This window comes from Tamandua tetradactyla, chromosome 2, assembly GCF_023851605.1.
Source record: "Tamandua tetradactyla isolate mTamTet1 chromosome 2, mTamTet1.pri, whole genome shotgun sequence".
In the NCBI taxonomy this organism is placed as follows: Eukaryota; Metazoa; Chordata; class Mammalia; order Pilosa; family Myrmecophagidae; genus Tamandua; species Tamandua tetradactyla.
Genome location: NC_135328.1, coordinates 125,440,842 through 125,575,069, shown reverse-complemented (window position 1 = coordinate 125,575,069; position 134,228 = coordinate 125,440,842). Strand labels below are relative to the sequence as shown.

The window sequence follows — 134,228 nt, the reverse complement described above, 5'->3', positions numbered from 1 at the left end:
GCGGGACCCCCGCAGGGTGGGGGCGGGAAGCTGGGGGAGGTGAGAGCTGGCTCTCAGGGAAGGTGGGTGGGGAAGGGACCCCAGCCTGGCCCAGCCCTGGCCTCCCGCCTCCGTGCCTTGGCGGTGGCCTGCGGGCACTGCTCACTTGTTCTGTGTGTCAGCAGGGAGGTGTCAGCTGGGAAGCTGTCGCCCGCAGTCTGCAAACATCCCTTGCCGCTCCTGCCAAGACCGTCGCGACAGCTTGCCTGGCAGGCGCTCGCTTAAGCTGCAGGCTCGGGGGCGACGCCTCGGCGCCGCGCCCTGCGGGTCCTGCATCCCCGCCCCCAGCCATCGCCGCCCCTAAGTCCCCAGAGAGCCGGGAAAGAGCATGGGGGACTCCACCCCTCGAGACCCCAGTGAACTTCCATCAGGAGGGCCCCAGGCCTTTGGGGAGAGGGTGAATTCGGAGAGAGCTGAGTGCCGGGGGGTTCACGAAAGGTCGTCCAGCCTCAGGGCCAGTCCCTGCCAGGCCCGGTCCCCCTACAGCGCCCCGACAGCTGGGCTTCCCAGTGGGAGTGGCCCCCAGGCCGTAGCTGAGGCCTGCAAGGCTGCTGGAATCTTAGGGCAGCCCACCCTGTGTGTCCCCTCCACAGCCGGGAAGGAGCGTGGGGGACCCCACCCCTCGAGACCCCAGTGACTGGGGGTTCACCCTAGTGGCCCCCACAAGCCTCACCCTGAGGCGTCCCTCCCCTCCCAGGCAGACACAGGGGTGACCCTGCAGAAGGGGGTGTAGCAAAGCTGGGGCCCCCGTGCACTGGACACAGCTAGGCTAGAATTGGGGCTTTCTGGTATGGGGGGCTGGCACACATGCCCCCGTGATACCCCCCCCCGCCATGGAGTAGACTTGGCGGGGAGCGGCCCCTCGGGGGGACCACATGCCTGGGCCCTGCTGCACCCCGCTAGCCCGCTGGAAGCCCAGACCCACAGGGCTCCATGGACACCATCTGCCTGGGACCTGTGCTGGGAGGATGGAAGGGAACCCCCCCAGACCCGGTGCCCCCATTCTCCCCGGACCAGCCCTGGGGCCCCTTCCACCTCAGTACCCAGAGGCGCCCCTCCCCCGTGCCCAGACCCTGAGCCCCCATTGGTGCCTCGCTTCAGAAGGCTCCCTGAACCTCTGAGATCCCTGCCAGACTCAGCCTTCAGGATGGGGCCACGGGACTGAGGAGTAATAACTGTGCCGTCTCATGGCCTCATAATTAAGTGTCTGTTCATCCCCATTATTGTCAGAGGGTGATTTGTTGTTCTCTGGGCAGTGAAAATCAACCTACTCCAGGAAGGGGCTGTGACAAGAGCCCAGGGAGCTGTGAGGGCTGCGAGAGGGGGAACTAGAGGTGGGGGGCAGGGGTGGGACGCTGCTCAGGCTCTCAGCAGGGAGCCTTGGCCTCTTTTGAACACTCTGGGGCTCAGAGGTGCCCCCAGGCTTTCTCCCTGCACTCAGGGGCTGCCCACCGAGCCGAGCAGGGAGCGGGGTCCGGGGCCAAGGATGAGAGTGCAGGGGATCTCAGGCATGCTGGGGCCCCACCCACACCCCAAAACGCAAGCACTCATGCAAATGCACAAGCATTCACACATGTACACACACTTGTGCACACGCACTCTTGCACTTGCACATACAGACACACACAGATGCACATACACTCATTCACACACATGCACGCACACACAGCCAGCAGCCACTGGCTCCTACCGTATGTGACCTAGTGGGACTCAAAGGCATGTTTCTCTCCAGGGCTGGGGCAAGGCTGCAGCCTTCAGTGTCAGCTCTCCGCTAGGTGCTGGTTGTGCCTCGGTTTCCCCACACTTAGAAGCGGGTGGGGATTCCCGCCCCTCTGTCCACCTCTTAGGGAGGAGGTCCTTCTGCAAATGGGGGCCCGAAGGACAGTGAGGCTCCCGAGTGAGACCCACACCTAGGGTCTGTCCAGTGTGGGCCATTTGCAGAGCCCACCACCCATCGCACTTTCCCACCTTGGGAGGAGGGAAAGCATGGCCAGGAGAAGCCCCTGCTGTCTCCACCCAGACTGGGGGCCCAAGGAGGGGGCATGCATCCTGGAGTCACCTAGGGCCAAGCCTCCCCGACCCCACGGGCTCCAAGAGGGACCCCAGCTGGAGGAGGAATGCCCACTGGGGCTGGAGTGGGTCCCCGGTGGCAGGAAGGGAGGGGCCCTGCACCCCTTCGTCCCCTCCTCAGGCCCGGCCCAGGGCAGCCGGGTGCCTGGTCTGGGCCAGTGCTGGAGCTTGCTTGGGGCCCGGGAAAGCCCCATGTCCCGGGTGGTAGCATTCGAGGCCCCATGGACACCGGCAGATGTGGTCCCGAGAGCCAAGGCATTGGGCAAAGGGTTAATTTCTTTTCCTCTGGGCATTTAAAAAATTAGGGCCAAAAAATACATAAAGGCTCTTTCTGGTGAAGGAGGAGGAAATGGGAAATAACAAGCCCAAGAGATGAAATTTGGCCAAACAATCTTCTAATGAGAATTGACTTTAAAATTATGATTATTGACCATATTTCCTTTCAGGAGTAGTTTAAGACGCTTTGGGGTGAGGCAATGAATTTTTGAGTTCATATTACAGATCAGAGCACAGTGGGCCATTAAGGAGATGGCAGCGTCAGCGTCAAGGCCCTTGGCACAGGCAGCCGGGGACGCCCCCAGGACTGAACCTGGAGGGGCCTTCTGGGCAGCGCCACAGTGAACAGAGGGGCTTCATTGAGGAGGGCTGCAGGGTCCCCAGGGATGTCCCCAGCCCGGGCAGGAAGGGCAAGGGATGGGGGAGGGGCACCAGGGGGGGCCATGGAAAGGGGAGGGGGCACCCGGAAGGGGAGGGGCCACGGGGAGGCGTGTGGGTGGAAGAGGGTCACCGCCCAGGAAAGGATAGACCTGGGCCTCATCGGTTCTTCTACAGTGGTTGGCTGCGCAGGAATGCGACAGAAGGAGGTGAGGGTCCAGTGGAACGTGGTCAGGGTTTAGTCTGGGTGGGGTCAGAGGTCAGGGCTCGCTCTGGGTGGGGCCAGAGGGCAGAGCTCAGTCCGGGGCAGAGTCAGAGAGGCCCTCGAGGCTGTGTCCAGCTCCACGCCCGGCCCGAGGAGCACAGGAAGAAGGCTAGCTCATGGTCTGAGCAGGCAGGCCTGCTCCTCCTGACCTTTGGGTCAAGTTCCCTGGGCCTGGGAAGGAGGCTCCCCAACCCACCCAAGGTTCTCCAAGGCGGTGGGGATCGGTTGGCTCTGGAGGGACCCTGCAGAGGCCCAGGGAGGTTCCAACTCTTAGGGGGGAGCTGGAGGAAGGAAGGAAGGGCCTGCCTGGGGCAGGGGTGGGGGTGGGCGGGGTGTGGCAAGTGTAGGGAACAAGCACAGCCCTGACTGTCTTCTCTCTGTGGCTCAGGGTTCTGCTCCCAGCTTTCATCTGAGTCCCACACAGACATCACCCAATCACTTAAAGGTGCTGGAGGAGCTGGACGTTCCGTTTTGGGCAGCTGTGGGGGTGGCCTATCAGCCAGACCAAGGGCTGATAGGATGACAGGATGTGGCCATCACTAGGAACTTCCTGGGCTCTGCCTGGCTGCAGGGAAAGAGGAGGAACAGGAGGTGCTACCTGGGGTTGGAGATGAGGGCAGGCCCCAGCCATGGGGTCCAGCCAGCCCTGTCAGCCCTGGGCTTCCACAGAGGAACAGGGCAAGGGAGGAGCCACACACCCACTGGGGATTTCTTGCCCCTTTTGAGGAAACAGCAGGGGCCACACAAGAGCAATTCTACCCCTAGAACTTAAGTCTACCATATGTTTCCCAATCTCTCCCCTCCCACGGGGGCCTGATACAGGTGTGGCCAAGCTCCAAATGTCCTGTGGACTGAGGAAAAACTACCTGGAAGAGGTAGAGCTGGAGCATGGAGAAAAGAAAACCTTCCTCCACCTATCCATTCATCCATCGTCCACCCATCTACCCATCTGTCCATCATCCACCCATCCATCCATTATCCACCTATCCACCCATCCGTCCACCACCCACTCATCCATCCATCCATCATCCACCCATCCACCCATCCATCCATCATCCACTTATCCATCCATCCATCATCTGCCCATCCATCCATCCATCGTCCACCCATCCATCCATCCATCATCCACTCATCCATCCATCCATCATCCACCCATCCACCCATCCGTCCACCACCCACTCATCCATCCATCCATCATCCACTTATCCATCCATCCATCATCTGCCCATCCATCCATCCATCGTCCACCCATCCATCCATCCATCATCCACCCATCCATCCATCATCTACCCATCCACCATCTACCCATCCACCCATCTATCCATCACCCACCTATCCATCCATCCATCATCCACCCAGCCATCCATCACCTACCCATCCACCTATAAATCCATCATCCACTTATCCATCTATCCATCTTTCCATCATCTACTCATCTATCCATCCATTCATCATCTACCCAGCCAGCCAGCCATCATCCAACCCCATTATCCATTTGTCCATCCATCACACATCTGTCTATCATCCATATATCCATTCATCAGCCACCCCCATCCATGCACCATCCATCAGCCATCCATCAGCCACCCATCCATCCATCCACTATCTACCCACCCATCCATCACACTCACCAATCCACCCATCTATCCATCCATCCTTCATATTCATCCCTCCATCATCCATTTATCCATCCATTATCTATCCATCCATCCACCCATCCATCCATCATCCACCCATCTATCCATCATTCATCCATTGTCTACCCATCTATCTATCCATCCATCACCCACCCATTCATCCATCACCCACAAATCCACCCATCCATCCATCCATCATCTATCCATCCATCCACCCTCTATCCCTCCATCCACCACTCACCCATCTGCCCATCATCCATCCATCACCCACCCATCCATCCACCCATCTATCCATCACCCACCCACCCGTCCATCCACCCACCCATCTGACCATCCGTCCATCCATCTACTCTTCAAAAGTGATACTTCTTAGGATCTTACATATGATGGGTTTGGTCATCAGCATAGGCTACTGCGCTTGTGCTCATGTGGCATCCAGTCTAGAGACAGCAGACAGTCCCCAAACAAGCCAATAAAATGGCAGCACAGGCACTGCACAGTGGGCCAAGGCTGGGGCCAAGGTGGATGGAATGCTTGCAGCCCTGGGTTCAAATGTCATCTCTGGAGCTTGACATCAGGCATGTCACTTTTCATTTCTTGGGCCTCTGTTTGCTCACCTGAAAATGGTGCAAATAAAACCCACCTGTCAGGTGCTTGCAAGGGTTTATTTTGGCAACTGTGTAAAGTGCTCAGTCTGCCTTTCCCTCATGGGGAGGCCAGGTGGCCTCAGGTGTGGTCGTATTGTCCACTGAGGGTTCTTCCTCCATGGTGCCCTTTATCTGGCTAAACCCATTAAGCCATGTTTGTTGGGAGTTCTCCTAAAAATAGCCTCCAGAGCTTGGCATTCTATGGGAGATCCCACAGAACACTGTGGAATCTGGTCTGGGCCGTCACAGCAGGGAGTGAGGCTGCCGCCCACAGGGGTCCCAGATGCTCCTGCCTTGAGCTCCAGCCCCTCCCTTCCTCCATCTGTCTCCTCCAGCCCCTGCTGCTTCTCAGCCACCGCCGGGCCCCAGTGGGCGCATGAGCCTGCAGACACCAATGACACAGGTTTGGGCACTGCCTGCCCCTCCCATCCTTCACTGGTACTTGCAGACGGGAGTGGGGGGCAGTGCGTGGTGCCTTCTGCCAAACCCGGGGCCCCTCACCTCCTCCTCCTGCCCTGGCTCCGGGAAGTGGCTTCCAGGCCCCACCCACCGGGTTTACCTCCAGCTGCCTCCTCTCCTCCCTCTGACAGAGACGAAGGCAGGGGGCCTGCAGCAGCCGAGGAGGAGCCAGGGGTGGGGAGGGGGCGCCGGGGAAGCGGCCCCCACGTCTTGCCGCCAGGCCTCCGCCAACGAGACTCAGATGGATCTGAGACGAGCCAGCAAAGTCTCATACCTATAACTTTAAATTAAAAAAGCCATGTGCTGCTGATGGGCTCTCCCAGCAGCTCTGCACGGCAGCCCCATAAACACAATGTTATAGTACAAGCCATTACGCTCTCGGTTTACTGTATATACGTTTCTAAATGGTTCAGCACACGGCAGCCTACTTATGGGCCGGGAAGGAGAACTGGTTCATTTGGGGTAACAAATGAGCCTTGATTTGATTTTAAATGCAATGACAGCCAAATTTATTTCTTATTTAATCACTCCCCTGTGCTGTTGAGGACAGGATGATATTAAAGCCCCAGTCTGCGGAGAAGGTTCCGGAATCCGCGGAAAGCAGCACACGAATAGATTATGTTTATAGGGCACAGCGCGCTTGGAGAGTGAAGCCCATAACCAGAATGGGTATTTTTGTCATTTATACAGTAGCGTCTACCGTTATTTCTTCCTGCTTCCAATTTCTCAGTAATAAAAATATAGGCAATGTGATTCTCTTTGCATTACAGATAAACCATCTTGATTCTTTATTAAATATTTTTATTAATCTGAAGTGCTACAAAGCATCTGAGCAGATAAATCACGCTCGGGGCAGTCATTTTCCCTCTGCCAGCTCTTCATAAAGCGGCTTCGGCACCAGAAAAGAAGGTTTCCATATTCATTACCAGGTTCCCTTATGTCCCGCGTTTATAGCCATGTGTACTCGGCAGAAGTGGAGCTAACGGGGTATTTGTTTTTCCAAATCCAGTCGGTTTGGGCAATCGCTCTGCCGTCCCCTGCTTCTGTTCTATTTAATTAGGAGGCACCCCCTGGCATGGCCCGCTCACACCAGCTGGGAAGCAAGGCCCCCCCCACTCAGGCCGGGGCCGGGGCGGGGCTGGGAGGAACCACGCGGGGAGCCGGCCCGGGGCGCCCTGTGGGCTTGTGCCAGGAGGCCAGGCTGAAGCAAGGGGCGCCTGGGTGGAAGGTGGGGCCTGGGGTGGTGGAGCTCTGGGTCCTCATGGGGGCTGTAGCCGGGTGGGGCCCTTTCAGAAGCTTATTTGCTCCCATGGGTAGGTGGAGGGTGTCAAAGCTGCTTCTGAGATGACAGCAGGATACTGGAGGCCCTTGGGACTCCCTCCTGCCGGCTCGCAGGGCCATTGGAAGAGTCCTGGGCGGTCTGTTCTGGGGTGGGGGTGTACATGGGGGGCGTTCGTGGAGGTGGGAGACAGCATCAGCTTAGTGGGGAGAGGCCCCTGTCCAGCGTCCAGGGAGGGTGGCTGGCCCCAGGGCTGTGGGGGTTCCTAGGGCTCCGTGGCCTCAAAGGGACCTCAAGAGGTGGTAGGAATGGCCCGGACCCGCTGTGAAAGTCGACGAAGAGATCCCCCCCATCGCCCACCTCCGTCTTTCTGGGCCCCAGGTTGGCTGAGACCCAGCCAGGGCCCTGCTCCTGCCCAGACCCGCTCACCTGCTCCAGTCTGCCCCTCAACGCCTTCCCTCTTGCTCAGTGTTCTCCCCTCTCCGAATCCTTCGCGCCGACCCTGCTCAGGCCCCTGGGAGAGGCTCCGGTCAGAGGGTGACTCTGCTAGCGGACTGTGGGTGATGCGCTCCCCCCCCACCTCCACACCCAGCGTCCCCTCCAAGAAGGGGGGTCCCCACACCCACCACCTTGGCCTGGAAGAGGCTGCGGGGACCCTGCGGTCCTGGTAAGTGGAGGCAGGTGAGTCTTGGGGAGGTTGGGGTGTCCTGGTGGTGTCCCCAGGCCCTTGGAAAGAAATCTTTGGGGTTGCATCAGCCCAGGAGGAGGAGCAGCCAGGAGGGCTGCATGGAGGAGGGCTCCCAGGAGGACCGTGTATCCAGGGCCTAAGGAAGGAACAAGGCTGAGGGTGCGGGGGCTGTGGGGTATGGGAGAGGAGGATGAGGAGAGGGGTAAGATCAGTGAAGAAGATGGAGGGGTCGAATGGCCACTCAAGGCCGTGCCCCTGCACCCCCTGCAGCCCCCATGGGACCCTGGGCTAGGAGGAGCCATCTCAGGGCCACAGCACCACTGGGGACAGCCACCCCACCCCCCTGCACCTGAAGCTGACATTCCACACACTGCAAGGTGAGGGTCAGATCCCAGCTCTTTGATGAGGAGCCTGAGGGTCAGAGAGGCTACCCAGCCAGAAAGGGGCAGGGCCAGGATGGAACCCCAGTCAGGCCTGAGACCAGGCAGTGCCCCAAGCACCACGAGACACCTGAGAAAGTCAGGGCCACCTGGAGTGGGGTGAGTGAAGCTCCTTCTTTCTCCTCCTTTGCTTCACCGATGCCCCCCATGGGACAGGGCAGCCCAAGGGCCCTGTGGCATGTCTTAGGACAGGCCTGGGAACCAAAGTGCCCTCTGCTGAGGAGGGTGGTGGGCCCTTTGGAGGCGTGAGGGAGCACTTGTCCCTACCACCTCTTCTATGGGAAAGCCTCAGCCCATGCTGCCCCGACCAGCAGTGCCAAGGGGTCGCTGAGAGGGGCGGGAGGGAGGCTGGGGCAGAGGCCACTGCAGACAAGCCCACCCAGCAACCCGCCTGAGTCTCCAGAACAGGTGGACCGAAGCAGGGCCTCCTGGAACTCTGACACCCCCTGTGCCACTTTGAAGCTATTGTGTACCCCAGAAAAGCCAGGCCCTTTAATCCTCATGCAATACTGCTGGGTGGAATCTTTTTTATTGTTTCCATGGAGATGTGACCCATCCAATTGCGGGTGGCAACTTTTGATTAGATGGAGATGTGACTCCACCCGTTCCAGGTGGGTCTTGATTAGTTTACCGAAATCCTTTAAAGGAGGAAACATTTTGGAGAAACATCTGAAACGACAAAAATGACAGAAACGACACGTCTCAGAGCCAATAGAAACCTCTCAGCAGCGCCAACACAGATGCAGACACCTGGAGAACAGATACACGGACATTCGGAGATGCTTGGAGACCAGCAGACGTTGCCATGAGATGTTAAGGAAGCCAGAACCTGGAGAGAGCCAAGGGGAGCCCAGAGATGACAGCCAGCCCTGGAGAAGCCAAGTGAGGGACCCCCACAGGGACAGAGGCTGAAAGCGACGGAGCCCAAGAGCAAGGGACCAGCAGATGCCAGCCACATGACTACCCAGCTGTCAGAGGTGTTCCAGACCCATCAGCCTTCCTTGAGTGAAGGGAACCTCCTGTTGGTGTCTTAATTTGGACATTTCGCTTACTTAAAACTGTTCACTTGTAACTTATTAAACTCCCCTTTTAAAAAGCTGTTCCATGTCTGGTACGTAGCATTACGGCAGTTTGCAAACGAGCACACAGCCCTGCCCCAAAGCTCTGATCTTGCTGGGGAAACGGGCGTTCAGGGTTGGCTAGCGGAGCCCACTAATTTCTGGGAACCATCCGGTGCAGCCTGCTTCCCCTTTCTGTGCCTTGGTTTCCTCATCTCTTCTGGGAGCCCACCCCCAGGGGAGGGATGGGGTGGCGCAAGCTGGTGGGCAGTGGCCCCCCAACCGACCCACCAGGGAGGGCCCCAGCCCTCCCCTCCTGCGCGCGTGTGTGCCCTGTGGCTGCTGTACTGCCGCGTGAACAGCGAGCCAATCTCCCTCCCCTCGGGAGGCCAAACCTCATGTCAGGGTCCCCTTGGGCCACCCCACTCGGAGCACGGGGAGGGTCCTCCCTGCCCCACTGCCCCACTCTCCAGCTTGCAGCTGTGCCCCTCTAACCCCTGCCTTCTCTTCACAGGGTCTGAGCCAACCTGGGCGTCTCGGGCCATGTCTTTCCCTCCTTTCTTTTACAGGGATCCTGTTGGGTTCGGGCCCCACCCCAAATGCAGGATGGCTTAGTCCCCGGACCCTTAGCTAATCCCACCTCCACAACTCTCTTTCTAAAAGGCCACCCCTCTGCGCCAGGCCTCCAGACCCCTCCTCCCGGCAGACCCGGGGCACCCCTCCCCCGTTCAGGCTCCGCCCACCTCAAAAGACCTTGCCACCCCCCTGTCTTGGGAGCAGAGGGAGGAGGGGCAGCTCCTCTGTGCGGCAGATCACCTGTCCCGAGAGGGGCTTCAGGGCGGGAGGGGCCCCACTGAGCCGCGTGGGGGCTGGGGTTTCTGCAGTATCCTATTGCTGACTCAGCAGAGAGGGATGCTCCTGGGGGGCCTGGGTCCCTGCAGACTCGGGGACCCACTCCACACGGCCGCCTAGGGTGGAATGTGCTCTCCCCTCTCCCTTACCGGGAGCCGGCTCCACGCATCGAACCTGCTGAGGTTCCGGAGCTAAATTAAAACCATCGTCCTCGGCAGTTAATACTTCAGGCTCTTGTTTTCAGCAATTAAATGGTGTCATGCCAACGTGGCAAGCCGGGCAGGGGCCCCTGGGGTGAGCGAGGGGGTGTCGGTGCCCACAGAGGCAGCAGGGGTCCCCGCAGGGGAGGCAAGGCCCCCTACCCTGCCCGCTGCTGCCCCTGTGTCCAGGCCGTCGCTCTTGAGATAAGCCCGGAGGTTGCCCCCAGCTCAGCCACATGCCGCCGTGCTGCCCGCCGCGTCGTGCCCCCCACCAGTTTAGCCCAGTCCCCCTGTTCTGGAGACCTTAAGCAGGCCACTTGCTGGCCCATGACTCAGTTTCCCCACTGTGCAGTGGGACAACCCCTGCTCGTCCTGCAGCCAGAGGGCTCTGTGGGGGAGGCCAGGCTGTGCCCGGAAAGTCGTGTCAGCAGCCAAAAGGACCTGGCTCCCCTGGGATTGGCATCTGGCTCATGCCCGTGGCCTCCCAAGGGGGTGTCGGGTGCCAGGGGCGCCGTGCCCGCGACATGCACTGGGCGGCTTGGACACAGAAGCCCCCCACAGCAGCCCACCCTGGCACAGAGGTGAGCGGGGCTCAATCTGGTCAAGGCCAGCTGGGGGTGGCTGTGGGGCGGGGTCTCACACCAAAACTGTTTCCCACAGAGGCGGGGACTGCTGTGGGCTGCCCAGGGCTGCTCACGGACCCCCGGCCCTGCCTGGTTTTCAGCGCTGCCCCGGCAGGCCGAGCCCCTCAGCGGGGATGGGGTGGTCGCACAGACCCAGCGCTTGGCCAGTGGGGAAGCAGCCCCCACAGCCGGCCCATTTGACACTCAATGGCCCACAGGCAGGTAAACTGAGGCCCAGCTGGCAGCTGGTGGGGCTGGGCTTGAGTGGGCTCTGTGGGCCCCCAAATCCTGGCCGGTCAGCCCTGCGGTGCCCCAGTCCTGCTCACTGCAGGGTCCATTTGGGGTACCTCGGCTTACAGGGACCCCCAGACTCACGCCGCCCTGTGCTAGGATGCCACAGTGGGGAGGACATCAGCAGAACCCCTGCCCCCAAATGGCCTCGCCGTCTCCTCTTGCACATACCCCCCGCCCCCCTGATGTGGCTGAGCGTGTCCCACCTGCCCCCCGCTTTCCTCCTCCATTCCAAGGGGCCCGCAGCCACCCCAAATCACCCCAGGGCCTGCGGTTTTGTTGGTACACTGCGAGAGGTGTCAGTAACCCCCTCCCCAGGCGTTAGAGGCGAGCTCCCCAGAGAGGGGCTGGCACCCGCACGTGGCACCAGGTCCCTCCCCTGGGGGTCCCAAGGGGCTGGGAACCTCAACATGGCCTGAGAATCGGGTATATCAACCAGGGGGTGTGATCTTGGGGGAGGGGTCAGGCAGGGCCCGCAGCCTGCTTCTCACTCTCCTGGGCAGAGGGTCCCGCTGCAGCCCTGGGGCAGTGGAACCTGGGGGGCCCTTCTCTGACTTCCCGTGGCTCGTCCTGGGCACACAGAGGTGATGGAATCCGTGGCACAGGGTGGAGAGTGCCCTGATGACCCCATCCCCAGCAGGAGCCAGCGAGGCAGCTCACCAGGGTCTCAGCAGCCCCCGCAGGGGCCGGGATCAAACACAAGGGGAATTGGGGTACAGCCTTCTGGCCTCCACCAGAGTTGAGTCCACCTCCAAGCTGGGGCGTCAGGTACACTCTGAGGGAACTGGGGATGGCCGTGAGCCCCAGGCTCTGGGGTATGAGGGTGGGCAAGCCTGGGGAGTCCCACCAACAGCCCCCTCTGCTCCAACGGGCAGCAGGTCCAGGTATCAGGGAGGATGGGGCAGGGGGCAGGGTAGGCTGGGTGGGGGTGTCCCATCCTGTATCTGGCAGGGGTGGTGGTGTACCTGTGGTCTGCCCCCACCCTCTGTGTCCTTGTCGGGTGTCTGTCTGGGGACTGGCAGGCTCTGTGGTCAGTGGAAACACTTTTTTTTTTCTTTTTTAAAACGATATCTTTATACAATCGTCTTCAAGAGCAAGGCTACTGGAACACAGCTCAACAGTTTCAGGGACTTCCCTCCAGCCACTTCAATACACCATAAACTAAAAGGGGGATATCTATATAATGCGTAAGAACAACCTCCAGGATAACCTCTCAACGGTTCGAAATCTCTCAGCAACTAAAACTTTAATTTGTCTTATTTCTCTCTTCCCCCTTTTGGTCAAGAAGACTTTCTCAGTCCCATGATGCTGGGTCCTGGCTCATCCTGGGATTTCTGTCCCATGTTGCCAGGAAGGTCCACACCCCTGGGAGTCATGTCCCACGTAGTGGGGGGGCGGGGGCAGTGTGTTCACTTGCCGTGTTGGCTTAGAGAGAGAGGCCACATCTGAGCAACAAAAGAGGTTCTCTGGGGGTGACTCCTATGCTTAATTTTAAGCAGGCTAAGCCTAATCTTTGCAGGAATAAGTTTTATAGAGGTGAACCCCAAGATCAAGGGCACAGCCTATTGCTTTGGTTGTCCCCACTGCTTGTGAGAATATGAGAAACTCTTCAAATGGGGAAGTTGAATATTTCCTCCTTTCTTTTTGCAAATACTTCTTTCTTCACTTTCCAAATTCCTCTGGGATGTATCAGGGCATCACATTAACCTGGACAAACCAGCAAAATCTCATGCCCTTTTCAAGATTCCATGTACTTAATTGTGTTCAGTTAAACTGACTATACAAGTTTGATTCGGAAATGCACTACCCAAAATGTAAATTTTACACCAAATAAACACCTCTCCCTTTGGTCTCACACAGAAGTTGAAGTTTTAAAATATGGACAATATCATCCTTTACCCTGTATTCTGCTCTCCCTTAGTCCTGTCCAGATGAGCTTCATTCGTGTCTCTAGTGAAGTCTAATCACTTTTTCAACTTTTTAAACAGTTCCTGTATGGGGTATTGCTACTTTCATAGCTTCAGAGCTCAGTAACTCTGAGTCTCAGGCAATAAACACCTGATGTTTCAGGAAACAACCGGGTTATACACAAATAGCTCAGTTTCTTAGAGTTTAGAAATAACAGTTTCACCTCCTGAGTATAGGTGAGTGCTGTAAGAGCTTACAATCTGGGACCCTTTACAAAAGGCCCACCTGGTAACCCATGCTCTCGACTTCAGTTCAGTGAGTTTTTATACTGTAGTTAGTCCATATGAGTGAGGCAGGATAATACTTGTCTTTTTGTTCCTGACATTTCATTCAACATACAGTCCTTAAGATTCATTAAGCTAGTTGCATGCCTCACAACTTCATTCCTTCCTGCGGCTGCTCAGTAGTCCGTTGTGTGTATGCACCATAGTTCCCCTATCCACTCCTCAGTTGTATCCTTAGGCCACCTCCATCCAGTGTGAACCAGGAGGGACACTGCCTCCAAAAACACCAGTGTGCAAATGTCCATTCGTGTCCTCACACTCGTTCCAACAGGGATATACTGAGCGACGGGTTTCAGGATCCTATGGCAGCCCCACCCCTAGCCTCCTGTGAAACCACCACACTGCCCTCCAAGGGGCTGCACCTCTCAGCTCCCCCACCAACAGTGAATAGGCACAATTCTCTCTCCATAATTTTTCTAGCAGTTGTTTCTCTCCGTTCATTTTTAAACAGTTTCATTTGCACATCATACAATCCAACCTAAGGGTATGGACGTGCTGGAGGGACATTTTAAAAACTCCTGGGAGGGAAGACACCCTGCAAATGGACCAGGAGCCCCCCCCTCCCCCCACAAAAGGGCTCCCGATGGCCAGAAGCCAGAACCACTTCAGCATTAAGAGAATTGGAGTAATAGCAGGTCACAACAGAAAGTATAAGGAAATCCCCACGGGGCAAGGCTGGTACGAGGGTGAAGGGAGTGGGGGGGAGACGGGCTTCCTGTGCAGATAATTTAAGTAATGAGCCCCCCACGATGGGAGGTGGAGCACAGCCCCCCAGTATGGGCCACACAGTGACTCCCTCCAACGGGGGTGGTAGGGGAGGAGCAGCCGTGGAGACACCTGGAAACACCTGAGCCAGGTGTTCACGGTCAACCAACAGCTGTGCCGGGCTACGAGCCAGAGGCCTGGCAAGAGGTGGTGAGAAGGGGCCTCCCCTCTGTGGCCACCCCTGAGCCCACGGCCCCAGCCTGACCACGAGGACAGAGCAGACAACCCCAAAGCCAGTGTGGCCTTCCAAGTCCCCTAGCAGCTCACCTCGGTGCTGCCAAGGGCACCAAACCTGGGGGAGCAGCCAGAGGAGCCCACGGAGACTCAACGCCTGAGTGCAGTGTGGGGTCCTGGGGGTGGAAGGAGAGGTCAGGGGGCGTAGGCTGCTCTGGGCGTGGAAGCCTCTGCTGGGCCAAGTCTGGGCAGGACTCGCCAGCGGGCCCCCTGTCCCTGCTGTGAGCAGCCCCCGGGCTGGGCTGTGGAATGAACAGGTGGGGTACACCCGCCCGGCCCAGGAGCCCGCATCCCAGGGCGCAGGCCCAGAGCTCTCCGGGCCCCTTGACTCCTGGGAGCGGCCAGGAGAAGGCCAGGAGGAGGGTCCAGACAGCAAAGGCTGGGCGGCAGTGCCGGGAGAGGGCAGTGGTGAGGCGGGGAGAGGGGGCCCAGGGAGACCCTGCAGTGGACTGTGGGGCCTCCGAGTGACAGGAGGGTGGCAAGGTCAGCTCTGACCTCCGGTGCTCCCTCTGGCCACTTTGGGGAGGATGCTCGGTTGGGGCGGGACACAGGGGGAGGCTGGGACAGGTGCCTCTGCTGCTTGGGCGTGATTCAGGCCAACCCACTCAGTAGTCCCATGCCTCAGTTTCCCCGCCTGAAGATGGGAGTCAGGAGTGGGGCCTCAGTCAGGACTGAGGGAGGGTCTGCCTGTGGGCCCCAGGCCTTCTCCCAGTCCCTCAGTGGCCTGAGGTCACTGGTGTTGTCCGGAGGGGCTGGTGGCCCTGGCCTGTGGGGCAGGGCAAGGGATTCCTGGGGGTTAAAGGTGGGGGTTCGTGGGGCTCCCCCAGGCTTCTAGATTTGCCTGCTGTGGGGTGATGCTGCGCTTCAACCTGATTGTCACCCCAAGGCAGGGCCTCTCCAGGGAGGAGGGGAGCTGGCTTTGGACACGGGGACTTGAGGGGAAGAGCCCGTGGACAGGGATAAAAGCTGCGCTCTGGGGGCAGAGGAGGCTTCCTGGAGAATGAGCCGGAATGACCACATCTCAGCCCGTCTTAATGCGGACAGTTTTGTTATGAAAAACACCAGAAAGCCATTAATGTAAATCATGAAATATTCATCAAGGAAGTCGCTTAAATGCCTTGTGTTCCCAGAAATGGTGCCGCAGGCTTCCTGTCCCGGGTGTCCAGGCAGCCGCTGGCCTGGCCTCTGCGGTGACCACGACCCCAGCCCGGGCTCCGGAGTGGGGGGAAGGGAGGCAGTGTTCGGGGCAGTGGGCACTGCGGGACCCCACGGCTGCTGGCACCTGACCCCTCCCTGTCCCTGACGAGGGCACCCCCGTGGAGGGGAGGGTCCCGGGGGCAGCGCCTCCTCTCATGTTACTTGCGTGGAAGCTGGTTTCCCCAGGACTGGGTGTGCCCCCTCGAGCCAGAGGCAGTGGGCCCAGGTTCAGTGTGACTGTGGGAAAGTTCACTGACCTCTCGGGGCCCCCAACCCCTCCTCTATGAAACGTGGCTGCGGTGGGACAAGCAGGGGTGCACTGATGGGAACTGTATCAGAGGCGGCTGGGCAGCCCCCCTTCCTCACGCTCCCTGAGCCTGCATGCTCCATCCACAGAGGCCCTGGTGTGTGAGGAGGACAGCTGGGACGTCCATGGTGGACGGAGACGGAGGCGGCTTGGGGACCTGACGCCCACCTGCCACCCAGCTGGGTGGCCTCGGGGACCCTCTTTTTGTCCCTCTTTTGCACCTATGAGCCAATCTCCTGTAGGTCCCTCCATTTGTCCTTACAGGGTGGACAAGACAGGGGGCACCCCCGTGCCACCCTCCTCCAGCTCCTCCGGTTTGGGGGTGCAGAGTGGGTACAGGGCCTAAAGCATGTCCGAGGAGCAGAGGGGTTGGGGGGGGCTGCCATCAAGCCGGCTGTGAGGCCACATCCTCTGGATGCACCCTGCCCATGATACCCCCCGGGGTGGGAAGAAGTCAGCTGCGGGTGTCTGGGGGGGAGGGGAGGGAAGCCAGGACAAAGCACCACAAACCGAACGCCTTAAAACCGCCAGGATTTATCCTGTCGCAGCTCCAGGGGTCCGGGATTGCAGTGTGGGCAGGGCTGGCTCCCCCTGGATTCGGGGCCAGCACCGGCTCTTGCCTCTCCGTCAGTCTCTGGTGTCTGTTGGCCACACTCAGCGTCACTCCGACCTTTGCCGTGACCTCGTGTCTGTGCCTGCCTGGGCCCAGATCACCTCTTAGGAGGATACAGCTCCACTCCCTGGTGACTTCACCTTAACTAACTCCACCTGCAGAGACCCTGTTTCCAAATCAGGCTGCATTCATAGGAGTGGGGTCAGGCTGCAGTGTGTCTTTTGGGGGGGTCCAAGTCGAACCCCAGCAGTGGGAGGTAGGGGAAGCCTTGGGGGGCGTCCCTGGAAGCAGCTGTAGTCCCCTGGGCCCTGGACCCCAGCTCCCCAGACTCCAAATGCCCTGCCGAGCTTCCTGCTCTCCAGCCCTGCCGTGCTCGTCCTGGGAGCCGTGTACGGGGGTGACGCCTGCTCCCAGGCCCCCTTAGTCACCTGTGTGTGGGACTCTGCATGACGGCGTCCCAGCAAATGCAGAGGCCATTGAGGTGACGTAATCCAGACGGCTGCCTTTTACTTCCAGGGGACCTCTTTTGTTGCTCAGATGTGGCCTTTCTCTCTCTAAACCCAATCCTGCAAGTGAAATCATCGCTGCCCCACCTGCCCGCCACATAGGACAGGGCATCCAGGTGTGAAAGTCTCCCTGGCAACGTGGAACATGACTCCCAGGGATGAGCCTGGCCCTGGTACCTTGGGTTTGACAATGCCTTCCTGAGCAAAAGGGGGGAAAGAAGTGTAACAAAGAAGGTGTCAGTGGCTGAGGGAGTTCAAATAGAGTCAAGAGGCTATTCTGGAGGCTACTTTTATGCTAGCTTTAGTTAGATATTGTTATTTACCATGGCTTGACAAACCCCAATCAAAACCATTCCTGTTAACCCTGAAGAACATCTAGGGCTCTATCTGAGATTCTACAAAGGTTCCATGGAGTAAGCTTACTTTCCAGCAACCTACAACCTCCAGATCATTCCTAGGCCAGATAAGTCCTGAAATGCAGAGAGCCCAGCCTCTCCAGAACATCAGTTAGTTCCGTCCCCTTATCCCACATTATCAACAGCCCCTTCCAAGATGAAAAAATTAGAATGGGCATAGCCCAAAGACCCTAAAGATTAGGAGAAGGATCAAAGGAGAAGGAGGAGCTATAACAGAGAAGATAAGTGTGTTAGTTAGATTCAGTTGTCAACTTGGCCAGGTGAGCATACCTAGTTCTCTTGCTGCGAACACAAGCCAATGGTACGTGAACCTCATCTGTTGCTAATTACATCTGCAGTCGGCTAGGAGGTGTGTCTGCTGCAATGAGTGACGTTTGACTTAATTGGCTGGTGCTTAAATGAGAGAGCGCAATGTAGCACAGCCTAGCAGCTCGGCATTCCTCATCTCAGCACTAGCAGCTCAGCCCAGACCTTTGGAGATGCAGAAAGAAGTCACCCCGGGGAAAGTTGTTGGAACCCAGGGGCCTGGAGAGAAGACCAGCAGAGACCATCCTGTGCCTTCCACGTAAGAAAGAACCTCAGTGGAAAGTTGGCTGCCTTTCCTCTGAAGAACCAACAAAATAAATCCCCTTTTATTAAAAGCCAATCCGTCTCTGGTGTGTTGCATTCCTGCAGCTAGCAAACTAGAACAATAAGCTTTAACAAACGAGTATGACTGCTGACTAATTATACTGATATTTCTTTTAGTCTCCTGTGTCTTGGAGCAGCTAGAAGGGAACCTGAAATTGTGGGCCTGTAATCCATACCAAACTCTGAAATCTGTTGTATTACTACTTGTTACAATGTACTTTCAAATCTATTGTTTTTTTGTATATGTGTTATATTTCACGACAACAAAAAAAGTTGTTAAAAAAATAATAACTGCCTTTGAAGTTTTTCACTTTTGCACTTCACGTAGCTCGGTACTTTCAGCCTGGGTGAGGCCGGGACTTTGAGCCGCCTTTTTGGTTCCAAATCAATGCCCTCCACCTCCACCCCGCCTGCTCTAGAGCAACAGCTCCCTGATGCAGAAACACAAGCAGGACAAAGTGGCAGCTCGGCTGGAGAGAAGATGGGGAGGGTGAAGCATGCCGGTGAGGGGACGGGAAGGGCTCGGGAGTATGGCGCCAGCTGCACAGGACACATTTGAGGAAGAAGCTTCTGGACCCGTTCTCGAGGTGCAGGAGTCCTGGTTGCTTCCCAGTGCACCTGCTCGACCCCTTGGCTGAAGCGGGGCAGCAGCTTGGCGGAACTCACCCCGGGGACAAGGTGGGCTCCCTGGCAAAGGGGAAAGGCCCTTCCCGAGGCATGCCCATGAGGGCTCCCCAGCCCAGTCGAGAGGTGTCCTGAGTGGGCCCTTAGAGGCCTGGGTCCGTGTCTTGCCCATGACCTGGAAAAGGTCCCTGCCCCCCTCTGAGCATCCTGAGACCATCCATGTTTGTGGGGGTTCCCCCAAATCCAAATATGGGGTTTCTCACCGGCTCTGAGGGCTGGAGGGGGCCTCAGGGAGACCAGCACGGGAGGAAGGAAACTCGGGGTCACTTCTTTGAGGGAAGCTTCTTGACACTGATGTTCTTGCTGGGGGGTGCTGCCCAGGAGCCCCCCAGGGGACATGTGGAGCATATCTGGAGCTTGTCACGGGCAGGCGAGTCCAAGTGCAAACACCGCCCAGACCTCTGCAGCCTCCCACCCTCGGCGCCGGCCCTCCCCGGGAGACACCACCAAGGCCAGATCGGTGTGCCATAGGCTCCAGGAACCGGGCCTCTGAGCACCCCCGCTTGGACCCGTGACCAGACGCTGGCTACAGCAAAGCTCCTGTCGTCCGGGTCACTGTCCTGCCCAGGGCCCCGGCCCCGTGTGGCTTCAGAAAGAGGCACGAGCCGGACTTGGGGGCCACGTGGATGGAAGCACCCAGGTCGTTGAATAAACGACACGTGGTTGCACTCGCGGCTGGAGGCACTTGTGGGTTCCTGGAGCCGAGTGGGAATCTACGCAGCATCCACGCCATCCAGAAGGGGGTGGGGGTCCCAGGGAGAAGCCTGCGACAGGTCTCTCCACTGATCGCGTTTCATAAATCCATGCTTTCGGGCAGACCCGTGCTACGGCCTCCTCTAACAGGTCTCATTGGTGGGTTCACTCATGCACTCATTCACCCTGCACCCCAAAACCAGACCCTCTGAGGTCCACGCATGCACTCATTCACCCTGCACCCCAGAACCAAACCCTCTGAGGTCCACAATGCACTCATTCACCCTGCACCCCAGAATCAGACCGTCTGAGGTCCATGCATGCATTCATTCACCCTGCACCCCAAAACCAGACCCTCTGAGGTCCACGCATGCACTCATTCACCATGCACCCCAGAATCAGACCATCTGAGGTCCCCGCATGCATTCATTCACCCTGCACCCCAAAACCAGACCCTCTGAGGTCCACTCATGCACTCATTCACCCTGTACCCCAGAACCAGATCCCCTGAGGTCCACGCATGCACTCATTCATCCCGCACCCCAAAACCACATGCTCTGAGGTCCACACATGCACTCATTCATCCTGCACCCCAGAATCAGACCCTCTGAGGTCCACGCATGCACTCATTCACCCTGCACCCCAGAACCAAACCCTCTGAGGTCCACAATGCACTCATTCACCCTGCACCCCAGAATCAGACCGTCTGAGATCCATGCATGCATTCATTCACCCTGCACCCCAAAACCAGACCCTCTGAGGTCCACGCATGCACTCATTCACCCTGCACCCCAGAACCAAACCCTCTGAGGTCCACAATGCACTCATTCACCCTGCACCCCAGAATCAGACCGTCTGAGGTCCATGCATGCATTCATTCACCCTGCACCCCAAAACCAGACCCTCTGAGGTCCACGCATGCACTCATTCACCCTGTACCCCAGAACCAGATCCCCTGAGGTCCACGCATGCACTCATTCATCCCGCGCCCCAAAACCACATGCTCTGAGGTCCACACATGCACTCATTCACCCTGCACCCCAGAATCAGACCGTCTGAGGTCCATGCATGCATTCATTCACCCTGCACCCCAAAACCAGACCCTCTGAGGTCCACGCATGCACTCATTCATCCTGCACCCCAGAATCAGACCGTCTGAGGTCCCCGCATGCATTCATTCACCCTGGACCCCAAAACCAGACCCTCTGAAGTCCACGCATGCACTCATTCACCCTGTACCCCAGAACCAGATCCCCTGAGGTCCACGCATGCACTCATTCATCCCGCACCCCAAAACCACATGCTCTGAGGTCCACACATGCACTCATTCACCCTGCACCCCAGAATCAGACCGTCTGAGGTCCACGCATGCATTCATTCACCCTGCACCCCAAAACCAGACCTGCGGCTAGAGGTCTGGCCCAGCAGCACTGAGTGGGGACTGGGGTAGGAAAAGGACCCTCAAGGGGTGGGCAGAAGTAACACAGAGGGCTCAGGAGGATCTGAGCTGGGGTGCTACGACAGGGGAGGGGAACATCGAGGGGAACCACAGCCAGGCCAGACGTGGGCACGGCTGGGGTGGGCTCCTCTGCAGCGTACGGCTGGCAATTGGGTCGAGTGTTCCTGGCGAGGTGAGGGGGCTGGGACAGGCCTGAGAGAGGCTTTGGGGGAGCAGAGGGCGAGAAGCTCAGGGTGGCAAGGAGCGACCTCCTTGGTGGGTAACCTCAAGCCTAGCCCTAGGAAGCATACCTCATCCCGAGGAGGGGCACCCCATCCAAGGAGGGGCTCCCCATCCCGAGGCTGTCAGGGCAGCCCTGGGGCACCCAGCAAGGAGGCTCCCTCTGGCCACACGCTGGGGGTGGAAGGCAGTGTGACGAAGAGGCCCTTTCCCTGGCATTCCCCCACCTCTGAGGAAGAGGCAGCTCAGGAGAGCCCCATGTGGGCTCTTTCCCATATGAACAATTACAGAAAGAAGCTGCGGGAGCTGATCTCCCACTTAAATATGGATTTGGTGAGTCGCCACAGTCTGCGGGACACTTGGAAGAGCCTGTAATTGCACTGAGTGGTGGCAACTGTGCTGGCAAGATGGTCCCGGAGGGAAGATGACTGGGGAAGCACCGGGAGACTGCGTGTCTTCCCCCATCTCGGGGAGGCCATGCCTCCTGCTGTCTCCTGGCCAGGCCACAAGGACTCTGCCTCCACCCAGACATGCCTAGCGTCGAAGCCCAGCTCATGACTCCCTTTTGGCCAATGAGGGAGTCAAGGTTCAGAGAGGGCAAGGAGCTGGTCTCGCATTGCACAGCAAGCAAATGGCAATGGCAGAGTTTGAGCTCGGTGTCTTCTCACTCCACCTAACCTCAGTCACAAATAGTGCCATGCTGTGACCCACTGCAAAGAACATGGGACTAAGGGTGGGGCAAGCTTATAAAATGAAGTGCCAAGGGTGTGGAAAGGCTTGTGGTGGCTTCCATACACCCTCGGGAAGCCCATCGACTGTCCGGTCCACAGATGTCCCTGGACGGGAGGCCTGGCATCCCCTGTCTCCTCCTGGGCAGGGACCAGCCCTGCTGTGCCCAATTCCTGAAGCATCATCTGCTTGGCTGACCAGAACCGTCACTACAATTTCATTATTTTCAGGGCTGGAAAATTATTATTCATGACAGTAAAGTTAAAAATGAAATAATAAGTCTGTCCTTTTAAAAAGCAAATTGCAATGCCGGAATATTCATGAGCTGTGACTTCATGGAAAATGGCAGGAGCAAGAGATTATCATTTGGTTAAATCAGGAGCCGAGGAATTTAGGGAAATACACTTGTCACTCTGAGGAAGCGGATGATTAATACTTTCCTGTTTGCGTGGCCCCCGAATGGGTGCATTTGTAATGTAATAATTAATTAACCTTGCTGTCACTCACTTCAAAGGCTCTGGAGGCCTGAGCTCTGCACGGGTGGGGACCTGGGCATGTCCCCCCAACTCCCATTCCCGGCTCTGCACAGCCCGAGGCCCTGGGACTGTCCACCCCCTAGTGAGCTGAGGGCACGTGGGCGAGCTGGGACTAGTCTGGGCGGGAGCAGGGGTGGGTGAGCTCTGGGCACCAGCACAGCAGGGCTGGCCGAGGTGGGGCAGGGGGCAATAAAACCACCATACGCTGCAGGACAAATGCCCATAAGCTCCCCCTGAGCCGGCCGTGAAGGGGCCCGGCACTGGCTTTTGCAGGAAATGAGGTAAGTTACCAGATGCTGGTCCCTCTCTCTCTAGCTACAGGGTTTCCTTCTGAAAGCAGCTGGACTAGAGCTGTTTTTCAAACTGGGTTCCCCAGGGCACCCACTGGGCCATGGGGCCCTTTCTTCCTGCTGCAGTGCACCCACCCATCCCGCCCCTGTTTCCTCAGCCTGCTGCCTGAAGAGCTCTTAGTTATCCTCCAAGGCCCTGCCTCCAGTGCCCCTCTTACGGGTGCCAACTGAGCCCCCTGTGCAGTCATAGCTGGACACCACACTGGTCATCCCCCTCCGCCGATACTTGGTGGCGGAAGCTGCCATGCTGAAGCAACCCCTCTGCTCCCTGCACCTTGCTCCTTGCCCCCACCCCACCTCCCTCCCCGCAGGACAATGGCTCTCTCCCGCCCTCTAGTGGCCATCGCATGCACTGCAGTCAGATGTTGGCCTTCTGGGAGGGGACATTTCCCCCTGGGCCTGAGGCTGGGGAGGGGGAATGGCTGCCCCCTCCCGCCTCTCTGTGCCACTGTGGCCCCGCCTCCAGCCAGACATGGAGTCGCCTTTGCCCAGAGACCCACCTCAGCCTTCCTGGGCCAGCTGACGTGCTCTGTTCGTACACGCTGACACCGTGTCCAGGACAGATGGGGCATGTCTGCCCACAGGGCTAAGTTAAGACTGGGGGTATCCGTGGGACATGACAGTCATCTTGACAGTCACTGTCTAGGGTAGCTTGGGCTCTTCCAGGGGCCTCTTGGTGCCAGGCCGGCACAGGGGCTGGGCTGGGGCCTCTGGGCCAGAAGCCGGGCCGGTCGGCCCTACCAGGTTGACCCAGCCCTGGGGCTGGGGCTGGCTCTGCCCGGCCATGGGGAGACCCGAGCTACCTTCTGCCAGGGGCCGGTCCAGGAGTCCCTGCTCTGCTCTGGGCTGCCAGGCTCACAGCAGGGGAGGCATGGGCGAGCCAGCATGTAGGAAGACCGTTTGGCTCTTTTTCCTGAGCACCCCAGCGGCTGCAGAGCTCCTAGAGGAGGTGAGCGCAGGGCTCAGGGCCAGCTGTCCACGAGCCCTGACCTGTCCCTGCCCCTTCAACCTCACCTCCCTGGCAGCCCCCGTCTCTAGCCTTCCCCGCAGCTGGCTCTCAGCCTGCATGCCCCTCACTTACCTCAAGGCTCCTCCTCCCCCTTTCTTTTCAGCTGCAAAGGGGGTCCCCCACCAGGGGTGCAGGGTCCCCGGCCCTTCCCAGGAGGGCCTGGCAGCCTGAATCATAACCAAAACTGGAGCAGGTAGGAGCGGGTGCGCCCAGAACCCCGGGAGCTGGCACCAAGGGTGGAGCTGTGGGGGCAAGGAGGGCTGGGGGTGGGGTGTAGAGGTGTTGGTGGGAGCTGCCAGGGACCCTCCCTGGGTGAGACCTCAGCAGCCCCAACCCTGGTTTTCCAGGCTGCAGGAGATGGAGTGTGTCCCCATGCCCCTCCCTAAATCCCTTTCTGTTTAAACCGACCAGGGCTGGGTTCTGGTTGCTGCCACGAGGAGTCCCCATGGGGTCTCAAGGCTCACTCTCTGCCATGTCCGACTTACGCCTCCCGTCCCCTCGCAGAGCCCAAGGCGGCACCCACTGCTCCGTGGGGCTGGATAAATGGAGTGTGGATGGTGGGCTGAGGAGGACATGCTGGCTGTCCAAAGCAGAGCAGAGCCAGAGTTTGGGGTGCCACCTCTCACCAGGATGAGGCGTCATGGGGCGATTGTCCCTGGAAAGTTACCCCCTTCTGTCAGTTGAGCTCTCCTTGGTCCAGAAACGACGTGCAGGATGGCAGGGACCGCGAGGCCAATACGAATCGGTTTTGCCCGCGATGGCAATGGCCTGCTTCTGCAGAAAGTGCCGAGGGCAGCGAAGGAGCACCTGTGCACGACAAGCCGTGTCCCATCCCATCCCACCCCATCCCTGCTCTTACTCACCTCTCTTTGGGGAGCAGGTGAGATACCAACATGCTTCTCCATTCTTTGATTGAAGAATAAAACTCCTGTTCTGCTTTACCGAACCTGACCTTGTTCAACTAGCGCGAGTGACCCCGTTTACGGGGTCTGAGCCCACGACGGTGGGTAACAATGCACGTCAGAGGTCAGTGCGGTAAAAGGAAGTGGGGGGGGCAGCAGAGGAAGAAGCTGAGCTCTGTGCAGGACCCATGAGGTCTCGGCCCACCAGCGGAGAGCTTGGGACTGAGGGGTCTCCACGGAGGTGTCATACCCTGTGGCAGTTAGATTCAGGTGTCAACTTGGCCAGGTGAAGGCACCTAGTTCTGTGGCTGTGGACATGAGCCAATGGTAGTGAACCTCATCTGTTGCTAATTACATCTGCAGTCGGCTAGGAGGCGCGCCTGCTGCAATGAATGATGTTTAACTTAACTGGCTGGTGCTTAAATGAGAGACTCAACGTAGCACAGCCCAAGCAGCTCAGCAGACCTCATCTCAGCACTCGCAGCTCAGCCCAGGCCTTTGGAGATGCAGAAAGGAATCACCCCAGGGAAAGTTGTTGGAACCCAGAGGCCTGGAGAGAAGGCCAGCAGAGATCACCCTGAGCCTTCCCATGTAAGAAAGAACCTCAGTGGAAAGTTAGCTGCTTTTCCTCTGAAGAACTAACGAAATAAATCCCCTTTTATTAAAAGCCAATTGTCTCTGGTGTGTTGCATTCCGGCAGCCAGCAAACTAGAACATACCCCACTCGGCTCAGCTAGCTGGAAAAGGCCTGGCCTTGGCCAGGTGCTCTCTGCAGCTGTGGCTGGATCGGGAGCAGGGCAGCCCGGAGGGGGTCTGAGTGGTGGTCCCTGGTCCGCACTGAAGCCTCGCGTTCCTGTAGAGAAGGAAGGTCTCCCAGCTGTGGGGTGTAGGGGGAGACAGGGCGTGGGCGCCGCTGTGGGTAGACTCACATCCCCCCAAAGACAGGCCGGTGCTCTGACCCCCTACACCTGTGAACATGACCCGATATGGAAATAAGGTCTTTGCAGATACAATCAAGTTCAGATGAGGCCACACTGGGTTAGGGTGGCCTCAAATCCAGTGACCGGTGTCCCTCGAAGGCACACGGGGAGACAGAGGCCCCAGATGGAAGAGGCAGGAAGGAGACCCCTCTCACTCCCCGCCAGAGCCTCCTCAGGAACTGCAGCCCTGCCGACCCTTTGATTTCTAAAGTCCTGTCGTTTTAAGACTTCCAGTGTATGTACTTGGTGACGGCGGTCCCAGGAGACTAGTGCAGACCCCAGACCCGCAGTTCACCTCCACCTCCCAAGAGCCGGGCCTGGGCGCCCCTTGGGGATAGCGCCTCTCCCCTGTCCAAAGAGCCCCTGCTCTCCTCCTGCTCTCTTTGTTCCCAGTGGGGGAGAAATATCGCTGACCGGCCCTGGCCCTGAACCAGCATGGCCACCGAAGGGGAGACCATGTGTGCTTGTCCAGGTCCTGGAAAAGATTGCTAGGTTGACTGATCAATTTAAATTGGGGGGAAATTCACTTCTTTAATTCACTTAATTGCAGAACATTTTCATCCCCACAAAGAGAAACTCCCTCCTCATTAATGGCCACTCACCATTCCCCCCTCCCCAAGTACCTGGCAGCCTCTGATCTACTTTCTGTCCCTATGGATGTGCATCTTCTGAATCCTACAATACTTGTCCAGCTTGTTTCATGCAACACGGTGTCTTCAAGGTTTCTCTGTGTTGTAGCATGTGTTGATGGACATGTGGGCAGAAGTCTTTTGGCTACTGAGACGAACGCTGTTATGAACCCTGCGCTCACATATCTGCCTGAGTCCCTGCTTCCAGGGACTTTGGGGGTGCATACCCAGAAGTGGGATTGCCAGGTTTCATGGTTATTGTAGGCTTGACTTTCTGAGGAGCCACCAAACTCTGGTCCATGGCAGTTGCATCATCTGACATTCTCACTAGCATTGTATGAGACCTAGAAACACTTCTTCCATGACCTCCAGCCTCGGGGCAGAGGGGGGAGCTTTGGCCACAGGGTCAACCCCGAGGGCACAAAGGAGATGCCACCGGGGAGACTTCCTGGAGGAGGCTGCCCTGCACGCTCAAGGAATGGGCTGGGTTTACAGAGGCAGAGCAGAGAGGAGCTGGTCAATCTGGTGGGCCAATATTACAAAGGTGTGAAGAGCTCAGGGCACCTCCCCAGAGACCCCGCAAGCCACCTGTGAACCCCCGTGGTGTGTTTTGACAGTGAAGGGCAGAGGGGCCCAAGACACCCGTTACCGTGTCCTCGTCTCACACACCAAGAAGGCCGCCACCGAAACCCAAGGCACTGAAAGACGTGGCACGAATTGTGGGGACCCCGTTCTGGAGAGGAAGCAGCAGCACACAGCGCTCCATCAGTCGAGGCTGGGAGGAAGCAAGGAGACTACAAGAAACAAGAAGCCATTGGGGTCCCAGCCTCAGCCCTCCCCAGCCTGGGTGGAAAGAGATTTCCCTGGGATCCTGGGGCCAGCCCTCCAGCGGTGGCCTCTGTCCTGCTCCCTCCTCCACCATCTCCAACCCCTTCCCTCTGGCCGGCCCAGAAACAAGCTCATGTCTCTCAATTCTAAACAAACCCAAGAGCCGTCCCAGGGCCATGAGCCCTCCAGCCTCCCTCCATCCTCTCCACTTCTCACCTAGCTTCTCGGAAGAGTCGTCTCTGCTCACTGCCCATACCCTGGGGCAGAGAGGGGACACTCCTGGCCCCAGTCAGTGATCTCCCCATGTCCCTACCCTCTTCCCTGGAACTCATGGTCTCTGACTTTGGTCTCAGCTTCATGACTTGCTTCGCTTAGTGGGATATCAGCAAATGTGACACACCTAGAGATCGGTGTGGATCCCAGACAGACTACGGGGACAGTTTCCCGGGGAATGAAGACAGCCTCGTCCTGGCCGAGGCCATCCTGGCACAAGCCAGACTGGCAGTGTATCAGTTATTGATAGCCACGGAACGCTGTGTTACAAAACCATGCCAACCCTCACGGCTTAAGACAACTGTTCTTTCTCATGAGTCTTGACCTCAGCGTCGCTCCCCCCAGGGTGGACGTGGCTGCTCACCAACTTTCTCCCTTGCTCTTCCCGGCCCCTCTGCAGCCTGTCATCACCATTCCTGCTGCGGCCTGGTCACCTCCTACAGAGGCCCCCACGGCCTCAGGATAAAGTCCAGGTGTCCAGATGCTCTCACACAGCCTTCTCCGGTCTGGCCCCCGGGCTCCCCGTCCCCGCCCCCCTTTATGTCCCACCACTGCTGGGCTAATCGTTGTTTCCTTTACAAGCGACACCGATTCGTTCCCACTTTCCTTGGCTATGAGTCTTCTCTCTTCCTCCTCGGCTGCTCACATGCTGCCGGCTCCAGGAGCTTCATGGTCACCCTGACCACCTCCTGCTTGCCCAGGGCCTCACGTCTGCACTGCCAGGACCCCTCTGCACTGAGATGCCCATTCCCAGGACCGTGGACCATTGTCCGGTCTGCATCACACTGAGTCTCAGGAAGGCAAGTGGAATCCAGAAGCAGGCAGGATGATCCTACAGGGGGAAACCAGGAAGTGTCTGCAAACGTGCGAGAAAGAACAAGTCTAAAGGCTAGTGGTGCTGGAGCCAGCCCCGACCCGGGGCGGCCGGAACTGCGTCTTCGTAATTCTCACAACCGGAAGAGGAAAGGGGTTCGGTCAAGGTTCTTTTTTTTTGCTTTGTGCTTTTTAAAATTTTTATTTTTATTTACTTATTTATTCAATGTTTTAATTAAAAAATATAACAAACATAAACATTCTTGACATATGATCATTCCATTCTACATATATAATCAGCAATTCACACTATCATCACAGTTGTATCATCATGATAATTTCTTAGAACATTTGCATAAATTCAGAAAAAGCAACAAAAACAGAAAAAAATTCATACATACCATACCCCTTGCCCCTCCCCCTCACCGATCACCAGCATTTCAATCTACTAAATTTATTGTAACATTTGTTCCCCCAATTATTTATTTCTTTTTATTCCGTATGTTTTACTTGTCCCTCGATAAGGGAGATAAAAGGAGCATCAGACACAAGGTTTTCACAATCACACAATCACAGTGTGACAGCTATATCATCATATAATTATCTTCAAGAAACATGGCCACTGGAGCACAGCTCCACATTTTCAAGCATTTCCCTCCAGCCTCTCCATTATACCTTAACTAAACAGGTGATATCTATTTAATGCGTAAGAATAACTTCCAGGATAACCTCTCAATTCTGTTTGGAATCTCTGAGCCATTGACACTTTATTTTGTTTCATTTCACTCTTTCCCGTTTGGGTCAAGAAGGTTTTCTCAATCCCTTGATGCTGAGTCCCAGCTCATTCTAGGATTTCTGTCCCACATTGCCAGAAAGATCCACACCCCTGGGAGTCATGTTCCATGTAGACAGGGGGAGGGCAGTGAGTTTGTTTGTCATGTTGGCTGAGAGAGAGAGGCCACATCTGAGCAACAAAAGAGGTTCTCTTGGGGGTGACTTTTTAAAAAATATTTTTATTATAAACAATGAACAAATAAACAAACATGTTTACATACAAACATTCTTGACATGGTTACAATCAACGGGTTACAACATCATCACATAGTTGTGTATTCAACGCCATGATCATTTTTTTTCCTATTTTGATCATTCTGTTCTACATATATAATCAGTAATTTACAATAGCATCATATAGTTGCATATTCATCATCATAATTTCTTAGAACATTTGCATCAATTCAGAAAAGGAAATAAAAAGACAACAGAAAAAAATAAAATGAAAACAGAAAAAAAATTATATATACCATACCCCTTACCCCTCCCTTTCATTGATCACTAGCATTTCAAACTAAATTTATTTTAACATTTGTTCCCCCTATTATTTATTTTTATTGCATATGTTCTACTCGTCTGTTGACAAGGTAGATAAAAGGAGCATCAGACACAAGGTTTTCACAATCACACAGTCACATTGTGAAAGCTATATCATTATACAATCATCATCTAGAAACATGGCTACTGGAACACAGCTCTACATTTTCAGGCAGTTCCCTCCAGCCTCTCCATTACATCTTGAATAACAAGATGATATCTACTTAATGCATAAGAATAACCTCTAGGATAACCTCTCGACTCTGTTTGGAATCTCTCAGCCATTGACACGTTGTCTCATTTCACTCTTCCCCCTTTTGGTCGAGAAGGTTTTCTCAATCCCTTGATGCTGAGTCCCAGCTCATTCTAGGATTTCTGTCCCACGTTGCCAGGAAGGTCCACACCCCTGGGAGTCATGTTCCTCGTAGACAGCGGGGAGGTCAGTGAGTTTGCTTGTTGTGTTGGCTGTGAGAGAGGGAGAGAGGCCACATCTGAGTAACAGAAGAGGTTCTCTTGGGGGTGACTCTTAGGCCTAATTTTAGGGAGGCTTAACCTATCCTTTGTGGGGTTAAGTTTCATATGAACAAACCCCAAGACTGAGGGCTCAGCCTATAGCTTTGGCTGTCCCCACTGCTTGTGCGAATATCAAGAATTCTCCACTCGGGGAAGTTGGATTTTCCCCCTTTCTCACCATTCCCCCAAGGGGACTTTGCAAATACTTTGTTACTCACAGTTCAAATCACTCTGGGATTTATCCGGGCATCCCTCTGGACAAACCGACAAAATCTTATGCCCTACTCAAGGTCCCACGTAAGCCAAGTTTCTTTGAATGAATGAAATGAGCGAGTCCAGCTTCCTCTATGGTGTCTGCTACCCACCCCGAAAGGAGTCCAGGGGCCACCACCTGCGCCCTGCGAGGCAGCGCCCTTCTCTCAGAGGTGCCCCGCAGACCAGGCCTTATCTAGACCGGAGACTCTCCAGCCAGAGTGCTCATCGGAGGACCCCGGAAGGCCTGTTCCAACACTGCAAGCCGTACAGCAGTTTCCGACTCAGAAGGGCTGAGGCGGGCGAGAGCGAGCGCTGATCTCTCCCGACCCCGAGGACGCTGCCGGGGCCGGCCTGGGGCTCTGAGAACCTCCGTCTAGAGCAGCGCAGCCCAAAAGGCATGTCCAGTTTACATTTTTCTAGTGGCCACATCTTAAAGGAGTAAAAAATAACAGGTGAAGGTGATTTTATTATGTACTCACACCTTATCCAATCCCTCCAAAATATTATTTCAACATGTAATTACTATAGAAGCATTATGGAGCTATTTTACCTCTTCTTTTTCACGCTAACTCTGAAATTCGGTGTGTCTTTTATCCCCCGAGCCCACGGGCTCTCAAGCCTCCTTCCTACCTTGGGGAGGGAAAGAGCGCCCAGAGAACTACAACTCCCGGCGCGCTCCGCATGCACTTCCGGCGCTGCGGCGGAAGCACGGCGGCCCGGGAAACTACAACTCCCGACATGCCCCGGTCGCGCCCGAAAGGCACTTCCGGCGCAGCGGCAGTAGCGAGATCTAGGCGACCGCCTAGGCCGTAGGCGAGTGACTGGCGGCCAGGCCGACGGGAGCCGGGGCGGGGCGGCGGCGGCGGCGGCGGCCCAGCGAAGGAGCGCGCGGCGGCCTGGCCCCGCCCCCGCCCCGCCCGCCCGCCCGCCTGCCCGCCCCGGTGACCTTCAGGGCCCGGGCAGCGGGTGCAGGCCCCTGAGGCGGCGGCCGCGATGTTCGTGCAGGAGGAGAAGATCTTCGCGGGCAAGGTGCTGCGGCTGCACATCTGCGCGGCCGACGGCGCCGAGTGGCTGGAGGAAGCGGCCGAGGACACCTCGGTGGAGAAGCTCAAGGAGCGCTGCCTCAAGCACGTAAGGCAGCGCCGCCGCTCCCCGGAGCCCCGCGGCGCTCCCTGCCCCCGGGTCGGCGCCGAGGGGCAGCGCCTCCCGCCTCCTCTGCCTGTCTCCCCACACACCACCTCCCAGACGGTCTTCCCTGAGTGGGACCGGCCGGTGCGGCGTGTTGGAGACTTGCCCTCTACCAGACACGAGGTCCAGCATTGCACGCTTCACCTTGTCCTTTAACTTCTACAGCCACCCCGGGAGATAGGGGCAGGGTGGGAAACTGAGGGTTGGGGAGGCGAAGGCTCCCAGGGAGCTGGTCCTCACTGTTTTCCATCATTCGCCTAGTTGGTGTTGGGGTGAGTTTCCCCCCCCCCACCCCTCACCCCCCCCATGAGCTGGGAATGAGCGCCCGAGGGGAGAAGGAAACCAGAGTGGAAAGGCCCTTTCCTATTTTCTGCAGAACCTGCCTTGGCCGGCGTGAGGGCTAGTACTTGGCTCTGATCACTTGGGCCTCTTAAAACAGTGCCGCTGCAGGCGGCCTGTGCTTTCCTCTTACCATTTAAATTAAGGAGGAAGGTAGGCCCTGGGAAAGCAGTCTGAGACCAGTGTCTTCTCTCTGAGACATCCTCTTTTAAAAGTTTGTTCACATGCAATGCTCATTGTACAGTTAGTTCCTTAAGTCACTAATTTTTGGAACTAGTTCTTGAAGGTTTCTTCATCTCTGTAAGCTTCTCACCCCAGTAAGGCCAGCTAAGACATGTCTGTTGGTCAGACTCTGGCTGCGTAAGGAAATTCTGGATTTGGCGTGGTGCCGTGCTTTCCTTGTCAGAACTGAGGTTAAAGGAAGCTGCAGCTTTTTATTCAGGACTCCACTTAACACATTATTGATCTATATGTGTGAAAAGTTGTCTTTGTTAAAATAAAGCAAAGTTTTCTCTCCGATGATCAGCTTTCACACAATACTAAAATAATTACCTGCAAACAGTACTATTTATTTATTTTTACATGGGCAGGCACCGGGAAATGAACCCGGGTCTCCAGTATGGCAGGCGAGAACTCTGCCACTGAACCACTGTTGCCCGCCCCAAAGAGTACTTTTGAGGTACTTTTATTAATGTGGTTCTTAAGTTGTATCTGCCAGAGGCAGGGCAAAGCAAGCCCCTTTCTGAAACACACTGGCTGTGACATATCTGTGGGTCTTGGCCTCAGTTATTCTCATCAAAGCAGAGGGGCCTCCAGGCTTGCAAGAAAGAACAAGTACATTCAGTCTCTCATGTTTTCCTTCTGGCCCAGTTGGTATGATTTTGACTTCTAGAAAACCACCAAGACAGTGCTAAACCAGAATCCTAGGGACCCTGTGACATTCAGATTGTCCATAGCCAAGAATAGCTGATTGTTTAGTGGTGCATGTTTTAAAAAAGCCTCACTGAAATTCTGTGTCCTCCCCCCATATAGAATGGAAGCTCCTCTAGGGTAGGGTTTGTACCCACAGGTCCAGGGCCAGGCTTATCGGAGGCACCAAAACAAACGTGTAGGCAAAGGGAATGAGTGGGAATATATGTCAGCCTGAAACTGCATTGAACAGCTCACCTGCTGAGTAAGGCAGGGGAGAAATCAATAGGTGAGTTGATGTGGCATTTAGTTTAACTTACAGGTTCATGCAACTGTCATAATGTTATTTTATGAAAGGGAACAGGAAATGAGAAGTAAGTGATCCACAGATGCTTGCTAATGAATTTCAGGAGCACTTGGGATTAATTCGGCAACCATTTTCGATATGATGCTAATTATTATGTTCCTGATATGTATCATTCCAGTTGGTATTGAGATGTCTCATTTGGGATTTTTTGAGAAATTATCCTATTTTAAGTTGAGATTTTATTCCACTTTGCAGTCTTTCCAGGTGTGTGGAATCCAACCAGCCAGAGAGTTTTACACCAAAAGGCTGACATAAATTACTGTGACAAGGCGAGCTGAGCCATCAGGAAGTATTCCCACCTCTGTGTTTTGTCCCATTTTGGAGGCAGAGCCACTGCCTCTTGAGCAGCAGCCAGAAGGCATTAGCTGGAAAAGGGAGAGTTCTCGAGTCGTGTATTTGAATGTCACCTTGGAAACCTGTCCTTCAATGTCATGTTTCTGCAGGCAGTGTGGCCCAGGCATGAAGATCATGCTGCGTCATGCCTTCCCCTTTTCTCCTGCCTGCTCGAGCTGGCATTTTCTTCCTTGTCCTCCTCTACCTTGAGGTAGACGGTGTGGGTTTTTCTCTGTTTTCCCCCCATGGTACTCCTGGGAGTAGATTGCTGCATTAAGGAGGATGGTTGCTACTGTCAGTCTCATAGATCTGGATTGCCTTTATGGCCTTTTTAATTTTGTTTTCCACCTTGGGATTACCTTGGTGGTTTCTCGGTTCCATGGCCCTGGAAGAGAGGAAGGGCAAAGTAAACCATCTGGGCTACTAGGGTTATGACTTGAAGAAATGGCCCCTGTGATGTGGTGGTGTGAGGGGAGTTTCTCTGCATGATAAACTTTCATGAAGTTGCCAGAACATGACGTGGTATTTACTAGTGTGACTGTTAGCCTCTCTTAGTTCATAGGAAGATGTGTCTTCACGAGATAGAAGCTGAAGCTGAGTTGCTGTGCTTCTGGGGAAGAAGTGAGATTCCAGTAGGATGTCACAGCCTTCCTGGACTCGGTGGTAGTCTCTGCTGGCGCTTTTCCGTCTCCACCCCAGATTGCTGGAAATGCTTCTGCTGAGAACAAAACGCTGGTGAAATCATCGTGCATAGTATCGATGACTCATGCTTATGTTTGCCCCTGGTGTGCTGCTGGCATGCTGCAGAGTACATTTTTTTCAGGAACCAGTATGAAGATTGTTTTGGAAAATTGTGTTTCATAGGCTGGTGTCTGAACCTGACAAATCAGCAAGCCTGCTACAAATCTTAGAGTTACAGAGAAACATGCTCGGAATTTCTGGAAGTGGGGCCATTGTCCAAGTCAGGGGAAGTTGGGGGTTGGTTTCTGCTCTGTCATAAACAGAAAAAGAGCATCTTAACTGTTTGTTGATTCCATTCCCCTATCCCACCTTTCTAGTTTTCTTTGACTGTGCATCTACCCTTGAAACCTTTGTGATCCTTTTTTTCTGTTTTTAATCTTGGTTTACCAAAAATTCTAATTACTCTTAAAATGCCAGTATTCAGAGGTGAGGGCCATTCTTAGATTTTCTTTCTTTTTAGTAAGATGAGTCTTATGCCGTGGGTGCTGGATATCTCCGGGAGAGCAGGGGGAGGTTGTGAATGAACTTTGACAGTTTGTGCGGAGCCACCTGAAATGTAGCGTTGCTCAACCCAGGGAGGGCTGGGCAGGTTGGCAGGGGGCGCTTGGGGTGGGCCCCTCCCAGCATGTTACTGCAGCCAGGTGACGTGTGCTTAGTACCCAGTAAACTGTTTCACCCAGCTCCTTCCTTCCCTTACCTTCAGGCAATTTCACCATCTGTTATAGAATGGGAATCATGTCTCCCATGAAGACAAACTCAAGTCTTGACCCCTGGATCTGCGGATGTGAACCCATTTGCAGATAGGTTTTTTGACAGTGTCAGGAGTTGAGGCCAGACTGATCAGAGTGGGCCTTAATCCAACATGACTAGTCCTCATGAGGGGAGGAAAGCTGGGCACAGGAGTAGGAGATGGGGAGAGAGATGGCCGTATGGTGGGGGCTGAGACTGAGTTATGGACAGCCAGTGAGCCGGCCCCCCAGAACCCCGCAGAGTTGAGGAAAAGCCTGGTACGCTCCCAGACTGTGAGACGGTAAATTCCTGTTGTTCACCCACCAGCCTCTGTTGCAGCGGTCCTGGAAAGTAGGGCTCCATCTACCTCCAGCAGTCAGTAGGAGCAGTAAAGTAGTGCCTTCCCTCTTTGGAGTCTTCAAGGGTGTTTGCTGAGGCTTAAATCATTGCAGAGAGCTCAACTTGATCGTGTTTTCAGCCCAGGTTGCTCCACAGAAGCATCTGTGGATCTTCTTGAGATACACAGGTGTGGCCCCTGCCCCGACTCAAGACACTGGCTCCTGGGAGGAGGAGGGGCTGCTAACTCAGGTCCGCTGTCCTCTGGTGCTGTTGAGGGTTTCCTGTGGGTCTCTGTCCTCCTGGTCTGTGCACGTTTCTGTGGTTGGTCTTGTGGCCATACAGAGCCCTAATTCCTGACCACTGTCACCTGACTTGTAAGTGAGGAGCACGAGTACAGGTCCCCTGTAGCCATGGGGGGTGAGAGGTGTCATCAGCACCTAGGCTCAGTGGTCGCCTACCCTTTAATGCACCCCTGAAGTAAAGGAAAGGAAGTGCCTCCTTCCACATAGGCATAGTGTGAGACACTTGTGAAAAGAGACATTTTAAGGGGTGAGATAAGACCACTTAGTTTCTTCTTACTCAGATGGCACCTCGGGCCCTGGTAGAGCTCCTGGAGACCCCTGTTTCCAGGACTGCCGTTCATAACTGTTTACTTCCAGAGAAGGGTGCTACGTACGTGTGACCAGCTGTGGTCTCTCTGGGCAGTTAGGACCTGGCCTCAGCGCATGCAGTTAGTGCTGCTAAGAAGCACCCACTTCAGGCTTAAGCTGTTAACTTGGTGGAGGGTCATGGGGTGTCATCAGGGTGCCCTTTCTGGGGCTGCAGGGCAGGTTCTGTGGTAGCAGTTGTAACTCCTGGAGCATCTCATTTCTCCTGAGAAGTGTGTGATGTGCGAAAGTCTTTCTTGCTTATTTACTCAGCGTTTCAGCTTCTAGGTGAGGTGTAGGGTTACCTGCAGCTTGTCAGTGTCACGGTCCAAGTAACTTTCTAATTCCCATGGGCCCGCTGACCTCATACTGATATGAAGGCGGCTGCCACTGTGGACCGGGGACCAGCCACTGGTGTGCAGCCAGCCAGGGGGCACTGGTGCCTTTGGTGCATGTCACTGTGCAGGGCTGAGGGAAGCGAGATGGTAAACTTGGGAGTCTGCCAGTGCAGCAACCAGCAGAATGATGGGATCATCTGAATCCTTACCACAGGGCGGCCATCAGCATTTGCCAGGTCTTTACAAAATGCTGAGTGTATGTGGCAATTGGATAGCCTGTGTCCAAACCAAGGAAAGCAAAACTTGCATAATACAGTGACCTAGGTATGTAAATTGCAGATAGTTATGCATTGTTTTGCTGATAGAGGACCTGGTAGAAGTGACAACCCATGTCCACTAGAATCCTCTGCCAAGAATTGCTACAGGGTCTTCAGGTTATAATAACAATACAGGAGGGGATCTTGTGGTCCTTTGCTCCAGGCTCCTTCTAGAGCTTGAAGCCAGTAGCTCTTGAGCTGTCTCCAGATGATCCATGAGTTCCTGTTAGGTACAGGGAGGGTGGGATGGCTGTAGTACCTGTGTGTGTGTGCTTCTCTATGCTGCATGTAGTCTCCCACACGTGAGGACTTCAGTGCTTGCTCCCCCCTACTACCCCTTCCTCCTGCCCTGCTGTGACAGGTAAGTTAGACACAATGACAGCAGCGTGCCCCACGAGCCACATCCGAGTAGACGCAGCAGTAGCTGTGTGCCTCACGAGCCGCATCCATCGCTGGCATAGCGAGCGGGGCGCTGAGCCTAGACCAGGCATGCCAAGTGCCTTTTTGGGATGTTGCCAGGTTTTTCAGTGGTCAGGTCCCTACTTCTTGCTGTCTGTAAACCAGCCTTCTTTCTTTGCCCTCTTTCCAGCTCCCTTTCATGTATTTGTAGAAGAAAGGAAAACAAGTGCACAGACCATATGTTTATCTTTAGATCAGGGAACAATGGTCCTACTGTTTTCTTTATAAAATTACCCTCCGCATTTTTCCAGACTAAGGAAGCAATTTTATGCTGCCACTCATTACCGTTGGGGTATTGAGTAGCAAATCCAGGAGGCTGTTTCAGGAGCGCCTTAGTGGGTGGTGGGCAGCCCCCTGGCCCCAAGGGTCAGGATTTGGCTTCTACCACCAACAGGAGTTCTTTGCTTTAGTCTGTGGGGTGGCTTGGATGTGGCGGGTACTAGGTTACTAATATTGCGAGGTACTTATTTCTGTCCTGACATATATATGATTTCCCCCCCCAGTGTACACACGGGAACTTAGAAGACCCCAAAAGTGTAACACACCATAAATTAATACACGCTGCTTCAGAGAGGGTACTGAGTGATACCAAAACCATCTTAGAAGAGAACATTCAAGATAAAGGTAAGGGGCTCCCTGATGAAGCCACCGTGCAGCCCAGAAACCTGAGACGCATGTGCTTGTATGGGTCAAGCTACTGTCATTGTGCCAGTTGGTATGCTGGGTGGAACTGAGCAAGAAATCCAGAAGAGCTCAAATTGTTTTATTTTTCCTTCATTAAAAACAAGTTTGCATTATGGAATGTTGGTGAAAAAAATTGCAGAAACCGAAATTGAAGAAGCAATAGACATTTGAGAAACTAAGTATGAATTTCATTTTTAATTCTGTTTCAAGATAGAACCAGAGGCTCAGAGCTTCTTCAGGTTTTATTTTTAGGTGGGTAATTATAATTGTGGGGGTTGTTTCAGGCACCTAGTAATTTGTTCTTTTCTCATGTCCGTTTAACTGCTTATAGTTTTGGGTCTGGAGTTAACTGGAGAGCAAACCTTAGTTTTCTATATTTTGTTCAAGCGATGATTTTATTTCTGGAATTCCTTGAAATCTGTTTTGAAAATACTAGAAATATTGTTTATATTGTTACCAGACATCCATTGAGTGTGACCAAGCATGCCTCCAGTTTTCTAGCTCTGTAGTTGAACTCCAAACTCTCTGACCTCATAGATTTTCAAAATGGAGCACATTAAAATGATAAATGTTAACCAGCTAACGTTTGAAAAGGTCCCCACAGTTCTTTGCAAGGTTGTCAGGGCTGTGCTCTGTATTTCTCCTGGTGACCCACAGCCTGGTGCTAGCTGGGCCTGAGGGTCCGTTCTGCTGCACGTGAGCCAGTGGTGTGTAGACATCAAAAGAGCCGGTGTTAGATGAGACTCAGAGACACCTGCTTCCACACCAGGTCATCTGGTGTCCTTTACCATTTTATGAATGTGAGATGATAACCAGTTTTAATACTAAAAATTGAAATATTATAATATAAATAATATTTATAGACATAAATATTATTTCTTCTAGATGTCTTATTGTTGATAAGAAAGCGTTCTCCATCCCCACTTCCTAAGATGGTTGATGTCTCAACAGAAGAAAAGGTAAGTCTCAAAATTTGGAATTGGAGCTCTTCATCTGTAAAAATCTACTGTAACCACATACAAGTTTTTCACAGACCCAACCCGTTGCTCAGAGTTAGAATTGGCATTGTCATAGGGAATCTTCTGTCGTGGTTGAGTCTGTATGTCTCGCTCCTGTCACCTGTCAGGTGCACGGTGGGACCTGGTTCCACGCTGCTTGCACCTCTGAGAGAAGAGGAAGGTACTTCTCAAGTTCCAGTGTAATTTTTGAGCTGCTGTAAACATACTTGTGCATTCTCCTGCCCCGTCAGTCCTCAAGCATCTCATCAGTCCCAAGAGAAAAACGTAATGAGGTTACTGATGGGGCCACCTCATGAAGCCAGGCGTCTGCATGTGGGGAGGGCCACAGGGAGCACCTCGTTCCCCTTAACTGCTATTAGAGACAAGCACATCTGGTATTTAGTGAATTTTTAGAGAAGCTGGATTCACCCATGTTATCTGTTTCTTGTGAGACAAAATTGAATACCCCTTTGAATTTGTGTTGAAGAAATTGATCTATAATCTGCATCACTCTTTTAGTAGGTACCTTAGGATAACAATGCAGTTTATTATTTGTTTAGTGGCTACCCCAAAAGCTTATTTTTTAGTAAGCTTGGTTTAGGACATGTACACAAAAACAGTAATTTAACACTTTTTTCTTTACTTATCTCAAGGGGGCAGATTTTCTTACTCATGCCTTGCAGTGCCAGGAAGAGAGTTCACCCAGAGAAAGAGGAGGCCAAACTCTCTGTGATGTGGCCCTGGGCCTAGGAGACAAATGAGCTATTCTAGGCTCTCATCTGGGACAAGGGGTGCAGGAACCTTGGCTTCGGCTGCCCTCCTAATCTTCAGCCACATCTGGCCTGGGCCCATGTGGGCGAGCGTCCTCCGCCCCGCCCCAATCTCCAGAAGCCAGATGCCGGCCCGCCCTCCCTGTCCGGGAGTCAGGCCTGATTTGGAGAACTGCAGGGTATGCAGTTCTCAGATTACAGTGTGACCTGTCACTAATATAAACGGGGTGGGGGTGGGCCCCAGCCACCAGCATTGCCTTCTACACAGGTAACTTGCAGGAAGCAGGGGAGCTAACTCAGCATGCATCTCTGCATGGTCTAGGACAGAATTACAGACTGTTCATTCATACATGGTTTTCTAATTTTTAATTTTTTTTAAGTAACATGTTTAATAAGTCAATAATACTACAAATCTACTGAAAATCAGTAGCTTCCTATCCCATCTGGGTCATACTCCGTAACGGCAACTTTTTATCTCTCTTTTAACTGTCTCCTTAGCTGTTTTCTTACTAATTTCTAAATAACAGACACATATTACTATTTTTTGAATTACCAGTTTTAGACTCTTGACTTCTATTGCTGATATAGGTGCCCCTCCCTAACTGGTCCTCTATTCTACTATGAATGGGTCATGATGTTGGTTAAAGGGTTCCATTAGTGTCATGATATAAGTGTTTGCTGCTGTGAGCAAAGCACATTCAGATCATTCCTTTTCAGACTTGTTTTTCCTTGTTTTAATTTTTAAGGAATTAAAAATTGCCTTATTGTTTTGTTTGCTTATAGGTGCATCACTAATTTTTGTAGATTCTTTAACATAATTGATAAATCTCTCTGAAAACATGTTTGCATCTTCTTTCCTGTCTTAGTTTCCTTTTTTCTTGGAGACGTCCCTCTGGGGACTGTCTAGCTCCTGTACTCATTTGAACCAGTTCCCTTCCAGGCCTGTGCCCAGCCTCTTGCCTGTGTTGGGCCTTCTAAATTGATACTAGTTGCTATTATGGCTCACAGCAACACTCATCAGTTAGCTCACAGCTCTGTAGGGTTGGAGGTCCAGATAATGTCAGCTGGTTTCTCTGCACAATGTCTCGCGGGCTGAAATCAAGGTGTCCACTGACTGCAGGCTTTTCTGGAGGCTCTGAGGAAGAGTCTGCACCCAGGCCCATCCAGATCATTGGCCGAATTCAGTTCCTTGTGCTTGTAGGACTGAGGGTTTGGTTTTCTTGCTGGCCATCAACCGGGGGCTGCTCTCAGGAGAGATGGAGGTCAGTGCAAATTTTCAGCAGGGGTCTGCATGACCCCTCTGCAGTTGGCCTCTCTGGCATGGTTCTTGGGTGCAGGTGTGCTTCTCATTCCAAGGCAGCAGCTGTGATTGCTGAGGTTTGCATCTCTCCCTTGGCCCACACGGTCATGCTCTCCTTGGTGTGGGGCGGGCGGGAATGTGTCCCACCTGATGCCTTCTCTGTTCCCTGAGGAGTTTGCGGCTCCAGCTCCTGCAGGCTTTTCACTGGGTAGGGCTCTTGTTATTAGGGTTACCTAGTCCTGCCCTTTCTTTTCATTTCTGACTTTCTAATTACTTTTTTGTGCAGAAGAAACAAGACCAGAAAGCTCCAGATAGAGATGCTATATTCCGAGCCACAGCCAACCTGCCGCCGTGCAGCGTGGACCGGGCCGTGGCACCACCCAACATGAGAGACGTGAGCACCTGCCCGGGGGCAGGGCCTCCTGGGCCTCTCAGGGGGAGGGCTGGATGGGGTCTACAGGAATGTGAACAACACATTCGGGGAAGTAGGTGAAGGGTAGATAGCAACTCTTGTACTCTTCTTATAACTTTTCTGTCAACATGAAATTATTTAAAAATAAAAAATACAAAAAAAAAAACATTTAAAGGCAGGATTGAAAGCATAGATATTATTGGGAAGATGTTTTGCTCAGACCTTGCCAGAAATTTTCTTTTCAATAGAAACCTGAACTTTTATGTTATTTTGGATTGGAAAGTTCAAAGTTAACAAGAGAGGTGTTTGAAATGCTCCGGAGTGCAGTACTGCACAGACTAAGGCATAGGAGAGCATGGTCAGGCTGCAGCTTTATTTGGTGCCAGTCTAAGCTCAGAGCAATGTCACAAACCCTGGTTCATCAAAGGAACACACCTCCCTTGGGATCTTTCCCAGAGAATTCCATATTCACCAGGCTTTAGCTCTCTTCAGCAGAAGCTGGCACAGGTATCTCCCTGGCCTGTGTATGTGTCCAGTTCTGAGGTGTGTCTGTCCCTAATATGTAGTTACACTCTGAGCCACTGGATGGCCTTGAGCTTTTTGTGGGAGAGAAGAGAGAGCTGTGTGACTCCCCAGTCTTCGGTCCCTGTGTTCGTGAGCTAGACCATCAGGGGTTTCTGATTGTGGTCCCTTCAGCTGCTTATTGTTGAGAAGAGCAGTTAGCTGCATACACTGTCTCTGTGCCTGTCATCTTTTCAGCCGGGGGAAAATGAGACATGTGTCAGTATACCATGTAAACTTACTGGCAGTAGTCTCTCTTCTTCAGCTTACTTAGCACTAGCTGACTGAATGTTTTCCTCATTGAATAAAGGGCTGTGTGTCCCATTTAGCTTTGGTGGCCCTCACCAGACGTTTTAGCCTCTGCAGTGTTAGCCAGAGGCCCTGGAAGGCACCATGTCCGGCCATGTCCTGGACCTTCTGTGCTGATGGAAGAGCCTGGTCACCTTGTCCAGGGCATTTCCCACAGAACATGCATTTTGTCTCTCCACTTCTAATTTTGCCCTCTTCCTTTGTTGACCTTGACTTTTTTGAATGAAAAAGCAATATAATGTCTACTCATGGTTTTAGCGTTCTGGGACCAGGGAGTGTAGTTTAGATCCAAGTACATTTGTTGGGCATGTACAGAAATGACCCCTGTTCTTTTTTTGCTTTCACTGTAGTTCCAGACAGAACTCCGGAAAATATTGGTATCTCTCATCGAAGTGGCACAAAAATTGTTAGCACTGAACCCTGACGCAGTTGAATTATTTAAGAAGGCAAATGGTACGTACAAACCCGAGCTGAAGCACATGGGTCTGAACTCCCTGCGGTGGTTCCCTTTTCATTGCTGCCACCGTTCTCAGCATTGGAACTGGAAAAATGAAGTATACTTCCCTTTTTTTGTAAACATTCTTTTTTAATTTTTTAATTTTTAAAAAACATAACAACGAACACAAACATTCTTAACAGATGATCATTCCATTCTACATGTATAATTAGTAATTCACAATATCATCACATAGTTGTATATTCATCATGATCATTTCTTAGAACATTTGCATCAATTCAGAAAAAGAAATAAAGAAAGCAGAAAAAAATTCATACATACCGTACCTCTACCTCTCCCTTTGATTGTTCCCCTAGCATTTCAATCTACTAAGTTTATTTTAACATTTGTTCCCCCTATTATTTATTTTTATTTCATACATGTTACTCGTCTGTTGATGAGGTATATAAAATGAGCATCAGACACAAGGTTTTCACAGTCACAGTCACGTTGCAAAAGCTGTATCATTATACAATCATCTTCAAGAAACATGGCTACTGGAACACGGCTCTACATTTTTAGGCGGTGCCCTCCAGTCTCTCTATTATGCCTTAACTAAAAAGGTGATATCTGTTTAATGTGTAAGAATAACCTTCAGGATAACCTCTCAACTCTGTTTGGAATCTCAGCCATTGACACTTTATTTCGTTTCATTTCGCTCTTTCCTCTTTTGGTCGAGAAGATTTTCTCAATCCCTTGATGCTGAGTCCCAGCTTATTCTAGGATTTCTGTTCCTCGTTGCCAGGAAGGTCCACACCCTTGGGAGTCAAGTCCCACATACAGTGGGGGAGGGCAGTGATTTTGCTTGTTGTGTTGGCTGGGAGAGATAGGTCACATCTGAGCAACAAAAGAGGTTCTCTTGGGGGTGACTGTTAGGCCTAATTTTAAGTAGGCTTAATCTATCCTTTGTGGGGATAAGTTTCATATGAACAAACCCCAGGACTGGGGGCTCAGCCTATTGCTTAGGTTGTTCCCACTGCTTGTGAGAATATCAAGAATTCTCCACTGGGGAAGTTGAATTTTCCCCCTTTCTTACCATTCCCTAAAGGGGACTTTGCAAGTACTTTTTTACTCACTGTTCAGATCACTCTGGGATTTATCAGGGCATCACTGTGGACAAACCTACAATCTTATGCCCTACTCGAGGTTCCATGTACTTATGCTATTCAATTAAGCTGTCCATATAAGTTATATTAGGAACTGCGCTAGTCAAAATATAAATTTTGTACCACATAAACATTTTTTGCTTTAGTCTCACACATAAGTTAAAATTTTAAAATATTAATTACCATCTATTTTGCAGTATTGACATTCCTTTGTTCTTCCTCATACAAACATATTTTTAAATTAGTACATTTAGTCACTATCATTATACACTCTAGGCATTCCTAGATTATACCATCTCAGTCTTTATCGTCTATCATTCTTTCTGATTTCATTTGTGCCCCCAGCCCTTCTCCCTCTGTCATTCTCACGTTCAGCTTCATTCAGTGTTCTAACATTATTGTATTACAGTTAGGTAGTATTGTGCTATCCATTTCTGAATTTTTACAATCAGTCCTATTGTACAATCTGTATCCCTTCAGCTCCAGTTACCCAATTTCTATCTCCTGATGGTCTCTACCAACTGAAATTCTCCAAGTTCATTCACTAATATCAGTTCATATCAGTGAGACCATGCTGTATTTGTCCTTTTGTTTCTGGCTAATCTCACTCAGCATAATGTCCTTAAGGTCCATCCATGTTGTTACGTACTTTGTAACTTAATTCTGTCTTACAGCTGTATAATATTCCATCGTATGTATATACCACAGCTTATTTAGCCACTTATCTGTTGATGGACATTTTGGCTATTTCCCTCTCTTTGCAGTTATAAATAATGCTGCTATGAACATTGGTGTGCAAATGTCCATTTGTGTCCCTGCGCTTATGTCCTCTGCGTAGATACCTAGCAATGGTATTGCCGGGTCATACGGCAATTCCGTACTTAGCTTCCTGAGGACCCACCAAACTACCTTCTACAGCGGTTGCACAATTTGACATTCCCACCAACAGTGGATAAGTGTGCCTCTTTCTCCACATCCTCTCCAGCACTTGTTGTTTTCTGTTTTATTGATAATGGCCACTCTGGTGGGTGTGAGATGATATCTCATGTGGTTTTTTTTTTTATTGGGTAATTAAAAAAAATTTATTAATTAAAAAAATTAAGAACAAACAAAAACATTAGCATATAATTCTGTTCTACATATATATATTCAGTAATTCTCAATATCATCACATAGTTGCATATTCATCATTTCTTAGAACATTTGCATCAATTCAGAAAAAGGAATAAAAAGACAACAGAAAAAGAAAGAAAACAATAACAGACAAAAAAAGATTATACATACCATACCCCTTACCCCTCACTTTCATTTATCACTAGCATTTCAAACTAAATTTATTTTAACATTTGTTCCCCTTATTTATTTTTATTCCATATGTTCTACTCATCTGTTGACAAGGTAGATAAAAGGAGCATCAGAGACAAGGTTTTCACAATCACACAGTCACGTTGTGACAGCTATATCATTCAGTCATCCTCAAGAAACATGGCTACTAGAACACAGCTCTACATTTTCAGGCAGTTCCCTCCAGCCTCTCCATTACATCTTGAATAACAAGATGATATCTACTTAATGCATAAGAATAACCTCCAGGACAACCTCTGGACTCTGTTTGGAATCTCTCAGCCATTGACACTTTGTCTCATATCCCTCTTCCCCCTTTTGTTCGAGAAGGTTTTCTCAATTCCTTGATGCCGAGTCTCAGCTCATTCTAGGATTTCTGTCCCATGTTGCTAGGAAGGTCCACACCCCTGGGAGTCATGTCCCACGCAGAGACGGGGAGGGTGGTGAGACTGCTTGTTGTGTTGGCTGGAGAGAGAGGCCACATCTGAGCAACAAAAGAAGCTCTCTTGGGGGTGACTTTTAGGCCTAATTTTAAAAAGGCCTACCCTATCCTTTGTGGGGTTAAGTTTCATATGAACAAACCCCAAGACTGAGGGCTCAGTCTGTAGCTTTGGTTGTCCACACTGCTTGTGAGAATATCAAGAATTTGACTTGGGGAAATTGAATTTCTCCCCGTCCTCACCATTCCTTGAAGGAGGCTTTGTAAATACTTTTCCAGTCACTGATCAAATCACTCTGGGATTCATCGGGGCATCACTCTGGACAAACCAACAAAATCTCATGTCCTACCTGAGATTCCAAGTACTCATGGTGTTCAATCAAACTATCTACATAAGTTATATTAGGAAATGCACTAGTCAAAATATAAATTTTTTTTAAGTTTTTTTATTAATTAAAAAAATTAAACAAAACATTAAGATATCATTCCATTCTACATATACAATCAGTAATTCTTAATATCATCACATAGTTGCATATTCATCGTTTCTTAGAACATTTGCATCGATTTAGAAAAAGAAATAAAAAGACAACAGAAAAATAAAACGATAACAGAAAAAAAAAGATTATACATACCATACCCCTTACCCCTCGCTTTCATTTACCACTAGCATTTCAAACTAAATTTATTTTAACATTTGTTCCTCCTATTATTTATTTTTATTCCATATGTTCTACTCTTCTGTTGATAGAGTAGCTAAAAGGAGCATCAGACACAAGGTTTTCACATTCACAGAGTCTCATTGTGAAAGCTATATCATTGTTCAGTCATCATCAAGAAACATGGCTACTGGAACACAGCTCCACATTTTCATGCAGTTCTCTCCAGCCTCTCCGCTACTTCTTGAACAACAAGGTGATATCTACTTAATGCATAAAAATAACCTCCAGGATAACCTCTCAACTCTGTTTGGAATCTCTCAGCCATTGACACTTTGTCTCATTTCACTCTTCCCCCTTTGGTCGAGAAGGTTCTTTCAATCCCTTGATGTTAATTCTCAGCTCATTCTAGGGTTTTTCTCAGTCCCTTGATGCTGAGTCTCAGCTCATTCCAGGATCTCTGTCCCATGTTGCCAGGAAGGTCCACACCCCTGGGAGTCATGTCCCACGCAGAGAGGGGGAGGGTGGTGAGTTTGCTTGTTGCGTTGGCTGGAGAGAGAGGCTACATCTGAGCAACAAAAGAGGTTCTCTTGGGGGTGACTCTTAGGCCTAAATTTTAAGTAGACTTGACCTATCTTTTGTGGGGTTAAGATTTGTATGAACAAACCCCAAGACTGGGGGCTTAGCCTATAGCTTTGGTTGTCCCCACTGCTTGTGAGAATATCAAGAATTCAACTTGGGGATGTTGAATTTCTCCCCACTCTCACCATTCCCCGAAGGGGGCTTGCAAATACTTTTCCAGTCACTGATCAAATCATTCTGGGATTCATTGGGGCATCACTCTGGATAAACCAACAAAATCTCATGTCCTACCTGAGATTCCAAGTACTTACGACATTCAATCAAACTATCTACATGAGTTATATTAGGAAATGCTCTAGTCAAAATATAAATTTTGTACCAAATGAACATTTTTTGCTTTAGTCTCACACATAAGGTGACATTTTAAAGTATTATCATCATCTATTTTCAGCACCCTGCAATAATGATATTCCTTTGTTCTTCCTCATGCAAAAACATTTTTTAAATTTGTGCATTGTACATTTCACTATTATTATACACTCTAGGCATTCCTAGATTATACCATCTCGATCTTTAACATCTATCTTTCTTTCTGATTTCCTTTATGTCCCCAGCCCTCCTCCCTCTATCATTCTCACATGCAGCTTCATTCAGTGTTTTAACATAATTACATTACAGTTAGGTAGTATTGTGCTGTCCATTTCTGAGTTTTTATATTCAGTCCTGTTGCACAGTCTGTATCCCTTCAGCTCCAATTACCCAATATCTCACCCTATTTCTATCTCCTGATGGTCTCTGTTACCAAGGAAATATTCCAAGTTTATTCACTAATGTCAGTTCATATCAGTGAGACCATACAGTATTTGTCCTTTTGTTTCTGGCTAATCACACTCAGCATAATGTCCTTAAGGTCCATTCATGTTGTTACATACTTCGTAACTTTATTCTGTCTTACAGCTGCATAATATTCCACCTTATGTAAATGTCACAGTTTGTTTATTCAACTCTCTGTTGATGGACATTTTGACTGTTTCCATCTGTTTGCAATTGTAAATAATGCTGCTATAAACATTGGTGTGCAAATGTCCATTTGTGTCTTTGCCCTTATGTCCTTTGAGTAGATACCTAGCAATGGTATTGCTGGGCCATATGACAATTCTGTATTCAGCTTTTTGAGGAACCGCCAAACTGCCTTCCACAGCGGTTACATCATTTGATATTCTCACCAACAGTGGATAAGTGTGCCTCTTTTTCCACATCCTCTCCAGCACTTGTCATTTTCTGTTTTGTTGATAATGGTCATTCTGGTGGTTGTGAGATGATATCTCATTGTGGTTTTGATTTGCATTTCTCTAATGGCCAGGGACGTTGAGCATCTGTTCATGTGCCTTTTGGACATTTGTATTTCCTCTTCTGAGAAGTGTCTGTTCAAGTCTTTTCCCCATTTTGTAATTGGATTGGCTATCTTTTTGTTGTTGAGTTGAATTCTGTGATTTCTTTTTACAATTCCTTGTAGTTTCCTTTGCATAGATCTTTTGTATCTTTAGCTAAATTTATTCCTAATTATTTTATTCTTTTGGTTGCAATTGTAAATGGAATTTTCTTCTTGATTTCTCCCTCAGATTGTTCATTACTAGTGTATAGAAACACTACAGATTTTTGAGTGTTGATCTTGTAACCTGCCACTTTGCTGTACTTATTTATTAGCTCTAGTAGTTTTCCTGTGGATTTATCGGGGTTTTCAACATATAGTATCATATCATCTACAAACAGTGAGAGTTTTACTTCTTCCTTTCCAGCTTTGATGCCTTGTATTTCTTTTTCTCATCTAATTGCTCTGGCTAGAAGAACTTCCAACACTGTGTTGAATAACAGTGGCGATAGTGGATATCCTTGTCTTGTTCCTGATCTTAGGGAGAAAATTTTCAGGTTTTCCCATTGAGAATCATGTTAGCTGTGGGTTTTTCATATATTTCCTTTATCATGTTGAGGAAGTTTCCTTCTATTCCTGTCCTTTGAAGTGTTTTCAACAGGAGAGGATGTTGAATTTTGTCAGATGCCTTTTCTGCATCAATTGAGATGATCATGTGATTTTTCTGCTTTGATTTGTTGATATGGTGTATTACATTAATTGATTTTCTTATGTTGAACCATCCTTGCATACCTGGGATGAATCCTACTTGGTCATGGTGTATAATTCTTTTATTGTGCTTCTGGATTCAGTTTGCTAGAATTTTGTTGAGGATTTTTGCATCTATATTCCTTAGAGAGATTGGTTTGTAGTTTTCTTTTTTTTGTAATATCTTTGTCTGGCTTTAGTATGAGGGTGATGTTGGCTTCGTAGAATGAGTTAGATAGCTTTCCCTCCTCTTCATTTTTTTTGAAAAGTTTGAGAAGGGTTGGTACTAATTCTTTCTGGAATGTTTGGTAGAATTCACTTGTGAAGCCATCTGGTCCTGGGGAGCTTTTCTTTTTGGGGAGCTTCTTAATGACTGATTCAGTTTCTTTACTTGTGATTGGTTTGTTGAGGTCGTCTATTTCTTCCCAAGTCAATGTTGGTTGTTCATGCCTTTCTAGGAAGCTGTCCCTTTCATCTACATTGTTGAGTTTATTAGCATGAAGTTGTTCATAGTATACTCTCATTACTTCCTTTGCTTCTGTGGGGTCAGTGGTTATGTGTCCTCTTCCATTTCTGATTTTATTTATTTGCTTCCTCTCTGTTCTTTTTGTCACCCTCACTAAGGATCCATCAGTTCTATTGATTTTCTCATAGTACCAACTTCTGGTTTTGTTGGTTTTCTCGATTGTTTTCATGTTCTCAGTTTCATTTATTTCTGCTCTAATCTTCGTTATTTCTTTCCTTTTGCTTGCTTTGGGGTTAGTTTGTTGTTCTTTCTCTAATTCTTGTAAATGGACAGTTAATTCCTAGATTTTTGCTCTTTCTTCTTTTTTTGATATAGGCATTTTAGGGCAGTAAATTTTCCTCTTAGCACTGCCTTTGCTGCATCCCATAAATTTTGATATGTCATGTTTTTATTTTCATTTGCCTCAAGATATTTACTGATTTCTCTTGTAATTTCTTCCTTGACCCGCTGGTTATTTAAGAGTGTGGTGTTGAGCCTCCATATGTTTGTGAATTTTCTGGCACTTGGCCTATTATTCATTTCCAACTTCATTCCTTTATGATCTGAGAAAGTGTTTTGTATGATTTCAATCTTTTTAAATTTATTGAGAGTTGCTTTGTGGCCCAGCATATGGTCTATCCTTGAGAATGATCCATGAGCACTTGAGAAAAAGATGTATCCTACTGTTGTGCGGTGTAATGTTCTATGTATGTTTGTTAAGTCTAGCTCATTTATTGTATTTTTCAAATTCTCTGTTTCTTTATTGATCTTCTGCCTAGATGTTCTGTCCATTGATGAGAGTGGGGAATTGAAGTCTCCAACTATTATGGTAGATGTATCTATTTCTCTTTTCAGTGTCTTTATTGTTTGCTTCATGTCTTTTGGAGCATTCTGGCTCGGTGCATAAATAATTATGATTGTTATGTCTTCTTGTTGAATTGTTCCTCTTTTTAGTATGTAGTGTCCTCCTTTGTCTCTTTTCACTGTTTCACATTTGAAGTCTAATTTGCTGGATATTAGTATAGGTTATCCTGCTCTTTTCTGATTGTTATTTGCATAAAATATCTTTTCCCAACTTTCACTTTCAGCCTATGTTAATCCTTGGGTCTAAGATGTGTTTCCTGTAGACAGCATATAGATGGGTCCTGTTTTTTAATCCATTCTGCCAGTCTGTGTCTTTTGATTGGGGAGTTTAATCCATTAACATTTAGTGTTATTACTGTATGGCAGTACTTTCTTCTATCATTTTACCTTTTGGATTTTATATGTCATATCTAATTTTTCTTGTTTTACCTTTGCTCATAGTCTTCCTTTCTACACTCTTCTCCACACCTCTCTCTCCTGTCTTTTAGTATCTGTCTCTAGTGCTCCCTTTAGTATTTCTTGCAGAGCCGTCATAAAACCAAATCTCTTGGTCACAAATTCTCTCAGTGATTTGCTGTCTGAAAATGTTTTAATTTCACCCTCATATTTGAAGGATAGTTTTCCTGGATATAGAATTCTTGGTTGGCAGTTTTTCTCTTTTAGTAATTTAAATATATCATCCCACCGTCTTCTCGCTTCCATGGTTTCTGCTGAGAAATCTACGCATAGTCTTATTGGGCTTCCCTTGTATGTGATGGATTGCTTTTCTCTTGCTGCTTTCAAGATTCCCTCTTTCTCTTTGACTTCTGACATTCTGATTAATGTCTTGGAGTACGTCTATTTGGATCTGTTCAGTTTGGGGTATGCTGCACTTCTTGGGTCTGAAATTTTAAGGCTTTCATAAGAGTTGGGAAATTTTCAGTGATAATTTTCTCCATTAGTTTTTCTCCTCCTTTTGCCTTCTTTTCTTCTGGGATAACATGTATATTCATGCACTTCATGATGTCACTCAATTCCTTGAGTCCCTTCTCATTTTTTCCCATTCTTTTCCCTACATTTTCTTTTGCTTATTGAATTTCAGATGTTCCATCCTCCAGTTCATTAATCCTATCTTCTGCCTCTTGAAATCTGACATTGTAGGTTTCCATTGTTTTTTTTCATCTCTTCTGCTATACCTTTCATTCCGATAAGTTCTGTGATTTGTTATTTCAGACTGTTGATTTCTTTGTTTTGTTCATTGTTTGCCTTCTTTATATTCTCCCTCAATTCATTGATTTGATTTTTGATGTGTTTTTTTTTTTCCTAAAAACATGTAGTTTTTACTAGAATAAGAATTATTTAAAGGGACATTGGTTGAACAACACAAATAGGAAATTGTTTATAAATCCTTTTACTTCTCCCCCACTCCCATTTAAAATTCCATTTTATATTTGAGTATTTTTTTGCCTAGAACAGAAAAGCAGGTGTTATGGAAAATCTTTTTTTTTAATTTTTAAAAGTTTTTTAAAATACCAATAAACACCAAACAAATGCAAACATTCTTAACTTTTGATCATTCCATTCTACATATATAACCAGTAATTCACAATATTTTGATGAGGTTTTACCTGTCTGTTCAAGCATTCTGAATTAATTGTTTCAGCTCCTGTATCTCATTTGAATTGTTGTTTTGTTCCTTTGACTGGGCCATATCTTCAATTTTCCTAGTGTGATTTATTAGTTTTTGCTGGCATCTAGGCATTTAATTACCTTAATTAGTTTATTCTGGAGATCATTTTCACTTCTTTTACTTAGGATTTTCTTACTGGATGACTTTGTTGTCTGTCTGTTCTTTGACATTGAGTTCAGCTTGTTCTGGACCACTAGCTTAGGTTTTGTTTAACAGAGCAGAATTTTTCAGTTCTTGCTTTCTTGTTTTTTGCCCTGCCTGTATTGTGCCTCCCCACCCTCCCCCCACCTTAGGAGGGTCTACTTAGGTATTACAGACCTCAGCCAGGTTTTCTCAGACCAAACTGGCCTCCTCTCAGGAGGAAAGAGTCACCTGCATCAATTTTCCCTGAAGGTGAGACCCAGCAGATTGAAAGATTTTCCTGTGAAGCCTCTGGACTCTGTGTTTTTCCTGTCCTGCCCAGTATGTGGCGATTTTCTGCCTGCGGGTCCCACCAGCATAAGGTGATGGGGTACCTTTAACTTCAGTAGACTCTCCCTGCTGGGGGCGTGGTGGAGACAGAGGAGAGGTTGTAGGCTGGCTTTAATCTTTCACTTTTCCAGACCCTGGGGTCTGAATTCCTTGAGGGATGGATTCCACCTGAGCTGGGCCCCACCCCTCTCCTGGGGAAGCCACAGGCTCCAGACAAGCTCTCAGACAAGTTCAGTTCTGCCTATGCCTGGGGCAGAAGGAGCCTAAGAAGCCTTGCAGCTGTATCCAAAGGTAGTTAAGCCGTAGAAACACAGCCACAAAAAAGAAAGAGAAAAATGCTTTTCAGAGCAGGACCCCCATTCCTCGGGTTTGCCAATCAAGAGCTTAAATTGGTATGTTGCTTTGTGTACCCTCAGATCCTGTGTGCCCCATCCTTTCCTTCAGGGCTCAGGCCTTTTCAAATATTATGTACTATCCAATCCAAAACCCTCTGTTTCTTTTTTCCTTCTTTCTTTTTCCATCAGACCGGCCCCCTCTGTGCCTGGGCAAAAATCAGCAACCTCCGCTTTGATTTGAGGTTCAGCTGAGCTGGGGGCCTATTTTTAGTAGTCAGAATTTGTGAATTAATTCCACAATTGGAGCTTAGGTGCACTCAGTCCCTGCTGCTAGTAAAGTCCCTTTCCTTTTCCCTCTTGGAAGCAGCCAGGGGGTGGGGCACCGACTGCCATGGCTTGGGGAACTCACGGTTTTGGGGGTCTCACAGCCGGTCCAGCTGGTCCAGAATGGGGTATGCTGTGTGTCCGATCGCTGATGTGGCCCCAGCAGTTGTTCTTTGCTGTCCCTGGCTATTCAGTAGCTGCTGTGGAGGACGAACTAAATCCCACACCTTGCTAAGCTGCCATCTTGGCACTCTCCTCTAAACTTTTTTTTTAGTGTGAAAAATGACATATAAACAAGAAAGCAATAAATTTACCTTTTTTTTTTTCCAAGTACCTTTCAACAAATAGTTATACAACAGATTTAAAAGTTTGGTATGGGTTATAGTTCCATGATTTTTCATTTTTTCTTCTAGCTGCTCCAAGACACTGGAGATCAAAAGAAATGTCAGTATATTGATTCAGTGGTCATAGTCATTTGTTACATCCTATCTTCTCTTTTTTTTTCCTTTTCATGAAAAATAACATATATACAAAAAAGCAATAGTTTCAAAGCACATTGCAACAATTAGTTGTAGAACAGATTTCAGAGTTTGGTTACAATTCCATAGTTTCAGTTTTTTGTTTCTAGCCTCTGAGGCACTGGAGACTGAAAGAAGTGTCAATATTCTGATTCAGCACTCATAGTCATATGTTAAACCTGACCTTCTCTGTATAATTTCACCATCACCTTTGGTCTTTCTTTCATTCTTTAGGGGTATTTGGACTATGCCCATTCTAACTTTTTCATGTTGGAAAGGGCTATCAGTAATATGGGACAAGGGAATGGAACTAGTTGATGATCTGGAAAGGCTGGCCCCTCTGCATTTCAGGACTTATCTGGTCCAGAGACCCATTTGAAGTTTGTAGGTTTCTGGAAAGTTTCCCTAGTGCGTGGAACCTTTGTAGAGAATCTTATGTAATGCCCTAGGTATTCTTTAGGATTGGCCGGAATGGTTTTGGTTGGGGTTTGGCAGGTTATGATAGTAGCAGTATCTAACTGAAGCTTGTATAATTGTGACCTCCAGAGTAGCCTCTTGACTCTGTTTGGACTCTCTTAGCCATTGATACCTTATTTGTTACTCTTCTTTTCCCACTTTTGGTCAGGATGGCATTATTGATCCCGTGGTGCTAGGACCAGGCTCATCCCTGGGGGTCATCTCCCACGCCACCAGGGAAACCTTCATCCCTGGATATCATGTCCCACATAGGGGAAGGGCAATGGAAGGAACCTTTCCTTTCTGCTTTTAGTTGCTGTTTGGTTAGTGAACTGCTTATTCCATCACTCCTGGTTTATGCAAGTGAGAGCTGATTGTTGTATCTCAGTACTTTTTTAGGTTTAAGATAGTGACCAGAAATGTTTGGTGTTCAGATGATGCAGTAAAATCCAACAGCATGAAGGGAGCACACAGCCAAGTCCTCACGGCCTGTTTCTTGTCTCATCCACAGCCATGTTGGATGAAGATGAGGAAGAGCGCGTGGATGAAGCAGCTCTGCGCCAGCTCACGGAGATGGGCTTCCCGGAGAGCAGGGCCGTGAAGGCCCTTCGGCTGAACCAGTATGTCCCTGGGGGCCACTTCCTTTCCTAACCAGAGCTGCGCTGGGGCGGGGCCTCATGGGGCCGCTGGTCTGGGCCGCCCTCCTGTCTCAGGGTGTTTGATTGATTACTCCTGAGTGAGTTTTTACAGAGCCACCTTAAACGTGTGTGATAGAATTAATTTAATTGGCCTCTCAAAGTCTTTTAAGAAGGTTCTAAAATCATCTGATTCCTTTGGGAATGTGATATCCTAATAAATGTTCTGTAAATTCTCACATGAGGCTGCTTTACAAGAACCCAAAGTTAAGCCTTTTCATGGCCAGAATGTCAGTTGCCCCCATGACATGATGGGTAGTGTTTTCTTAATATCCTGCTTTGGTTTTACAGTACTTGCCTCTCCTTCTATGTTCAGATCCAGAGTGAATGTTCGGTAAACTGGGAATGATCTGTGGGTCATGTTCCCTTTGGCCTTGGACCTAAACTCTCATTGTGCAGCTCGCACGTTTGGTTCCCTTTGCTTAGTACGTGGGCTTCTCTGTTCTGGCCAGTTTGAGTCAGGGACTAGTGTTTCAGACTTACCTATGTTTTAATCCTCACAGCATTGGAAGATTTCCTTTATGAGATATCCCCAGCTCAGACAGAAATCTTATGAAAATAGAAGAGTCTTTTCTTGGGCATGCAGGTGAAATGTAAGGGCCTCGTCAAGTAGCCTGGGGTGTTGGAAAGCGTCTCTTGTTACTTTTCAGCATGTCAGTAACTCAGGCCATGGAGTGGTTAATTGAGCATGCGGAAGATCCAACCATAGACACACCTCTTCCAGGCCATGCCTCGCCAGAAGCTCCAGGGGCTGCTGCGGCCTCCTCCGAGTCGGCCTCCTCCCAGTCGGCCTCTGCGGAGGCTGCTGCCGGGGCTAGCGCAGGAGATGAGGAGGCCCGAGATGAGCTGACGGAAATCTTCAAGAAGATTCGGAGGAAAAGGGAGTTCCGGGCAGATGCTCGGGTAGGTGGTGTTGGGCTTTATGGTCGAGCTGTCCTGTCGTTGCTGGGAGCCACATGGATAGGTGGCATGAGGGCTGCATGGCCCATGGCGGGCTGTGTCGCCTCCTGGTCTTGGACTCGGGAAGGTGGGGGGTGCACCTTAGTTTCCAGGATCATTTCTAAGTGCTTACACTTGAAGCCAGGTGTCTGTTTTCCCTAAATAATCAGCTGCCACATTTGCCTGAAAATGAGCTCAATATCACGAGTGTCGCAGAGATGTACCTGTGAGTTACAGGCCCTGGTGGGGTTGGGTGGGAGGGCCCTGCTGCAGAGACCTGGAGGTTTACTTACTACGTCAGGGAGCCTGTGAGCAGGGCAGAAAGGAAGCCAAGCAGGCCCCTGACCCTCTTATTTTTTAAAATTCATTTTATAAAGCAGTTCTAGGTCTACAGAAAAAGCATGCAGACTGTTCCCATATACCCTGCCTGGCACAGTTTTTTCTGTTGTCAGCATCTTGGGTCATGTGATATATTTGTTATAATTGATGAAACAGTATTATAATAATTATGCTAGCCATAGTCCATAGTTTACATTAGTGTTACTCTTTGTCTTGTATAGGTCTGTGGGTGTTTTTCTTTTTTTTAAATTATTGTTGGACCATACATGCAGTAAAAAAAGTCCCATTCGACCACTTTCAGCTGTACAATTTAATGGTGTTAACTACCTGCACAGTGCTGTGCCGCCACCACCACTGTCCGTGACCAAACCTTCCCATGGCCCCAGACAGATCTTTGTCCCAGGTAAGCGTCAGCTCCCCGCAAAAAATACTTCAAGCTGACTGCTTACCTAGCTGGGCTCCAGCAAAGCAACCGTCCTGCTTGTCAGCCCTAGCTGAAGTCTTTCTCTGTCAGGTTCCCTCTGAGACCCTGAGAGAACAGCCCAGGTGCACTTTCCTGCAGTCAGTGAGGGTGCTGTTCATTGATGGCTGAGGGTTAGCAGAATCCAACCCTTTTGCAACAACAAGAAGATTGAAGAGAGAGATGGCTTGAGGGACTTCAAAAGGGAATGCTTTGCCCTGCCAGGGATTGAGAGAGGCCCTCGAAAAATTAATGAAATTTTTAAAACTTTTTAAAATTTAATTTATTTTGTATTTTCAAATCAAAACAATGTGTAAACATGAACATTCTTAACATACAAACATTCCATGTATGGTGTGCTGTCAGTGGCTTACAATATCATCACAGAGTAGTATATTCATCACCACAATCATTTTTAGAACATTTGTATCACTCCAGAAAAAGAAAGAAGAAAAAACTCACACATACCATGCCCCTTATCCCTACCTCTCAATGACCACTAATATTTCCATCTACTCACTAGATTTTAAACTTTGCTCCCCTAATTTTTTTTCTGTACCCCTTACCAGTCCCTTTCATTGTTCAATAGTATTTCAGTCTACTCAATTTATTTTAACATTTGTTCTCCCTATTATTTATTTATTTTTAATCCATATTTTTTACTCATCTGTCAATATCATAGATAAAAGGAACGTCAGACACAAGGTTTTCACAATCACGCAGTCACATTGCAAAAGCTATGTCATTATACATTCATCTTCAAGAAACATGGCTACTGGAACACAGCTCAACAGTTTCAGGCACTTCCCTTTAGTACCTCTAATACATCTTAAACTAAAAAGGGGATATCTATAAAATGCATAAGAATAACCTCCAGGGTAACCTCTCAACTGTGTTTGAAATTTCTCAACCACTGACACTTTATTTTGTCTCATTTCCCTCTTCCCCCTTTTGGTCGAGAAGGTTTTCTCAATCCCTTGATGCTGAGTCCCAGTTCATTCTAGGATTTCTGTCCCACATAGCCAGGGAGGTCCACACCCCTGTCCCATATAGACAGGGAAAGGTCAGTGAGTTTACTTGCCGTATTGGCTGAGAGAGAGATAGGCCACATCTGAGCAACAAAAGTGGTTCTCTTGGGGGTGACTCTTAGGCCTAATTTTATTTTATTATTATTATTATTATTTATTTATTAATTAAAAAAATTGAACAACAAATGATCTAAACATTAACACATGATCATTCCGTTCTACATATATAATCAGTAATTCACAATATCATCACATAGTTGCATATTCATCATTTCTTAGAACATTTGCATCAATTCAGAAAAAGAAATGACAACAGAAAAAGAAATAAAATGAAAACAGAAGGAAAAAAGATTATACATACCATACCCCTTACCCCTCACTTTCATTGATCATTAGCATTTCAAACTAAATCTGTTTTAACATTTGTTCCCCCTATTATTTATTTTTATTCCATGTGTTCTACTTGTGTCTGTTGACAAGGTAGATAAAAGGAGCATCAGATGCAAGGTTTTCACAATCACACACTCACATTGTGAAAGCTATATAATTATTCAATCATCATCAAGAAACATGGCTACTGGAACACAGCTGTATGTTTTCAGGCAGTTCCTTCCAGCCTCTCCATTACATCTTTTTTATTTATTTATTTATTTAAAAAAAATTTAACAAATGAACTAAAATATTAACGTGATCATTCCATTCTACATATATAATCAGTAATTCACAATATCATCACTTAGTTGCATATTCATCATTTCTTAAAACATTTTGCATCAATTCAGAAAAAAAAATAAAAAAGAAATAAAAAGACAACAGAAAAAGAAATAAAACGAAAACAGAAAAAAAAAGATAATACATACCATACCCCTTACCCCTACCTTTCACTGATCACTAGCATTTCAAACTAAATTTATTTTAACATTTGTTCCCCTGTTATTTATTTTTATTCCATATGTTCTACTCGTCTGTTGACAAGGTAGATAAAAGGAGCATCAGAGACAAGGTTTTCACAATCACACAGTCACATTGTGAAAGCTATATCATTATTCAGTCATCATCAAGAAACATGGCTATTGGAACACAGCTCTACATTTTCAGGCAGTTCCCTCCAGCCTCTCCATTACATCTTGAATAACAAGGTGATACCTACTTAATGCGTAAGAATAACCTCCAGGATAACCTCTCGACTCTGGAATCTCTCAGCCATTGACACTTTGTCTCATTTCACTCTTCCCCCTTTTGGTCGAGAAGGTTTTCTCAATCCCTTGATGCCGAGTCTCAGCTCATTCTAGGGTTTTTCTCAATCCCTTGATGCTGAGTCTCAGCTCATTCTAGGATTTCTGTCCCATGTTGCCAGGAAAGTCCACATCCCTGGGAGTCATGTCCCACATAGACAGGGGGAGGGTGGTGAGTTTGCTTGTTGTGTTGGCTGGAGAGAGAGGCCACATCTGAGCAACAAAAGAGGCTCTCTTGGGGGTGACTCTTAGGCCTAATTTTAAGTAGACTTGACCTCTCCTTTGTGGGGTTAAGTTTCATACGAACAAACCCTAAGACTAGGGGCTCAACCTATAGCTTTGGTTGTCCCCACTGCTTGTGAGAATATCAAGAATTCAACTTGGAGAAGTTGAATTTCTCCCTGTTCTCACCATTCCCTGAAGGGGACTTTGCAAATACTTTTCCACTCACTGATCAAATCACTCTGGGATTCATCGGGGCATCCCTCTGGACAGATCAACAAAATCTCATGTCGTTCCCAAGATTCCAAGTACTTGTGGTATTCAATCAAGCTATCTACATAAGTTATATTAGGAAATGCACTAGTCAAAATACAAATTTTGTACCAAATAAACATTTTTTGCTTTAGTTTCACACTGTTCTAGTTAGCTAACTGCCAGAATGCAATATATGAGAAACGGAATGGCTTTTAAAAACGGAAATTTAGTAAGTTGCTAGTTTATAGTTCTAAGGCTGTGAAAATTAAAGCAAGTTTATAGAAATGTCCAATCAAAGGCATCCATGGAAAGATACCTTGGTTAGAAGGCTGATGAAGTTCAGGGTTTCTCTCTGAAGTGAGAAGGCACATGGTAAACAGTCAGGGTTTCTCGCTCATCTGGAAAGGCATGTGGCAAACACAGCATCATCTCCTAGCTTTCTCTCCTGGCCCCCTGTTTCTTGAAGCTCCCTGGGATGCATTTTCCTTCTTCATCTCCAAAGGTCACTGGCTGGCAGACTTTCTGATTCTCGTGGCTATGTCATTCTGCTCTGCTCTCTCCAAATCTCCTGCTTTCTCCAAAATGTTTCTTCTTTTATAGGATTCCAGTAAACTAATCAAGACTCACCCAAATCGGTAGAGTTACAGCTCTGTGTAATCAAATTTAATACCCTCTCTTGATTGAGTCACATCTCCAGGGGGATGATCTAATTAAAGTTTCAAACATACAGTATTGAATAGGAATTAGAAGAAATGGCTGCCTTTACAAAATGGGATTAGGATTAAAACATGGCTTTTCTAGGGTACATACCTCCTTTCAAATCAGCAAACACACATAAATTAAAGTTTTAAAATATGAATTACTGTCTGTTTTCAACACCTTGCATGTTGACATTCTTTGTAAAACTTTTTTTTTGGCAACAAAACTGAACATAATTTCCTTTTCTCCTTCCACAAGTTCCTATGACATTTTTGCCTCCATTAAATTGGATTTTCTTATGTGACCTTGTTCGAATACAACTTATTCTTGGATCCCAAGAAGTGCGCCTTGGGGGGCAGAGCACCTTCCTACTGGCCCGTGGCTCCCTTGAGGACCCCACCAGGAGCCCCATGGCCTTGGTCTTCCAGAAGCAGTGTCTGGTCCATTACCCGCCTTTGGTCGCTGCTGTTCAGAGCACTGAAAACCAGTAACTGTTTAAATAAGCACGAGGAAGGATAGGTCTGAAATAGTCCCGTGAGGTTATCTTAAAGGCTCGTCTGCTTACGCCACTGATGGGAAGTGCTCACTCCACACACGGTGACCGACTCTGTAGCTTTGCTGCCTGGGTCTGGGGCGCGCGGCCTTTGACCACCGCGTGTGTCCTGTAGGCTGTCGTGTCCCTGATGGAGATGGGCTTCGACGAGAAGGAGGTGATGGACGCCCTCCGAGTGAACAGCAACCAGCAGAACGCTGCTGTGAGTATTGGGCCGCGCGCAGGCCTGTGGGCTGCTCATCCCCGCCCGTGATCGCTGTAGCCCGCGCCTGCCGGCCCGGAGCCTGTGCTGCACTTACTCCCACACACTCTCAGATCTTCTGCTTTCATGGTGAAACCACAGGGTCAATGGCTCGAACGATGTCAAAGTTTCAAAATAAGTACCTGGCTGAGAGAATTTGGGACTTTGCCTTTCTAAAATATACACCTTATTTGCTCCTGTCAAATAGGAGTGTGTGATTTGTTTATTGAGATATTTTATGACTTGCCCTAACATGGATTCCCACCCCCCGAGCACATGCCGACTGTTGGTGGGAGCCCTGCCAGGCCCGGGTTCGGTGGTGAGCTGGCCACACTGACCGCTTGCAGATGGCTGAGGAGATGATGCAGGCGGCCCAGTGTTGAGGGCGGGTCTGTGCCGAGCTGTGTTGGAACTTTTTGTGGAGCTGCAGCGGGCACTCGGTCAGGCCCTGGGCTCCTTTCAGGTTGCTGCTTCAGCCTCGTGTGTTGTGGGGTTGTGTTATCTCTTCACGCTTCTCTGTGGCTCATGCTGACGCCCCAGGTGGGGATTAGAGGAGGCCCAGCAACTAACCTGAGATTCAAGGCCAGAACCTGCTAATGAAGCCTGGTTGGTACATCTTCCTCTCTGTGAAGCCTGGCCACACATGCACAGCACCTAAATCTGGACCTACATTTGCTTTTTAAAAAATTTTTTTTTATTGTATAGTATAGTATAAATACAAAGCAAAGAAATAAATAAGCAATCATTTTCAAAGCCTCTTCAACAGGTACTTATAGGACAGATCCCATAGTTTGTCATGGGCTACCATACGATCCTCTCAGATTAGATTTGCTTTTATGTTATGGTCTCTGGCATTAGAAAAGCTTGGGAGACTTACCAGGAACTAACAGAGGTTGTGGTGCCTAGACAGGCAGAGTGTGGAGCCCACGGTGCACTTTGGGATGGAACTAATGCCCCCTTTCACCCTTGGGTCTGCAGTGCGAGTGGTTGCTGGGGGACCGGAAGCCTTCTCCTGAGGAGCTGGACAAGGGCATCGATCCCGACAGCCCCCTCTTCCAAGCCATCCTGGATAACCCTATTGTGCAGCTGGGTCTGACCAACCCTAAGACACTGTTAGGTACGTACACGTTATTTATACCGGCTCTGGGGTAGGGGTGGGGGCAACTGCCGTCTAGTTCCAGCCACAGAGTGACCACAGAGATGGCCTGCTGCTGTGTGGCCAAGCACCCTTCGGGAGGCCCCGCCGGAGCTGCCCCGCACCGCGCAGGCCACACCTGTTCCACGCCGCCTGGTGCGTGCTGTCCGAGGTGAGGAGAATCACGGCAGTGCTGACGCTCCGGGCTTCATGTGACAAGAAAGAGTTTTTATGGCTATGTTTTTAGTCTTTATAAGGGACTGCTTTGGTTCTTCTTTATTTTTATTGTGAAATGTATCACTGTGTACAAAAATACATACGTATTGGTTGTAACTTGAATAACAGTAGTAGTGCAAACAAGTGTGTCTCCCATCCACTCAGCAAGAGAGAACCCAGTCTCTTTGAGAGCCTCTGGGCGCCTCCCCCTGAGAGTAACCAGGATCTGAAGTTTTGTTTCTCATTCCTTCAGAGTTCTGCTACATGTGTGTGTACTCCCAAATGATGTGTGGCCTAGTTCCTGCTGTTTTATAAGCAGGCTCACGTTCTCTGTGGGCTCTGGGACTCGCCTTTGGTGTTCTTTTCTGAGACTGCCACGGAGTCGCTCCTGGGAGGAGCTGCTGGTGGGTTTTGGTTGCCTCTGCTGTCCGATGGTGCTGGCCTTGCTTCCCTGGGAATTTCGCTGCTACGCATAGAGCTGTCCTGAACGTTGTGCGCCTGTCCCCGTGCACCTAGAGCATTTCTCTGGGCCTGGATGCTCAGGGCTCGGCCTGCAATGCTCCCAGGATCATGGGCCCGGGGTTGCCAGGCGCGGTGGTCTGATGCCGCGGTGGCACAGAGGACTCTCCCTGCTTTGAGCTGTGTCCCTGAGCTCTAGGACTAGGCCCCTTTCAGATGGTTATTGGCCACTTACGGCCTCAGCTGTGTGAGGGGCTGTCTGGTCACCTTGGGGCCTCTTTTCCTGTCGGGTGGGTGTTTTTATTTGGAGGAGCCCTTAAGGTCCTGGACACTGGTTCTTTATCAGTTACTTGTATTGCAAAGGTCTTGCAATTTGTGGCTTTTTGAAAATTTGGTCTTTCTTATTTGGGTTTGTAATCTACCTTGAATTGGTGTATGTGCACACGTGCATACCTGTGTGTGTGTGTGGTATAAGGTAGGGTCTGGTCTGACAGTTCTGTACCTGTCACCAGTGAGTCCTGCACCTGCACCGACCATGTCACCTTTGTCCTGAGCTGCCTGGCAGTCCCTGTCATGCCTCAGATTGGCCTCTGTGCTGGCCCATTTGTCCCTGTATCAGCCCCCCACCATGATTTACTTTTGCTCTTCCCTCTCACCCTGTCTTACTTTTCTTCAGAAGCTTGTGGTTTTTGTTGGTCCCTTTGTGCTTCTCTGTGCTTTTTAAAAAAGAACCTCACCTATGTACAACTTAAGTTCACTTGCTCTCCACATTGTTTTAAAATCAACAGTGGCCCCTCCTTCCTGCCTCCTAGCCCTTCCCCAGAGGCAGCTCTGTCCCTCTCCTGTGACCTGTACCCTGGTATCTTTAAACAGTTTCCTGTAAGATTGCTTTGTGCTTTTGTTTCTAGGCTTCACCTGTTTACTTCCGTGGTTCTCTTCTACCCACCTCCTGCCCCTACTTCCCGGTACAGTCATGGCATGGCATTCCGTGGCATGGCATTGGCCCATCGATACCCAACTCATCTAACGTGAGCTCTGGGCATTACTGAGCTGGGCTGAAAAGTGAATCCTTTTCCTTACAGAGCAACTTTTTGTTTTCTCTGAAGTTAGACATTATCTTACTTTTTGTTTGTTTATTTTTTAATACACTTATCAGTAAGTCAGCCCCAAATTTGCTGCAGTTTTCTCAGTCTCCCCTGAAGGGATTCAGACACATCTGAGCTGTCAGTGCTGTCCTCTGTTGAAGTCTGTCCCTGGCCCGCTGCTGGTGTGTGGCCAGCCAGCTGGGGTCTCTTCCCTCTCTGGATTCTCACCACCTCCCTCCCACGCCGACCCACCTTCCTGTCTCAGATCTTTGAACCCTCGTTTGCTAGGATGTTTCCTCCATAGCTCTCTGACAGTTACTTGGGAAGTAGATTTCCCAAGACCCAGCGTGCCTGAAAATGTATTTAATTTGTCTTCAGAGTTGATTGATTGGCTGAATTCAAAAGTCAAGGTTGGAAATCATTTTTCTTCAGAATTTTGAAGGTATTTTCCTGCTCTCCTTTGACTTCCACCATTGCTGAGGAGATTTCTGAAGCCATTTTGTTCCTGGATTTTCCCTATAAGACTTGTTTATTCTTCCTATAGCTGGTAGAATTTTTCTTTGTATCTGTATTCTGAAATTTGATGACATGCCTCACTGTGAGTTTGGTTTTATCCCTTGTGCTGGGCACCGAGTTGTCCTTTCACACTGAAAGCTTGTTCTTTCCCCAGCAATATCTTAGGTGACCTGATGACTTCACCCCCTTTGATTTCTTTGCTCCTTCCTATGGCTCCTGGGCCGGGCAGCCCCACCTTCTTAAAATGCCTCCATTATTGCAGCCTCCTCGCATTTCTTCTCACTTTCTCCTTTTGTTCTGATCTAGGGGAGAGTTCTTCAACTTTTGTCTTCCAACCCTTCATTTGCCTTAAGAGTGGACAGGTGCAAGGCTTGGGGGGCTCGGGGCCTGAGGGTGTTCTTTGCAGCTCAGGGCTGCTTGGTAGGCTTATGTGGCTTCTCCTCGTGGAACCCCTAGGCCATCCAGTGTCTTTGGACTGCTGAGATGGCTGCTATGACCTGCTTAGAGGTTGAAAGCTTGGGAAAGGGCTAGGGTCTTGATGAGACTTGATGACACTCACTCCTCCCCCTCTCTTCAGTAGGTGCTCTACCCTCAGCTGCACTCAGTGTCCCCCAGACCAGAGATCCACCTTTGGGGGATTCCTCCAGGCTCCTGCAGCACGGGAAGGGACATTTCACTGCATCTTAAATAGCTTTCACCCCCCTCCTTACATCAGCCACCCCTTCGCCTTCCTTCACTTTCAGTAGTAGTTGCCGCCAGTGTTTCTTTATCAGAGAAGTTGTAGGTTTAAGGAAAAATCATGCGGAAAATGCTGAGTTCTCATATACCTTTCACACACATTCAGTTTTCCTGACGAATACCCTACGTTAATGTGGTACCTTGGTTAAACTGATGAAACAGTATTATCACAGTTACAGTTTGCTGTAGTCCGTAGTTTCCATTAGTGTTCACTGTTCATATTGTACAGTTCTGTGGTTTAAAAAAATTTTTATCCTAAAAACATACCTACAACCCAAAATTTCCCCCTTTAGCCAGTCCACATATACAGCTGAGTGCTGTTGATTGCGCTTACAGTGCTGGTCTGCCATCACCACCATCCATTTTGAAAACTTTCCATCATACCAAATAGAAACTCCACATCAATTAAGCATTGACGCCCCATTCCGTATTCTCCCATCCACCCCTGTTATTCTGATTCCTGTCTGAATCTATGAATCTGCTTCTGATTATTTCGTAGTGAGATCATGCACTATTTGTCCTTAGCTTTCTGGCTAATTTCACTCAATATCATGTCTTCAGGGTTCACCCGTGTTGTCACATGAATGCCTTTGAATGACTGAATAATAATCATTTTCTTTATCAGTTCACCTGTTGAGGGACACTTGGGTTGTTTCCACCTTTTGGCAATTGTGAATAGTACTGCTGTGAACATTGGTGTGTAAATATCTTTCCGAGTCCTTCCTTTCAGTGCTTTTGGGTGTGTACCTAGAAATGGGAGTGCTGAGTCATAGGGTAATTCTGTACTTATCGAGAGAACTGCCAAACTGTCTTCCTCAGTGGTTGTGCCTTTTCACATGTGGCCCAGTTCGTGAGTTGTTACACTGTTAATGCAGCTTTCTTCTCTGATTGGAGTAGAAATTCTTTTAACAATCTAGACACATTTTTTGTAATACAGGATCAACTCTTACAAACCGGTTGAACTCTGTACCTAACCGCAAGCGCCCGTCAGCAATGATCAGGTGTTGCTGTGTCTCCACATCCTCTCCAACACTTGATGTTTTCAGTTTTATTTAATAGTGACCATTCTAGTGAGTGCAAAATGTTACCACATTGGGGTTTAGGTTTACATTTCTCCGATGACTAATGTCGCCGAGTTTCTTTTCATATGCTTATTGGCCATTTGTATATCTTCTCTGGGAAAATGTCTGTTCAAGTTTTCTGCCCTTTTTTTAAAATAAGTTGTCTTTTTTGTTGTTGAGTTTTAGGATTTCTTTTATATATTCTGAATATTAAACTTAGTGGATATGTGGTTTCCAAATATTTTCTCCCATGGTGAAGTTTGTCTTTACTTTTGTGATGCACAGTAGTTTCTAATTTTGTTGAAATCCCATTTATTTTTTATTTTGTTGCTTATGCTTTTGGTGTAAAGTCTAAGAAACCAGCACCTAACAGAAGGCCCTGAAGATGCTTCCTTATGTTTTATTTTAGGGATATTACAGTTTTATTCTTGTATTTAGATCTTTGATCCATTTTGAGTTTATTTTTGTATGTGGTGGGAGGTAGGGACCCTCCTTCATTCTTTAGCCTCTGGATTTCCAGTTTTCCCAGGACCATTTGTTGAAGAGACTATCCTTTACCCATTGAGTGTATTTGGCAGCCTACTCAGTCATTTGTCTATAAAAAGCCACATCCAAAATAATGAATATGGACCCCTGTCTCTCACCATATGCAAAAATTAAATTCAGAATGGTTCAATGATCTAAATATAAGATCTAAATTTTACAATTTTAATATTGTAAAATTCTTACAGGAAAACATAGGGAAGTATCTTTTAAGACCTTGAGGTAACAATGGATTTTTACATTTTGCACCAAAAGCCCAAGCAGCAAAAGAATAGATACAATGGACTAACTTCATTAAAATGAAAAACTTTTGTACATTAAAGGACATTGTCGAGAAAATGAAAAAACAACCTACAAAACAGGAGAAAATATTTGGAAACCAGGTATCTTACAAGGGTTTAATGCCCCAAATGTATAAAGAGCTCCTATAACTCAACAACAAAAAGGTAAACAAACCAATTAAAAAGTAGGCCAAGGATTTGAATAGACATTTCCATAAAGTTACTCAAATGGCTAATAAGCATATGAAAACATGTACACCGTCATTAGCCATTAGAGAAATGCAAATTAAAACTATGAGACACCACTTCACACCCACTAAGATAGCTATTATTAAAAAACTGAAAATAACAAGTGTTGACGAGGATGTGGAGAAATGGGAACCCTCATGCACTGCTGGTGGGAATGTAAAATAGAGCAGCTGCTGTGGAAAACAGTTTGGCTGTTCCTCAGAAAGTTAAATATAGAATTACTGTATGATTCAGCAATTCCAGTCCTAGGTATCTGTGCCCAGAGGAATTGAAAGCAGGACTTGGACAGATATCTGTACACCAGTGTTCATTGTGGAAGAATGTAGAAGAAACCCAAGGGTCTGTTAACAGATGACTCGATAAGGAAAATGTGGTCTACCCACATAGTGGACTATTATTCAGCTATAAAAAGAAGTGTAGTTCTGATACATGCAACAACATGGATGAACCGTGAAGGCATCATGTTAAAGTAAAATGAGTCAGACACAAAAGGACAGATACTGTATGCTTTTTCTTTTTTTAATGCAGTTTTATTGAGATATATTCAAATACCATACAATCCATTCAAAGTTGTATGCTTTCTTTTATGTAAGATAATCAGAATAAGCAAATTCACAAAGAAAGAAAGCAAAATACTGGTTACCAGGGGTGGTAACCAGTACCAGGGGAGGTAACTCATTGCTAAATGAGTGTGAGTTTTGATTTAGGATGATGAAAATAGTCTGGAAAGTTGCCCAGAATTGTCAGTCTACTTAATGTCAAAGAATTGTTCACTTAAAATGGTTAAAATGATTTTGTTACATAATTTTATCATGATAATAATAATAAAAAAATAATTGGCCTTTGATAGGCGGTTTATGCCATTCTCAGTTTGATCCCATTGGTCTATATGTTTGTCTGTAATTCAGAACCACGCTGTTTTGATTAGTGTAGCTTTGTAATGATTTTTTTTTTTTTAAACATGGGCAGGCACTGGTAACCGAACCCAGGTCCCCTGGCATGGCAGGCAAGCATTCTTCCCTGCTGAGCCACCATGGCCCTGTAATGAGTTTTAAAGTCAGAAAGTATGAATCTTCTAACTTTGTTCTACTTTTTCAAGATGGCATTGGCTATTTGAGCTCCTTTACCCTTCCATATAAATTTGATGATTGGCTTTTCCGATTCTGCGAAGAGGCTATGGGCGCTTCAGTTGCTATTGTGTTGAATCTGTCAATCTCTTTGGGTAAAACTGACATCTTAACAATACTTAGTCTCCTAATCCATGAATGTGGAATGTTCTTCCATTTATTTAGGTCTTGATTTCTTTTCTCAATGTTTTGTAGTTTTCCCATGTATAAGTCCTTTACAGCCTTAGATTTATTCCTAGATATTTGATTCTTTTAGTTGCTATTATAAATGGAGTTTTTTCTTGATTTCCTCTCCTGATTGTTCATTGTTGGTATATGGACACACTACTGGTTTTTGCATGTTGATCTAATATGCTATCCCCTTACTGAATTCATTTATTAGTGCTAGTAGCTTTGATATGGATTTTTCAGGATTTTCTTTATAAGGATCATGTCATTTGAAAATAGAGAAAGATCTCCATCTCCTTTTCCAGTGTGGATGTCTTTTGTTTCTTTTTCTTGACTAATTGCTCTAACTAGAGCCTCAGGCACAGTGTTGAACCCCAGTGATGATGGTGGGGATTGTGGTCCTGTTCCAGGTCTTCGAGGGAAACTTTCAGTCTTTCACCATTGGGGTGGTGTTAGTGGTAGGTTTTTCATATACACCCTTTGTCATTTTGAGGAAGTTTCTTTCTATTCCTAGTTTTCTGAATGCTTTTATCAAGAAAGGGTGCTGGATTTTGTCAAAAACCTTTTCTGCGCCAACTGAGATCATCAGGTGGTTTTCCTTCATTTATCAATGTGGTGTATTACATAAATTGGTTTCCTTATTTTGAACCACCCTTGCCTGCCTAGGATGAATCCCACTTGCTCATGGTGTATAATTCTTTTAATGTGCTGCTGGATTCAGTTTGCTAGTAATATGTTGTTGAGGATGTTTGCGTTTACCTTCATAAGGCATACTGGTCTGCAGTTTTCTTTTCTTGTGGTGTCTTTATCTAGCTTTGTTATGGGGTGATATTGGCCTCACTGAATGAGTTAGGTAGTGTTCCTTCCATTTAATTTTTTGGAAGAGTTTGATCAGGATTGGTGTTAATTCTTCTTGGAATTTGGGGTTTTCCAGGTGGAAATAAGACATAATTTTATTTCCAGTCCTCCCCCTCTTTCATTTTCTCCACATGTGGCTCAGCCTGTTAGCACCTCCAGTACAGTGAGGGTGGACCCAGGACGGTGGGTGTTCTTGTTCTGTTTGTCATCTGAGGGGTTTGCTTTTTAACAAGAGCTCTGTTCTACTGAGCGTGGCTCGAGGCAGGCCTCCCGAGCACAGTCAGCTGCAGGGCTGCTGCAGGGCCTCCTGGTCCTGCCCGGATGTTCACTGTGGGCTCTTGCTCTCCACTGCCCCTTCGAGATCTTGAGAGGCTCCTCTGGACCACCTGGGGCCTGTCCAAGAACCTTTCTAATATTTGAGATTAACACTTGCTGTGGACTTTTTTTTTTAACTTTTAAAATTGTGTAATATAACATATGTATAAAGCAAAGAAAGAAAAAAGCAGTAGTTTTCAAAGCACTCTTCGACAGGTAGTTACAGGGCAGACCCCTGAGTTTGTCAGTCATGGGCTATCATACCATTATCTCAGATTTTTCTCTTTAGCTACTCCAGAACATTGGAGGCTAGAAGGAATAATTTTTTTTTTATTATCACAATCAACTTTTTTTTCTTTTATGTGGAAAATAACACGTATACAAAAGGCAATAAATTTCAAAGCACAGCACAACAATTAGTTGTAGAACAGATTTCAGAATTTGGTATATAAGTTAACAATTCCACAATTTTAGGTTTTTACTTCTAGCTGCTCCTTAGGTTTTTACTTCTAGCTGCTCTAAGATACTGTAGACTAAAAGAGATATCATCATAATGATTCAGCAGTCATACTCGTTTGTTAAACCCTACCTTCTCTCTATAACTCCACCATCACCTTTGATCTTTCTGTCTCGCTTCTTAGGGGTATTTGGGCTTTGCCCATTCTAACTATTTCATGTTGGAAGGGTCTGTCACTAATATGGGGTAGGGGGATGGAATTAGCTGATGTTCTGGAGAGGCTGGGCCCTCTAGGTTTCAGGACTTATCTGGTCCAGGGACCCATCTGGAGGTTGTAGGTTTCTGAGAAAGTTGCTCTAGTGCATGGAACCTTTGTAGAATCTTATATATTGCCCTAGATGTTCTTTAGCGTTGACTGGAACGGTTTTGGTTAGGGTTTGGCAAGTTATGATAGGTGGCAGTGTCTAACTGAAGTTTGCATAAGAGCAACCTCCAGAGTAGCCTCTCGACTCTATTTAAACTCTCCTAGCCACTGACACCATATTTGTTACATTTACTTTCCCCCTTTTGGTCAGGATGGCACCATTGATCCCACGGTGCCAGGGCCAAACTCATCTCTGGGAGTCCTCTCCCATGCCACCAGGGAGGCCTTCACCCCTGGATGTCATGTCCCACGTAGTGGGGAGGGCAATGATTTCACTTGCAGAGGTGGACTGTGGGCTTTTTTTTAAAGGTAATATTTTGTCAGATTAAAAAAATCCCCCTTTCCTTGAAATTTAGATGTTATGCGTTTTTAATCATGAGTGTAGTATATTTTTATTGAATGTCTTTTCTCTGTCTTTTGAAATCATTGTGTCATTTGACGTTTCCTGACATTGAATCTGAAACACACCATGCAGACTGAGTGCTTCCACCATTTGCACCTGGCACGATTCAAAGGAAGTAGAACCGAGCCAACTGGCTTGTTGGTGCAGCAGCAGAGCAGACATCTGTTTATCTCTGGCAGGACAAGTTGTGCTGGTAGTGGCCTTGGGCACATACCTGTCACCATCCTAGAGTGGTGTTCTGTAGGATAACTGTCCTGTCCCCATGCAGACCCCTTGCCCTATGCCCGCATGTAACTGCATCTTCCCAAGAGGCTGTCTGGCCTGTGCTGGGGCAGACACCCTGCTGGGTTTCTTTACAGTCCCACGTCTGCCCAGCTCTTAAGGAGACATTTCCAGAACAGCCCTTAAAAAAGGGACCTTCACTGTGTTAGGTTGAGTACAATGCTCGTTTTGGAAAATGCAGAAAAGATGAAAAACAGGGAGAAGTCACCTCTCGTCCACACACTCACTTCCTGTTTGTGTGTTTCCTTCTGTTTCCATGCAAGTCTTCATATCTCACAGGTTCGCAGACAGACAGAGCTGTTTTGGGTATGCCTCTTTTTTTCACATTACAGTTGATGCATTTTCTCTTGTCTTTGCTCTTTTTAAAGCACAGTTATTTGTAGGTGTAGGTATTTTTTGTGGATATAATATCAGTTACTTAACAGAGATCGTTCCCTTCTTTCTGGTCATTTGAATTGCTTTTCAGTTTGTTGCTTATAGTTCCACTGCTGCGATGGGCCTCTTTTGTATTGTTTCTTTGCATGCAGTTCTATATCCTAAGAGTAAATAGAGAGAAATCAAAATGCTCAGTTGAAGACTATGCAGCATTTTAAAGCTCTTGATGACGTGTTGACATGGCCTCCATACGTGTGAGATTCCCATTCCACTCACTCTTCCAGCTCCCCCCTGATAGGCAGATACCAGTCCTTGTAGTCTGTGTTTCCTGCAGTTAGTGGCACTGGAGGGTTTATGCAGTGCCTGTGCCTGTCTGTTGTTCAATTGCGATATTAACACGGGAGCTTTGCCAACAGCTCTGTGTGTTAAGGGTGTGCGCTTTGTTACGTGCTGTAAATCTTGTACTCTTTAATTCTGCATGGAACTCATATGTAATTCCCTTTTTCGTCATTTTGTTCATTTCTTTGATCCTTTCAGAACTTACTTTGGTATTTGCTGGGAGGAAATGGGGGAACGGTTTCCCAGTACCGTTTATGGTTGCCCCCTTCTTTTTGTTTTAGTTTTTGTTTTTCTTTTTCCATTGTTATATATATATTTTTTATTTTTTTAAATTCTTTTTTTATTTTTTAAAAATTTATTTATTAATTAAAAAAAATTAAGAACAAACAAAAACATTAACGTATCATTCCGTTCTACATATATAATCAGTAATTCTCAATATCATCACATAGTTGCATATTCATCATTTCTTAGGACATTTGCATCAATTCAGAAAAAGAAATAAAAAGACAACCAAAAAAGAAATAAACCGATAACAGAAAAAAAAGATTATACATGCCATACTCCTTACCCCTCCCTTTCATTTATCACTAGCATTTCAAACTAAATTTATTTTAACATTTGTTGCCCCTATTCCTTATTTTTATTCCATATGTTCTACTCGTCTGTTGACATGGTAGATAAAAGGAGCATCAAACAAGGTTTTCACAATCACACAGTCACATCTATTCATTTTTTAAAAATTTATTTATTAAAAAAGAACAAATCGGGCGGGCCGCGGTGGCTCAGCGGGCAAAGTGCTTGCCTGCCATGCCGGAGGACCTCGGTTCGATTCCCGGCCCCAGCCCATGTAAAAAACAAACAAACAAACAAAATACAATAAAACAAGAAAATGTTTAAAGATGTTTCCCTTTCTTCCTCCCTTCCTTCCTTCCATCCTTCCTTCCTTCTCTCTGTCTTTCCTTCCCTTCCTCCCTCTCTCTTTAAAAAAAAAAAAAAAAAAAAAAAAAAAAAAAAAAAAAAGAACAAATCAAACATCAACATATATAATCAGTAATTCACAATATCATCACTTAGTTACATATTCATCATTTCTTAGAACATTTGCATCAATTCAGAAAAAGAAAAAAAAGACAATAGAAAAAGAAATAAAATGAAAACAGGAAAAAAAAGATTATACCTGCCATACCCCTACTCCTCACTTTCATTGATCACTAGCATTTCAAACTAAAACTGAAACTTTATTTTGTCTCATTTCTCTCCTCCCCCTTTTAGTCAAGAAGGCTTTCTCAGTCTCTTGATGCCTGGTCCTGGCTTATCCCAGGCTTTCTGACCCACATTGCCAGGGAGATTTATAGCCCCAGGAGTCATGTCCCATGTAAGAGGGAGGGCAGGGAATTCACCTGCTGCGTTGGCTTAGAGAGAGAGAGGCTGCATCTGAGCAACAAAAGAGGTTCTCTAGTGGCCTAATTTTAAGTAGGCTTAGCCTTGTCCCTTGCAGGAATAAGTTTCATAGGGGCCAACCCCAAGATTGAGAGCTTGACCTATTGATTTGGTTTTCCCTACTGATTATGAGAATATCAGAAATTCTCCAAATGGGGAAGTTGAATATTTCCTCCTTTCTCCCCATTCCTTCAAGGGGACTTTGCAAATTCTTTGCCCAAATCACTCTGGGATTTATCGGGGTATTACACTAACCTGGACAAACTAACAAAATCTCATACCCTTTTCAAGATTCCATGTACTTACGGTGTTCAACTAAACTGACCATACAAGTTAAATTAGATAATTTGCTACCCAAAATATAAATTTTGCACCAAAATAAACGCTTCTCCCTTTAGTGTCACACAGAATTGAAGTTTTAAAATATGGATGATATCATCATCCTTTACCCAGTCTTCTGATATACTTTAGTCAGATCCAGATCAGCTTCATTTGTATCTCTACTCAAGGTCTGATCCCTTTTTCAACTTTTTAAACAGTTCCTGTTTGGGGTACTGCTGACTTTCATAGCTTCAGAGCTCTAACTCTAAGTCTCAGGTCACAAAAATACCCGCAGGTTCTGGGAAAGACCATGTTATATACAAACAGCTCAGTATCTCAGAATTTCAAATTAACAGTTACACTTTCTGAATATATTTGACTGCTGTAAGAGTTTACAATCTAGAATCCTTTTTAATAAGCCCCAATCTGATAACCCATCCTCTCGACTTTAGTTCACCAAATTTTTATTATACTTAGTCCATATGATTGAGGCATGATAATATTTGTCTTTTTGTTCCTGACATTTCATTTAACATGCAGCTCTTAAGGTTCATTCATCTATTTGCATGCATCACAACTTCATTCCTTCTTATGGCCACTCTGTAGTCTGTTGTATGTATATACCACAGTTACCCCTTCATTCCTCAGTCATACCCTTAGGCCATCTCCATTCATTGTGAATGGGGAACAGTGTTGCCAGAAATACCACTGTGCAAATGTCCATTCACGAGTCCCCACACAGTTTCAGGTACTCCCTCCATCCACTTCAATACCCCATAAACTAAAATGTGGATATCTATGTAATGCATAAGAAGAACCTCCAGGATAACCTCTCAACTGAAATCTCTCAACCACTGACACTTTATTTTTCCCATATACCATCTATTTTCAATACCCTATAATACTGACATTCCTTTATTTTTCTTCGTGCAAAAACATTTTTTGATTTGTACATTTAATCACCGTCATTGTACACTCTAGGCATTCCTTAATTATACTGTCTCAGTCTTTCCTTCTGGTTCCATCGGGGCCCCCAACCCTTCTCCCTCACTCACGCTCCTGTTTAGCGTCATTCATGGACTTACATTAGTGTGCTGCAGGCAGTCAGTGCTGTGCTGTCCATTTCTGAGTTTTTTTTTTAAATTTTTATTAATTAAAAAAAAATTACAAGAAAGAAACACAAACATTCCCAACACATACACTCAGCAATTCAGAATATCATCACATAGTTGCATATTCATCGTCATGATCATTTCCCAGAACATTTGCATCAATTCAGAAAAAGAAATAAAAAGACAACAGAAAAATAAAACAAAAACAGAAAAAAAATTTTTCATACCATACCCTTTACCCCACCCTTTCATTGATCACTAGCATTTTAAACTAAATTTATTTTAACATTTGTTCCCCCAATTATTTATTTTTATTCCATATGTTCTGCTCATCTGTTGACAAGGTAGATAAAAGGAGCATCAGACACAAGGTTTTCACAATCACACAGTCACATTGTGACAGCTATATCTTATACAATCATCTTCAAGAAACATGGTTACTGGAACACAGCTCCACATTTTCAGGCAGTTCCCTCCAACCTCTCCATTACATCTTGGATAACAAGGTGATATCTACTTAATGCATAAGAATAACCTCCAGGATAACCTCTGGACTCTGTTTGGAATCTCTCAGCCATTGACACTTTGTCTCATTTCTCTCTTCCCCCTTTTGGTCAAGAAGGTTTTCTCAATCCCTTGATGCTGGGTCTCAGCTCATTCTAGAGTTTTTCTCAATCCCTTGATGCTGGGTCTCAGCTCATTCTGGGATTTCTGTCCCATGTTGCCAGGAAGATCCACACCCCTGGGAGTCATGTCCCACGTAGACAGGGGGAGGACAGTGAGTTTGCTTGCTGTGTTGGCTAGAGAGAGAGGCCACATTTGAGCAACAAAAGAGGTTCTCTTGGGGGTGACTCTTAGGCCTAATTTTAAGTAGACTTGACCTATCCTTTGTGGGGTTAAGTTTCATATTACCAAACCCCAAGACTGGGGGCTCAGCCTATAGCTTTGGTTGCCCACACTGCTTGTGAGAATTATCAAGAATTCAACTTGGGGAAGTTGAGTTTTCCTCCGTTCTCACCATTCCCCCAAGGGGACTTTGCAAATACTTTTCCACTCACTGATCAAATCACTCTGGGATTCATCAGGGCATCACCTGGACAAACCAACAAAATCTCATGTCCTATACAAAGTTCCATGTACTTAAGGCGTTCAACCAACTATCTACATAAGTTATATTAGGAGATGCACTAGTCAAAGTATAAATTTGTACCAAATAAAGATTTTTTGCTTTAGTCTCATACATAAGTTGAAATTTTCAAATATTAATTACCATCTGTTTTCAGCACTGCAGTAATGACATTCTTTTGTTCTTCCTCATGCAAAAACATTTTTTAAATTTGTACATTTAGTCACTATCATTATAGACTCTAGGCATTCCTAGATTATACCATCTCGATCTTTATCGTCTATCTTTCTTTGTGATTTCATTTATGCCCCAGCCCTCCTCCCTCTATCATTCTCATATGCAGCTTTGTTCAGTGTTTTAACATAATTGTATTACAGTTAGGTAATATTGTCCTGTCCATTTCTGAGTTTTTATATTCAGTACTGTTGCACAATCTGTATCCCTTCAGCTCCAATTACCCACTATCTTACCCTATTTCTATCTCCTGATGGTCTCTGTTACCAACGAAATATCCCAAGTTTATTCACTAATGTCAGTTCATATCAGTGAGACCATACAGTATTTCTGTCCTTTTGTTTCTGGCTAATCACACTCAGCATAATGTCCTTAAGGTCCATTCATGTTATTACATACTTTATAACTTTATTCTATCTTACAGCTGCATAATATTCCATCTTATGTAAATGCCACAGTTTGTTTAGCCAACCATCTGTTGATGAACATTTTGGCTGCTTCCATGTCCTGGTAATTGTAAATAATGCTGCTATAAACATTGGTGTGCAAATGTCCATTTGTGTTCTTGCCCTCATATCCTTTGACTAAAGACAGCATATAGATGGGTCCTGTTTTTTAATCCATTCTGCCAGACTGTATCTTTTGATTGAAGAGTTTAATCCATTAACATTCAGTGTTGTTACTGCATGGGTAGTACTTTCTTCTACTATTTTGCCTTCTGGATTTTATATGTCATATCTAATTTTCCTTCTTTTTACCTTTACGCATAGTCTTCCTTTCTACACTCTTCTCCACACCTCTGTCTTCTGTCTTCGTATCTGTCTCTAGTGCTCCCTTCAGTATTTCTTGCAGAACTGGTCTCTTGGTCACAAATTGTCTTAGTGATTTTTTGTCTGAAAATGTTTTAATTTCTCCCTCATTTTTGAAGGACAATTTTGTTGGATATAGAATTCTTGGTTGGCAGTTTTTCTCTTTTAATAATTTAACTATATCGTCCCACTGTCTTCTTGCCTCCATGGTTTCTGCTGAGAGATCTGCATATAGTCTTATTGGGCTTCCTTTGTATGTGATGGATTGCTTTTCTCTTGCTACTTTCAAGATTTTCTCTTTCTCTTTGACCTCTGACATTCTGATTAATGTCTTGGAGTACATCTATTTGGATCTATTCTCTTTGGGATATGCTGCACTTCTTGGATCTGTACTTTTAAGTCTTTCATAAGACTTGGGAAATTTTCAGTGATAATTTCCTCCATTAGTTTTTCTTCTCCTTTTCCATTCTCTTCTCCTTCTGGGACACCCACAACACGTATATTCATGCGCTTCCTATTGTCTTTCAATTCCCCGAGTCCCTGCTCATATTTTCCCATTTTTTCCCCTATAGTTTCTTTTTCTTGTTGGATTTCAGATGTTCTGTCCTCCAGTTCACTAATCCTATGTTCTGTCTCTCGAAATCTACCATTGTAGGTTTCCATTGCTTTTTTCATCTCTTCTACTGTGCCTTTCATTCCCATAAGTTCTGTGATTTGTTTTTTCAGACTTTCCATTTCTTCTTTTTGTTCATTCCTTGCCTTCTTTATATCCTCCCTCAATTCACTGATTTGGTTTTTGATGAGGTTTTCCATGTCTGTTCGTATATTCTGATTTAATTGTTTCAACTCCTGTATCTCATTTGAATTGTTGGTTTGTTCCTTTGACTGGGCCATATCTTCAATTTTCCTAGTGTGATTTGTTATTTTTTGCTGGAGTCTAGGCATTTATTTACCTTAATTAGGTTATTCTGGAGATTGCTTTCACTTCTTTTACCTAGGGTTTTCTTGCTGGATGAATTTGTTGTCTGTTTGTTCTTTGACATTCAGTTCAGCTTTATCTGGACCTCTAGCTCAGGTTTTGTTTAACAGAAGATAATTTTTCAGTTCTTCTTTTCCTGTTTCTTGCTCTGCCTGTATGGTGCCTTTTCTTTTTTCCCCTTAGGAGGGTCCACTTAGGTATTATAAACCCCAGCCGGGTTTTCCCAGACCAAACTGGCCTCCTATCAGGAAGAAAGAGTCATCTGCGTCGGTTTTCCCTTAGGCTGAGACCCAGCAGATTAAAGGATTTTCCTATGAAGTCTTTGGACTCTGCATTTTTCCTACCCTGTCCAGTATGTGGCGCTTGTCTGCCTGCAGGTCTCACCAGCATAAGGTGATGCGGTACCTTTAATTTTGGCAGACTCTCCCTGCTGGGACGTGGTGGAGACAGAGGAGAGGTTGTAGGCTGTTTTTTTTTTTTAAATTTTTTTTTTATTAATCAAAAAAAAGAAAAGAAATTAACACAGCATTTAGAAATCATTCCATTCTACACATGCACTCAGTAATTCTTAGTATCATCACATAGATGTATGATCATCATTTCTTAATACATTTGTATCGATTTAGGAAAAGAACTAGCAAAACAGCAGAAAAAGACATAGAATGTTAATATAGAGAAGAGAATTAAAATAATACTAATAAAAATATATATATATATAAAAAAAGGAAAAAGAAGAAAAACAAAAACAAAAGATACAAACAAACAAACAAACAAACAAAAAACTCTATTTCAGGTGCAGCTTCATTCAGTGTTCCAACATAGTTACATTACACTTAGGTATTATTGTGCTGTCCGTTTTTGAGTTTTTGTATCTAGTCCTGTTGCACAGTCTATCCCTTCAGTTCCAATTACCCATTATCTTACCCTGTTTCTAACTCCTGCTGGTCTCTGTTACCAATGATGTATTCCAAGCTGATTCTCGAATGTCGGTTCACATCAGTGGGACCATACTGTATTTGTCCTTTAGTTTTTGGCTAGACTCACTCAGCATAATGTTCTCTAGGTCCATCCATGTTATTACATGCTTCATAAGTTTAGTCTGTCTTAAAGCTGCATAATATTCCATCGTAGGTATATGCCACAGTTTGTTTAGCCACTCGTCTGTTGATGGACATTTTGGCTGTTTCCATCTCTTTGCAATTGTAGATAATGCTGCTATAAACACTGGTGTGCAAATGTCCGTCTGTGTCTTTGCCCTTAAGTCCTTTGAGTAGACACCTAGCAGTGGTATTGCTGGGTCGTAATCCATTCTGCCATTCTGTCTTTTGATTGGGAAATTCAGTCCATTAACTTTTAGTGTTATTACTGTTTGGATAATATTTTCCTCTACCATTTTGGCTTTTGTATTATATATATCATATCTGATTTTCCTTCTTTCTACACTTTAGTCCATACCTCTCTCTTCTGTCTTTTCGTATCTGACTCTAGTGCTCCCTTTAGTATTTCTTGCAGAGCTGGTCTCTTGGTCACAAATTCTCTCAGTGACTTTTTGTCCGAGAATATTTTAATTTCTCCTTCATTTTTGAAGGACAGTTTTGCTGGATATAGAAGTCTTGGTTGGCAGTTTTTCTCTTTTAGTAATTTAAATATATCATCCCACTGTCTTCTAGCTTCCATGGTTTCTGCTGAGAAATCTACACATAGTCTTATTGGGTTTCCCTTGTATGTGACAGATTGTTTTTCTCTTGCTGCTTTCGAGATCCTCTCTTTCTCTTTGACCTCTGACATGCTAACTAGTAAGTGTCTTGGAGAATGCCTATTTGGGTCTATTCTCTTTGGGGTGCGCTGCACTTCTTGGATCTGTAAATTTAGGTCTTTCATAAGAGTTGGGAAATTTTCAGTGATAATTTCTTCCATTAGTTTTTCTCCTTTTCCCTTCTCTTCTCCTTCTGGGACACCCACAACATGTATATTCGTGCGCTTCATATTGTCATTCAGTTTCCTGATCCCCTGCTCAAGTTTTTCCATTCTTTTCCCTATAGTTTCTGTTTCTTTTTGGAATTCAGATGTTCCATCCTCCAGTTCACTAATTGTAGCTTCTGTCTCTTTAGATCTACCATTGTAGGTATCCATTGTTTTTTCCATTTTTTCTTCTTTGTCCTTCACTCCCATAAGTTCTGTGATTTGTTTTTTCAGATTTTCTATTTCTTCTTTTTGTTCAGCCCATGTCTTCTTCATGTCCTCCCTCAATTTATCGATTTGGTTTTTGAAGAGTTTTTCCATTTCTGATCGTATATTCAGCATTAGATGTCTCAGCTCCTGTATCTCATTTGAACTATTGGTTTGTTCCTTTGACTGGGCCATATCTTCAATTTTCCGAGCGTCATCCATTATTTTCTGCTGGTGTCTGGGCATTTGATCAGATTTCCCTGGGTGTGGGACCCGGCTGGTTGAAAGGTTTTTCTGTGAAATCTCTAGGCTCTGCTTTTCTTTTCCTGCCCAGTAGGTGGCGCTCGTGGCGCTCGTCTGTCTGCGGGGCCCACCAGTAAAAGATGCTGTGGCTCCTTTAACTTGCCAATCCGAATCTCGCAGTCAGCCCGGGAAACTGGGTGTGGAGGGGGGGTCGCCGGCCGCCGGGGCTTGGGGGAGTGCCGGTCCAAATTGCCCAGCTGGCCCGAGTCGCCAAGCGTGGCGGGAGGGCCCCGCTATCCAACGTTCCCAGTCAGACCGGGGAGCCACATGCGTGGAGGGGACCCCAGTCGCCAGCCGCCCCAGCCGGGAAAATGCGCGCCCCTTGGGTATCTCACCGCAGCGGATTCTCCCTGCCCGTTCAGCTGTTCCAGAATGGGGTATGCTGTCTTTTTGGTCTCTGTTGTGGCTCCGGGAGCTGTTTCGTATTGTTTCTGTTTCTTTAGTTGCTTTTCTGGAGGAGGAACTAAGACCCGCGCGTCTTACTAAGCCGCCATCTTCTCCGGAAGTCTGTAGGCTGGTTTTAATGGCTTCAAATTGCCAAGCCCTGGTGTCTGAATTCCTTGAGGGAGGGATTCCACCTGAGTTGGGCTTCACCCTTCCCCTGGGGAAGGAACAGGCTCCAGACAAGCCCCCAAAAGAGCTCACTTCTGCCTGTGGCTAGGGCAGTTGCAGCCTGAGAAGCCCTGCCACTATATCCAGAGGCAGTCAAGCCTTTGTAGAAACACAGCCACAAAAACCTCTCTTTCCTTCTTTTTTTTTTCCCCCCTTTTTCTGTCAGCTGTGCCCCCTGCCGGGGCAAAAATGAGCAACCTCCACTTTGACCAGGTTCACCTGAGCTGGGGGCCTATTTTTAGTAGTTAGAATTTGTTAATTAATTCCACACTTGAAGCTAAGTTGTGCTCAGCCCCTGCTGCTGGTAAAGTCTGTTTCCTTTCCCCTTTGGGAAGCAGCCTGTGGGGGAGGGGCGCTGGCTGCCTCGGCTTGGGGAACTTACGGTTCTGGGGGGCTCGCAGCCGGTCCAGCTGGTCCAGACTGGGGTACGCTGTGTATCTAGTCACTGACGTGGCCCCAGAAGCTGTTCTGTACTGCTTCTGGTTATTTAGTAGTTGTTCTGGGGGACGAACTAAAATGCGTGCATTGTTAAGCCGCCGTCTTGACCCGGAACCCATTTCTGAGTTTTTATAGTCAGTCCTGTTGCACAGTCTCTATCCCTTCAGTTCCAGTTGCCCTGTTACTGTCTCCTGTTAATCTGTGTTCTTTTTTTTTTTTTATGTCCTAGAGTTTTTAATACATTTCTCATTGCTGTGAGCCCCAGAAAAGAGACAAGAACTGTCAGTTTGATGAAGATGAAGAAAACGATGATGATGATGTTGATGGTGTTGATGATGATGACAGTGATGTTTATGGTGGGGATGGTGAGGATGATGATGGTGATGACGATGATGATGATGGTGATGACGATGATGATGGTGATGGTTATGGTGATGAGGATGATGATGGTGATGATGATGGTGGTGGTGGTGATGATGGTGGTGATGGTGGTGATGTTGGCAGCGATGATCATAGCATGGATGATGGTGATGATTTTCTGGGGGTTGGTGTAACGCTTATGTTTTCCTTGTTTCTGGGATGTGTCCTTAGGGCTCATCACTGGGGTAACCCAACTCCCCCCTCCTTTTTAAAAATTTTTATTGATACAACAACATACAAGCACATACATTCTTAACATACATTCCATACCTTCAGTGGCTTACAATATCATCACATAGTTGTATATTTATCACCTAACCTGTGTTCTTAATTTCATTTCTACAAGTTCACTCATTAATGTTAGTTTGTATCAATGGGGCCGTGCAGTATTTGTCCTTTTGTTTCTGGATAATTTCATTTGGCATAATGACCACAGGGTCCATTCACGTTATTGCATGCTGTATGACTTTCTTCTGCTTACAGCTGCATACTATTCCACTGTATGTATATACCACAGCTTGTTTAGCCACTCATTCGTTGATGGATATTTGGGATGTTTCCATCTCTTGGCAATTGTAAATAATGCTGCTATAAACATTGGTGCTGAATGTGTGTTTGTGTCCTTGCCCTCATGTCCTCTGAATGGATACCTAGCAGTGGGACTGCTGGATCACATGCGGTACCCCATTCGTACCTCACTAGGGCTACAGTGCTTCCCTTTACCTTTCCTTCATCCTTGCAGACACCAGTTACAGTTTAATTGGAAAAGCACCAGGTAGTTTTCAGGGGTGTAGCTGAGCCAGACTTTCCTGTATGCTCCTGTACTCAGGGGATGGCGCTGTTTGAGCTGCAGGGAGCTCCTAGAGCTGCTTGCCCTAAAGGCTGTCACCTTAGGGCCTTTTCTGTTGAGATGGTTAAATATCTGCTGGTCTGACAAGGGCCAGGCCTGAGTGTGGCCGCCTGCCTTGCTGAGGGCATTGTACCCGGTGGGATCGGCCGGGTCAGGATTGCAGAGCCTCTTTGCTAAAAGGTACCTCTCCTTTTGGGGGAAACAAGTTCATGTAACTATTTAGACATCTGAATTTATTTTTCAAAGAAGTTCTTAGTTAAAATTGTGATGTGCTAGTTTTTAAAATATTTCTCTGTGATTGCCCATTTAAATATTTCCAATTTGAGATTATTATATTCTGCAACAGTATCTTTGTACATAATTCTTTTCTGCCTCAGATTATTTTTTTGGGGACGTGGAGTTAGTGGTCACTTAAAAATAGTTCTATTTTTAAATCTTGATCGCTGTTGCCCCCTGGTTTTCCGAAGTTGGTGTGCCGGTGAGCCACACCCGTGTCACTCCATGCCTGAGCACGCCATGCCCCTCTCTCAGTTTTAATTTGATAGGTGCTTCTCACATTGTTGGGTGGATTTAAGGCTGAGGGCGCCCACTGTGAAGTGATGTCTCTTAAGTGTTGCTATTTAAGAAGGACTCTTCGATGTGAGATGTTTGTTTACAAGGCAGGCCACTCCTGCATGCCACTAGCCTCCATGGAGGTGCTTTCACTGAGTCGGGCCTGCTCTCTTTGCCCCACAGCATTTGAAGACATGCTTGAAAACCCCCTGAACAGCACGCAGTGGATGAATGACCCGGAGACTGGGCCCGTCATGCTGCAGATCTCCAGGATCTTCCAGACGCTGAACCGCACGTAGGGGCCGCCCACCCTGCTGCCCCACGCTGCCGCCGCAGGCCTCCCAGGAGGGCGAGAGCGGGACCTCCTCGGCTCACTTCTCAGCCGGTGCTGGCGTGGCTGGTGACGGAAGAGCTGTGGGGCCCCTTTAGTCAGCTGTGGGTTGGGGGAGAAGGGCCTGGGCAGGAGGGGCCCTGGCCTGGGGAACCCACCTGCAGAGCCGTGGCCTGGTGCTGTTCGAGGCACCTTGTCTGCTTGCAGTTTTTAAACTTATTGCTTAAAATAACTTCTGTGATGGTAGTTTGTAAGTTCGTATTTTTAGCATCTGACAGATGTTTACAGAAACGTGGTGACTGTTCCTTGGGGAAACTGGAGAGTGACCATGTCTTGCCCACGAGGATTCCTTGGGGCTCTTGACCTGTGGCTTGACCCGCCCCCTAGGAATTTGCCTTTGAGAGTCCACTTGTCATGGAAGGCATGTTTCAGTCCCAAGTGTCCATGTCAGACATATTCATTTAAGATGTAGAGTAACGCACAGGTGACTTTTCTTTAATAAATAATTTCCCTTTTTCCTAGTCTCTGCCTTACACTTATTTACATACCCAAAGAAAATGTTACATACTTTCCTGTAAATGTCGGCTTTCTCGATAGAGGTACCATGCTCCCCCTCCCAACCTGAGGCAGTTGCCATGGCTACTTCACCTCCGGTTATCTTGTGGACCTCTTTTGTTGGCACAATATCCTGCTTTAATTAGAGTGCAGGGACTGTAAGAGGTTGAGGCAGTGGGACCACCAACAGCTCTCCTGCCCTGCCTCAGGCTGCCTTTCTATCTTTATAGTTCTAGACACTATATTCGTCTCCCGTCATACCCGCCCCAGCTAAGGAAATGTGATGGCTAACTTTTATTCTTAACTTTGGGTTGATAGGAAGCACGATTCTTTGTTGTGTATTTTTTAAGCAGCCAATACTCCCCTTCCACCAGCACTCCCCCCACCCACCCCAATCTGTGTTTTAAAATGACAAAATGGGTTTCCTTTTTTTCTAGCTCCACGCAAATGCTATTGCTGGAAGCAGTTGGTGCTTAGACTTTTTCAAAGCCTTCTCTTCTGAAGACGGCCCCACTCGCCTCCCCCCCTCATCCAGGGGTCACAGTGAGCCAGTGAGCCGCCACCCGGGACCCTCTACCTCCAAGGGCTCTTGGTGAGGGGGCCAAGGCTGAGTTCTCAGCCCGTTGTAGCCAAGCAAGCCTGTTTTATTTTTCCTTTTTTTTGTTCTCTTAGAGAAGTTGTAGTTTTATAGAAAAATCATGCATGATACACAGAGCTGTGCAGGCCACCCTAGTATTAACACCTACCTGCATTAGTGTGTACATTTGTTACAGTTTCTGGAAGAACCATTTTATAATTGTACTATTAGTTGGAGTCCACCTTATAGCAGGGTTCCCTGTTTGGGGTATACAAGCAAGTCTGTTTTAAGAAGTGTTTTTTTTTTCACAGATTAGGTTTTTTCATTGTTCTTGCGATTCAGATTCGAAACTTTTGGGACACAGATATTAAAAGTAATTTTTGTGGGTAATGTATCTCCTATCTTCTAATACATTATTTAACATGCTTTTAAGTTTTGCAGCTGCCCTCTTATAATCTTATTTTATCCCTGTGATGTGTTTTTAAAACGGCCCAGTGAAATGAGTCACTCTGCTGAGTCCAGGAGGTCTTATGCCTTGTATCTTTGGGCTTGTGTTGTTTCCCTGCTGCACCTACTGGGCATGCTGCCGCCTTCCCATACGCTGTGATCGCTTCCTCCAGGAGCTCTGGGCAGGCTGGGGCACCACAGCCTTCCCTCTTCCCACACCTCATGGCTTCGTCCTGCGCCCCAGCTCTGTGGGTTTCATCTGGGAGAAGCCAGGTGCCTTATATACCCAACCCGCAGCGAGACAAGGTGGTGGTGGGGAGTGGGGTACAGTGAGGCCAAGTGTCACTTCATTGGGAGGATGTCAGACCTCCTAAGTCCTCCCTCTTTCTGCATGATGGTGTTTAAGGAGGCCCCTCAGAAAGAAAGGTACAGGGGTGGACTCTCAGAGCAGTTGGTCAGTGCACTGGCGAAGAAGTCTCTGTTTCCATTCTGGCCAAGGTTGTTCTACGTTTTTAACCTTCCCGAAAACCAGGCCTGTGTGGACAGCCTGTTCTCTTTAGCCTCTGGCCTGTTTTACGTGTTTCTGGTTTAGGTTTGAGCATCTGGGAGTGTCTGGTGCTGTCTTCTCAGGTGGCCCGCAGCCGGTTGGGTCTCTGCTCCCGAAAGCTTTCAACACCCCTTTAGGGACTGGGACCTTGGCTCGCTGCGGGTTGGGTGTTTTGCAGCAGCACCTTTTGAGATTCGGGCGACGTGACGTCAGTTCGGACTCCCTAGACTTGACGTTGGAGTGGTTGCAGGAGGGTTCACGGACTGTCACTTTGTGTGTTTTCTACAGCTTTGAGGGCTGGCACCATGGCCAGCCGTCTGATTTGTGACCCTTTTTGCTCAGTGGTGTGCTGGTGGTTTTTCTCCCTTTTAACCTTGCTCCTGGTCTCAGGTTGAGCTATATGAGTTCTCAGAAGCCGGGGCTTGCAGTGGCATTGGTCATTTTAGTTGATGGAAAAAGGTGGTGCCATTGCATTCTGTCCCCTGGATTTGGCCGTGTGGCATGTAGTACTGCCAGCACCTTGTCACCAGCTGTGCCAGGCTGGGGCACCATGTGTGAGGTGGTCCAGGCTCTCTACTCTTCTATACTCTGGCCCCTTCTTTCTAACAGATATTTTTGAAATGCTTCCTTTACAATCTGCATGGGATTTAAAGAAGATACAGCCTGATTATATGCCTAGTTTTAAAAATCACTTGCTGTCACCAGGGGAACGTAGGAGAGGAATTGAAGGTTGTGGCTTCAGTGAGATGTGCATGACTGCCATGCTCAGGCCCCTCTGCCCTGGAGGAGAGGGTCCCCACAGCCTCCACCCACCTGGTTGGCTGCAGGTCTGGACGGAGGCAACGCCCAAGGAAGCTCCAGATACAACAGAGTCCAGTTCTCTCTCCATTTACATGGGAGCAGCATTCCTAGAAAATTCTGTGAGTGTTAAGGCTGTGTGCAAAAACGTCCTCTAAGACTCAGTTCGTTCCTGGTGCAGCTCTGGTGCCTGTGACCGCATCCGACTTTGTCAGCTTCATGAGTGCCCGGTTCTGGGGTTGTGCCGAGGAGAGACTTCCTCCTGGGGTGGGGCTGCTGTCCGTGCGTAGGGGCAGACAGCTTGCCCATGCTTTGAAACCAGGCTGGCAGAGGCCCCCAGGGTGCGCAGAAGCGAGCAAGGTCGGGGGTGGCAGTCGGTTGCCCACGAACTCCCTCGGAAGTACTGGCCCCGCACCCCCCAGCCCATCTCATTGGCCCCCCATGGTGCTTATTTCTGAGGAGAGGGGGTTGTCATTGCTTCCCTTGGGGTGACCTTCACAAGATCTTACTCACATGGGAAGATGGGTTACGTCCAGCTCATGAGGCTTGGTGTTTGTTGATGGACATGTCCTTCCCTCATGGCACTGTATCTGCACCAGCTTCGTGGGAGTTGCTTTAAAGAAATGTATCCAACCTGGAGACCCAGGCAGAGCTGTGGCTCTTTGCTCTCCTAAATGGGTCTGGTATTAGGAGAGAGGGAGAGGGCCCCATCCTGAGGAGGTGCAGCCTGGGCGGACGGTGCAGCTGTGGTCCCTTGAGTGGGCACGCACAGCTTCATGAGCCAGGCCTGCAGCTTTGGGGCCGGACATAGGGTGTCGTCCCCGCCAGCAGCTTCCTACCCATCCTGCTGCCTCCTCCTATCCAGAGCAGAGCCCCAGAGCCTGGAGCCCTGCCCACACGGCTGGGACTCTCTGCTACCTCCCTCATTTCCCAGACTTTGAGGTCAGAAGAAAACCTTCTCTTCTAGGGCTTCGGGGTCAAGGCTGAGAACTGCCTTCCCAGGAGCTGACTCGTAGACAAGTCCCTGGAGCATGTCCACATGTGGGGTGTGGCATCCCTGTATTTTAGGCCACTGTGCATCTCTTTGGGGACTGGTGGAACCATCAGCTGAGTGGATTGTCTTCTTACTCCTTCCTTAAGTGCCCATGAGCCAGATGACAGGTTCCTGGTCAGGCTGCTTGTACCTCAATGTGGGGGCTAGGCCCAAGAGGCCAACGCGAGATGGCCTCTTTCTTCGGACAACAAATTTTCCATTCCTGTTTGCTGGTCCTGAAGATGCAGCTTCCTGGGTCCTGTCTCTAGCTGGTATTTTGGGCTGAGCGTGTCCCCTCTTGGTGGCCTGGTGGGGCTGGAGCAGTGCATCCTCCCTGTCCCTCGACTGTGTGTGCGAGTCACTTCCTGTGGACACCTGTGGTGCCTGATAAATGCAGATACAAGTTCAGATCTGGTTGTAGTTTAACACGACTGTGTTTTTCTGGAAACAGCTTTGGCCGTGAGCCAACGTCCACCCACTGGACTGTCAGGATTGCTGGCTGTGCTTTTGCGGTGTGGGGCTTGAAAACTGCTCTTTGCTTTTGATTTGTCAATCAGTAAATGTGGTCAGTGGGCTCTCTTCCCTGCGCTGGCCACTAGGGAGCTCGAGTGGTGCCCTCGCCAGGTTTTGCTGCTTCCCCTTTACTTGTCACCTGGGCCAGCGGCAGCCGTCCCCTGCCAGCTCACGTCAAGGAGATGGGTCACATGTAGAAGGTTGAGTTCATTGACCAGCCGTGATGCTGTTGATTCCGTTTCTGTTTTTGTCATAGTGGCCCACAGGCAGGGGAAACGCATTCCTTCTATGTGCCCATAGACACAGTGTCCTGCTGCTGACTACTGAGTGGTCTCCTGGCCAGTCTGTGGGTGGGTGGGTAGCAAGGTTGGGGTTGACTGGGAACAGGAGCCGCTGGGTCAAGGCACACACAGCTGGTAGTGAGTATGGTCGTCCCATTTGAGTGAAGGCCAGCAGTGCCATCTTGAGTATCTGCTGGGTGTTCTCTTTCCTTTCCTTTCCTTTCCTTTTGGTGTGGTGTCAGTCACTGGCCTCCTGGTGCAAATGCCACATGCTGTTGAGGCACAGGAACAGCTGGGGGGCTTTTGTTCCAGGGGAGGCACAGGGCAGAGCTGCATGGAGTCTCTTTCCAGGGCACCTGGGCAAGCAGTGAGCCCTTCTCCCTGGGGAAGACAAGGTCAGGGAGGGGCTGGGATTCACTCTTGGGGCTGTATTTGAGGGTTGGGATGCAGGAAGGCATCAGGAAACCCTGGTGGGGTGGGCTAGCAGAGGAAGAAAGGGGAAGGGTGGCAAGAGGTGGGTAGGTCTGGGGAGCAGGGGGCACCCATGAGACAACAGCCTGCTGCAGTCCCGGAGGGAGTGGGAGGCAGGGGTTCTACAGGCTTCTGGGTGGTGGTCTTGCAGCCCCTGACTTGGGGCTTGGCTCATGAGCCATTGCTGCCCCAACACTCCCCCTCATCGGCTCTTGGCTGGGGTCAGGGCTGGGCGGGTGTGGCAGCTGCAGGTCAGCTGTCTGGGAGCTCCAGTACATCCCCACTCAGGGCCAACAAGGGGCCAGCTACTTGCGGGGAAGGCCCTGAGCACGTAGGCTGGGCAGGGCCCCAGGTGAGCAGCCTTCTGTGGGGCTGTCAGAGCGCCCTGTTTGTTCCTCTGCCTCTCAGAGCTTCCTGTGGATTCCTGGACATGGCGAGGCCAGCTGCCTTCCTGCCTGCAGTTGGGCCCAAAGAGAAGTCAGGGGGCTCTGGACCTCCACAGGTGCCCCTGGTTCATCCTTGGGCTCACCCCTGCAGCTTCCCCATGCCCTTCCTGCCCTTGCAGCTCAGCCAGCTCTGGGTCTCCTGGCCATGCCACCAAAGTGAGGTCCTTCTTTGGGTCTGGCTTCCTTGTCCAGTTTGGTGGAGATGAGGCTGTTCAGTGCTGTCTACAGAGGTCCCCGAAGGGCCTAGCTGCATCTTTGCCTTCCCATCACTGCTGGGGGTCCCTGTACTCCATTTTCTGCATTCCCAGTCCAGGACTCCCCAGCCCCCACCCTACCCACAGCCAACCTCAGCAGCCCCGTGAGCACCATGTCAGTGCTGGGAGAGCATCGCTGAGGCATTTGTCCTCATGGGCCTGCCTCACCTTCCTTCTTAGAAGACTAAGGCCTGCTTGGCCGAGGGGAGCATGGGCGTGCTGGGGAGTGCACAGACGGGAGCTTGTAGCCTCGCAGCAGCCTGAGGCCAAACTGGCCTTTTAAGTCCTTCCTGTCCCCACCGTGTCTGCCACTGACCTCCCACCGCTCTTTCCTGGCGTGGGCTGTCCCTATTCTATCCCAGGCAGTGCTGTACCCTGTATTGGGGACTCCCATGTTGCCACTACCCTCCCTGCCCTGGGGCTGGGGGTGACAGTGCTCTGCTTCTCCTCCCAGCATCATCCTGGAGCTCCTGAGATGGGGATCCTCTCCATGCGCACAGCTTATGTACCCCTAGCCTTCCCAGAAGCCAGGTGGGCAGCATAGCAGATGGTGCATCCGGGCCTGCCTTCCGTTCAGCCTCCCCAGGCTGTACCTGATGGGGTACAGCCAGCTCTTGGCCTCAGGGTTCCCGAGCCTGCTTCTACATGCATGCACTGATGTGCACAAACACACAGACACAGGTGCCCATGTGAACAAACACACATGCATCCACAGATACAAATGCACCCAAGCATACGCTATGTACAAGTGTGCACATGTACCCACATGTACAAACACGCACACCCACACCCACATATACAAACAAGCACACATACCCACATGTGTACAAACATGCACAAGCATGCATCCACTTACACACCCATATGTTTGAACACATGTGCACACACCTACATGTGCAAATGCATACATACCCACATGTAAACACAAGCATGCCTCTAGATGTACACAGGCTCCCATCTCTGTATAAATGTGTGCAAGCACATATGTACAAACATGCATGCACCCACGTATACAAAGTGCACATACATGCACAGACATGCACCTACATGTATAAACCTGCGCACACACACCAATTATATAAATATGCACATGCAGCCACGTGAATAAATGTGCACCCAGACATGTACAAAAAGGTGCATATGCACCCATGTGTATAAATGTGTGCACACACACAGACATGTACATGTACATGTGCACACACATGTACAAACATGCACACATGCACTTGTGTGTAAACACAGTCACGTACAGATGCATATGCAATGCAGCCATGTGTACAAACACACACTTGTGCACATCCATGTGTGCATACATGCCCACATGCACCCACATGTACAAATGCACGCACACACACTACGCATGAACTCACATTTACAAACACGTGCATGCATCCACATGTACAAACATGCACACACACAAGCCCCCACGTGTAGATGCCTGCACAGCCTCCCTTGAGTACAGCATGCACACACATTACAAACATGTGCACACACAAGCCCTCACATGTAGATGCCTGCACAGCCTCCCTTGTAAAACATGCACAAACATGCACACACACAAGCCCCCACATGTAGATGCCGGCACACAGTCTCTCATGTGTACAGATGCACGTACACATACACCTGCATGTACAAGTGTTCACACATGTGCACCTATGTGTAAAACGTGTGCACCAGTGTGTACAAACACGCATGCCCACATGTACAATCGCACACACCCACCTGAAGTGCCTGCACATTCCTCTGCCCAGTGCCCCAGCCATGGGGCGCAGACCATGGTCTCTGGACCCTGTGCCTGGTTTCCCTGTGACTGCAGGCCTGGACCCAGGTCTTGGCCCTGGCTGGACATGGAGCTTGGTCTCTCAGGCCTCCTTTCTGCATCCTTGATGTGCATATGGGAACAAGACTGCCGCACGAAGCAGAGAGGGTGGCCCAGGTGCCATGGCGTCAGGTTTACCCGTGCACGCAGCAGGCGGGGTCCCACGTGCCCCCGGCAGCCGCTGTGGTGATGAGACTGGTGCTGGCGCTGCGCCTACCCCACTGGGATTGCCTTGTCCCAGGGCCGTTTCACTACCAGGGACCTGGGTGAGTCTGGACTGCCGCTGCAGGCACAATGCTGGCTTCCAGGGACCAGCCTCAAAGTCACGACAAACGCTTTCACCGTTCAGCTGGTTTGGGGGGAGCTGCAGAGTCGGGCACGTGCTTAAGGGTTATCCGGCCAAGATTGCTCACCCCAGGCACCTGTGCCTTCCTTCATGCCGTGTTGGGCAGAGAACAGGCCTGGACTGGTGGCCCTGTGGCCCTGGAGGTCCTGCTGGGTGGGAGTGAGGACCATAGTGGACCTGCTGGGGCTGTTGGTGCCAATTGCTGCTGGCTGTGGGGTGTTCTGCCTGCTGTCCCACCCCGTGAGTGTGCACGTTTGTGTGTGTCATCCGGAGGGAGGTGCCGCAGCCCAGCGCTGGGTGTGTTGACATCTCAGAGCATGTCCCCTGCAGCCAGTCCTAGTCCCAGAACCCCACAGCCCCCCGTGTGACCTGGGGCCTCCCTCGAGAGTGGTACTGCAGGGACCTGGCTGGTCCTGCCAAGCACAGGTAGTGGGGATGGGCAGGCTGCTGGGCAAGAGACCCTGCAGATGGGGGACAGGCCCGTGGGTGGTTCCCCATCAGGCCTGGGCAGGATTTCTTTTGTGGGTCTGCCTTCCTTCCGAGAGGAGCAGGACTCCTTCCCTGAGCTTGAGCCCTGTCCTGCCTGTGAGACCCTGACGGCTGCCCGCTGGCTTCCTGCACCGTTGAGAAGGTGCACCCCATAGGCAGGCCCGTCCCAGGGCACTTGGCAAGGTGAGCAGGTGGGCCTTGGCTCTGCTCGTCTTTTTAATAAACTTATTTTTGATTGCAGTAAAGTACACATAACATAATCATCATAACCACTTTAAGTGGACAATTCTTTGACAAAGTACGGTGACCAGACTGTGTGCCTTTCCTCCACTGTCTATTTCCAGGTTATTTTCAGCATTCCAAATCCAAACGCACACCCATTTAGCAATAAGCCCCCACACCCTCTGTCCATCCCTGGTCACTGCTGCTCTGCTTTCTATCTGTGGACTAGCTTTTCAGGTAAGAAAAATCCTGTTTGTCCTCTCATGTCTGGCTCATTGGCCTTCCTTCTCACTGTCCCCTCCCTCCAGGAAAAGGCTGCCCCCCCAAAAAAAACATTCTGAGGCCTGCAGTGAGTCTCTTTTACCCCTGTACAATAGAACTGGTCCTCTCTGTGGCCCCCAAGTGCTTCTCCGAGATCCTAGAGAAATCCATGCCTCCAAGGGAAATACACCAAGGTGACTACAAATTTTTGGACACTCCCATGAAGAGGGGGGTCGGTGACCTCCCACCTTCTGGGCCAGCTCAGCAGCCCTACCTTGGGCACAGAAGCCCCTAGTGGTTCTGCCCCAGCTGCTGGATCTCCTGCCCCTCCTTCCACTGAGGGCACCAAGGAGTCAAGATGCCACTTGCTGCTAGGCCCATACAAATTCCTGACCCCGGAGTCCCTGTGCTGTTTCTAATGCAGTGGCTATTGGATGCAGCTGACTTCCGGGGTAGCTAATTGCATGGCATCGTCATTGGATCACACACACATCAATGAGGTCGGGGCTCCCAGCCAGGCTCAGTGGCCTGGCCTGGCCTCTGGGGCCAACAAGCAGTGGCTTTGCTTGAGTTCTCCGGCCTGGGACAAGCAGATGTGCCCTCAGACTCGCCATTCCTAGCGGCCTCTGCACAGAGCTGAACTATGGGCTCTGCTGGCAGCACCACAGGACTTGGGGGCTGAGAGTGTGCCCCCACTCCCAGTGGTTGTCCTTGGTGCCCCCTGCTCGCTGTATGCTGCCAAGGCCTGACAAGGAATGGAGCCTGCAGGTTCCAGCAAGAAGTGCCTGTCTCTTTAGAAAGAACACAAGCCGCCTCTGGCATCCCCCACGCATCTTGCATTTTTATGTGACATTAATCACTGGCGTTCCTAAGTCGCTGCTTTTGTCAACCCAATAGGGAGGTTTCTAAAATTGGCCGAAGGATAGGGACAGCAGCTTTCAGAGAAGGCAGGGTCTCCTGCATTGTCCTTGGTGCATGCCGTGGGAGAGGGTGCTGTCTCTTGACAAGGCCCAGGGGGCTTCAGTTTCACATCCCCATGTTGTGGGTGATCGAGGGCCAGGGTGACCACCAGCCACCCTGTGCCTGGAGCCATTCTAACATGACTGATGAGGCGGGAAGCTCTGCCTGAGAGCTGCTCACCCAACTCCGACCTGCCCTGACCCCGTTGCTCTCCAGACCTTCTCTCTCCTCCCATTGCCCGTTACCTTGGCCTTGGGACCCTGGCAGCCTAGCGTCCTCAGGGGGACCGCAGGCTTTGGGGAGTCTGACGGCCGCAGACTTACCCACAAGGTGCAGATTTGGCCCCTGTCTGGGTGGCCCCCGGAGAGGGCTTCTCTACTCCCTCCTCTCTCGAAAGGACACTTGTTAGTGGATCTAGGGCCCAGGGGGAGCTCATCCCAAAACCCTTACTTTGATCACTCCTGCAGAGACCCTTTGTCTAAATCAGGTTCTAGGGTCTCATCAGTCCTTGCCCCAAGTCTCCTGGCTCCTTTTGCCACCCCTCCACTTGCCACCTTGTCCCTGGGCCACCTCCATCCTATTGCTGTCACTGCAGATGAGGGTGTTTTCTAGAATGCTGTGTAAATGGATCTTTTTTTTTCTGCCTTCTTTCACTCAATACCGCTGATCATTTTGAGATTCCTCTGCCGCTGCACACTTCGGTCGTTCACCCCTTGTTCTTGCTGAGCGCGTGCGTCGAGGTCCGTGCGTCCCCTGCTCGGCTGGCTGGGCGGTGGCGGGTCCCTGTCCTCCAGGGCCACAGCCTGGGGCCGTGTGGGTCCTTCCCTGGGGGCCTGCAGGGCCATTCCCATTGGAGGCGGAGCACGCAGAACCCTGGGTGAAAGGTGCCTTCTTTCCTGTGAGGGTTGGGACGGCTGTGGCCGAGGCGATTGGCTGTTGCCCAGAGGAGCTCCGTGGACGCCCCGCCCAGCTACACTTTGCACCGTGTACCCACCGCTGTCTTTAGGGAGGAGGCAGTGGTCCCTGTAGGCTTCGGGCAGCTCAGTCCACGGGCCAAGGGCTGTGCATTTCGCCTCCCCCTGGTTATACATGGCTCAGTGTCCCAAACTTTCAAACAACGAGAGTGAATCTAAGTATAAAATGCCAGAGAGCGTACTTGACCCCCAAGAGGAGCCTCACTGCACTCCTGGACCCCTGGGCACAGCCCTCCTGGGGCACGGCAGGGTGCTCTCATGGCCTCCCCTGTGTGCTTTTTCAGGATAAAATGTGCCACAACTAGACCATATTTTCATGTAGTCTGAAACCAAATGTGTGCAGGCCACACTGCCTCTCCATGCACAGGTGAGAACTGTCTCGGGCAAGGCTGGTGGTGGCCAGCGGCCCCGGGTGTCCTCTGCTCTCGCCTCTGTCTGGATGCACATCTCCTCATCTTTTTTTTTTTTTTAGAACGTTTTTTATTGTGAGATATATACAAAAAAGCAATAAATTTCAAAGCATAACACCACAATTAGTTGTAGAACATGTTTCAGACTTTGACATGGGTTACAATTTCACAATTTTGGATTTCTACTTCTAGCTGCTCTAAGATACTGGAGACAAAAAGATATCAATTTAGTGATTCAGCATTCATATTCCTTTGTTAAGTCCTATCTTCTATGTGTAATACCACCATCATCTGTGATCTTTCCATACCTCTCATTGGGGTTGTTTGGGCTATGACAATTCTAAATTTTTGATATTGGAAAGGTCTGTCACTAATATGGGGTAGAGAGATGGAACTATCTAATATTCTGGAGAGGCTGGGCTAGGCTTCAGGACTTATCTGGATCAGGGACCCATCTGGAAGTTATAGGTTTCTGGAAAGTTATTCTTGTGCCTGGAACCCTTGTGGAATCTAGCATATTGCCCTAGGTGTTCTTTAGGATTGGCTGGAATGGTCCCGGTTGGGGTTAAGGAGGTTATGATAGGTAGCAAGGTCTACCTGAAGCTTGCACAAGAGCAACCTCCAGAGTAACCTCTTGACTCTATTTGAACTCTCTCTGCCACTGATACTTTATTAGTTACACTTCTTTTCCCCCATTTGGTCAGGATGTAATTGTTGATCCCATGGTGCCAGGTCTGGATTCATCCCTGGATGTCATCTCCATGTTGCCAGGGAGGCTTTCACCCCTGGATGTCATGTCTCATGTAGGGGGGAGGACAATGATTTCACTTGCAGACTTGGGTTTAGAGAGACTGAGGCCACATCTGATCAACCACAGAGGTCCTCCAGAAGTAACTCTTAGGCATGCCTATAGGTAGGCTAAGCTTCTCTGCTACCTACATAAGCTTCACAAGAATAAGCCTCCTGATCGAGGGCATGGCCTATTGATTTGGGTGTCCCTAAAGTTTTTTTTTTTAAATTAATTAATTTATTAATTAAAAAAAATTAACAACAAAGAAAAACATTAACATATGATCATTCCATTCTATATATATAATCAGTAATTCACAATATCATCACATAGTTGCATTATCATCATTTCTCAGAACATTTGCATCAATTCAGAAAAAGAAATAAAAAGACAACAGAAAAAGAAATAAAATAAAAACAAACAAAAAAAGATTATATATACCGTATCTCTTACCCCTTGCTTTCATTGATCACTAGCATTTCAAACTAAATTTATTTCAACATTTGTTCCCCCTATTATTTATTTTTATTCCATATGTTCTACTTGTGTCTGTTGACAAGGTATATAAAAGGAGCATCAGACACAAGGTTTTCACACTCAGGCAGTCACATTGTGAAAGCAATATCATTATTCAGTCATCATCAAGAAACATGATTACTGGAACACAGCTCTACATTTTCAGGCAGTTCCCTCCAGCCTCTCCATTACATCTTGAATAACAAGGTGATATCTACTTAATGCGTAAGAATAACCTCCAGGATAACCTCTCGACTCTGTTTGGAATCTCTCAGCCATTGACACTTTGTCTCATTTCACTCTTCCCCCTTTTGGTCGATAAGGTTTTCTCAATCCCTTGATGCTGGGTCTCAGCTCATTCTATGGTTTTTCTCAATCCCTTGATGCTGAATCTCAGCTTATTCTAGGATTTCTGTCCCGCGTTGCCAGGAAGGTCCACACCCTTGGGAGTCATGTCCCACGTAGACAGGGGGAGGGTGATGAGTTTGCTTGTTGTGTTGGCTGGAGAGAGAGGCCACATCTGAGCAACAAAAGAGGCTCTCTTTGGGGTGACTCTTAGGCCTAAATTTTAAGTAGACTTGACCTATCTTTTGTGGGGTTAAGTTTCATATGAACAAACCCCAAGACTAGGAGCTCAGCCTATAGTTTTGGTTGTCCCCACTGCTTGTGAGAATATCAAGAATTCAACTTGGGGAAGTTGAATTTCTCCCCGTTCTCATCATTCCCCAAAGGAGGCTTTGCAAATACTTTCCCACTCACTGATCAAATCACTCTGGGATTCATCGGGGCATCACTCTGGACAAACCAACAAAATCTCATGTCCTACCCAAGATTCCAAGTACTTGTGGTGTTCAATCAAGCTATCTACATAAGTTATATTAGGAAATGCACTAGTCAAAATATAAATTTTGTACCAAATAAACATTTTTTGCTTTAGTCTCACACATAAGGTGACATTTTAAAATATTAATTACCATCTATTTTCAGCACCCTGCAGTAATGACATTCCTTTGTTCTTCCTCATGCAAAAACGTTTTTAAAATTTGTACATTTAGTCACTATTATTATATACTCTAGGCATTCCTAGATTATACCATCTCAATCTTTATTGTATATCTTTCTTTGTGATTTCATTTGTGCCCCAGCCCTCCTCCCTCTAACATTCTCATATGCAGCTTCATTCAGTGTTTTAACATAATTATATTACAGTTAGGTAGTATTGTGCTGTCTATTTCTGAGTTTTTATATTCAGTCCTGTTGCACAATCTGTATCCCTTCAGCTCCAATTACCCAATATCTTACCCTATTTCTATCTCCTGATGGTCTCTGTTACCAACGAAATATTCCAAGTTTATTCACTAATGTCAGTTCATATCAGTGAGACCATACAGTATTTGTCCTTTTGTCTTTGGCTAATCTCACTCAGCATAATGTCCTCAAGGTCCATCCATGTTGTTACATACTTCATAACTTTATTCTGTCTTAAAGCTGCATAATATTCCATCGTATGTATATACCACAGTTTGTTTAGCCACTCATCTGTTGATGGACATTTTGGCTGTTTCCATCTCTTTACAATTGTAAATAATGCTTCTATAAACATTGGTGTGCAAATGTCTGTTTGTGTCCTTGCCCTTATGTTCTTTGAGTAAATACCTAGCAATGGTATTGCCGGGTCATATGGCAATTCTATATTCAGTCTTTTGAGAAGCCGCCAAACTACCTTCCACAGTGGTTGCACCATTTGACATTCCCACCAACAGTGGATAAGTGTGCCTCTTTCTCCACATCCTCTCCAGCACTTGTCATTTTCTGAAATGTTGATGATGGCCATTCTGGTGGGTGTGAGATGATATCTCATTGTGATTTTGATTTGCATTTCTCTAATGGCCAGGGACATTGAGCATCTCTTCATGTGCCTTTTGGCCATTTGTATTTCCTCTTCTGATAGGTGTCTGTTCAAGTCTTTTTCCCATTTTGTAATTGGATTGGCTGTCTTTTGTTGTTGCGTTGAACAATCTCTTTATAAATTCTGGATACTAGACCTTTATCTGATGTCATTTCCAAATATTGTCTCCCATTGTGTAGGCTGTCTTTTTACTTTCTTGATGAAGTTCTTTGATGCGCAAAAGTGTTTAATTTTGAGGTGTTCCTATTTATTCATTTCTTTCTTCAATGTTTTTGCTTTGGGTGTAAGGTCTATAAAACCGCCTCCAAGTATAAGATTTATAAGATGTTTCCCTACATTTTCTTCTAACTGTTTTATGGTCTTAGTCTAATGTTTAGCTCTTTGATCCATTTTGAGTTAACTTTTGTATAGGGTGTGAGATATGGGTCCTCTTTCATTCTTTTGCATATGGATATCCAGTTCTCTAGGCACCATTTGTTGAAGAGACTGTTCTGTCCCAGGTGAGTTGGCTTGACTGCCTTATCAAAGATCAATTGTCCATAGATGAGAGGGTCTATATCTGAACACTCTGTTCAATTCCATTGGTCAATATATCTATCTTTATGCCAGCACCATGCTGTTTTCACCACTGTAGTTTCATAATGTGCCTTAAAGTCAGGTAATGTGAGACCTCCGACTTCATTTTTTTTTCTCAGAATACTTTTAGCTATTCGGGGCACCCTGCCCTTCCAGATAAATTTGGTTATTGGTTTTTCTATTTCTGAAAAGTAAGTTGTGGGGATTTTGATTGCTGTTGCATTGAATCTGTAAATCAATTTAGGTAGAATTGACATCTTAACTATATTTAGTCTTCCAATCCATGAACACGGTATGCCCTTCCATCTATTTAGGTCTTCTGTGATTTCTTTTAACAGTTTCTTGTAGTTTTCTTTGTATAGGTCTTTTGTCTCCTTAGTTAAATTTACTCCTAAATATTTTATTCTTTTGGTTGCAATTATAAATGGAATTCATTTCTTGATTTCCCCCTCAAATTGTTCATTGGTAGTATATAGAAACTGGGTGTACCTAAAGTTTGACACAGTATCGGGATTCCCTGATGGTAAGGTTTAATAGTTCCTATTCTTTCTCCCCTCCTCAGGGGACTTTGCTAATACTTTTTGATTATCTGCTTAATATATTCTAGGATGTTTTCAGGCCTTACAATTATCTATACGGGTTTAACGGACCTGTTTCTTTTTTTAAAGATGATTCAACCAGGTTTCTTTATTCATTATTTCTTTTTTTAAAATTAATTTTAAATTAAAATATATATATAACAAAACAAATGCAAACATTCTTAACTTTTGATCATTCCGTTCTACATATGTAATCAGTAATTCACAATATCATCACATAGTTGCATATTCATCATCATGATCATTTCTTAGAACTTTTGCATCAATTCAGAAAAAAGAAATAAAAAGACAACAGAAAAAAATTCATACATGCCATACCCCTTACCCCTCCCTTTCACTGATCACTAGCATTTCAATCTAAATTTATTTTAACATTTGTTCCCCCTATTATTTATTGTTATTCCATATGTTCTACTCATTTGTTGACAAGGTAGATAAAAGGAGCATCAGACACAAGGTTTTCACAATCACACAGTCACATTGTGAAAGCCATATCATCATACAATCATCATCAAGAAACATGGCTACTGGAACACAGCTCTACATTTGTAGGCAGTTCCCTCCGGCCTTGAACGTGTCTTTTGAGGGGGATGAGATTCAATCCATAGCATTTGGTATTTAATTTCTCTTCTTAGAAAGAAATTACATTTAAATTAATTCAATTAATTAATTTGAGTGACTTAATTATGTTTAAATTAAATTAGAACAGTCCCTGTGTGGGGTAAGGGGCAGCAGCGAGCTGGGCACGGCCGTGGGAGTTTGGGGGTGGCCCTGGCTGAGCCCCCCATCTATCCCACCCCCTTGTCCTCCCAGACCCTTCTCCCTGCTGAGCCAGGCTTGGGCCATGCACAGCCGCCCCATGCTGACATCTCCCAGCCTGTCCCTGTGGTCCCTGCAAAGCTGCCCTGGAGAGGCTGCGCCCCAGATGGGCCTGGGTGACGGGGGAGGCTGAGGGGGGCCATGCCGGGTCACCCACCCTGACAGCGAAGCTCTGGGTTGATGTCTGTGCCTCGGAGCCTCCGTCTCCTCCCTCATGAGGCAGGGACACCACAGGCCGGCTCAGGAGGAGCCAGGAGCGCCCAGGGAGGCAGAGGCTCCAGCGTGGCAGACGAGAGCTGGAGGGGCAGACCCAGTGCTGTACATTCATGGGGTTCCCTGAGGGCTGAGCTGCAGCAGGGGCATCTCCCAGGTCCCAGGAGTAGCTCGGCTTTTGGCCCATGAGGAGACCCCACCAGTCCTAGTCCATTACATGGGGCCCTGATGGGGCCCCTGCAGCTGCGCCCCCCCCCCCCCCAAATTCTGACTGACCCCCTGCTGGCAGATGCCCAAGGGGGCCAAGGAGGGTGCTTCTGTGCTGCCCCTGTGCCCCGGGTCCTCCCCTGTCCCCCGTGTCCTCCTCCCCTCCCCATATCCTCCTCCCCGCTCCATGCCCTCCTCCCGCATCCCCCCATGTCCTACCCCATGTCCTCCCCCACCCCGCCATGTTTTCCCCTCACCCCTCATACCATCCTCTCCCATCCCCCATGGCCCGTGTGTTGTCTTCTCAGGCTTAAAGGGTGGAGGGAGGACGCTGGCTAAGTGGGTGGCCCCTTGCTGCAGCCCCTCTGTGAGGCGTAGGGGCTGATGTCTCAGGCTGTGTAGCCAGCAAGACCCCAAGGGAAGGGTCCTTGGGTGCTGTGGGATAGGCAGACATGGTGGCAACTGGACCCCGTCACCTCGGCCCACACTGGTGACCTCCTGGAGCCCTGACAGCCAGCCTGCGGCACAACCTCGGTGCTAGCTGGAAAGGCGGATGGGTGGACGGGCAAATGGGTGGGTGGTCAGATGATGGGCAGCAGGCAGAGGAGCCTCATCACACAGAAGCCAGACCACCCAAATCCCAAGGTAGAGACCACCAGGTGGCATCCCTGCCACCAGGGTAGCTGTGAGCCCCTGGAGGGTGGCACTGGGGGATCTATGCCCCTTTGGGCCACTGAGGAACAGACTTGTCCACTGGTGCTTCCCCTTGGGTGATACAGTAGCCAGGTCAGTTGCAGCAGAGTCCAGACCTTTGCGGCCCCTGCCAGGACCTGGGTGGGTGCTCCCTCTTGAGCAAAGAAGGACCAAGCAGGTTGGGGGCTCCTGGAGGGTCCATGACCAGGGTGGAGGAAGGGGAGGTGGCAGCCCCGGCCTCAGGGGCTCCTGGGGGTTCATGCTGGGCAGATGGCTGCCAGCTCAACTTTCTTTAAGGGGGGCCTGGCTGGGGGCTGGTCTCCAAGCTGTGGCTGCATCTGGCTCTGGGTTTTTTGTTTTTTTTTTTAATCAATAGACTTTGTATTCTAATTTAGAGCAGTTTTAGGTTTATGGAAAAAATTGAGCAGGAAGTATACAGTTCTCCCATTACTCCCCTCCCCCAGATCCCCTATTATTAACTCCTAGCATGAATGGGGCACGTTAGTTATGTGGGTACATCATGATGGACTCAAGTCCCTGGCTTTATTGGGGTTCACTCTTTGGGTTTCAGCAGCGCACGGTACAGTTTCATTGCCCTAAGTCTCCTCGGGCTCCCCTGCTTACCCTTCCCCAGCCCTGACAGCCCCTGCCCCCTCACTGTGTCTGCAGTCCGCCTTTTCCAGAATGTTCAGTGGGAGCCACACAGTGCAGCCTCTCCACATGGCCTCTGTCACCGGGCAAGGCGCTGTTCCCAACCCTCCAGGTCTTTTCATGGATTCACAGCTTCTTTCTTTTCTTTTCTTTTACATGGGCAGTGTTCTAGTTTGCTAGCTGCAGGAATGCAATATACCAGAAACGGAATGGCTTTTAAAAAGGGGAATTTAATAAGTTGCTAGTTCACAGTTCTAAGGCCGAGAAAATGTCCCAATTAAAACAAGTCTATAGAAATGTCCAATCTAAGCCAAGATACCTTGATTCAAGAAAGCCGATGAAGTTCAGGGTTTCTCTCTCAAGTGGAAGGGCACATGGCGAACACGGCCTCATCTGCTAACTTCCTCTCCAGCTCCCCAGGAGGCGTTTTCATTCTTCATCTCCAAAAGTCGCTGGACTCTCTGCTTCGTGGCTCTGTGATGTCCTCTCATGGCTTTCTTGTGACTCTGTCACTCTTCTCTGCTCTCTGTGAGTCTCCAGCTTTCTCCATAATGTTTCCTTTTTCATAGGAGTCCAGTAAAGTAATCAAGACCCACCTGGAATGGGAAGACACGTCTCTACCGAATCTAGTTTAACACCCACTCTTGAGAGAATCACGTCTTCATGGAGATAATCTAATTAAAGATTCCAAAATACAGTACTGAATAGGGATTAGAAGAAACGGTTTCCTTTACAAAATGGGATTAGGATTGAAACATGGCTTTTCTAGGGTACATACATCCTTTTAAACCGGGACACATGCCTCCACTGATTTACTTAATGGCGTTTGTTTGGGCTAGCTCTGATGGAGGTGAGGGGACAGGAGGTGGCCTCCAGGCTGCCCTGCCCCACTGTCCCCAGCCTTTGGGCTTCAGTGGGACCACTTCACCTCTCTGCCTTGTCCTTCCCGCTTCTGGCTTCCACCTGCCTCCTGATTCCGGGTTTCCTCTTTCTGGAGCCCCTTCCTGGCTCCAGGCTCCCCCAAGACCCTGCCGTTCTGTCAGTCTCACCGCAGATGCCGCCACCTTCTTTCACTGAACAACAGCTTACCGAGACGCGTCTGGAGCCTGGCGCCGTCTGTAGGACCTGAACCAAAGTGGGCCACCAACTGCGCACTACCTTTGACACATGGAAGTTTAATTTCCAGGCGTAATGAAAATGCAAACAAACACCACTGAACATGGTTTTTCCTTGATCAGGTGAACAAAGTTTAACCGTCACAGCAGGAGGCGATGCCTGCAGCCTGCTGGGAAAGCGGGTCACGAAGACTTAATAACAGCTTAAAGAGATTCCCCATGTTTTGACCCACTTATGCACAAAGAAATTCATCACAAGAATATTTATGAAAGTATAGAGTTTGTAAATAGCCTCTAGACTCAAAAGTTACAAAATGGGCATGCAGGCTGTTTGCATCACTCGAAAGAGTGTCATGGCGTGCGAGATATTTGCTGTATGATTGTACGTGAAAAAGCAGGTTACCAGTTAGATGTCCATTTAGGGTAAGGACACACACGCGTGCATGCCCCTCCGTCTCTAAGCACGCTGTAAGTAACACCACTAAGTCGGAACTCACTAACAGGACAAGAAAGGCAGGTGTTTGCGCCATGGATTTTATCTCCGACCCTCATCTTCACTAAAATCTGTTTGTGAGCCCAAATCACATTCCTTGGCATGTCTGCGGTCACTTACATACACACACGGTCACCCAACATGCCCGTTCGCAGCTGGGGTCGACGAGACACCACACTGCCTTATGACTGTCTCTCGTGCCTTCAGAGCGCCCTTCTGGTGCTGTTTGTTGAGTGCCACGTGCTTTGCCTTTTTCTGCCCTTGTTGGTGAGTCCGTGGTTTAAATGGCCCCCGAGCGTGGCGCTGCAGAGCTACTTGCTGTCCCTGAGCTCGGGAAGGCTGGGACGCGTGTGATGAGAACATATCTCTTAGATGGGCTTCGCCAGGACTGAGTTAGGGACTCGAGGCTGCGTATCGCACATCTTTAAGCAGACCCACCCACAAGCATGGTTCCTGGTTGATCAGTTGACCAGAGGCTCATGGGACCTCACTCACCCCGAATTTCCCTCGTTCCGTGTTTGCTGAGGCTTTCTAGGACAGAGCTGCCATGAATGACAGGCAGTGATTCCCTCCTCTGAGCCCATGGGCACCCCACTTCCCCAGGCAATGAGGTCCCCAAGGCAGCGCTGGCCACAGGGCTCTGGGCCCGCAGTGTCCGGTGTCCGGGAGGCTCTAGCCAGGGCAGGAGAGGGGGCATTGAATGGGAGTTGTTGGAGCATCAGAAGTGCGCAGTGGGCACTAGGGACCAGGTCCCTGGCGCGCAGGGTCGTGGTGATGCTTTCTTGGCTTCAGGGACACTTGGAAGAAGCAGGGGTCCCCTCATGCAGCACCCACTCCACCGGCTCCCCCCACCCCTGCCCAGACCCGCCTGTGTGCATCCATCACCCCACCACGTGATGTTAGGTTTCTAGTAGCCACATTCTAAAAAGTAAAAGGGAACGGGCGGTTTTCACGTTCATCATATATTTTATTAACACAATATACTCCAAGTATTCTTGCTCCAATGTGCAATCAATATAAAAATGGTTTGTGAGCTGGTCCACATTCTCTGCGTCTTCCTCAGCCCTGGAAATCACTGTCTTTTGTGCCTCCAGCACATGCCCCGTCACACTGGCCACAGTCGGGCGTGACAGCGTCTCCCAGGCTCAGCTCGCTGCAGCCTTGTGGCCCGGCATGGAACCTGGCTAAACCCAGCCTAAGCGAACGTGAGGACAAGCCCGCAGCTCATAAACATATGTGACTGCTGTAAGAGCTTACAATATAGAGCAGATGAATGATGTTCTCCAGCATCACATCTCTGGATGACTTTCTCTGGGATGCATCCAGCATGGCCCACCCTTCCTGGGTGAATTCTATATCTACATCCTTCAAGTTCACGGACGCTGGTGACTGCATTGCCAACAGCTCAGCTGACAACGTCTTCCTCTGGGTTTGCACTCACCACAAGATAAGCTCCATTTGTACCTGAATCCACATAAACCATGCTGTATTAAATGTGCTTGGAGATTTACATTTATTTAATCTTCAAATTAACCATACTGATTAATGCAGATTTACCAATGACATTCCCCAAACTCCAGTGCTCAGAGGTTCTTTGTCACTCTAGAAAAAGTGCCATTTTCATGGAGGACGTTCCTTTAATGCAGTTGACGATGTTGTCGTTCTTAAGTCAAGAAAGGGCTGATGATGTTCAGGGTTTCTCTGTCAGCTGGGAAGGCACATGGTGGCATCTGGTAGCTTTCTTTCCTGGAGTACACAACAATTTCAAACTGGCAAAGAGGTCATTCGTTGTTTTCCTCCAATGCGGATATGGCCCAAGTACTCCCAGGGTTATGGGTGCCTCCTCTGTGGGTCCCACAGGAGGAAATCGTTAGTCCTTCCTTCTGATCGGGGTTTTGATTATTTTTTCCATCAGTCAATTGATTATTCATTGCTTTCTACTAATGCCTAGACAATGAAAGTTAATGCATCTGCTGTGGTAGCTAAGGAAATTTCCCCAGGGGCCTCCTCAGGTCTCTTTGTGCTCTGCAGGTACAAAAGTGTGTCTCTTCTTTCCTGCCGATGGTAATTCTCAGTCAGCTGAAGGTGCCAAGGCCTTTCCCTTATTGGCAGCTCCCAGGTCCAGAGGCTGCCAGTTTGGAGTTACCAACCCTGAGTGTCCTGGCATGAAAACAGCTGTCGGGGTGAAGCCCCGTGTTCTGGTTTGCTAGCTGCCGGAATGCAACACACCAGAGATGGATTGGCTTTTAATAAAAGGGGATTTATTTTGTTGGTTCTTCAGAGGAAAGGCAGCTAACTTTCCACTGAGGTTCTTTCTTACGTGGAAGGCACAAGATGGTCTCTGCTGGTCTTCTCTCCAGGCCCCTGGGTTCCAACAACTTTCCCCAGGGTGACTTCTTTCTGCATCTCCAAAGGCCTGGGCTGAGCTGCTAGTGCTGAGATGAGGAATGCTGAGCTGCTTAGCAGTGCTATGTTGCAATCTCTCATTTAAGCACCAGCCAATTAAGTCAAACATCACTCATTGCAGCAGACACGCCTCCTAGCTGACTGCAGATGTAATTGGCAACAGATGAGGTTCACGTACCATTGGCTTATGTCCACAGCAACAAGACTAGGTATGCTCACCTGGCCAAGTTGACAACTGAATCTAACTAACATACCCCGTTTAACACCCTTGAACAGGATTTCTTGAGTTTCATGGGCCATGACTCAAATGGACTTGGGCTATGGGTGGTAGAGTTTGTTTTCTGGTTTTCTTTCCATGTCTTGTGTTTGTGCCAAGGAAATGATGGCTGCAACATTTAAGGGTATTTGAGAGTCTATCCTCTTTTTCTTTTTTATTGAAGTAAAACCTTCCTAGAGGAAGAGGCATAGATTCTGGGTGAGCTGTTCAAACTCCCCCATATGCATGCACCTGTGCAGGTTCCCCTTTCTGCTGTGTTTCGGTTTGCTACAGCTGCCAGAAAGCAACATACCTGAAATGGGTTGGCTTTTATAAAGGGGATTTATTAAGTTACAAGTTTACAGTTCTAAGGCCATAAATGTATCCAAACTAAGGAATCCAGGGAAAGATACCTTAACTCAGGAAAGGCTGATGGCATTTGGAACACACCTCTGCCAGATGGGAAGGTACATGCTGGTGTCTGCAGGTCATTTGGCTTCTGGTTTCAAATAGCTTCTCTGGGGGCGTTTTCTTTCTGCATTTCCAAATGTCTCTGTCTATATCAGCTCTGAGCTTTTCCAAAAATGGTTCTCTCTTCATGGACTCCAGTAAATGGATTAAGACCCACCTTGAATGGGTGGAGACACATCTCCATGGAAACCACCTAATGAAAGAGTCCCACTCAGAACAATGGGTCAGCCCCCATGAGGCTGGATGAGGGTAAACAGCATGGCTTTTCTGGGTTCACAACAGCCTCAAACCAGCACCTGCAGGTCACTGCACTCTGTTTGCCCTTTGTCCACCCTCCGTGCTGGCCTCTGGGGAGAGCATGGGACATGCAGACCCTGCCTTCGTGCTAAGAAAGTGATAGTGAAGAAGTGATATGTGAAACTTGTGTCAGGAAAAAGAAGGCACACATGCCTTAGAGTATCCAGGGACACTCCCCTTGCCTCAGGGTCAGGAGGGGGCCAGAGAGCAGAAAGCAACACTGCACCGTGAGTCCCAATGTGCCATGGCTGGGGCAGCCCAACCAGGCTGGGCCGTGGAGTTGCTGAGCTCCACTCTGCAGCTCAGCTAGGGTCTCACATGCAGGGAAGTGCCCACATGTCCACACGTGGCTGAGAAGGGAGCACAGCCACCTCCCGCCCTATAGGAAACCAAACCGTACCTCCCCTGTCCCCAGGGCCTCTTGGGCAGCTTCCACTTGCCTCCCCCACTCACCAAGATCTTGACTCTGATGACACCAAAGACCAGTGTGCCTGCTGTTTTTTTAAAATTTTCCTCATGGAGATATAATTCACATGTCATAAAATCGAGTTATAGTTCAGCGGTCTCTAGTGTATTGGCAGAGTTGTCACCACTGTCGAATTCCAGGACTTTTTCTTCACCTCAGAAATAATGCCCCACCCCAACTCGTCCCACCCCCACATCATACCCTTGCTCCCACCCTCGTGCCCCACCCCTGGGCGCCCCCCGGCCCCCGTCCCACCCCCTTGCTGGCTCTGCCTGAGTGAGGAGCTTTCTAGCTCTGCTTCTTACAAGCCCGTCTGAAGGCCACTGGTGTGCATTATCCTGACGGTCTTGGTGGGCCGTGGACAGCTGGCACAGACGGTGTGGTGAGAGCCCGGCACGTCACATCTGTCTTTCGCTCAACCAAAAACAGCAGAGCACTGGAGCCCCGGCCACAGTGGCGTTGTTCCAGGAGAGCAGCTGGGCGAGAAGACTGCCAAGTAGAACAAGGAGTAGCCGTGCTACTCAGATGGCCTCAGCCACGTGTCCTGGGATGACTTTCTTTTATTTTCTTTAATATTTTTTTATTATAAACCACAAGCAAACATACAAACATTCTTGACATACAAATATTCTATACATGGTGTACAATCAATGGCTCACAATATCATCACACAGTTGTGCATTCATCACAACAATCAGTTTTTTTAACATTTGCATCTGTATTAGTTAGGGTTCTCTAGAGAAACAGAATCAAAAGGAAACACTTGCAAATGTAAAATTTATGAAAGTATCTCACGTGACCACGGGAACGCAGAGTCCAAAATCTGCAGGGCAGGCTGTGAAGCCGACGATTCTGATGGAGGGTCTGGATGAACTCCACAGGAGAGGCTCACCAGCTGAGACAGGAAGAACCTGTCTCTTCTGAATTCGCCTTAAAAGGCTTCCTGTGATTAGATTAAGCATCACTCATTGCAGAAGACACGCCTCTTGGCTGATTACAAATGGAATCAGCTCTGGATACAGCTGATGTGATTATGATTTAATTCTGTGAAATGTTCTCATCGCAACAGACAGGCCAGCACTTGCCCAACCGGACAAACAGGCACCACCACTTGGCCAAGCTGACACGTGAACCTGACCATGACAGCATCATTCCAGCAAAAGAAAGAAAAAAGAATAAAGCTCATCCATGCCATATCCCTTAGGCCTCAATCAATGACTTTCAAGTGAAGCTCCTGGCAAGCAAAGGCCACGACAAGAGTGAGGAGGCCGAGGAGACAGAACCTAGCAAGGAGCTGGACATGGGCGAGGGGACACAGCACGTCCTCAGGACCTTGGAGCCCGCCAGTACCAGGCGGACAGCCCTTCTGCACCCGGAGCATCGCATGGCAGCTCTGGTTCATGGTCCAGGGTCCCGTACGGGCCCTGCGGCAGGATGGCGGCAAGTGACCCTCGCTGCCTGAGTTTGTCTCGCTGCTGAGGATTGCGGAAAGTCAGCAGGGCCAGGCCATGGATGACAGCTGGGGGAGAGGCTGAAAGAAGGAAGGCGAAGAACTGATGGCAGCCAACCACATGGGGATCATCACTGAGAGGAGCTGGTGTGACATGGGCCACGAAGGGGGACCACACCTTCCACGTGGCCAAGAGGTGAACGGCACCACCTGGAGCCTGGGGAGGTCCTCAGGCGCGGCGAGGTCAGCCCACCCAGGGCCTCGTCCACACCCCTGTGGCCACCATCTTCATTACTGCCTGGCCATGCTGCCACCCAGTGAGGGGAACGGCCTCCTTGGCCCCATACCCTCTCTGTGGACCAGGGGCAGTACCTTCTGAAACCTGCACTGCCCCCCGAGTCAGCATCTGGTCCCAGGCTCAGGTTTATTAAAGATCTGCTGGAACAGATGAAATAAAAAGCATCCCTGTGTCCATCAATGGTCACCTCCCATCCCCCAACCCACAGCCCCTGGCCACCACTACTGTTTTCTGTCTCTAGATTTGCTGATTCTAGACGTTTCATGTAGATGGAGTCATGCAATGTGTGAATTTTCATGTCTGGCTTCACTCAACACCATGCATTCAAGCCTGACGCATGTTGTAGTGTGTATCAGAATTTCATTCCTTTCTAGGGACGAGTAACATTCCATCATATAGATATAAATTCATTTTATTCATCCACCCGTCAGTCCATGGACTAGGGCTGTTTCCACCTTTTGGCTATTATGAATATGCTGCTATGAACATTTGTGTACAAGTATTTGTGTGTCCGTGTGCTTTCAGTTCTCTCGGGCAAATACCCTGGAGTGGAGTTGCCAGGCCATATGGTGACTCTATGTTTAACTTTTTGAAAAACTGCCAAATTCTTTTCTAAAGTGACCACCATTTTCCATTCCCACCAGCACTGAATAAAGGTGTTGCTTCCTATGAAACAGAGCTCGAAGGATATTAAAGAATAATGGGAAAGAAAGAATGAAAGACAGACACAGATGGGTTCAGGGGGTCTGAAGCTCAGCGATAACAGACCAGAGACATCAGACAACTTTATTCTAACTAGTTCCTGCTCATATACTGCAGGGTTCACGTGACAAAGAGTACACATGCACCTGGTGAGAATACAGACTGCTTACTTAAGATGACCTCAAAGAACCTGGGGCTAAGACAAAACAAACATTCTTTCTCTCCCAGACTGTTCTCCATTAAGCAAATAACTGTCTCCTCAATTTCTTGCCGCCACTTTAACGCCAGCTGCTCCCAACAAATTCTGCAGGTCTTGTTTTAACCCTTGGCTCTTACATAAAGGTTCCAGTTTCCCCACATCCCACGTTAACTCTTGTTATTATCTGTTTTTTATTACAGCCGTCCTCTTGGTGCTTTCCCTGCTTTTGAACTTGAAATGGAGGGACTCACACAGCAAGTGCCCTCTTGGGTCTTACTTCTTTTGCTCTACTTTAGGTTGTGTTGTATGTGGCCTAAATGTATTAATTTCCATTGTATGGATGTATCACGGTTCTGTTTAGTTGGTCTTCTGCTTCCTGTCATCTGGATGGTTTCTAGTGTGTGGGTTTGCTTTTTTTTTGGTGTGCTGTACAGGGGGCTCACATTTCATTCTTTTTCCATGTGACTATCTCATCGTCACAGTAGTGTTTGTTTCATTGGTTTCATTAAGGAAAAAGCTTTATGGCTTGTGCCCTTTGGGGTGAAGTTGCTGGCCATGGGTCCAGTTAACTCAGTGTTCTAGTTTGTTAGCTGCCAGAATGCAATATACCAGGAACGGAATGGCTTTTAAAAAAGGGAATTTAATGAGTTGCTAGTTTACTGTTCTAAGGCCGAGAAAATGTCCCAATTAAAGCAAGTCTATAGAAATGTCCAATCAAAGGCATCCAGGGAAAGATACCTTGGTTCAAGAAGGCCGATGAGGTTCAGGATTTCTCTCTCAAGTGAGAAGGCACATGGTGAACACAGAGTTTCTCTCTCATCTGCAAAGGCACATGGTGAACACGGTCAGGGTGCCTCTCTCATCTGGAAGGGCACGTGGCGAGCACGGCATCATCTGGTAGCTTCTTCTCCTGCCTTCCTATTTCAGGAAGCTCCCTGGGAGGCATTTTCCTTCTTCATCTCCAAAGGTCGCTGGCTGGTGGGCTCTGCTTCTTGTGGCTATGTCATTCTGCTCTGCTCTCTGTGAATCTTTCATTCTCCAAAAAGTTTCCTCTTTTAAAGCCTCCAGAAACTTCTCCAGACCCACCCACATGAGTGGAGACATGTCGTCACCTAATCCAGTTTAACAACCACTCTTGATTAAATTACATCTCCAGGGAGATGATCTGATTACAGTTTCAAACATACAGTATTGAATAGGGATTATTCTGCCTTTATGAAATGGGATTTAGATTAAAATATGGCTCTTCTAGGGGACATACATCCTTTCAAACCAGCACACTCAGCCTGAGTTGATAGGGCCAAATTTCCAAAACCACTAGGTAATGTCTCCTGGCTTCAGCTACGTTTGAGCATTCTTCAATTTTTGTATACCTGACATGTTTGGAAACCCTTGCAACTTAGTGATGTCAAAGAGGACTACAGATTCTAATTCATTCTCTCTTTTTTAAATGCGATTTTATTGAAATATATTCACGTACCTTATAATCATCCAAAGTGTATAATCAATGGTTCACAGTGCCATTATAGAGCTGTGTATTCATCACCACAATCAATTTTAGAATATTTTCGTTACTCAAAAAAGTTAATAAAAAATAAAGAAAACCCAAAACATCCCATGCCCCTTACCTCCCCAATATTTATTTATTTGTTTGTCTTTATTTTCTTACTCATCTGCCTATACGCTGGATCAAGGTAGTATCAGCCACAAGGTTTTCACAATCACATGGTCACATTGTAAAAGTTACAGTTATACCATCATCATCAAGAATCAAAGCTATTGGATTGCAGTTCAACAGTTTCAGATATTTCTTTCTAGCTATTCTAATGCACTAGAAACTAAAGAGGAATATTTATATAATGCAAAAAAAAAAAACCAAAAAAAAAAAAACCTTCCAGAATGACCTCTCTACTCGGTTTGAAATCTCTTAGTGGCTGAAATTTGTGTTTTCTTTCAGTTCTTTTTCCTCTTTCAGTCAAGAAGGCTTTCTCAACCCCACGTTGCCAGGGAGATGTTCATCCCGGGAGTCATGTCCTACCTAGGGGGGTGGAAAATGATTTTTGTTGCAGAACTGGGTTTAGACAGAGATTGGGACCACATCTGAGCGAAAAAGAGATTCTCTGGAAGTAACTGTTAGGGAAAATTATAGGTAGGCTTAGGTTCTCCTTTGCAGGAATAAGTATTGTAAGGGCAAGACCCAAGATCAAGGGCTTGGCTTATTAAATTGGTAGTCCCTAATGCTTGTGAGAGTATCAGGAGCTCCCCAGATGGGAAAGTTGAACATTTCCACATTTCCCCCCAGCCCCTCAAGGGGACTTTGCAAATACTCTTATTTTTTGTCCAAATTACTCTGGGAGGTATTAGGATATTACATTAATCTGTCAAACTAACAAGATCTCATTCCCTATTTAAGGTTCCATGTAATTAGGTCATCTAAATAAACGACTGTACAGATTAAATTAGCTAACGTGCTACATAAAATATAATTTTTTTTTTGCCAAATAAACATCTCTACCTTTGGTCTCACACAGAAGTTGAGTTTTTAAAACACAGACAATATCATCCTTTACCCTGTATTCTGATTTACTTTGATCCTAACGAGGTCCATTTCATTCATATCTCTAATTAAAGCCTGGTCTCTTTTTCAGCTTCTTCAACAGTTGCTGTATGGGCTAATGCTGACCTTCATAGCTCAGATCTCTAACTCTGAGTCTCAGGTGTCACATAAAAACCCACACTTTCAGGGAATGACCGTTATACACAAAGAGCTCAGCATCTCTGAATTTAGAAATAACTGTTAAAACTCGCGAATAGATGTGACTGCTATAAAGGCTTACAATCCAGGCCTTAATTGAACATTTTGTACTCCTTAATTGTTGATGGCCCAGTCTCTGCCCAGATCCTATTACCTGATAACCTATGCCCTTGAATTCAATTCTCAGAGTAAGCTCATTATAGTCAGCTCGTATTAGTGAGGACTTACAATATTTGTCTTTTCATTTCTGGCTTATTTCACTCAACCTACTTTCCTCATCAAGTAAAACATATGGAATAAAAATAAATAATAGGGGGAACAAATGTTAAAATAAATTTAGATTGAAATGCTAATGATCAGTGAAAGGGAGGGATAAGGGATATGGTATGTATGAATTTTTTTCTGTTGTCTTTTTATTTCTTTTTCTGAATTGATGCAAATGTCCTAAGAAATGATCATGATGATGAATATGCAACTATATGATGATGATACTGTGAATTACTGATTATATATGTAGAACAGAATGATCAAAAGTTAAGAATATTTGTGTTTGTTATATATTTTTAAAAAAATTTAAAAATTAGTAAAAAATAAATTTAAAAAAACTCATGCTGTCCTTAAGTCCCATTCACCTAGCCACCTGCCTCACAGCTTCATTCCTTCTTGCAGCTGCTCAATATTCCATTGTATGTATACACCACAGTTCACTCTTCCATTCATCCGTCTGTGTACCCTTAGGCCACTTCCATCCATTGCAAGTTGTGAATAACGCAGCCATAACCCCCAGTGTACAGGTATCTGTTCGTGTTTCTGCTTTCAGTTCTTCCAAATCTATACCTGATAACGGGGTTGCAGGGTCATATGGCAACCCTGCACTTAGCCTCCTTGCAATGACGCCACTGCCCTCCAGAGGGCGCCACCCTACCTCCATACCAACAGCGAATAGGAACATCTCCCCACTTTTTTCTAGCACTTGTATCTCTCTGTTTATTTTTTAAGCAGTTTTATTCATATACCATCTAAGCCATCCTAAGTGAACAATCAATGGCTCCCAGCATAATCACCTAGGTATGCATTCACCACCACAATCTATAAAAGGACATATCCATTTCTTCTGCAAAGAAAGGAGAAGAGGAAAAAAGAAAAAAATGGATAAAACAAACAAAAAGAAGAAACAACGATAGCACCAAGAATCCCATACCCCTTCCTTAATACTCCTTTTATTGACATTTAGCTTTAACATAATGCTTTTGCTACAATTAAGGGAAGCATATTACAATGTTACCGTTAACTGTAGACCTTAGTTTACATTGATTGTATTTTTTTCCTGCATACTATCCCATTTTTAACACAATGCAATGTTGACATTCATTTGTTCTCCCTCATGTAAAACCTTTCTTATATTTGTACATTTAATCATCATTATTGTCCATTCTAGGTTTTGCTAAATGTCCCAGTTTTTATCCTATCTTTCCTTCTGTTGTCACACATGCCCCTAGCCTTCCTCATTCAACCATACTCATACTCAGCTTTGTTCCTTATACTTACAATATTGTGCTCTCCTTTTACCTATACTGACAGCCTTCATTTCTACATTCTTCTCCAGATCTCTCTCTTCTGTCTCTTCTTATCTGCCTGTAGTGTTTCCTTTAGTATTTCTCAATGTTTGTTTCTCTGAAAAAATATTTTTTTAATTTATTTTTTATTATCAAACGAAAACAACATACGAACATGAACATTTTTTAAATTAATTTTTAATTAAAAAATATATAACAACAAATAAACACAAACATTCTTAACTTTTGATCATTCCATTCTGCATATATAATCAGTAATTCACAACATCCTCACATAGTTGCATATTCATCATCATGATCATTTCTTGGAACATTTGCATCAATTCAGAAAAAGAAATAAAAAGAAAACAGAAAAAAATTCATACATACCATACCCCTTACTCTTCCCTTTCATTCATCACTAGCATTTCAATCTACTAAATTTATTTTAACCTTTGTTCCCCCATTATTCAACTTTGTTCCATATGTTCTACTCATCTGTGGACAAGGTAGATAAAAGGAGCATCAGACACAAGGTTTTCACAATCACACAGTCACAGTGTGAAAGCTATATCATTATACAATCATCATCAAGAAACATGGCTACTGGAACACAGTTCTACATTTTCAGGCAGTTCCCTCCATCCTCTCCATTACATCTTGAATAGCAAGGTGATATCTACTTAATGTGTAAGAGTAACCTCCAGGATAACCTCTCGACTCTGTTTCGAATCTCTCAGCCATTGACACTTTGTCTCATTTCACTCTTCCTCCTTTTGGTCGAGAAGGTTTTCTCAATCCCTTGATGCTGAGTTTCAGCTCATTCTAGAGTTTTTCTCAATCCCTTGATTCTGAGTCTCAGCTCATTCTAGGATTTCTGTCCCACGTTGCCAGGAAGGTCCACACCCCTGGGAGTCATGTCCCACGTAGACAGGGGGAGGGTGGTGAGTTTGCTTGTTGTGTTGGCTGGAGAGAGAGGCCACATCTGAGTAACAAAAGAGGTTCTCTTTGGGGTGACTCTTAGGCCTAATTTTAAGTAGGCTTGACCTATCCTTTGTGGGGTTAAGTTTCATATGAACAAATCCCAAGATTAGGGGCTCAGCTTATAGCTTTGGTTGTCCACCTGCTTGTGAGAATATCAAGAATTCAACTTGGGGAAGTTGGGTTTTCCCCCTTTCTCACCATTCCCTGAAGGGGACTTTACAAATACTTTTTTATTCACTGTACAAACATGAACACTCTTTTTTAAAAATTATTTTATTTTTTTAAATACCAAAAAAAAACCAAACACAAACATTCCTATTTTGATTTTTCATTCTACATATATAATCAGTAATTCACAATATCATCACATAGTTTCATATTCATCATCATGATCATTTCTTGGAACATTTACATCTATTCAGAAATAGAAATAAAAAGAAAACAGAAAAAGAAATTATACATACCATACCCCTTACCCCTCCCTTTCACTGATCACTAGTATTTCAAACTAAATTTATTTTAACATTTGTTCCCCCTATTATTTATTTTTATTCCATATATTCTACTTGTCTGTTGACAAAGTAGATAAAAGGAGCATCAGACACAAGGTTTTCACAATCACACAGTCACATTGTAAAAGTTATATCTTTATACAATCATCTCCCAAAATCAAGGTTACTAGAACACAGCTCAACAGTCTCAGGTACTTCTCTCCAGCCACTCCAATACACCATAAACTAAAAAGGGATATCTATATAATGCATAAGAATAACCTCTAGGATAACCCCTCAACTCTGTTTGAAATCTCTCAGCCACTGAGACTTTATTTTGTCTCACCCATGTTGCCAGGGAGATTTACACCCCTGGGAGTCATGTTGCATGTAGGGGAGAAGGCAGTGAATTCACCTGCAGAGTTGGCTTAGAGAGAGAGGCCACATCTGAGCAAGTTTCATACGGGTGAACCCCAAGATCAAGGGCTTGGCCTATTGATTTGGTTGTCCCCACTGCTTGCAAGAATATCAGAAATTCTCCAAATGGGGAAGTTGAATATTTCCTCCTTTCTCCCTGGTCCTCCAATGGAATTTTGCAAATAGTATTTTATTCACTGCCCAAATTACTCTGGAATATTTTGGGGCATCACACTAACCTGGACAAACCAACAAAATCTCACACCCTATTCAAGATTCCATGTACTTATGATGTTAAACTAAATGGACCATACAAGTTAAATTTTCACCTCCATGGTTTCTACTAAGAAATCCACACATAGTCTTATTAAGTTTCCTATGCATATGATGGACTGCTTTTCTCTTGCTGCCTTCAGAATTCTCTTTATCTTTGAAATTTGATGATCTGATAAGTAAGTATCTTGGAATACGTCTATTTGGATCTATTCTATATGAGGTATGCTGTATTTCTTGGATCTGTAATTTTATGTCTTTCATAAGAGTTGGGCAATTTTCAGTGATTATTTCCTCCATTAGTTTTTCTGCCCACTTTTCCCTTCTCTTCTCCTTCTCGGATACCCATAACACATATATTCATGCACTTCATGTTGTCATTCAATTCCCTGAGACTCTGCTCATATTTTCCCATTCTTTCCCCTATCTGTTTTTTTTTGTGTATAGGATTTCAGATGTCCTCTCCTCTAGTTCACTAATCCTTTCTTCCCCCTTTTCAAATCTGCTACTAGGTCTGCTTTGTGTTTTTCATCTCTTCTATTGTGCCTTTCATTCCCATAAATTCTGCCATTTGTTTCTTTAAGCTTTTGAATTCTTCTTTATGGTTGCTCAGTATCTTTTTTTTTTTTTTTTGCAATTTTATTCAGATATATTCATACATCACACAAACCATCCAAAACATACATCACTGGTTACATCATCATCACACAGTTTTATATACATCCTCATGATCTATTTTAGAATATTTTCATGATTCCAGAACAGAAATAAGAATAAAAAAAAACCCCACCATAACTCCACCCATACTCCTTATCCCCCTCTATTGTTGAGGATAGTAACAATCAAGTTTTATTACTTTATTCATGCAGTGCTTTTGCAAGGCACTATGGTATAGAGCTAGAAAACTCAGAATGACTGGTGAAGAAACCTTGGAATGACACATGAAGGGTGATATGAAAAGACATCTTTTTTATATTTTATTTTTATTGACAAAACATAACAACATACAAACACAAGCATTCTTAACATGTGAACATCCCATTCTTGGTATATAATCAATGACTCACAATATCATCACATAGTTGTGTATTCATCATCATGATTTTTTCTTAGAACACTTGCATCATTCTAGAAAGAGAGATAAAAAGAAAAAAGAGAAAACTCATACATACCATACCCCTTACCCCTACCTCTCATTGACCACTAGTATTTCCATCTACTCAATATATTCTAACCTTTGTTCCCCCTATTTTTTCTATACCCTTTACCACTCCCTTTCATTCATCACCAGTATTTCAATTTACTCAATTTATTTTAACATTTGTTCTCCCTATTATTTATTTACTTATTTTTAATCCATATGTGTTACTCATCTGTCCATACTGTAGATAAAAATAGCATAGACTCAAGGTTTTCACAATCACATAATCACATTGCAAAAGTTATATTATTATACAATCATCTTCAAGAAACATGGATGCTAGAACACAGTTCTATAGTTTCAGGCACTTCCCTCTAGCCTTTTTAATACACCATAAACTAAAAAGGGGATATCTATATAATGTGTAAGAATAACCTCCAGTATAACCTCTTGACTCTGTTTGAAATCTCTCAGCCATTGACACTTTATTTTGTCTTATTTCTCTCTTCCCCTTTTCAGTCGAGAAGGTTTTCTCAATCCCTTGATGCTGAATCCCAGCTCATTCTAGGACTTCTGTCCCACGTTTCCTGGGAGGTTTACACCCCTGGGATTGATGTCCAACATAGAGAGGGGGAGGGCAGTAAGTTTGCTTACCGTGTTGGCTGAGAGAGATAGGCCACATCTGAGTAACAAAAGAGTTCTGTTCTCTGGGGGTGACTCTTAGACCTAATTTGAAGTAGGCTTAGCCTATCCTTTGTGGGAATAAGTTTCATATGAACAACCCCCAAGATTGAGGGCTCAGCCTATTGATTTGGTAGCCCCAGCTCAGTATCTTTTTTTATATCCTTCATCTCTTTTGCCTTATCTTCCTTCAACTAATTGATTTGATTTTTCATTTGTTTTTAGATTTCTTTGAACATCTTTAATTAGTTCTTTAAATTCCTGTATCTCATTTGAATTGTTAGTTTGTTCCTTTGATTGGCCATATCTTCTTTCTTCCTAGTATGATTTGTGATTTTTTTGCTGATGTCTAGGCTTCTGATTTCCTGGATTACTTTATTCTGGAAGTTATTTTCTCTCTTTTACCTAGGGTTTTCTTGCTGGTTGGCTTTTTTCTGTATCTTTTCTTTGACATTCAGTTCAACCTATTCTAGACCTCTAGCTTAACTTCTGTTTAACTGATCAGAATTTTTCAGGTCTTGTTTTTCTGGATCTTGTCCCACCAGCTAGTATTTACCCCAATCAGATTTTCCTTAATCAGACAGAGCCAAGTCTCAGGAAGAGGTGTATCAGTATCAACTTTCCTTGAGGATGCAATTCAGCAGATTGTCTGACATTCCCGTGAAGCTTCTGGACTCTCTATTTTTCCTGTCCTGCCTGATCTGTGGCACTTGTCAGCATACAACTCCCCACCAATGTAGAGTGGTGCAGAGCCTTTAATTCTCAGCAGACCCTATCTCTGCCAGGGGCATTGAGACAGAAGCTGGGATGGAAGGCAAGCTTAGGGTATTTCTGATTCCCAGCCCCTGGGGTCTGACTTCTCTGATTGAGCTACTTGAGTTGGGCACCCCACCATTTTCTTGGGTAAGACAGACCCATTGGAAAATTATCTCCTTCACCTGACTTGCTACTTTGTCTCTCGGACCTATCTTAAGTCTACCCTTGCCTGGGACAGTGCTGAGAACTGAGATGTCTGCAGCTTAATTTAATGGACAACTAAAAAGTAAAAACAACAACAAAAAAGGAAATGGGGGTGGGGAGGAACATCCTTTCAGAGCAGGACCCCAGCCCCCCAGGTTTACCAATCAAGATCTGGAGTCAGTACCCAGTTCTCTATGTGCCCTTTTTCTTGGGGCACAGCTCTTTACCAGTGTTCTGAGCTTGGGTGGCAGGAGAAACCTCTAGTTTCCTTTCATGCTTCCTCCAGGTTTATCTATGCTCAGAGCTTGTATTCAACAGTCCAAACTTGTTAATTAATTCTGCAATTAGAGCTTGGTTCAGCTACCTTCCCTTATTCCTAGTAGAGACTGCTTTGTCCCCATGGGGAAATAACTCCACAACAGCCTGCCATGTCAGTGGGGGAGGAGCACCAGCCTCCACAGATTGGAAGACTTACTGTTCTGCGCTGTGACCTCAGCCCTTCTACTCATTCCAGATTGGTGTACAATGTGTGTCCAGTCATGGAAGTCCTCCAACGATTGTTTCAGATAGTTCCTGGCTATTGCTAGCTGCCCAAGAGGATGGACTAAATCCCACACCTCCCTATGCTGCCATCTTGCCTGCTGTGCCTCTAATTCATTCTTGCAACAAGTACTAACCTATATGCACCATAATTCTGTTAACCAGCTTATCTTCCTCTAGAGGGTCAGTTAGTTGGCAAAACATGTAGAAACAGTTTTAATTTTCACCCAGAGTGGCTATTTTAAATACTGAGCTAAGCTCTTATCCAGAGAAAAATCTAGCCTCTTTGGGAAAACCTGGCTGACAGGGCAGAAAGATGCTCCTAGAATTTTTTGATAATTCAGTGACACCTGCAGAGCCCTACTTATGGTAAGACCCGGATGGGGCACATAGAGATCCGCCCACTGCTTCCCCCACTTGAGCTCTCAGCATTTCCCACCTTCCTCCCTGTGAGCCCCTCTCTGGGGCTTCTGAGGGTGGGTGCACCCTTCTATACTGCAGCTGCCACGAGGCCCAGAGGAGAGCGACTTAAACCCTTCAACACCTGGGACCCCTTAGAGAATCTGGTGACATCCACACACCCCTTCTCAGATAATGGTTTCAATGCAAAAATAAGATTACAAATGAAGTCAATTATATTAAAATACTATTATCAAAATATTTGAAAAATCGTGATATAACAGAACACGCATGTCTTAGTTTGACCAAGCTGCTATGACCAATACCACCCAATGATTGGCTTGAACAACAAGACGTTACTGGCTCATAGTTAGACCGCCAGGAGTCCCAAGTCAAGACATTGGCAAAACCATGCTTTCTCCCGGTCGGTGGTGTTCTCGTCCAAAGGCCGGGGTCTTGGGCTCCTGGTTTCCGTTGGCTTTCGGCCCCTGGGTCCTTGTGGCTTTCTCTCTGGGAGGGCTCCAGGAATTGTTCTGATTCAGCAGGGCCACACATAAATAGGGTCTTAGAAAGCTTCATTCACAAATGAGTCCATGCCCTGACTCACCTCAGTCCATCCAAGGTACTACTTAAAATGGACCAACACCCACAGACACCTAGAGTAAGACTGAGGACCTATCCTTGCTGGTGGACATAACAATCTACCGCAAGCCATTTCTTTGTTCTTTCTTCTTCTTCTTTTTTTTTTTTTTTTTTAACTTTTTAAATGGTGAAATACAACATATATACAAAAAAAACAATAAATTTCCAAGTACAAGAACAGATTTTAAAGTTTGGTATGGGTTACAATTCCCTGAGTTTTCATTTTTTCTTTTAGCTGCTCCAAGACACTGGAGACCAAAAGAAATATCAATGTAATGATTCAGCAGTCATATTCATTTGTAAATCCTATCTTCTGTATTATACTCCTCCTTCTCTTTAAACAACATATATACATAAAGGCAGTAAATTTCAAAGCACATCTCAACAGTTACTCATGGAACAGATTTTGGAGTTGGGTATGGGTTACATCTCCACTATTTGGGGTTTTTATTTCTAGCTGCTCTAAGATACTGGAGGCTAACAGAAATATCAGTAGAATGATTCAGCAATCATACTCATTGGTTAAACCCAACCTTCGCTGCCATTTCTTTATTAATACATCAAAAAATGAGCTCCAGTAGCCATTCCAATAAGCCTCACCCTTCTTTCTGAAGGAGTGAAGAGCAGGTGAAATTTCACAGCATCTGTGATGATATTCACGTGAAGTGAAATTGCTGGGATTTCTTCAGGAGGCAAGGCCAGAGGAACTGCTGGTGCTACAGCTGTCTGCTGCCGAGATCGACAAATTGGGGAAATGTTAAATGTCAGCTGAAAGTTAGGAAAGATAAAGAGGCCATTTTCCCTATCCCAGCTTGCCCAGTGTACCGGGAGCCTCAATATCTTGCATAGCCCATAGAAGCATGTCACGTGTGCTTTTTGGAAGAGAAAAAATGTTCAGAACAATCCCTCCAAGGAGTTTGATTTTGAAAGGTGTGCTGGCATTTCTTTCCAGCCCTCAGACCTGGCTGTGGACGAGCAGGAGGCTTGAGCAGCTGGGAAAGGCAGGTGGCTCTCCGTGCAGAGGTCCAGCCCCTGGGCCCTTTCGAGGTGTGTCCTTAGCCAGCAGGATGTTGGAACAACCACAAGGGTCTCATATGTACTGGGAGGAAGAAGGGTGTAAATTGGTTTCCATGTGTAGTAGTCTCCTGCAGCTATAGTAAAATGACCACAAATTTAACAGCTTAAACAAGGCATATTTCTTCTTACAGCTCAGGAGGTCAGAAGATCTAAAATCAAGGTGTTGGCACAGCTGCATCCCTCCTGGAGCCTTGGGGGGGTGTTCTAGTTTTCTAGCTGCCGGAATGCAACATACCAGGGACGGATTGGCTTTTAATAAAAGGGGATTTATTTCATTAGTTCTTCAGAGGAAAGGCAGCTAACTTTCAACTGAGGTTCTTTCTTACGTGGGAAAGCACAGGGTGATCTCTGCTGGTCTTCTCTCCAGGCCTCTGGGTTCCAACAACTTTCCCTGGGGTGATTCCTTTCTGCATCTCCAAAGGCCTTGGTTGAGCCGTGAGTGCTGATATGAGGTATGCTGAGCAGCTTGGGCTGTGCTACGTTGAGTCTCTCATTTAAGCACCAGCCAGTTAAGTCAAACATCATTCATTGCAGCAGGCATGCCTCCTAGCTGACTGCAGATGTAATCAGCAACAGATGAGGTTCAAGTACCATTGGCTCATGTCCACAGCAACAGAACTAGATGCCTCCACCTGGCCAAGTTGACGACTGAATCTAACTACCACAACTGTCATGAACAATTTCATGCTTATACCAAAGAATTAAATGTGTTCCTATATCTGATATTTTGACATTATTTCTACAGATAAAAGATTATTGGAAGTCAGTCACAGTATTTGAAAATAACTCTAGTCTCTTAGCTATTTTATGCTTTTTGTTTGAGGTGAACACTTCAATGTTTATTCACACGCTTTGTTTTCTCTTTTAAGAATCAAAGTTGCCCAAATTAAATCTTTTTGCTAATGTTACTACTGTGTATGTCTTAAAAAAAAGAGTTTTAAAATCAGGAAAGGGGAGAAGAGATAGAAAATAATCAAATTAGTCCTCTTAGTTTCAAATAAAATGAAATTAAGAACAAAAATGCGGGTTTCTAATAGGGAAACTAACTGAAATCTGGCTTTAAACTGAACAGAACAGTGTGTTGTGTTCTGCATAAGAGCTGAGCCTGACCCAGGCTTCACGGCCAGCCTTCCCTGTCCAGTGGCGCACAGCCCCAGGGGTGTTTCGGCTGTTACACGATGCTATGTGGCTGCTAGGGGGTGGGGGATTTTCAGAATCTTTGAGGCTTCTCTGCTTAGCTCCTCACCCACCATCTTCCTGGTGCCATCAGAGTGGCCCCTACTCAGCTATGGGCTGTAAATTCTCCTTCTCTTCTCAGTGTTCTGTCCCACTCTCATTGTCTTCAATCTCTCCTCCCTCTCCATTGAATTTGTCATGGGCCCGTTTGGGACTGCGGATGGGTTTCCAGAACATGAACTGGCTCCGAATCCAGGGGAAAGGCCCCTTGGACCCTGCCCCTGCTCACCCAGTTCTCACTGCCTCATCTTCACAGTTGTCACGCAAGTAATATTTCTTGCTCTTGAGTGTGTACTCCAGGTCCCATCCTCTTTTCGGCTTCTCTCTTTTTTGGGGGGGTGGGGGATGGGGGCAGGGGCGGGTACATGGTCCGGGAATCGGACCTGGGTATCCCGCATGGAAGGCAGACATTCTAACCACTGAACTACCCGTGCACCCTTTCAGCTTCTCTTTTGAAAGTCTTTGTTTCTGCTGTTCATGTGTCCCCAGGGTGGCTGCCTCTGCCCCAACCTCTTCCTCTGGCTCGAAATTGAAAGGTTCCTCAATTTCAACCTCCAGCTCTTTCACTTGGGCCCACAAGTCTTTGGTCCCTGTCATGGTCAGGTTCATGTGTCAACTTGGCCAAGTGGTGGTACCTGTTTGTCTGGTTGGGCAAGTGCTGGTCTGTCTGTTGCAATGAGGACATTTCATAGAATTAAATCATGATCACGTCGCTGCATCCACAGCTGATTCCATTTGTAATCAGCCAAGGGGAGTGTCTTCTGCAAGGAGTGATGCTTAATCTAATCACTGGAAGCCTTTTAAGGAGGATTCAGAAGAGAAAGGCTCTTCCTGCTTCGGTCAGCAAACCTCTCCTGTGGAGTTCATCCAGACCCTCCATCGGAATCGTCACCTTCACAGCCTGCCCTGTGGATTTTGGACTCTGCATTCCAATGGTCACATTAGACAGTTTTGTAAATTTTATATTTGTGAGTGTTCCCTGTTGATTCTGTTTCTCTAGAGAACCATGACTAATACGGTCCCCAATCTCAATTTGTCAAAGCCCATGGTGCTCTCCTCTCCTCTGTGTCTTCAGTGTTCTCTTCTGCTTTGTAGGAGAAGGTTGACCTGGGAGGAAGAAAGCAATGACCTGGGAGTGGTCTTGTGCTCGCCAGGGCTTCTTCTGCTTCTTTGATCCTTTATGACTTTGTTTTTTGTTTCTGTTTTCTCAGCTGATCTTTCCCTTGAGTTGCTTGAGTCTCAGGAATCCATTGATTCGCTTGATTTACCTCGTTTAAGATCTTGGTCCTTATGTCTTTTTTTTACAACATTCAATATCAAGGCGGAGGTCAATGGGATCATCTTTGTGTTTTCCCTCAGCTTTGTAGCCAGATTCCCGGGGACTTTTCATTTCATCATGAGCCAAACTATGGTTTCTGAAAGTACTTGGGTAAATGTCCACCCTCCTGCGTATCTCTGGGCTTTTCTTGTTTTTAGCTGCCTCCTGCTCAGTTCCTCTCTTTAGGTAGTTAGAAAAGCATCCATGTAATGCCATTTCCAAGGAGCCAAAGTGATGCTCTTTAATGTGGTAAACAATGGTAATTATATGCTGGACTGTTCTAGTTTGCTAGCTGCCAGAATGCAATATACCAGAAATAGAATGGCTTTTAAAAAGGGGAATTTAATAAGTTGCTAGTTTACAGGTCTAAGGCCAAGAAAATGCCTCAATTACAAATCTATAGAAATGCCCAATCAAAGGCATCCAGGGAAAGATACCTTGGTTCAAGAAGGCCGATGAAGTTTAGGGTTTCTCTCTCAAGTGAGAAGGCACATGGTGAACACAGTCAGGGCTTCTCTCTTGGCTGGAAGGGCACATGGTGAACACGGCGTCATCTGCTAGCTTTCTCTCCTGCCTTCCGGTTTCATGAAGCTCCCTGGGAGGCATTTTCCTTCTTCATCTCCAAATGTCACTGACTGGTGGACTCGCTGCTTTGTGATGCTGCAGCATTCTCTGCTCTCTCTGAATCTCCTGTTCTCCAAAATGTTTCCTCTTTTATAGAACTCAAATAAACCAATCAAGACCCACCCAAATGGGTGGAGACATGTCATCACCTAATCCAGTTTAACAACCACTCTTGACTAAATCACATCCAGGGAGATGATCTGATTACAGTTTCAAACATACAATATTGAATAGGGATTATTCTACCTTTATGAAATGGGATTTTGATTAAAACATGGCTTTTCTAGGGGGCATACATCCTTTCAAACCAGCACATGGACAGACAATTCTGAGGGGCTACGCTGAGGCTGACCTGACAGTACGTGCTGGAAAACAGGCTGAAATGCCCACTTCTTTTTGACGCTGTGGACTAAATCTCATCAACACTTGCGTTCCTGAGCCAATATGCCACTGGGTCATGCAAAATCCTCATCAAAAGACATTGCCCTGGGTGTCTTGAGGCATGGAAGAGGAAGACTTTCCTCTGGAAAAGTTTCCTTTGGCTCCCAGCTTTTCTCCATTCTCAGAGCTCTTTCTTGGGGGGAAGTGGTGAGCTTTTCTCCCAGATGTCTTTGTAAGTGGTCACTTGGGAATTCTTTTCAGGCACAAATCCCTCCTGTGCTGGCTTTCAGTTCTCCTGGCTGCTCCCCAAACCCGTTTTTTAGATCTCTCTGCAAAAGTACTCCTCCTCCACCTCCTCTGTTTTCTTCTGCTTTTCCTTCTCTGGAAGTGCATACCCAGGCCCTCCCATTTGCCTGACTTCTCCTCCTCCTGGTTTTTATTTGCACCTGCTATGACTTTCGACATAAACATGGGTTCATCATCAAACTCAGATTCTTTCCTTCCCTTCGCTTTGTCCTTATCTTGATTATCCATCTCCTCTGTGTGGAAGTCGGCTGTCTTTTTCTCAAAATTATCCCAGAGCTTATACCCTTTTGGGAGACTGACTGCCCCGGAAAGGACTTCTCAGCATCAGTTTGGGAGCAAATGGGTCAGATTTCATTTTCCCATCACTCAAGGCCACATCAGAAAAGCTCCCTTTTTCTTTTCATTTTCATTCAGTATTTATTGGTTTTTGTTCCTTTATCTTTTCTATTCTCTGCCTTCTGCTTTTCCAGATACCTTTTTGTATAGGCTGGGCCTCCTGAAGCAGCAGTCCCCTCCTTCAGGGATAACCATACGTGGAGACAGTGGCCAGCGGACTCTTACCCACAGGGTCCTTTTAAGATGGACTCAGAGACCAGAGTCATGGTTGAACTGACCTTGGTTTGTCCCAGCCTGAAACCCCGCACCACTCGACAGAGTGGAGCCCATCTGAGATGGGTTGGGGGGTGGAGGGTTAGGTTCCAGCACAGGGCTAGGATGGAGTGACCATCACAGACTGGAGAGGGCTTCTGGGAGTGGGGGTTTGCTCCCGGCCACTCAGTTCAGAAACAGCAGAGGCCCTGGGTGCAGAACCAGCTGGTGGCATCTGGCTATGGCTTTGAGCTCGCAGATGATTTTGTATCTTGAGAGGTGCCTCCAGAGAATGTCTGCTCCTTGGTTTCATCTCCCTGATTATCCCCAGCAGCCCGAGAGGGTCGACTGTCCTTGGAAGAGGACTTTTTCTCCTTTGCAAACTTGCACTTAGAAGACTCAACTCGGCTGTGGTTGGAGGAAGAAGGAGATGTTAAGGAGTTTTTTTGACTTGTCAGAGGAAGACTTATCAGAGTTTCTAGAATGGTTCCTGGGCCATGGTGAAGGGATCTTCTCTTTGGGGACCGGGATTAGAAACGGCCCCGGCAGAGACTGTATGCCTGTCGGTAGTTCTGCCAATTTGAGCGGTAGTTTCCATAACCTCCTCAGTTTTATCAGCCCCATGGATAAAAGCCCTGTTGCACCCAAGGAAATAATAGGGCCTGCTATATCCTCCGTCGTAACCTCGGAAATCATGATTCTGATGTACTTTTGGGTGATTTCTTTCTCGGTTATGAGCTGGAGAGTAAATCTGGAAGGAGAGCCAGAAATTAGGCTGTGCTTCCTCAAACAAGACACAGGTCGGCTTTCGGATGGAGACTTCGAAAATGAGCGAGAACAAAATCTCAATTCAGATCTTGAGCAAGAAGAACAAGCTCCCGACTTGGATCGATTTGTGTTTGACATCTTGGGAGGAAGGATCAACTTTTCAACCACACCTTACTTGGAGCAATGATTCCACTTGCCCTGGATCCCAAACAGAAACAGTCACTGCCACAAGACACCAGCACAGCCACTGTCTTCTTCAATGTACAAAGTCAGGACACATTTCTGGGCCCACCACAGCCCATCGCAGCCCATCGCAGCTGCAGCCTCGCAATGGCACAACCGGCCCAAACCTTGCCCCCCTGCCCGACAACTATTTTATGCTTTTCATAGAGGCCAAGATAGCATTGCAAAACATTTTTGCAAGGATGAATGTTTGTATTTGATCCCGGAACAATACATTGTAGACTGGTTAGAATTACCGGTAGCATATGTTAAAGCAAAGGGAAAAACAATGGCACATGAGTTTGCTGTCTTTAGAACAATTTGTGAAAATATGTTGCAAGAGTAGTTTTCATTTTCCTGTTGAGCTACGTTAAACATTATTATTGTACAGAGCTATTATTAATGCCTTTTTTTTGGAAAACCTTAAAAATTGCCACAAATACCGACATTAAATGCATCAAACAACAAAATGTCTTTGGTATATTAAACTTTTGTTTTTTGTGCATCTATAATTTAACTTTCTTTTTAAATATAGAATTATGCCTTTGGTGCAATTAAATTAAAACTGAGTGCTACTATGTTGTATACACACAAAAGAATATGCTTTGTTGGAGGAAAAATTTCCTTTCTTGGAAATTTAGTTGCTGATGTGGTTTGTAGTCATCCTTTTTTAATTCCTAAAGATTTTTCTTTAAAACAGGATGCAACTTAAAATTCCCTTTGCATCAAGGCATATGCAAAACATTGATGCAGTGCATCACAAAACAAAAGTTTGTATTTAATGAGGAGGTACTTTGCACTGTACTTTTTTTTTGTTGGTTTCTTGAAAAGTTACATTTAGATCTATTCTGAAATAGTTCATTTTAAAAAAATAAAATGTTACAGGTTTCACGTAAAAAAAGAACTGCCTTTACAGTAATAATTCTGAATATTAATGGACTAAACTCACCAATTAAAAGATATAGATTGGCAGAATGGATTGAAAAATATAATCCATCGATATGCTGCTTACCATAGGCTCATCTTAGACCCAAGGTTACAAATAGATTGAAGGTGAAAGGATGGAAAAAAACATAGAGCTTCTATGCAAGCTCTAACCAAAAGAAAGCAGGGGTAGCTCTATCAATAGCAGATAAAATAGACATTAAATGTAAAGATGTCATAAGAGACAAGGAAGGACACTACATATTAATAAAAGGGACATTAACGATCATAAATGCTTATGCGCCCAATCAAGGAGCTCCAAAGTTCATGAGACAGACATTTTTTTTTTTATGAATGATAGGGCTTTATAATTCCTTTCACTGGATTAAGCTTACTAAATTTTATTTCAAAATTTCAACGTCATTTTTTCCTAATTTGTGTAAGCTTAGTTTAATAAGTAATCAAATACTGTCTCAGAGCTTTCACTGAATATGGACTATCTCTACATTTTGTGGTTGTATTTCTTAAGGTTATGGGATGAGGGGTAAGCTCTTCTAAAATGACAGACCTCCATTATGTGAATTGTGAGAAAATGAAATATTTTTTAGTTTTAGATCAAGAAAATTTTAATTCTTCTCTTTCAGTTCAATCATGTTTGTCTAGATTTTGTTGAATAATCAGTTCCCTTTGGTTAGTATATTTATGGGTCCATAAGCATTTTTTTTTTTTTTAGAAGTCATACCATTCTACATATGCAATCAGTAATTCTTAACATCATCACATAGATGCATGATCATCGTTTCTTAGTACATTTGCATCGGTTTAGAAGAACTAGCAACACAACAGAAAAAGATATAGAATGTTAATATAGAGAAAAAAAATAAAAGTAATAATAATAGTAAAAAAAAAAACCTATAGCTCAGATGCAGCTTCATTCAGTGTTTTAACATGATTACTTTACAATTAGGTATTATTGTGCTGTCCATTTTTGAGTTTTTGTATCTAGTCCTGTTGCACAGTCTGTATCCCTTCAGCTCCAATTACCCATTATCTTACCCTGTTTCTAACTCCTGCTGGACTCTGTTACCAATGACATATTCCAAGTTTATTCTCGAATGTCGGTTCACATCAGTGGGACCATACAGTATTTGTCCTTTAGCTTTTGGCTAGACTCACTCAGCATAATGTTCTCTAGGTCCATCCATGTTATTACATGCTTCATAAGTTTATCCTGTCTTAAAGCTGCATAATATTCCATCGTATGTATATACCACAGTTTGTTTAGCCACTCGTCTGTTGATGGACATTTTGGCTGTTTCCATCTCTTTGCAATTGTAAATAACACTGCTATAAACATTGGTGTGCAAATGTCCGTTTGTGTCTTTGCCCTTAAGTTCTTTGAGTAGATACCCAGCAATGGTATTGCTGGGTCGTATGGCATTTGTATATTCAGCTTTTTGAGGAACCGCCAAACTGCCTTCCACAGTTGTTGCACCATTTGACATTCCCACCAACAGTGGATAAGTGTGCCTCTTTCTCCGCATCCTCTCCAGCACTTGTCATTTTCTGTTTTGTTGATAATGGCCATTCTGGTGGGTGTGAGATGATATCTCATTGTGGTTTTGATTTGCATTTCTCTAATGGCCAGGGACATTGAGCATCTCTTCATGTGCCTTTTGGCCATTTGTATTTCCTCTTCTGATAGGTGTCTGTTCAAGTCTTTTTCCCATTTTGTAATTGGGTTGGCTGTCTTTTTGTTGTTGTTGAGTTGAGCAATCTCTTTATAAATTCTGGATACTAGACCTTTATCTGGTATGTCATTTCCAAATATTGTCTCCCATTGTGTAGGCTGTCTTTCTACTTTCTTGATGAAGTTCTTTGATGCACAAAAGTGTTTAATTTTGAGGAGCTCCCATTTATTTATTTCCTTCTTCAGTGCTCTTGCTTTAGGTTTAAGGTCCATAAAACTGCCTCCAATTGTAAGTTTCATAAGATATCTCCCAACATTTTCCTCTAACTGTTTTATGGTCTTAGACCTAATGTTTAGATCTTTGATCCATTTTGAGTTAACTTTTGTATAGGGTGTGAGATGTGGGTCTTCTTTCATTCTTTTGCATATGGATATCCAGTTCTCTAGGCACCATTTATTGAAGAGACTCTTCTGTCCCAGGTGAGTTGGCTTGACTGCCTTATCAAAGATCAAATGTCCGTAGATGAGAGGGTCTATATCTGAGCACTCTATTCGATTCCATTGGTCAATATATCTGTCTTTATGCCAATACCATGCTGTTTTGACCACTGTGGCTTCATAATGTGCCTTAAAGTCAGGCAGCGCGAGACCTCCAGCTTCATTTTTTTTCCTCAAGATGTTTTTAGCAATTCGGGGCACCCTGCCCTTCCAGATAAATTTGCTTATTGGTTTTTCTATTTCTGAAAAGTAAGTTGTTGGGATTTTGATTGGTATTGCATTGAATCTGTAAATCAATTTAGGTAGGATTGACATCTTAACTATATTTAGTTAATGAGACAGACATTGACAAAACTGAAGGGAATGATGGATGTTTCACACACCACTCTCCTCTACAGATAGAACAACCAGGCAGAGGATCAATAAGGAAATAGAGAACCCAGACAATGTGATAAAAAATTACACCTAATGAACATATATAGGTTATCATACCCCAAGCGCCGACATACAGTCTTCTCTAGTGCTCATGGAACGTTCTCCAGGATAGACCATATGCTGGGGGCACAGATCAGTTCTTTATAAATTTAATAAGATTGGAATTATTCAAAGCACTATCTCTGTGGGGACATGAATGGACATTGGCACACTGGTGTTTGTGGTGGCAATGTTCACAATTTGCAATAGATAGAGGTGGATTGACTGAGAAATGGAAGGGGGAGCTGTGGTGTCCACATAAAATGGACTACTAAGTGGCTACAAGCAGTAGTGAAGTTGTGAGGCAGGCAACTGGGTGAATGAAGCTTTAAGACTGTATGTTGAATGAAATGTCAGAAACAAAAAGACAGATATTATCATGCCTCACTTATATAGACTAACTATAATATACAAACTTGAGAATTGAAGTCAAAAGCATGGGTTATCAGGCTAGGGCCTATTGTAAAGGGTCCTAGATTGTAAGCTCTTACAGCAGTCACATATGTTCAGGAGTTGTAACTGTTATTTCTAAATTCTGAGATACTAGCTGTTTGTATATAACCTGGTTGTTTCCCAAAACGTTGGGTATTTATGTGACACCTGAGACTCAGAGTTAGAGCTCTGAAGCTATGAAAGTCAGCATTACCCCATACAGCAACTGTTAAAAAGTTGAAAAGTGATCAGACTTTGACTAGAGATATGAATGAAGCTGATCTGGACAGGACTAAGGTAAGTCAGAATACTGGGAAGAGGATGATATGGTCTATATTGTAAAACTTCAACTTCTGTGTGAGGCCAAAGGAAGAGATGTTTATTTGGTAAAAAATTTATATTTTGGTAGCACATTATCTACTTTAACTTGTATGGTCAGTTTACTGAACCCCATAATTGCATGAAATCTTGAATAGGGCATGAGATTTTGTTGATTTGTCCAGGTGAATGAACCTTAAAGTTGAATGAAATGTCAGAAGGAAAAAGGGAGATACTATTATGAAGCATGAGATCTTGTTGATTTGCCCAGGTTAGTCTGATGCCCCAATAAATCCCAGAGTAATTTGGGCAGAGAATAAAAAACTATTTGCAAAGTCCCCTTGGAAGACTGGGGAGAAAAGAGGAAATATTTAGCTTCTCTAGTGGGGAATTCCAGATATTCAAGCCCTGGATCTTGGGGTTTGCCTGTATGAAACATAGTTGCAAGGGAGAAGTTAAGCCTATTTATAATTATGCCTAAGAGGCACCCCCAGAGAACCTCTTTTGTTGCTCAGATGTGGCCTTTCTCTTTAAGCCAAGTCAGCAGGTGAACTCACTGCCCTCCTCCTACCTGGGACATGGCTCCCAAGGGTGTAAAGCTCCCTGGCAACATGGGACAGAACTCCTGGGATTCACTAGGACCTGGCATCATGGGATTGAGAAAACCTTCTTGACTAAAAGGGGAGAGAGAAAAATGAGAAAAAATAAAGTTTCAGTGGCTAAGAGATTTCAAAGAGGCAAGAGGTTATCCTGGACATTATTCTTATGCATTATATAGGTATCCCTATTTAGTTTATGCTGTATTGGAGTGGCTGGCGGGAAGTCCCTGGGGCTGTTGAGCTGTGTTCCAGTAGCCTTGATTCTTTTTTTATTTATTTATTTATTTTTATTTTTTTTACATGGGCAGGCACCAGGAATCAAACCCGGGTCCTTGGGCTTGGCAGGCAAGCATTCTTATTTGCTGAGCCACCGTGGCCTTCCCAGCCTTGATTCTTGAAGACAGTTGTATAACTATATAGCTTTCACAATGTGACTGTGTGATTGTGAAAACCTTGTGTCTGATGCTCCTTCTATCCAGGGTATGGACAGATGAGTAAAAAAATAATGAAAAATAAAAAAATAATAGGGGAGGAATAAGGGGTAAAAAACCCAAACCGAGTAGATTACAATACTAGTGGGCAATGAGAGGGAGGGGTAAGGGGTATAGGATGTATGAGTTCTTTCTTTTTTCTCTCTAGTTCCTTTTCTGGAGTGTGGCAAATATTCTAAAAGTGATCATGGTGATGAGTACACAACTATGTGATGCTATTGTGAGCCACTGATTGTATACTTTGGATGGACTGTATGGTATGTGAAGATATCTTAATTAAAATAAACAAATAAATAAATAAAACACCTTTTCTGACTACAATGGAATTAAGTTGGAAATTAACAATCATCAAATAATCAGAACTTTTTAAAATATATGGATTGAGAAAAATATATGGAGACTAAACAACACACTTTTTTTTTCAAATTTATTTTTTTAAACTTTTTTATTGTGAAATATAACATATATACAAAAAAAGCAATAAATTTCCAAGACATTGTATTAGTTAGGGTTCTCTAGAGAAACAGAATCAACAGGAAGCACTTGCAAATATCAAATTTATAAAAGTGTCTCATGTAACCATGGGAATGCAGAGTCCAAAATTTGCAGGGCAGGCTGTGAAGCCGATGATTCCAATGGAGGGTCTGGATGAACTCCACAGGAGAAACTTGCCAGCTGAGGCAGGAAGAGAGCCTGTCTCTTCTGAATCCTCCTTAAAAGGCTTCTAGTGATTAGATTAATCATGACTCATTGCAGAAGACACTCCCCTTGGCTGCTTACAAATGGAATCAGCTGTGGATGCAGCTGACGTGATCATGATTTAATTCTATGAAATGTCCTCATTGCAACAGACAGGCCAGCACTTGCCCAACCAGACTAACAGGTACCACCACTTGGCCAAGTTGACACATGAACCTGACCATGACATACATTTTAACAAGTAGTTGTAGAACAGATTTTAAAGTTTGGTATGAGTTACAGTTCCAAGATTTTTTGTTCTTTCTTCTAAGTGCTCCAAGATACTAGTGACCGACAAAAATGTCAATATAATAATTCAGCAGTCATATTCATTATTTAAGTCATATCTTCTCTTTTATACTCCTACTTCTTTTTTTACTTTTTTTATTGTATAGTATAACATGTATACAAAGCAAAGACATAAAAAATCAATAGTTTTCAAAGCACTCTTCAACAGGTAGTTACAGGACAGATCCCAGAGTTTGTCTCGGGCTACCATACCATCCTCCCATATTTATCCTTCTAGCTGCTCCAGAATATAGGAGGCTAGAGGGCTTAAATATTTTTTTATCATCACAATTGACTTTTTTCTTCTCTTTTTTTTGTGAAAAATAACATATATACAAAAAAGCTATAAATTTCAAGGCACAGCACCCACCACAATTAGTTGTAGAACATATTTCAGACTTCGATATGGGTTACAGTTTCACAATTTTAGATTTTTAGTTCTAGCTGCTCTACAATACCAGAGACCAAAAGAGATATCAATTTAATGATTCAGCATTCAT

General features: G+C 46.8%; 1 protein-coding gene and 1 pseudogene across 2 annotated transcripts; one reads left to right on the top strand and one right to left on the bottom strand.

Moving 5' to 3' along the window:
* Nucleotides 1-31,284: 31,284 nt before the first annotated feature.
* Nucleotides 31,285-83,904, top strand: UBAC1 (UBA domain containing 1). 2 transcript variants are annotated; one of them, XR_013170659.1, is made up of 11 exons: nucleotides 31,285-31,496; nucleotides 37,575-37,695; nucleotides 38,641-38,714; nucleotides 41,110-41,217; nucleotides 42,456-42,558; nucleotides 54,504-54,612; nucleotides 55,338-55,590; nucleotides 60,533-60,619; nucleotides 61,637-61,775; nucleotides 81,465-81,591; nucleotides 83,241-83,347. XR_013170659.1 is itself a non-coding variant. In XM_077148784.1 (10 exons), exons 1-10 carry the CDS (start codon nucleotides 31,359-31,361, stop codon nucleotides 83,354-83,356), a joined length of 1,248 nt encoding a protein of 415 aa, XP_077004899.1. In that variant the 5' UTR covers nucleotides 31,285-31,358; the 3' UTR covers nucleotides 83,357-83,904. The 2 variants fall into 2 exon arrangements, 1 of the variants encoding a protein (XP_077004899.1); XM_077148784.1 differs by lacking the exon at nucleotides 81,465-81,591 and having other exon boundaries at nucleotides 83,241-83,904.
* Nucleotides 83,905-123,111: 39,207 nt separating this feature from the next.
* Nucleotides 123,112-127,192, bottom strand: LOC143657267 (thyroid hormone receptor-associated protein 3-like; annotated as a pseudogene).
* Between the last annotated feature and the right edge of the window lie 7,036 nt (nucleotides 127,193-134,228).

Coding starts and splice junctions, on each gene's coding strand:
- UBAC1 (XM_077148784.1), top strand. CDS start 31,359: ATGTTCGTGCAGGAGGAGAAGATCTTCGCGGGCAAGGTGCTGCGGCTG. Junction 41,218..42,455: donor CACCACCCAACATGAGAGAC/GTGAGCACCTGC, acceptor CTTTCACTGTAG/TTCCAGACAGAACTCCGGAA. Junction 60,620..61,636: donor GCAACCAGCAGAACGCTGCT/GTGAGTATTGGG, acceptor TTGGGTCTGCAG/TGCGAGTGGTTGCTGGGGGA.